This window comes from Rhinatrema bivittatum, chromosome 17, assembly GCF_901001135.1.
Source record: "Rhinatrema bivittatum chromosome 17, aRhiBiv1.1, whole genome shotgun sequence".
NCBI classification, from domain to species: Eukaryota; Metazoa; Chordata; class Amphibia; order Gymnophiona; family Rhinatrematidae; genus Rhinatrema; species Rhinatrema bivittatum.
This window is the reverse complement of record NC_042631.1, coordinates 21,881,009-22,024,052: the sequence shown is the minus strand read 5'-3', so window position 1 is coordinate 22,024,052 and position 143,044 is coordinate 21,881,009. Positions and strand designations below refer to the sequence as shown.

Below are 143,044 nucleotides of genomic sequence, written 5' to 3'. Positions count from 1 at the left end.
ACTTTTCAACTACTGATTACAAGGCTGCCCCAAAACGCTTCAAATTACTTCTCCCTGACATTCACGAAGGCCCTGCCATGTTGGCAAGCAAACGTTTATTCAGCTTGTTATCGTTGAGGCTGCAATAACACAGTCTGATTAAAAGTTCAGCATCACCCATTCTATTTGTTTTACAAGCTATGGTGACCTTCACACGTTTGCATTTAGGTCATGGAATTGGTCCTTTCTCCAAAGTAATTGCACAATAGAAGCCTTGTTCAGTATTGGTCTTCAGCAGGGGTCCTTAGGATGCACCTACCCTGTCGGGCTTTTTGGATAACCACAACGAACACGCAGCCTCTCCTCGGATCTGGTCCTGGGCACGGAAGCTCATGGCCTGCAGCAGACCACATGGGCTCCCACGCCGGGGGAGGGGCCAAGGTTGAACAATTCCAGGCCCTTAGGGTTTTTCCCTTTGCAAGGGCTCTTCTGCTCATCAGCCCAAAAAGCACCACCACATGGACACCACAGCAGGCCGAAAATTGTTGCTCAAAATAACATTTCTTTACTGGCACCGATGGCAGGTAAAAGAAAGTAAAAAAAAAAAAATAATGATACACCAATTGCTAGTGCGCCACATGGCTAAGCAAAGTCCCAAAATGTGAGGTATTACACGGCAAGTGAGCCAGCTCTTAGGGGAAGGAACTCTTCCTCCCTTGGGTCTTCCTTAGTATCTGCTATGTAGGGGAGCTTTCCTCTCCTTTCTTTTCTTCATAGAAAAGACGGCAGAAAAGAATCAACTGATCCACCCGGTCTGCCCGGCAAGCTTATGCCAGTATCTGCTGCCCTGTGCAGGTCACCCCCATGTTTATCAGTTTCCCAGACTGTAAACGTCAGGGCCCTCGGACGCTGTTTAAATCCAATTTCCCTTAACCCCTGCCGTGGAAGCAGAGAGCAAAGATGGAGCCGCATCAAAAGTATGAGGGTAGTAAGCCCCACATCAGGTGGTTACCCCCATGTTTATTTGTTCCCCAAACCTGTAAAAGTCGGGGCCCTTGGTTGCTGTCTGAATCCAGTTCCCCTTTTCCCACTGCCACTGAAGCAGAGAGCAATGATGGAGCTGCATTAACAATATCAAAGCTTATTTGTTAAGGGTGGCAACTGCCACATCAGCAAGCTACCCCCAGTTACCCCCATGCACCCATTACTTTAATTCCATCCTCTAGCCTTTAGGGATCCACAGTGTTTCTCCCATGCCCCTTTGAAATCTTTCACAGTTTTAGTCTTCACCACCTCCTCCGGAAGGGCATTCCAGGCATCCACCACCCTCTCTGTGAAGAAATATTTCCTGACCTTGGTTCTGAGTCTTCCTCCCTGGAGTTTCATTTCCAGACCTATAGTTCTATTGATTTCTTTCCAAGGGAAAAGGTTTAACAATTGTGCATCATTAAAACCTTTCAGGTATCTGAAGATCTGTATCATATCTCCCCTGCACCTCCTCTCCTCCAGGGTCTACATATTTAGGTCCATCAGCCTCTCCTCATAAGTCTTCCAATGCTGACCCCTCACCATTTTGGTCTCCCTTCTTTGGACCATCTCTATCCTGTCTTTATCCTTTCTGAGATACGGGCACCAGTACTAAACGCAGTACTCCAGGTGAGGCCTCACCTAGGACCTGTACAAGGGCATCACCACCTCCTTTTTCTTACTGGTTATTCCTCTCTCTGTGCAGCCCAGCAGTCTTCTGGCTTTAGTTATCACCTTGTCACATTAAGAACATAAGAACATAAGAAATTGCCATGCTGGGTCAGACTAAGGGTCCATCAAGCCCAGCATCCTGTTTCCAACAGTGGCCAAAACCAGGCCACAAGAACCTGGCAATTACCCAAACACTAAGAAGATCCCATGCTACTGATGCAATTAATAGCAGTGGCTATTCCCTAAGTAAAATTGATTAATAGCCATTAATGGACTTCTCCTCCAAGAACTTATCCAAACCTTTTTTGAACCCAGATTCACCATTTTCAGATCAGGCACTATCACACCAAGATCCCTCTCCCAGTCCATGTGCATCAGTCTTTCACCTCCCATCACATAAAGCTCTTTTGGATTGCTGTTCCCCAGATACAGGACTCTGCACTTCTTGGCATTGAATCCCAGCTGCCATATCTTCGACCACGCTTCAAACTTTCTTAAATCACTTTTCATTCTCTCTACTCCTTCCGGTTTGCTCACTCTGGTGCAGATCTTAGTATCATCCGCAAATAGACAAACTTTACCTTCTATCCCTTCCGCCAGGTCGCTCGCAAAGATATTGAACAGAAACACTTCTCCAACACCGCTGAGCTTTCAGACAGCAACTCTCACAGGACCCTTCCTCAGCTGGACAATTCTTCTTCCTGCAAACTCCCACCCAGGACCAGACCTCTCTTGAACACTTTTGTCCAGGAACTCACTCAGTACAGAAAGAGAAGGCTTAACCTCTTCTCCCAAGGCTCTGAAACCTCTCAAGCAATCAATCCCTTGAAGCCCAAGACCCCTTCCTTCCAGTAAGACCTGAATACCCTGACCCTCTATAGGGAAAGACTCTTCGGAGAGTAGTCTCCACGAGGAGAGGCGCTGTTAGTGACCAGGGCTGGCTCCTATTCCCTCTGAATCTGTGTCACGTGGGCCCAGCAGTTTTATCAAACCCGGGCACCTCCCACTGAGGGGTTCCAAACCTCTGGACACACTCCCACCCTCACTGACCTCACTAACAGGGACAGGGACTGTGGAGACAGCCCATCCTATGCTACTGGTACACTAGGTCTGTCCAGCCCAATGCGGCCATTACAGTTAATGGCCACTGCACTAGTAAGGGGCAAATTTGGGGGGGGTCCCCTTACAAATATGTATGAGACAGATGTGCAACCAATGGAGGCAGAGCATGCAAATCTATCTCATGCATATTTATTGTGAATATTGTATGTTACCTTATAGCGCCTTAAGTGTGTTTGGCGCTTAACACATGAACAAATTGCTTTGAGAGTATGTGGAATATAAGAATTTAAATAAATAAACCTGTATCCTGAGGACTGGGTTGAGAGCTCCTAGCCTAGAAAGAACATTCTTTAGTGCTTCTTACTGCAAAAGCTGCTTCACCCATGCTGCAGACTTTTCATACTTCTTCAAGTCCTCCTCATTCCTCGCTTTGCTCCACCCACATCTCCAATATTTATTTATTTCATTTAAAACATTTCTTATCCGCACACATCACAGCAGCTGTTCGTGGTGGAGGACAGAATTGCGAAACATACACAATTCAAGTAAAGACAATACTGCAAAAGTAAACCAAATACAGACTAGAGGCAGCCTGCAGATTTCAAACAGCGGACCTCATTAGTGGAAAATGTGTCCGTGCTCCTGTTCTGCTCCATTAACAGAGGAAGCCTGTGCGTTTTTTTCAAAGCCTTCTTAAAAGGTGATTACGCAAGGCATAAGCTCTGAGATAATCTGGCAGGGAATTCCAGAGAACTGGTCCTGCCACAGAGAACGCCTGATCACGGGTAAAACCTAACTGGGCTAGGAGTGGTGAAGTAACTTCGAGCAGATTGTTACTTGCTGACCTGAGCGAACGAGTTGGTTTATGTATACGGAAAGCCAAGTTCAGCCAGAAGGAAGAATCCCCGAGTATGAGCTTATGTATCTATGATGCTGGTTTATAATGGGCTCTCCACTTTATTGGGGGCCAACGTAGAGATGCTAGTACTGGGGTAATATGTTCCCGTAAAAGTGCCCTTGTGAGTATAAGAACAAAATCAAACCAACGTGCATTCCTTATTGGATTATGCTAGCTCGGTTACATGGAGGGTTTGCACTGCCTCTCTTCTCCACGGAGCTTCTCTGCAGGCCATGATACCTTTTATTCGAGCAACCTAGGAATTATCTGGAGATGCTACTGCTCATCGGCTTTTTTTTTTTTTTTTGACCACAGAGGTTTCCTCTTCAAATGTGATCGAGAGGGACCTCAGAAGAGACTTCCTGGAAAGTCTATCTCAGGATAGTTTTTTTTATATTGATCCAACAGGTATCAGAGCCCAGAAAGAATCCGGTTTGCTCCAGGCCTGTTACTGCCACTAACACATTGCACTACAGAACGAGAGCAAGATCACCAGGAAACGAATCTCCCTTCCAAGGTTCCCTAAGAACACTAATTTCTGCTGTAAAAGTAATCGCGCTGGGTTTTTTGTTTTTTTTTTCCTTAATGAGCCCCCTATTTGCAGCACATCGTTTGGAATTTGGGTTAGAAGAAGAGGACAGAAATAACCAGATTTCTGCCAACCCCAGCTCAATTTCTTCAGTCCCGAGCACAAAACAGACGGACGGCGGGGAGGATTTACTGCCTCCGTTTTCCCGATCCACTTGGGCCTGTTACGAAAAGCTTCAGGAAGACAGGCCCAGTCACCGGAGTGCGATAAAAAGGAGCATCTCACGGCCAGAGCGGGAAGCTCAGCCCAACAGGCAAGAGCAGTCAAATGTGGGAACCTCCACCAAGTCACTTGGAGGTCAATGTTCCATAAGACGCTCAACGCTTCACTTAAGTTGCCTAACTGTCAGGTTGCTCAATTTAGGAGTATTTTTGGTCGAATTTAGGGGCCTGTGTTTGGGGCTGAAAATCCCTAAATTTAGGCCTGCGGTTTTTTTTTTTTTATCCCTGTCCTAACTTCACCCCCGTAACCACCCGCTTTTCAAGTGCCTCAGTTTAGGAAGCTAGTGAAAAGCGACCCACTCAGCTCTTCTCACTATTCAAAGCCCCTAACTCCCGCACCCTTTGAAAGTTAATCCCTTGACACCGCACCCTGCCCTCCCAGTGCACCCCCCCCCCCCCCATGTCCTTTGGGGATCACCACTCCCTATGCCGTCAGAAAGGAACAATGCATGTATGATTGTGTCGGGAGAGAAGGTGAGAGATTTGAGGTATAACTGAATAGGTAAATATGAAAAAACCAGCTGTGCCCAGGAAAGTCAGCGAGCGTATCGGCTCTCATTCGCATCTTGTAACTTCCCAGGTCGGCTTTATCAGAAGTAAAGAGAACTGTGTTACCTCTCTCATAACAAACAATAAGAACATAAGAAAATGCCATACTGGGTCAGACCAAGGGTCCATCAAGCCCAGCATCCTGTTTCCAACAGAGGCCAATCCAGGCCATAAGAACCTGGCAAGTACCCAAACACTAAGTCTATTCCATGTAACCATTGCTAATGGCAGTGGCTATTCTCTAAGTGAACTTAATAGCAGGTAATGGACTTCTCCTCCAAGAACTTATCCAATCCTTTTTTAAACACAGCTATACTAACTGCACTAACCACATCCCCTGGCACCAAATTCCAGAGTTTAATTGTGCGTTGAGTAAAAAAGAACTTTCTCCGATTAGTTTTAAATGTGCCCCATGCTAACTTCATGGAGTGCCCCCTAGTCTTTCTATTATCCGAAAGAGTAAATAACCGATTCACATCTACCCGTGTTCCACCGTTTTCTGAACTTTGTGTACTAGCAGTGTTCAATGCTAGTAAAAAAATATATATATTGATAGAGAGCGAGAGACTACATAAAATATAGTCTCTGATTTTCAAGGTAAAGTTCGCCTCTCCCTAGATCTCAGAAGCCTGCTGGGCTTTTCTGGAGTCAGGGCCTTAATAAACTGCTTTCTAGTAGCACTTGGTGGAGTTCAGGGGTCGGACAAGGGCAGGAACAGTGATTCCTCTAAAGATAACAGAGGAAATTATTATTTCATTGAAACTACTGCTACCACCCTCCATCCTGTGCTTTTGGGTGAGCTATTAATACTCTGTCTGTTGATCTGCAGCACTTCAGCTAGGCCAAAGATAATGTTTTTCACATCTGTAGAGCGCTACTTAGCGGCTCCCTCTACGCCAGCCCACAGGCTTTTGAATAAGCAAGAATACTTTTCTGGCCCAAGTGAATCGCAGATTTGAAATTCCTCGTGAAACAAGATCACCTGAAGTCACGAGCATGCCTGCCAACTTATTGTTTGGGGACTATCACATTCATATGATAACATGATTTATAAAGAACCCACAATGATATTTAATGCAAGTTGTGGCAGTCATGCAAGATGAAGTTTGTTGTCAAAGGTCACCAGTACCTATGGTCGTAGGTGCCAGCTCTGTGGGTGCTGGAGCACCCCTAATATTGAGCAAACTCCTTCATTGTGACCAGAGTGCAGTAATTTGTGTTTGATTTAGCATCCCCCAATCACTTTGAAAAGTTGGCTCCTCCCATGTGTGTGGGAGGAGCCAACTCTGAAGGGGCAGTGTCTCCAAATGGGTTACTTCTGTCGTCATTACAAAAAGATTTTTGTGATAGGCGACGTGAGTTTATTTATTTATTTATTTATTTATTTATTTATTTAATAATGTTTATATGACCATATTGGTCAAAACGGTTCACAAATGTTGATATACATCCTAAACAGGACATAAAACACACTTAAAATGCTAAGTATCATAAGGGGGACAAAGGGGTGTACAGACAGGATTTAGTGCCTCAGGAGCATTATCGTATAAATATGTCTGCAAGTCTATATAATTATGGGCTGTCCTAGTGAGAGATAGAAAGAGATCTGAAGGCTAGTGAGAAGAGATAAGTCTTTAGGTTCTTTTTTAAATCTTTCTGAGGTGTTATCTGTCTTAAGTAATCTGGGATGGAATTCCAGACTAAGGGACCTGCAATTGAGAAAGTGCATCTTCTAGTAATGTTGAGCCTGGCAAGACAAACAGTAGGTACTTCTAGGAGATTTTTATGTAGAGAACATAGTTGTCTGTTAGGTTGATAAATGCGAAGTAGTGAACATAACCTGATAAATGAATCATTATGTATTAAGCTGTGTATAATGGAGAGTATTTTGTACTGTATTCTGTAGTGAATAGGAAGCCGATGTAAAGAATGCAAGATTGGAGTAATGTGTTTTTTTCCGAGAAGCGCCAGTTAAAATGCAGGCTGCGGTATTTTGAATTAATAGTAGTGGACGAAAGGCGTTATCATGAAGACCAAGGTAGAGGGTGTTGCAGTAGTCTAGGCCTGTGAAAATGAGGGATTGTAACAATGTGCGAACGTCGTCTGTGAATAATTTCCAAAATGGTGGCTCAGAGCACTGCCACTAGGCCACCAGATTAATCTAGAATCCCCAACCATAATGTAATGCACATAGCTTATTCCACAGGGTGTACAATGTTATAATAGGACGTGGGGAAACACACAGTGTGGAGGAAGATAAATAATGTTTTATAATCATTACATCCCCATCTACTTTACCTCCTAGGGGTTTAAGTTCTCCATGTAGCAAAAGTGGAATTGAACCTCGGCTAACATCCATTTCACCTGAACACTGTAATAAAGAGGAGTTGGTATCCAGTTCAACATCTGGGGAAGGGGTTTCTGCTTCCCCGCAAGGAACTATCTCAGAGGTTTGGCGCCCTTACATTCTGCTTTGGATTTACTCCAGGATATAGGAGAAGAGCAAGAACTATCTAATATTACTATGCTTGATGTCTGGAAAGTGGTATCTAAACTTGATAAGAGTTTATCCACCATGGTGCAACAACTGAGTCATATAACAGCAGACACGAGAATAAAGATTCAAGAGCAAGATCTTGGATAATTCAATACTGAAATTGAACTCTCAAGTATCTACCTTACAAACAGTTGGAAGCTGCTCATGTCAAAGATAGCTTAGGGTCACACGGTCAGATTGAGAGGATGGAAAATGTTATGAGAAGGAAGAACTTACGTTTCTTGAATTTTCCTGTAACCAGATTGATATCGCCGTTGGTATTATTAAGAAGTACATTGTTGACATCTTGCTTATTCCATCAGATAGATGTCCTGCTCTCTGAAAAATGTTCTATTTGCCAAAAAAATAGAAGAGTTGATGCTACGCTTGAACAGGAGGTGGATTTACTTCAAAGTCCCTCCCTATGAACTTTCCTTTTGATGGCATTTCCTCTAGGGCAACTCTTTTGGTTACCTTCGTTGCAGAGCAGGACAGAGATCTGATATTTCAGAAATGTTGCCAGTACAAAACTAGATTGTTTTGTGGACAATTATATGTATTTCCAGATGTATCACGGATTACACAACTTCGTAGAAAGCAGTTTCTACGGTTAAAACAGAAGATTGAGAAGATAGTGGGACACTCTTTCTTCAGTATCCCCGTAAGTGTATGATCGAGCATAAGAAAAATAGTCTTGAGACTTTTCTTACAGATAAGGCAGAGGGTAGGGATATTTGGGTAGAATGAAATGTTGCTTTAGCATCTCTCAGGTCCATGTAAGAGCAGGACATGGAGGTGTTTCCCTCATAATGTGGGCTAGAGTGGTGATATAGAAGGCATACATTTCATATATATATATGTTAATTTTGTTTTCCTTGTTATATCACTATTCTTGAACTTTTTCATTTGGTTGTAAATGATTTAAAGTCATTAAAATATAAATAAAAAAGGCATTCTATATTGATTCTGTAACTAAAAATCTCATCAGTTTCTTCAAACTGACCTGAGGAAGGAAGCACAGCTCACAAAAGCTCGACACCGATGTATGAAGTTAGTCCAATAAAAAGGTTTCACCTTTGGCTTGTTTGCTGACCTTTAGTTTTACATAGACAAATAGCCCCAATGCTAAAAATAGCAATGTTAACCAAAAAAAAAATCCTCAGTGGTTCCAACCCTGTTCTATAATCTCGCACCACTCTTAGTGGACAAAATAGATTTAACAACCCCACTAACGGTGTTCAAGGGACAAGAAGTCTAGATATGTTTTCTGACAAAGCCCCGCAGATAATTATCGTGCAACTAGGATAATTCATATTGGCACACTTTGTTCTACACACTGCACCTCGCTCTCAAAGCTGTAAGTAGAGTGCCGTTCCACTTTCTTCCAGTTATATATCTTTAAACATCCCTCTGAGGCCACAGCCACATTCTGACAGCTCACAACTGAAGGTGGATCATAAATTTTTTGGTCTGGTAAAAAAAAAAAATAATTTCCTGCACTTGCCTGCCAACTATTGAGAAACTGAGATCTACTGTTCATCTCATAATACTAAAATATTATATTCTAAATAAACAACTGTTCCTGACGTAAAAGGTTTCTCTTCTGTTAAAGGAATTGCCCCAGGCACAGGGCTGGTGCTTCCATTAGGCAGTTACCTATAGTGCCAAAATTTTGGGGGTGAGAAACTCCTGCCAGTAAGAGACCCAGGGGCAATGCCACCATAGAAGGGGAGCACTGTGCTGCCAGTAGGAGGGGATCCTGTGCTGGACTGCCACCGGTAGGTATGTTGGGGGAGGGGAGTGCATGATGGAAGATTTTGCCTAGGGCACCTAATACTCTTGTCCTGCCCAGACAGTGAGAGTTTTACCATCTGATCTTGCTTTTGACGCTCAGGTCAGCGAGGGTACACATTCTATTATCTTTTGCAGCATCCCATGGTCATGGGCTACATCGGAGCAAACGGACGGTCCCAAACGACCCTTCAGAAGTGTGGCATCTAATTAGAGGGGAAAATCTCTATTTTATTGATGATGGTTGAAAAAGACAGCATAGAGACCTTTCGCAGCCCACTGCAGGGTTCTTTGCCTTCAAAAGCAAATGTGATGCTCGTACGAACCCGAAGGAAAATCAGAATAAGCGTGGGACCACATCTCTCCGCCAGACAGCCAACTCAGTCTGCGCTGAACTATGCAGACTTGGACCAGCTCCTCTGAAGGGGGTAAACATGGTTCATCCTAAGCCACATAGATGAAGTTCTTCTAAATCTGGAAGGAAAATAATATTTTCTTAGTCCTGGTTACACCAAGGACAGGCATTCCCTTGGATAGGTAGACATAGTCAATGGCTTGCACAGTGACCGACCAGGTAATCATCTATACCAGAGGGGAAGAAGGCCAGTTGGACCAGGGATCTTTCGTCTGGAAACGTGTGACCCAATTGCATTTTGGTTTGGGAATGCCTGACAGATGCTTTGGTGTAGCAAAGCTTTGCCAAGGTCTGCATAGCTCAGTCGAAGCCCTTCCCACACCCATCCAGTTGATCCTATTATTTTCCCGTGTTCTGCGCCAAAGTTGTTTATGATCCGGTGTTGGCTGTCCATCTCTTCCAACAAATGAGCCAGAAATGCAACTCCCTTAGCTCTTCCACTAAATCTGTTCTTAGAAGCAGGAGTTTTGCTGGGAAGCCCAGGTGACCTGTCTGCTTTCTAAGATCTGAAATACAATAACTATCTAAACTCAGATAGAAAAAGTAAAAGAAACAGCATGAGGTACAGAGCTTTAGATACGCAGTATTGAAAGCAATCCCTTCTCCACGGAACATTTTCTAAGCATCCCTTCTGAGCATTACTTCCCATCTTTAACCATAGCTTTGCTTATAGGAGGAAAATGCTTATTGACTACCATCTCTGAGAACAGTTTCTACTAGCGCGATGTACAATACACATCCAAAACCAAAGGAAAACTGCCTTGGTGGAAAGGAAACACTGTTGGACTGGGACTGGGACTTGTAGACAGAGCTGGGGGCCAGATGTTTTTAAAAGGGGGGTGGGATTTCTCCCAGGCTGGACTGTGGGAAAAGCGCTCGGCACATCTGGCCGGCCCAGAGTGAAAGCGTCCCCTTCCCCTCAGCGGATGAGTTCAGCCTCCCCGGGATGATCTTCTTCAGCGATCAGGCAGGCAGCGACAAAGGAGCTGGCCATCCTCCGCCAGAAGAGCGGATCGGTGTGGACATAGCTCCGCGGGAGGCGGTAAAGACGGCAGGAACGCGTAGTGCATCCCATTCCCCCGGAGCTCCGGAGCAATGGATCGGGTTTAGACGGAGCTCCGCGCGCGCACAACAGTTACAGGAATAGCGCGCAAGCTCCACTGGGGCGCGCTGCAATAATCCCGGCGGGCGGAACCAAAGCCGACGAAATCCGGAACGCGGTTCTCTTACCTTTCCCCTCTTCTGAGCCCGGGCTCCTTCCCTCCACTTTTCCGCTCTGCTCTCCGTGCCCGAAACGGATTTTTTTTTTTGGAAAGCGCAACCCAAAAAGAAAAAAAAAAACAAAAACGCAGCCACAGGAAGTGGGGACGGACCGTCAGTGGGAGATGAATGTGAAACAGTAACCTGACCCCGCGGCATCAGGAAAAGGGGAGGGCGGGGGAGAGCTGGGGTCATTAGGATTTCTCCAGCGAAAAAGGATTGCTTTTCTCATAGAAGTTTAATAAAGGGTGCAACATATTTCAGCAGGTTCGGACTCACTGTGGCTACGGAGGGTCAAAGGGGTCATCTGTAAAGTCAAAAGTTCCAAACCCCTGGAAAACAGGGAAGCTTGCAGGTAACTTACCGGCCGGAGTCACTTTTCTCCCATTCTGTGTCTATGGGGAAATCCCTGGATGAATCGGTTCCTCTGGCCCCTGCGGCTTCCTCAAACGGTGTCTGCATTTTCAGCTGCAGGGCAAAGTCGAGCCACCCGGGGGCTGTGCTGAGGTCAGGGGAGGAGGGCAGTGCACCTGCATGGGAGTCTGAAACCTGCCCCCCTGTGCAAAGGACATGGAATTTACCCCTTCTAATTTCCAAAAAGAAACTACTACTTGGGAAGTTTCTTTTTGCAAATCACCTACAAAGTAGGCCTGGTAAAAAAAAAAAAGCATTTGCTTATTTTGCAAGCAGGGAGGCCATTTGAAGATTGCGCCAGATTCAGAGTGAATTGCTTCAGTTCCTCTGAATCGTCACTTACAAAGAATGGCTCCCCCGGACATTCCTTGCACTGAAGATCAAAATGAAGAATTAATTTGTTTTTTTATTACTATGGCCTCAGAGCCGTAGCGTGCCTATGGGCCAATATGGCCTTGACCATAGGCGCCGCTACCAAAAGGCGTCAACTAGAGCAGTGCGGCCGGCCGCTGGCAGGTCCTCAACAAAAGAAAAGCAGCAGTGCCCCGTGGAAATTGACGGCGTACTCGGCGCAGCCTTAGTAAATGGAAAAGCCACGCGGCCCCACCGGCAACTCTGCTGATTCTGGCGGGGCTGCGCTGCTTTTCCACTTACTAAGGCGGCGCTTACCATGCCGACAATTTCGGCAGGACCGCACTGCTGAGGAGGAAGAGGAAGTAGTTCAATGCCCTGTGGCTGGAAGTCATGCCCTTGGCCTCGTGGACTATAGAAGGAGATTGCTGCTGTCTGCTACGTCAAGGAGGAAGTGAGTGAGAGAGAGAACATGTGTGCTTGTGTGTGGGAAAGTGACAGCATAAGTGCACGCGTGTGGGAGAGAGAGAGTATGTGTGCTTGTATGTGGGAGAGTGAGCGAGAGCATGGGTGCAGGAAAGTGAGAGAGAGCATAACTGCATGTATGTGGGAGAGTGAGAGAACATGTGTGTGGGGAGAGAGAGAGCATGTGTGCTTGTATGTGTGTGAGAATGAGAGAGAGCATATGAGCATGTGTGTGTGGGAGAGTGAGAGAGAGCATATGTGCATGTGTGTGAGAACGTGAGAGAAAACATGTGTGCATGTATGTGGGGGAGTGACAGAGAGCATGTGTGTAAGAGAGGGCCCGTGTGTGTGCAGTTACTCTCTGCCTGCTAATCCATGTCAGTGTCAGGGCATCTGGAAATCAAAAGTTCCAAGGTATGGATAATGGGGAATTTTTTAAAATCCTTATTTTAATTGTTGGGTGTTGTTTGATGTGTCTGTTTTGAAATATTTTATTGATGTTTGGAAGATTTTTATATGAGTTTTTTGGTGGTGGTGCCACCAAAGGAGCCGCAGGAGCAGCCGTCAGCCTCTCACGGAGCTTCACGGACCGCCACATAATTGCACAAGTCCACAATTGCTGAATCATCACTGCCACAACAACTAATGTTCCACGGGGCTCTCTTGTAAACAACCAGCCCTTGAAGAAGGAGCCAGTCTCCGAAACATCTGGATGTCGGCTGAAGCAAGACCGACTACAAGCCTAAGATAAGTGATTATCACAGCGGCATTTATGTCATCATCAAAGTAATAATTCCAAAGTGGACAGTGAACACTTTAAGAGTCTTTATTCAACACTGGGGTACCTAATGATTTTTAAAGCCTCGACATAGGCTTACAGTCACGATAGCCGTACCACTTACAGCATCGTATGAAGGTACACTCAGATCTTCAATCATTATCGACATCTATATAACAGGTTTAGCTTTAATGTATGGCATGTTTATTTTTTAATTTATGTGCATCGCATTGAAAAGTAAGAATTGCGATTCATCAAGCCTATTAAACAATAATAATAATAGCATGAACAGATTAGAAAACAAGCAGTTATTGGAAGGACAGAGGAACAAGCCATGTGGATAGCAGGAACAGATGGCAAAACATGCAGTTAATGGAAGTACAAAGGAACAGGCCAGACGGGTAGCATGAACAAGGAATTAATGGAAGGCCAAAGGCATAGGCCGCATGAAAATAATGAACCCATAGGATAAGATGCAGTTAATGGAGGTACAAGGGAACGGCCACATGCATAGCATGAGCAGATGGGAAATCTAACATTTTATGGAAGGACGTCCATAATTTGTGCCCCTGGTGATGCTCATACTGGTCGGCCAATTCCGGCTCCCTTCATTGGCATCCAGGACGTGGGCATCCATTCACCCACAGCCATCAGCCCGTATTGTGGGGAAAAAGGCAATTGAAAGTAGTGGAATGTGAACAATTTATAAATGCAAGAAACAGAGGTAATATAAAATAAACACAATGAACAAACTGCACTTAGGAAAAACAAAGAAGGACAAAGCAAATACGTCTTACCCGTTGAAAATGAAGCAGCGTTGATCTTCCCTGCGATGTTAAATAATCCGAATGCGGGGCACCAGTCCACACCAGTCTGTATAGAGCACTGACCCAATCTGAACTGAGCACAAAAGGACAGTCAGACTGAAAGCAGCGATGCTGGCAGGATTATGACCAGGGGTGGTTCTATCATGAGTCAGGGTGAGGCAGCTGTTTCAGGCGGCAGAATTTTGAGGTGGCAAAAAAAAATGCCCATCTCAGAATGGCACTGCGGCGTCCGCCTCACCCTGTCTGCCCCTGCCCCGGCTGCCTCAGGCCAGCGGTGGCTGAAGAAGAATGGAGAGAGGCTGGGGCCGCCGCCGAGCTCCGGCAACGGCTGAAGAACAGAGAGAGGCCCCACGCGAGAGAGAGGCAGCTTGAGTGTATGTGCGCGTGTGTGAGGCAGCTTGTTTTTTATTTATTTACATTCCACTTTTTGCACTATTTTCAGCACTTCAAAGTGGATTACATTCAGGTACTGTAGGTATTTCCCTATCCCCAGAGGGTTTACAATCTAAGTTTGTACCTGAGAGAGAGAGACTATGGGGGGGGGGAGGGGACGAGGGCAAGGGGGCACCATCTTCACTTTAGGCAGCAGATTGACCTCACATCATGACATCACATTGGGGGTGCATAATTCAATTTCAAAATATAATTTTTCAAATAAACATTCCCCATATTCCATTTGACAGGATGTAATCCCTTTTGACAGGATGTACACATGTCCACACGGCGCTCGCATGATGCAGTATTTTATTTTATTTATTTATTTAAACATTTTTCTATACCGTCGTTTGGTGGGAACCGTCACAACGGTTTACATTAAGGCACATAAAAAGAAGCTAACGTATCTTAAGTTACATAGGTGCCATTTGAGGGTCGGTAACATAGTTTTTAAATAATATTAATTGGTAAGTGTAATGATTCATTTCCAATTCACATTGTAACAGTTTAGGTTACTAGATTACCTTTGACATTGTATTTTTACTCTTTTGCTGAGCTTTAAAAGAATGAAACTTAATCTGCTTAAAAGTTACACACATATTGATTTTGGTTATGTGTTTGTTGTTCAATTGTTTGAAGTTCAATTGTTTGTACCTGCTTTCACCTGTATGGACGTCACCTGTATGGACATCCAGTGCAGTAAAGTGGGTAGCGCTGTGAACGCTCTTTTTTGAACACCTCGCGCTTTTTTTTGGCTCCCTTTTCATTTCGGTTTCATTTGGACTACTGCATCGGGCGCCCAGGAGAGGTGGATGTGCGCGCGCTGGAAAAACGGGCGTCCATTTTGGGCGTATGTTTTTTTTGGCGCACGATATTGCATCGGCCTGTATATCCTTTTGAATTGTCAGGGCCAGCAGCCTAGTTCCATTCTCGTTAAGGGGGAGCCAGTCCCATCGGAATAGGCTCAGGTTCTCCCCCTTCTACAAAATGCTCCCCAGTCCCTGACAAATCTAAAATCCTCTTCTCTGCTCGGTGCACCGTTGTCCCCTCCCTGCAGTGAGACTCCGGAGTTCTGTGCACGGAGTTTGCACGTTCGGATCTCACTACAGTAAAGTGTGAGGACCCCAGCACTCTTAGCTTCAGCTGCGTAGCTCTGCTGTTTTGGAACAAGTTGCCCTATGACACCACGACATCCGGTTGGAGAGGCAGATCTGGCCCTGCATATAAAGTTCAGCTTGCTTACCCGAGAGGAAACAGAATATTTCTGGCTCTGAGGCACCTGTTTTAGTTCCAAACACTAGCTGTTAAACTCCCTTTTCTTTCATTTAAAATCAATTTATAGACCGCACATGCCTCCTATAGTTCATAGCGGTTTACAATAAAACACACGTAATTCAAAGCAAAATCGATCAGTCAGACAGGACACAAACCCCTGTGCTGCATCTGCTTTTAATCACTGGATATTGCTACGCAAGAAATCCACACACTGCCCACCGAACCGAGCCTACAGTACGGTAAAGATGGATATCTTCATAGAATATGCACAGAAAATCCAGAAAGGGAGCCTCAAGTTCTATTTCTCCCGCCACCTCAGAGGAAGGAAGAGATTGCCCAGCAGCGTTCTGTGGAGCTGTTTTCAGAAAAGTGCCAAGGCCTGGCTTTGCTATCGAGCTGGATAATAGTTCAGCGCTGTTCAAGGCTTGAGCACTGTGGCTGTCCTGATCTGTGGGGATGGGTGGCTGAGAGGGTGGCTGACAGGTATGTTGGGAGTGGCAGGAATATTGCTTTGATTTCATTTGTGTGGACATTATATTGCTTTCACGGCACGAATGTGGCATTGATTTATGTTGCTTTGTTATCCCCTTGGAGAGCTGAAGAAAGGCAGGAGGTCAGATTTACATAAATAAATGTTAATCAAAGGTTCGCCCCCACATAAACACTGGGAAGGTGAACCTGGCAAGCGCACGACTCTATTCTTCAACACACACAGAAACGGACGGCACAAAAGACCACCAGGCTTCGTGCTTTAATCCTCTCCATGCGTAAGAGTAGTGCAATAAAAAAAACAAACCACAAAGGAATCATCTGCAGCATGTCAGATGACTTTTGTTTCTGTTTCTTTCATTGCAGTTCTGCTTCCCCGCAGCTAACTGGCCGGAATTTTCCGTAAGCAAGCCACTGGTCTCTTGAGCGAATGGGCTTTGTCATCACGACTGCTCCAGCGCACCAGGTTTCTGAGCCTTGGCCGGTGTCCAGAGTTTCAGACGTCACTTCCGCTGTTTCTCAGCCATCGCTTCAACACTTGAGTAGCACAAGTCGAATGTTGCTTCCCATGTTAGAAAACCAGGATGCTACGGGAGCTACACTACACGCTGAAACTCGATTTACCTTTTCTTCACACGTAAGCTTCATGGGGTGCGACAGGTGCTACAAGCAGATAAGGATTGAATCAACTCTCCTTGTTTTGGCATCCCTGTGTGTTCACCTCCTGAAGCAGAACTGTGAGCGTCTCCTCTTTACCACCAACCTAATGCCCTGCCTAATGCCTTTTTTGGCTCTTTAAAACCTTCGTCTTGTCCTTTGCATTACATTGGAGGCTTAAGTTCGGGAATAACGAGCGCAAAACCAATCCAGGCAGGGCTGCCAGCTGGCTCCGTTTCCCACCAATAGGCTGGTCCATTGTTGCTTTTACCACTGTTAGCCCGGGTTTCGACGCGCGTTTTCGACATTTTATTTTTACCCCTTATAAAGTAAGGGGTAATAGCGCAAAGAAAACGCGCGTCCAACCCCCCCGAAACTAAAAGCGCCCGCAACATGCGAATGCATGTTAATGGCCCTATTAGTTATTCCCACGCGATACAGAAAGTAAAATGTGCGGCCAAGCCGCACATTTTACTTTCAAAAATTAACGCCTGCCCAAAGGCTGGCGTTAATTTCGGCCGGCACCGGGGAAGTGTACAGAAAAGCAGAAAAAAATGCTTTTCTCTACACCCTCCGACTTAATATCATAGCGATATTAAGTCGGAGGCCCCAAAATTTAAATCGTCCGGCGGCCCGCGGGTCGGAAGACGGACACTCAATTATGCCAGCGTCCGTTTTCCGAACCCATGGTTGTCAGTGGGCTCCAGAATCGACGCCGACAAAATTGAGCGTCGGCTGTCAAACCCGCTGACAGCCGCCGCTCCTGTCAAAAAGGAGGCGCTAGGGACGGGCTAGTGTCCCTAGCGCCTCCTTTTACCACGGGCCAATATTAAATCGTGCGCACAGGAGAGTGGCCTGTGCGCGCGTCGGGAGACCGGGCGCTCGCCCGCTCTCCCGCACTTTTTTCTGTATCGGCCCGTGTGTGCATGACTCATAGTGCCAGTCTCCCTGAGAAAGGCAGGATTGCATTTCCATGCATGCGGCAAGATAAAAAAAAACAAACCAGAATCCTGACAGGTAAAATGGAACCAGCAAGCGGCTTTGGAAGCAGGCCTGTGGTTTCCCACCCCCTTTAAATGATTCTCTCCATTTCTTCATTAAAAACAGGCTTCTACATATTTACAGAAGACATGGCTATACGTTTGTTTTAGATTGTTATATTGCCAGTAAGTTTAATGTAAACTGTTATGATGTTCACCAACTGATTTTACTATTTTCACGGTTTTACGTTTTTGCTGTAAACCGCCACGATCAAAAACAGAGCGATGGTATAACAAATATAACAAACAAAGAAATAAAATACATTTTAAGTGTCTAAACGCTAGCATCTGTCTCAAATGCTTTTTTTTTTTTCTTATCCTTGTCACGTTGTCCTAGAAAGCATGCAGCAATAGAAGCATTTCTGGGCCTATCCTTATAGTTATTACCTCCTCTCCATCTTTGGATCGAAGCCCCAGGTAAAATCAAAGGTACAGTACCACTATGAACTCTCAGATGTGGCTTCTAGTTTACCTTCACCTGATGACAAAAGGGAAGTAATGTATTTTCTTTAATTAGTTTAGGCGTGCTATTCCGGGCCAATGGAACAAGAGCAAGGAGTTTTGCTGCAGATAATAACTGTTGGCAGCTCAGCTTGCTATAGCCTGGAAATATCTTGCATGCTAGCGATGTGTGCGGGGGGAAAAAAAAATGCCGTTTCGAAAAAGATTGTGTTTCTTTCATCTTAGCATGCGCTTTATTATTTCATGAAGTTTTTCTGTGTCACTTCAGATGGAACATGACAACAAAGGTCGATGCTGTCATGTCATTTCAAAACCACCGCACATGCATTGCCACGGAGAGGAATTTGTAACCAGTTTTGGAAGAAGGCTCTTCCAAAAAAACTGGAAAATTGGACCCTACCTAGAACCCTATTGAATAATGATGTTTGGCTTAGTGTGTATGAAATAAGTAATTTTCATGGCCCTCATCAAACAAATAATTTCCAGAAAGCTCAGTGGGTGCATGGGGCAACATTTCAGTGGAAAGGCAAAAATGTTAACCGAATTCAAGAAGGTGTGGAGCAAATATAGAGGGTAAAGCCAGAGACCAAGCAAGCTGTGTGGTACAGCAGTAGGCAGGAGAAATGGGAGACTAGTTCCACAGACCACAGTTGATCTCTGGCTTTCAAAGTTTCTTAGGCAAAAAGAAGTCTCTCCCTATACCACAAGAACTGTACATCACAATATATAAAAGAAGGGCAGGTTTAATCCAGGCACTGCACACTGATGACATTTCTTCATTATCGATTCAGTTATTGGATCCAGTAATTGCTTTCACATATATGAATAATTCCTCTCTATTGTGGGGCACCTTACTTCTCAATCATCTATTATACTTTAAATAAATTAAAACAATTACCCTTTGAAAGCAGGAATGTTTTAATTATGCAAAGTAAATTATACACATTTTAAACTGCAAACAATGGATGATGAAGAAGACATCATGCTTTGATACTCAAGAATGTTTTAGACCTTCTCCCTCACAGTCAATTACTAAAACAGATGAATTTTTTCCCTTCCAAATTCAGAGAAGGAATTTCCATGACACTGGTTCACAGTCCTTTTGAATTTTAAAGCAGACATGATGAGGAGCACAGCCACTGGGGCTCAGTATTACAAAGTGTAAGCAAGAGGAAGTGAGATGGCAGAACTGAAAAATTGCCATGCGACGGCCTGCTGGGACATGCGTTCAGATGTTCCATGTAAACAAAAAATGTGCCATCTGCTTTACTAGGAATGCCCACTGTCCCAACAAAAATAGCACATCAGGGCACTGAAACCAGCTCACAAACTTGCACACGCTCAGTAGCATGATTTGAAAGAAAATTCTGCTCATCACCTATTGCCAGGCCACCGGGAGCAAGGGAGCCAGATGCTTGAGCAACAGCCTCACTAGCTTTCATATTGCGAAAGTTTGGGGCAGAATGTTGGATTAAGAATGGGAATCCATCTACCAAGAAGGTAGAGACCCAAAGAGAAAGACAACAAACACGGACTTGGATGAAGAGCAATAACTACAAGTGCTGGGCCTTCCACGGCTGGCAGATGGGACATATCTTTGGCAGGGTAGACCAGAATGATTGGGCAGATGGGATGAACCAATTGGTCTTTATCTGCTGTCATCTGCTGTATTACTATGTTAGGTACTGAGTACACCAGAGAGGCATAATCCCAGCTAATATTCTGTGTAACTGACTTAGGAGCGACCGCAATACTTGGCGTGAACATCCATGACTGGAGACAACAAAGAAGAACCAGTTTTGGAAATAATGTACATCACCAAAAACAAAATGAAACGCAATCAATAGAAGGATAAATGTATCTGCATTCCAGCTTCAATTCTGGGTAAGTTACAGGCGAAAAAAATATCACATACCACAAAGCTTTCTCATTGAAGTCATGATGGGTTGATACTCATCAATTATGCGGCATGAGACAAGAAAAGAAATGGACTCAAAAGAAGAAATTGTGCGTCAATCATCAGACAAGGAAACAGTGATTCCTGAAGACTTGCTTGAAAAAAATCTGGAGATGTTTGGTGTACAAGTCATATTACTTGATCAAGGTCAAGTCCATGTGACCAGCTCATAAGTGGCAAATAACTGAAGCCGACACTGACCTTGGCTACATTCCAGAGGTAAAAATTTCAGAAGGATAAACTGTTCTTAGGCCATTTTTCCAGTATGTTATGAGCAAACATGTTTTCCTTCAGTATCATATATACATATTTTCTCTTATTCACTCTGCTTCTTTCCATTTTGTAAAGCTGTTTACTGAAGTCAATGTAAGGGAAACACCAATGTCTTATTAGGTTATATCACATACCAACCATGTATCCCCTGGCACCAGTAAATGTATCATTCCCAGAAGACAGATTTGCTCAGTTCTTTGTCCAAAATCTCAGGCTCCAGAGTCTGTCTTCCTCTTTTTTTTTTTTTGTACCAATCTGTTTAGAAATTTGTTTTTGCATATTTGATCATTTTCCCACATTTCAAATATAAACCCTCTCCTTCTGTAACTTTAACATAGTCTGAGATATACGGGCTCTCAAAATGTCAGCACATAAGTTTCACTTTATGACAATTTATACTATCATTTTCCCACATTATTTATGCCAAACTAGTTTGCATAGCAACATTTGAGTTAAGAGGCATGGGTCAATTCCCCTGAGTTGATTTCATAAACAATTGTAGGAAAATATGCATATAGTTTACCCTAGTGCAGGGTTTTCCAACCTCTCAAGTCCAAGGCACATCTGCATTAACAAAAATGTTGTATGGCACATCAGCCTCTGTGGAGCTGTTACTACAGACATGAAGAGGACTCATGTCTATAGTAGGAAAGCCCACCAGCCTCTTCCAAATTTTAAAACAAAGGGAGAGACGCACATGAACCTGTTAGAATGGACCAGCTCCCTCTATATACAAGACAAAGTCAGTGTGATACACGTAGATGGCTCGGTTAGTTGCCTTGGCTGCCGCATGTGGCTGCCAGAGCTCCTCCGTTGATACTGCTCCCCGTACTCAGAGTAAGTCACATCCAGTGCTCAGCCCATGCTCTCTCTCTGTCTCAATCAACCTGGAGAAAAAACAGAGGCTGGATCGGGCATCCCCCAGTGGGCTGATCGCTCCAGTCACGTGGTCTGCCGTGCGCGGCAGTGGCAGAGCCGCGCTCGGCAGACCACGTGATGTGTCCTGGGCCGGCCTGGGCGGAGAATACCCGGGCCGGTCCGACATCGTGAATCCACCGCTGGATCTGAGCAATATGCGTGCTGCCCATTAATTATCACCCTCCAGGGCTCATGCTGTAGTTAGAAAGAAGGATGCACGATTGCACACGTTCTCAGAAAGGAGCTCCTACATGTTTAGGGGCCATGGCTGGGGTCTCTTGCTGCTGCGAGATGCCTGCAGTACCAGAATGTAATCCACCTTGAAGTGCCTGGAAAGCGGAATATGAATCAGATCAAATGAAACTAAAAAATAAATGCTGACAGCAGCGTCCAGGCACTGACCCCGGATCTGGGCATCAGGCAGTGGTGACTTTTCCGTGACACACCTGATCAGATCTGAAGGCAAACCAATGTGCCAGCTTGGGAAATACTGCGCTAGTTATTCTCCTCCCAGGCCTTTTTGCAAACTCCTCACTCTCTTTAGGATTTCAGTTCAACCGTGATCACTACTGATGATAAACATTTGTAAAAATTACCAAAAAAAAAATAGTGGTTTTCTTGTTCTGCGGTAGCATTTCATTTGTTTGAAACAGGAAGAAGTCTTATAATTCAATTTCGGCAATTTTACTTTTTTGGCTTGGCTCTCTAGCAGCCTCTGTCCCAGGCCATGGATTGAACCCCACGGTGCTTGCACGTCCTGCAAGACCAGGAGCCCTGCACACTCAGCCTGCTGGGTGACGCTGGCTGGCGGAGGAGGCAGGCGAAGCACGAAGCAAGGACCACCCACCCAGAACCTTTTTTTGAACTCACTTCCCTTTCCCCATTGGGGAAAAAGTGGAAGGTGGAGGTTGCCACTGCACCTAACTCGGCACTTAATTTTTTTTTTTTTTTTATGTTAAATCTCTTTATTCAAACGTTACCATTGGGAGGAGTCCATGTCCCTGGCGCTAACCCATGGCATCTTGCCGGCTGGCATGGTAGCCCAGCCGCTGCTCTGCAGTTGTTGTGCATCTTACTGATGGCACCTGGGCACCAGACTCAGGGGGAACTGTGAGAGATGGAACATGGAAGCCAAATTCATGAAGTGTTGCTGGTGCTCTGAGGGATGTTGGAAGGGCTGGATGAGCAAGGAACCCTGACCCTGGCCAGTGCGGTTGGGTTTTTTTTAGGTAAAAGGTGGAGAGATACAAGGTGAAGCATCAGGATTTATTTTTATTTATTTATTTATTTATTTTTGGTTTTTATATACCGGAGTTCCTGTATAAAATACATATCACTCCGGTTCACAGGTAACTGAAATAACTACCGCCGTGTGGCGGTTTACATGGAACATATCAAACGATTTACATAGAACATATCAAACGATTGCTTTATAATAAGTAGAAAAAAAAAACAAACTAAGTTCACCTATGAAACATATAAATAAGGCCAATAATAAATAGTGTAAAATAAACATTGCATTAATGCTATAGGACAGTGGGTTGATTATATCTTGTTCTTAGCTCTCTGGGAATGCTTGAAGGAAGAGCCAAGTCTTGAGTTTCACCTTAAAAGTGGTATGGCATGGCTCGAGGCGGAGGTCTGGAGGTAGTGAGTTCCAGAGTGACGGATAAAGCTGTGGATAAAGCGCGTTTTCTCAGGGAGGATTTTGCGGGTTGGGTGATCAATCTGTTTTGGTATGCCCTTCTCGTCGGCTTTTTAGAAGTGTGTAGTTGGAGCTGGAATGTTAGGTTGAGTGGGGAGATGTTATGTAGGGCCTTATGAATCATCATGCTGGTTTTATGACAGAATATCTGTTTTGGAGAAGAGAGAGACGAATATGACAGAATATCTGTTTTGACGAATATGACGAATATGACAGAATGACATATTCTGTCATATTCATATGACATATTATGAATATGACATATGACATATTATGTCATATGAATATGACATAATGTCATATTCATATGACATATTATGAATATGTCATAATGACGAATATGACAGAATATCTGTTTTGGAGAAGAGAGAGACGAAATGGGCAGCCCTGTGAACATCCCCTCTTTGTGACTGTAATACTGAAAGCAAGGGTAAAATAAAAATATAGCTGCCCCGATTATGGCCATCGGTTCTTGATTCTTGGGGGGTGACCGTCTCTAACCTGGGGCCTGGTAGCCTGGGAGGTATGCAGGACTTGGCATCTGAGCGTGAAAAATCTGATCAGGGGAATATTCCAACATTCCCGAAAACAGGCCCAGGAAAAAAAAAAACAACCCAGCAAATAGGATGGAAACGGGCCAGAACGAAGCTCCAGAAGGGGTAGCTGCCACTGAGCTAGAGTCCTATGACACTGTGCCACTTGTTTAACCTCTTCTTACCTCGCTGTTAAGCTTCAGCAACAATTCCCATGGCTGCTCTGCGCCTCGTGAAGGACAAACTGATAAGATACAGAAAGAGCAACTGCAGACCGGGTGAGGGGAGGGAAGAGAAGACCTTAACTTCCTGCAGCTCGCTCTGGATTATACTTTGTATCCCTCCACTGTCGGTCCGGAGGCTTCCGGCTGACCAGGGGAGGAGAAACAAAGGAAGGGCGCACAGATCTCCAGTGCAAAATGGAAAGGCAAATCAATCATATTTACAGGAGGAGCCGGAAAGCTCGTGCAAGAAGCACAAGTGGCTGGACGGATAACTGCCAGGGCTGGCAGGGTTCACCTCTCTGCCCTAATTCATTTTGAGGCTTTTCTCCTGTCCTGTGTCTAAGAGAAAAGATCTTGGTGAAGCGGGCCTTGAACGTCAGTGGGGAGAGACGGGCGTCATTCACCCACTGGCGTTTTCTCTGCCATTACAGCGCATCATTCCTCGGCAGTGAAGAAAGAAAAAGATTTGGGCGAGAGATTTGGGAGGGCTGCATTCGAGATGTCCTGATGCTCACGGGGTCATCCGCCCACCCGGATGTCCACCAGATAATTGTATTAATGCTTGGGGAAGCTTTTAAAAGGAATAGCTGAGCGATATCCCGGCCCTTTCAAAGGCAAAAACTTTTTTTTTTTGTTTTTGTAAGGAGAAAGTTGAAAAAGGTTACAGAATTACCAGTTTACCCTCCTTAAAAAGCAGATTTCCTCCTCTAGGCTCCAAAAAAGTTGATCATTTTTTTCAAATTTACCCATCCCAAAAGGTTGCCCACCTCTGAAGCATTTCTGACAGGTTAAGACCTCTAAAATCTTTTTTTTTTTTAATGTTGATAAGGATTGAATGAAAGTGGTACAAACTTTTTGCAGAAATAAAGAAAGCATTAGTACTTTTCTCCCCATGCCCGGAGGCAGGACTATTACAGTAATTTAACCTGGAGTTAATTGTAAAGGTAAGAAAGACGCTTTTCTAATAGGAGTACACCTTATTTACTAAAACATCCATCAGACAGTCTTACTGGTCCTCGGGTGCGTCACGGCGCACTGGGTGATTGATTGATTGATTGATTGATTGATTAAATAAATAAATAAATAAATAAATAAATAAATAAATAAGCAAGCAAGCAAGCAAGCAAGCAAGCAGAGTCCACGCCAACCTGTGACGTGTCCCAGGGCTCTCGCCAGCTCTGCTGCATTCAGGGAGATGCTTTTAATTTCATGGGGAGGGCAGTTTTCGAAAACCGGTGACTGCTGATCTTGCTGGGGTAAAAGGACCTTCCAAAAATCGGCCCACCCTTAACTCGGCTAAAACTAAGAACAGGGTTCCCCAACTCGTGACTTTCAGCTGCATAAGAAGAAGGAATTGCGGGGGAGGGGGGTGCATGTTTAGGGTGGGGAGGAAAATAATGCGTGCAGATTGCATTTTTTTAATCTAAGTGCGTTACTTTCCATGCGAAAAAATACCCGGAAAGAGAGTCAGGTGCAGATATCCATGGGGGCCTTCATATCTGCTGCAATATTCATCATTATCATCATCACTTATATGTTTCATGCCTTTCCGGCCAGAGAGCTCAAGGCACGTTTAGACAGTACGTAAATACAGTAGTGTAAATATATTAGAAGTCAATTGAAATGCAGAGTTGGAAATCATTGATATCGGCAATACTAAGGTTGCATGGTTACATGAAGAGTACTGCAGCTAAAAGAACCCGCGGACCTTGAAGCGATGCAGGCAGTTTAACAAGGGGCTCTTAGAAGACCTCTCCCGCCTATCACTGGTATGGGACTGAAGCTCGGTAACAATTTAATTCAGAATCAAAAGTTGAACCAAATCTTCCCTGACTCATGGGTCCAATATCAATGTTACGCTGGCAGCGAGTGTACCCTTCATCCAGGAGCATCGCTCGCCGGACAATACCGCGATCCGGGGAGGGGGAGAGGGCGAGCTCGCCCACTACGGCTGTGGCGCAGGCTCCCCTCCCCGCCGCCCGCAGGACAGGCACAGCGCGTGGGGCGGACCCTCGTGCGCTCCGCCCCTTCCGACGGCCCAGCGCAAGTCCTCCCCGGCGCGTGGCTAAGGCTGCCGGAGCGCGCGCGCGCATGCGCGGGCTCGGGACTACAACTCCCAGCCTGCCAAGCGGCGGGGAAGGCGCTGGGGGACGGAAGCGCCTGCGGCGGCGGCGGCCGCCTGTCAGTGAGGCGCTGGCCGGCCTCGGCGACATTGTGACGGACCCCTTACCCCGCGCTTTCCTCTATAAAAGTGCCGCTGCTGCACCGTCAAGGCCCGGCGGCGCGGACTTCCTGCACGGTGCCGCGGTAGGCGGAATCCGAGGAGGTGACGGTCCTTTCCCCAGCTGAGGCACGGTGCAGCCGGGGGTGGGCATGCATGCATGGCACCACGTGCAGGCTTACTGCTGGGCAGGGGGTGGGCACAGGCTCGGCAGGGGGTGGGCATGCCCAGCAGCGCGTGGAGGCAGGGGAGTGCATGCTCCTGGGAGGCAGGGACCTTGCCCTCTTCCTGCTCAGAAATGTTTAACAGCTGACATTCGAGGTCTGTGAACGGTTACAGTTCTGCTGGGCTTCTCTGATCTATTCGCAGAAATGTCCGTTTGTATACTGCGTGCATACTCATTTGCTGACTACTCCGGAGACTGATGGTTTGTGTAGGAGGTAGAGAGAGAATCGTTTTGTTGGGCGTTGTAAGACTTTTATAGAAATCGAAGAAACATAATTCGTGATGCACCCAGCCTAAGCCCTGGTTAGCCTGCGCGGGTGCATTTTGCTTGGCAGCAGGGAGACAACTTTAGAGTAAATAAATGAGAGCGAGGGTATTGTCTGACACTCAAGGGGCATGGAGGAGGGTAGCAGAAACACCACAAAAAAGAAGTCTTTCCCTAAGCCTTTCCGAATCATTCCTTAGTGCTGTCGGTTTAGGGTTTCTCTCACTGACTCCCCCATGAAGTTCTGGGTGGTTTGGGCTGTCAGTTCTGTTTTCCAAGCCAAGCTGGGCTACAGTGGAATTTGTCATCCATTATGCATGCAAAAAAAAAAAAATTTGCCAAGACAATCACCTGATCCTGCGTGAGACTGTTTTGTAAGTGGAATCTTTTTGAGGAATGTGTGTTTCTGGCTGCGATATGCACATGCCACTAAAATACAAAACTCTCCAGGAAGGCCTTTATCTAGATCGCTTTTAGCTCATGCCACTCACTTTAAGGCTTTTGAAAATTAGTTAAATCAGGTTGGCAGCCTGATGTAACCTGTGAAGGGTCAGTAGAGAACTGCTTAGCAAGCTGCTCCCAGGCACCAAGAAATTCAAGATGTGTCCTGGTAATGGATATCTGCCAACTGCCTCAGTATACTTTGAACCTTCATTTTGTTTGTATCGTGTCTGTTACATTACTATATGTGTACTATGGTATTATTTTCTACCTGAATTATAGAAAAACCCAGTAATTAAAAAAAAATAGGAAAATGGTAAGTAACTGCAGCAAAATGTGCAGTCCCCTTGTAGCTCTGTGCAGATGGACTCTGTGGTTCTGCACCCAGGCCAGGCCTTACTCTTTCAGGTTACATCTGCCCAGTACAGATCATGAGAGTCTCTGTAAGTAGTATTTAGAGAAAAATGTTCATTTTATTTTTAATTTTTTTTTTTTTCATACAAGGTTGGTTGAGGGGGGATTTTTTCAAATTTCACTTATTTTCCTAAATTTGACAGATGGACACCAACTACACCTGGATGAAGCGTTCCCTGGAACGAACAGCCAGACTCGGCCTGGAAGTTCTGCAGCGTGCAAAAAACCGAGAGGTGACTTGGCCGGCTGTTACCTTACAAACTCATTTTAGAGAGGCCGCGAGTCAAGGGGAGGACAAAGAAGGAAGCACAAAGCAAATGGAGGTAGGTTTCAATGAAACGGACATTGCTCTAAGCTCACCTAAATTTCGCCACCATCATTATGGAGCAAGTTACCATAATCTATACTTTGCCATGTAAAGAGGCGTGACGATGCAGTTCCTTGGATGTCCGAAAACAGCATTTTGAGAGGCACTGATTGCAAAACACTACTGCTGCTATTTATGACTTATAAAACACTACTAGACATAAGCAGCACCGCACATGCACACAAGAGACTGTCCCTGTTCCATGCACTTACAGACGAGTCTATGGAAAGTGTGTTTATTGTAGAGACGTGGTTGGGAGTTAAAGGCAACCTGAGAAAGATGAATTTTTTTTAGACTGGCTTTGAATGTGGCCACAGAGGGAGCAGGACACACCGACTCTGGGAGTCTATTCCAGGCGTACAGCGCGGCAAGGTGGCAAGCACTGAGTCAGGAATTGGAGGCTGGAGGACAAGGGCACAGATAAGAGCGACCTGCCCAGTGAACAGAGTTCATGAGGAAGGGTGTAGGGGGCAGAGAAGTGATGATGGATAACGAGCAGTTGCAGAGTGATTGCATTTGTAGGCACGTAAGAGAAGCTTGAACTATGCGGAAGCGGACAGGGAGCTAACGGAGAGACATGAAAAGATGGGTTACGGGGTCATGGTGACCTTGAAGGAAGATAAGCCATGCAGCTGAATATTGAGTCGATTGCAGGAAAGAAAGCTGGTTCAGTGGGAGGCCTGCAAACAGCAAGTTGCAGTAGTCTAAGTGGAAGGTGATAAGAGAGTGGATGATTGTCTTGGAAGCCGGCTCAGAACGGAAGGGAGGAATTCTAGTGGTTAGAGAGGAAGGAACGGCACGCTTTAGCAGTGTTTTGGATGTGTTTTAGAGAGGGACATCAAAGCTGATCCCAAGGTTACGGGCTGAGGGAAACAGGAGGATGAGGCACCACCACTGAGATAGAAAGAGGGAAGTGGTGGGTCAGATTTTTAAGGTGGTGGTGGGACATCCTCTTTGTTTTAAGGGTAAAGTATGAAATCAGAACAGAGAGAGCTATTCCGATTAAATCAAGTTTAAATCAGTCAAGGACTTAGAGCTGTCAAATGCCATCTATCAAAGTCCTTAAAGCTTGATAGCAGTACGCATTCCAATGTTATGATTCCAGCATCATTAAAATGCATCCCAAAACCTTTTTATAACATGCAGCTCATAATCTTTAGGGTTACGTTGTACAGGTGAGTTAGAGTATCTTCGTGGTATTTCCCAGTCTATGATAAAACGTGCAGTAAACATAAGGCTTTCCTCAGATGTGGTATAAACATCGCACACAGTGTAACTACAAAGTATCAGGTTTGGGCTTGTTTGCGTGTGCTGCTGAAAACATCTGTACCGAGCCAGACTTAATGTTCAAGTATTGAAGGTTAAAAAGAACCCAGCAAGAGTAATGACAGATTGCATAGTCATTTTATGGCCTCATCTTGCAAGAGCAGACGTGAAGGTATAGTAAAAACAAAACACACAAGCTAGCAGTTAAACATATTTTCTTCCCATACATTTTCTCTCTTTGTAGGATTTTTGTGTTTTTAGTTATCTGGTTAGGCCTACCTTCTTCCGTTAATTGTGCTATCAGTGTACGGAGGTCACTGTTCTCAGCCTCTTGTTCACCATCAGGAACTCTCATGCAAAGGAGGAAGATGAGGCAAACTATCCTGGATAAGGAGAAATATTGCAGGTGCTCCCACTGTGGCTGGCAGCTGGGGTGTCTCCTTAGCAGTGCAGACAGGATAACTGAGCAGACTGAATGGGCCAAATACTTTTTTTTTTGTGTGTGTGTTCTGTCGCTTACTATGTTATTATGCAGGAAGGCTGAGGCTAGAAACTGAAAAAGTGCTGCACATGGCCGAGCAGCAATATTTCTAGCAGGTTCTCTAAAATGAATCTTGCATGTGTTTTCTACTAATCCTGAGAAGAATAGAGGTATGGAAACTGCCCAGACTAGTCTGGGGTCAGCTTTCACTTTGTCTGGTTCCGATACAGTCTGAGTTGAGTGAGTGGAGGGGATACTTCTGCTTTAGTGCAGAGATTATGCAACCGGTTGGTTTTTCCTGAAACCTGCTGGTATCCCAGAATTCATGAGACGGTGAAGTCATCTTCAAGACTTAGTCCTGAAATCAGCTATCCCGAGTGTCTCATTAAGTCATTCCCTATCCTGATGCAGAACTCTGACCCAAGCAGTGATTCATGTGCTGTAAAGTTTTTTTTTGGGAAACATCATTGTGCATGTCTGACCGATTTAGGCTCCTCCGGTAGTGTTAACTGTGCTTTATCATCCTGCTGATACTTTTTACTGTTTCTCCGTGTAACGTGACCCTTTTGTTTTTGATGCCAGGCTGAAGCTGACTACCCAGGGCTGGAGTCTTCATTTGCTACCATCGCGGAGTTCATGGCTCGTACCACTGAGCAGTGTGAGGTAAACGTGAGCCAGGAAATTAGTGGATGCCATCTGTGTGTGCTACATATACTGTAGTGTGCAGGATAAAGAGCAGAGCAAATACCACATCCGTGCACAGACTAGCCTCTGCCTGTGCACGGATAGTCTTAGCTCCTTAGCCTGTAATATAATCAGGCCGATTCAGTAAAAGTCGCAGGAGAGCCAGCAAGCGCCCAGGCCACTCTCCTGTGCGCGCGATTCAGGAGGGAACAACATGCAAATGAGGGCCAGTGATAAAAGAAGGCGCTAGGGACAGCCGACGCTCAATTTTACCATCGTCTGTTCTCGAACCCGCTGACAGCTACAGGTTCGGAAAACGGATGCCGGCAAAATTGAGCGTCAGACTTCTGGGCCTCAGGCAGATTTTTAATTGTTTGGGGGTTTTGGTTTGTTTTTTTTTACTTTTGGGGCCTCCGCATTAATATCGCTGTGATATTAAGTCTGAGGGTGCACAGAAAAGCAGTTTTTATTGCTTTTCTGTACACGTTCCCGGTGTCGGCCGAAATTAACGCCAGCCTTTGGGCAGGCGTTACTTTCTGTATCGCACGGGAATAACTAATAGGGCCATCAACATGCATTTGCATGTTTCGGGGGGGCAGGTTGGCCACGCATTTGACGTGCTGTTACCCCTTACTGTATAAGGGGTAAAAATAGCACGTCAAACGCGGGCTAACAGTGCGCTCCACCGCGCTGTACTGTATCGGCCTGAATGTGACTTAGGAATGGAATGTTAATGCAGTGCTCACAGCAGAATTATTTCACAGTCAATCTGTCGCATTTCCTTTCACATATTCGTGACTTTTAATGGGTGATTGTGCGTATATTTTGCACACGTATGTCTATTTAGAATAACCGTGTCCCTTGTACAGGCTTGTTCTGCATACTGTGATACCTTTTCATTGGTGCCACCTTAGAATTGTTCAGAGATGCTGGAAATGAGCTTTGGAGAGCACAGGTCCCTTCTTCAGAAAAAGTATTACAGCCTGCAGAGGTGCTTGGCTTTCCTCCAGGCCAGTACGACTCTTAGCTCGTGTGCTGCAGAACAGAAGGTCTCGGGTCGGCCTGCTGACCATGGGGGCCTGGGTTTGACTCCCTCTCCTCAGGTCGGCTGGTGGGAGGCTGCATTCACAGTCCCTGGGAGGGAGGTCCCAGTGGTGCAATGGTGATGCTTAGTGGCTAGTTAGGATGCATGACTAACTGATGCTTGCAATGACCAGGCTGGCTGCATTGGGAGGGGGTACAAAACAAGGGGAGAAGAAAATCTCATGGTGGCAGATCCCGGCCCTGGTTCTAGCTGAAGGCCAACAGGAGCAGGAGGAATCTGCCAGGTGAAAAAGACAAAATGAAAGATCTGAGCCCATAGGACAGAGGAAGGAAGCTGAAGGCCTCCCGTTACTGTTCAGTGGACATCACCTCTGTTCCATAGACGTTTTTCACTATTGAGTTGTAGTTTTCGTAATGAGGATTCTGGAAGCCTGTTTGCACATTCAGATTGGGCTTTGTGAAATGCAGCTGTCTCTGCTTTTACATCTCTGGCTGGATGAGCAGCAGGGGGCAGCAGCGTCCCAGCAAAGCACTAGGCCGGAGTCCGTTCCCGCCTCACGCAAATTTAATCTGAGCGGCAGCGGATGCATCGTCCCAAGGACATTTTCTCATCCACCAAGAGAGGGCTTCGGTTCTTGGAATTGGGAGGGGGCAGCAGCAAGGTAGCTGAGGCTAAAAGAACCAATTCATTTTCTCCCCACGTTGTTCACTGTGGCCTTGAGCTATAGACGCTCCCCGTTATCTCAGCGTAAGTCTGAGCAGCGAGGGTTAATTCTGAGGGCAGCACTGGGCACCCTGTGGCAGAATAAACAAGCAGAAACCCAATGGCTGAGTGCCAAATTATTGCTGCTGCTGTAGGAATTGAGCAATCTGCAGAAGAGCTCAAAAGGATAAGAGTACATTTCTCCTATGTTTTCATACAAGGTTGCTATGAGAATCATAGGTGTTGAAATGGGGGGGGAGGGCCTACAGGGGCCACACCAGAATTTGGGCCGGCGAGCAACAGCATCAGACTCCTCCCTGTTCCCACAGCCAGGAGCCCCAGCCACCCCCACCCCCCCCGCAGACTCGGCTAGTCCTAGCAAAACCATTGATGGCGATGGATGGTGCATGCCTGCCCCGGAAGAGGAAGAGTGGCGGCAGTCAGGCAGTGCAATCTACCCCTCCCCTCCACCCCGTCATCCCTTCATTAACCACTGCAAGCAGTGAGAAAAGAAGAGGTCGGCAACCGTACAGCATCCCAGGTGCATCCTCCTCCTCTGTCGGGCTGAGCATCGCGTCTTGAGCCTGACAGAGGTGTCCCGGTTTTAAAATCCAGCCCTGCTAAGAATCTGTGCCAACGGAGCGCAATGTTAGCCTGCACTTGGACGCGCGTTTTCCCTTACCCCTTATTCAGTAAGGGGAGGAAACCGCGCGTCCAACCCGCGGCACCTAATAGCGCCCTCAACATGCAAATGCACGTTGATGGCCCTATTAGGTATGCGCGCGGGATACAGAAAGTAAAATGTGCAGCCAAGCCGCACATTTTACTTTCAGAAATTAGTGCCGACCCAAAGGTCAGCGCTAATTTCTTCCGGCACCAGGAAAGTGCACAGAAAAGCAGTAAAAACTGCTTTTCTGTGCACCCTCCGACTTAAAATCATAGCGCTATTAAGGCGGAGGTCCCGAAGAGTAAAAAAAAGTTAAAAAAAAAAATTGAATTCGGCCCATGGCTGTCGGGCCGAAAACCGGACGCTCAATTTTGCCGGCGGGCGGTTTCCGAGCCCGTGGCTGTCAGCGGGTTCGAGAACCGACACCGGCAAAATTGAGCGTCGGCTGTCAAACCCGCTGACAGCCCCCGCTCCTGTCAAAAAGGAGGCACTAGGGACGTGCTAGTGTCCCTAGCGCCTCCTTTTGCCCGGATCTACCACCGGACCTAATTTAAATACTGCATCGCGCGCACCAGTGAGTGGCGTTTGCCCGCTCTCCCGCGGACTTTACTGTATTGGCCTGATAGTGAGACATTTCTTAGCTCACGCCAACAAGAACTCGTCACTTCCTGTGGAAGGGAGGGGAGGGGTCTCCTCCTTCCCTTCCCCCTCGTCCAGTCTGGGAGTGGGAGTTGTTGGGGGAGGGGGAGAGACGGTGTGTCAGGAAACCTGCTGCTTCTAGGCCTGTGTGTAAATTCAGGTTTGTGTTGAGTGGTGTGAGAAGCTGTTCTAGAGTTTAAATGTGCTTTGTTTGTTTGTTTTTCCAGAAGTATTATAATAATCTGCCGGCAAGCAACTGCAGTACAAATGAAATGAATCATGGTCGTAGATATCACGACAGAACTTCAGTGCAAAGATTCATAAGCTCTCCAGTGGATACTGTCAGTGATGTACGTGGAGTGATTTTTTTTTTCTTTTAACGCATAAATGTAGTTTTTGAATTTTGTTCCTATGTCTGGGGAAAAAAAAGATGAGTGGTTAGATGTTTATCTTATTCTGTAGCGATACCTTGGGTTTCTTTCTAGATACTGAACTGACTGAATCTCAGCTGCAAGGAGCATGCAGAGAAATATAAAGCAGTCGTTCGACAGGCAAAAAAGGACCACGTCAACAAACTAGGACTTTCTATGACCCATCCAAAAATAACAGTTTGAACTCTCTGCAAACCTGTATCTGAAATCACTTCACTAGCAATATGATCTTCCTTTCACACCTCCCTTATTGATCGCACTCTTTATCCACAGGAGCACCCCAACTCTCTCCAGACAGAACCACACTGTCTGACTTCCTCCAAGAGGTGGAAAATCTCCTCCACTAGACCCAGTTCTCCCTAGACTCATTCACAGCCTCTGGCTTTCCAATATAATGAGTGGCATCTTATCTCCATGCTGCCTTCCTGACAGACTTAAAGTGGTAATGAAACCAGGCCCTGACCCTCAAATAATTGATCACTGTCGCCCAGTCTGCATTCTCCCTTTCTTATCCATAGTCTACTTCCAACTCCTCTCCTCAAATAGTGAAACATCTTGAATCCCCACCAGTCCGGCTTCAGGAAAGGCCGCAGTACTGAATCCATCACCAGTGGTATTCATCTTAAATGCAGATCGAGGGGATGACTCCATCCCAGTCTGAATAGATCTTTCTGCAGCCGTTGACGCAGTTGATTAGACTCCCGCTTCAGTGCCGAGGGAATATTGGTACTGAAGGTTCTGCCCTTAAATGGCTTGAATCTTTTCTGTCCAACAGAACTCAGTCTGTCATGTGGGCCAATGAACCGTGTGTGGAGCACCTCAGGACTCTGTCCTTCCCAGCCCAAAGAATCTGTACGAAACTTAGGGGTTCAGCTCCACCCTAATCTCATGATGGAATCCCCCCATCTCTAAGGCAGTGAGAGCCTCCTCTAGGTACCTCCACCAGTCACGCAACGTACCTCGATCTGCATAACCTTGCATCGGTCGTTTGTAACTCTCTCTGGTGAATGGTATCTCCCTGACTTGCCTCGAGCAACTACAACTCGCTCCAAACATTGCAGCCTGAATCCTGGCCAGGACCAAATAAGGCCCATCCTGTCAAAAATCGCACTGGCAACCAGGATCAAATTCCAAAACTCCTCTGCTTTGGTCTTCCAATGTGTGAAGAAACGGGCCTTGGAGTATTTTTCCTGTTGTCTTGCCAGAGAACTCCGATCCTGACGAAAGGCCCTCCCGCCCCTGACCTCTGCCGAAGGGAACTGCACAAGAGTGCAAGGAATGAGGTTCTACTAACCCATCGGCCGGGAAGCACGCTGCCTCACTTTCCGGGAAAAAACAAAAGCAAAGGCATTGGTCTTCAAGCAGGTCTTCCGTCAGTGCTCATTAAGAGAGCCCAAAGGTTTCCCTATCCCGGGACGTCCTGCTGTTACACTGGTACGCAGTGCTACTTACTGCTGCCCAGTAACATGGAGAACCATTTTCAGACCACGCTTGGCAAAAAAGCAGAATATCAAATGTTTGTAAATAAAAAATATATATATGGAGAATGGGCTGTGGTCTACATGGGAATAATGCATCTGATCCTTAGCAAAATGGGGAAAAAAACCAGATTCAGCTTCATAGAAATACTGTACTTTTTTCCATACAATTTGCATTGATGTACAATGTAACTTTTGTTTTGCAGTCTTTGTAATCTTATGCTGTCTGGAGCCACTTCAGCCACTTTAATTATTTTTGTCGTGATTTTTATTTTTTTTTTTTTATAGAAAATTCCTGTAAAATCTATTTTAAAAAAAAGCTTAGAATGGACAACTTTGTACATGACTTTTGGTACAGCTTAAGTGTCTCCCTTAATGACACAGAAACTACTATTTCAGGACAATAGCGCGTTTGGTTTCCACAGTATCTCTTTATTGAAAGTGCACACTTTTGGGGTGGGTGGGTTTGTGTGTGTGGGTGTAAAGGTGCCCAAATCACGGCCCTGGAAACCACAATCTTTTATTTCTACCCTCCACTTCCCTGGCAATGTGCCCCAGCCCTGGTCTGAGAGGGTAATAGTTCAGGCCCGGGCAGGATTTAGCCTCTCTGCTGGGGTTGCCGGCTGTGGTGCTAGTTAATGCCAAACTTGGCCGGTTTTTAGTGACGCGGGACTGGGTGCACCATCCCCGTTCCACATTGGCCACGCTCGGCCACTACAAGTGTGAGCCATCGACCTAGAGTGAAGGAAGCTCTGAACCCTGGGCCAAGCCCCTGCGTCTGTCTCCTCCCCATTTCAGCCATCGTCGATTTATATTAAACAGCGAGAACGGGCGAAAAGTACTGGAGGCATGAATTTGACTGCACCGATGCTGACTGAAGTAGATAATGCTTTTTTCTTTTCTTCTCCCCCTCCACAGCAGAAGACTTTTGCTGCCACACTCATCCGGCCTGCTCACAAAAGGAACCCCTCAAAAAGCTATATTTTTGAAGGTACCTGCAATGTCACAGAGTGCCCGCAGGACTCGTGGAAAGAGAGACACGTAGAAGACTTTAGCCCAGGACAGAGTGTGGACTTAGCATTCACAGTGTGAGGTGTTCGAAATTACATAAAATGCACGGGCGAACACGTGTCAGGCAGAAAAGCCTTTCTGAGTCTGTGTACGAGTTAACTAGCATTTATAATCTTGGACTATGCGGCTTTTGCACTTTATTTTTAATATGACCAGGGAAGCCTGTACTTAATGCACGTGGTTACTAAGACCAGTGGTTAGATACACCGAAATATTTATTTACCAAAAAAATGCCTTTTGTATGTGTGAAGTCGGTGGCTGTGGTCTTTCTTTTACGACCATGAATGTATGACGGAGGTTGTATCCCTTTGACCTGAGGTGTTTTTCCCTCCATAAAGGTATTTATAAGCACTTTTGAAAGTTCCCTAAATAATTAAGCCTGTCGTTTTAAACCAAAGTGTGCAAGAGCAGCTTTTATTAGGTGCCATAGGACAGGTTTGTAACTTTGTCTTAATTTTTGTCCTAAACCAGGGCTTCCCAAACCTGTCCTGGGGACCCCATGGCCAGTTGGGTTTTCAGGATATCCACAATGAATATGCATGAGATACATTTACATAGACTGAGTCTCATGCATATTCATTCTGCATATCCTGAAAACCCGACTGACTGTGGTCTCCAGGACAGGGTTGGGAAACCCTGTCCTCAAGGTTTGTTATACTGTAGGTTCAATGACTGTGCAGCCTCTAAAACCTCACATCATTTGTACCTGAAAAATCTCTCTTTTTAAATGGAAGAAAACTCAATGAAATAAAGTCTATTTTAAGGAAGAGGACAGAGTGTGTTCTTTTGGGTCCATCCCAGATTCAGAAGCTGTGCCTGTCTTAGGGAAGGGCATATTTGCTGTAAAATCAAGTGGCAAAGGTGGAAGAGTAAGTTTGGAGCCATTGGCACAGGTGAGCCAGTGCTTCAGGTCAGGAGCAGGTTCCAGATATAAAACAGGAAAGGGAAGTCGTGCAGGCCAAGAGACTGAAAGCTCCCTGGTTATCCCTATGGGGTCTCAAGAAGCCCTGCACAGGTTCACGCCTTTGCTTTTAACTGTTGTCGTAATGAATTTGTGGCACAGAAGTTATTGGAATGCAACTTTTATTGTTGCAGTCTGTTTTTGCATTTTTATTTTTCATATCAGTTTTATGGCTGCCTGGATTTACAGCATTGCAGTTCAGTGTGAGCAGGCTGGGTTGTATTTTTTTTTTTTTGCCAGTTGTATCACTTGATTAGAATACAAACGATAATGAGAAAAGTTCAACCAAAGAGTTACCAGGGTGCAGAAGTGGAGTGATCGTGGACCTTCTCTTTGCTGGAAGATGGAGCAGTCCCAAAACTGTTGCACTCTTGTTTCTACCTACCGTTCTCAGTGTGTCATCTCAAATGATCGCCTAATGCCAGGGAAAGCCACGCTCCGTGTGCGTCCTCTGAATTGTAAAGGCCAGAGAGGATTAGGGCATAAAGTATTACAAAAAAATCGTGGGATTACAGTGATCGGCCTCTCTGTCTGGTTCTGCGTCCAGCATTTTTGCTCTGTGCCTGTCTTTCTGTTTTGTAGACCTTTTCAGCCAGCAGTTTGTAGTGGGTATCCACCCGTTTCCTTCTGGCATCCTGGAAACAAATGAGAGAGTGCAGAGCGGTGTTAAATCCTTGCACGAAGGAGAGATGGGAACGCTGCCTTCAACAGGGCTAAGAATGAAATACGACGGAGCCAGGGCAGACGCGGGACGCTGGCTGAATTTGCTGAGCATTTCAGTACTGCACTTATTAATCCTACTTCAACTTCTCAGCTTTATGTGTTTCACATAATGCAGCCCAGTCCCCTGGACAAAACTGCTGCCTCCAGTGCCTAAGAGGTTCTAGGGAGGGGAGCGGGACCGATCTAGGGAGGGGAGGGGAGCGGGACCGATCTAGCAGCACTGCTGGGACAATCCCGTCCTATCCGTCATTTCTTTCTGTGTAAAATGAGACGAGCCAAGTCTGATAATAGTGCACAACTTTACAATCGGGCCGATACAGTACAGCACACTGTTAGCCGGCATTTGGACGCACGTTTTGGACACACTAGCTTTATCCCTTATTCAGTAAGGGGTAATAGTGCGTCCAACCCTCCCCCCCCGAACGTAATAGGGCCCCCAACATGCAAATGCATGTTGGGGGCCCTATTAGGTATTCCTGCGCAATTCAGTAAGTAAAATGTGCAGCCAAGCCGCACATTTTGCTTTCAGAAATTAGCGCCTACCCAAAGGTAGGGGTTCATTTCTGCTGGCATCGGGAAAGTGCATGGCGATATTAAGTCGGAGGTCACGAAAGTTTAAAAAATTAAAAAAAAAAAAAAATTTAAAATGGGCCCGCGGCTGTCGGGTCGGAAACCGGACACTCAATTTTGCCAGCGTCCGGTTTCCGAGCCCGTGGCTGTCTGCGGGCTCGAGAACCGACACCGGCAAAATTGAGTGTCAGCTGTCAAACCCGCTGACAGTCACCGCTCCGGGCTAAAAGGAGGCGCTAGTGTCCCTAGCACCTCTTTTTACCGCCGGGCCTAATTTAAATGAATAATCAGAAGAAACCCGCTTTTCTTATGCCTAACACAATTTAGACGCCAATCGCAAGGGGCACCTAATATAATGCACTTCAGCAACCTCAGCAAAATAAGAAAAACAAAAAAAAGAATCTGGATCAAAGCAGATGCCCGTACTGAGTGCCCATTACATTAAACGAGCGCTGCAGCCACACAATTCTCCCTTAACCTGCCCTTTTTTAATGCTGCCTCATTTAAATACCGCAACGGGCGCCCAGGGTATGTGGCTGCACGTGCATTAAGAATGGGTGCTCCATACTAGTGCCTGTTTTGAGCACACATTTTACTGCTTTGCCCCCTTTGCATTTAGTGTGTAATTCTTGCCAGATTTCTAAGAACGGGGGGGGGGGGGGGGGGGGGGGGAGGTTTCGAGGAGGTGCCAACAGGTATTTTTTTTGTTTTTTATCTCTGTATATGGATGGCCCCGTGCATGCATCCCTGAATAGCAGAACTGCACAGAACTTCTTGTGATAAATTCAGAAAGTGATGTCCCAGAGAATATCGCAGAAGCCCTGGCGTGAGAAGCGAGATTAGAGGGACTATTCTTGCTCTCTTGCCAGCTCTGCGCGTAGCCGGATAACTTGCCTGAGTACGCATTTCCTTTATGTCGTCTGCGGTGCATTTGCGGAGCTCCCTCTGGTCGAGCTTCTGTCGGACGTGCTGCAGGTGGGCCTGCCTGCGCTGTTCCTTCTCCTTCTCTTCCTCTGCCATGGTCTGCTTCCGAAGGCTTCGCTGCAGCTGGGCGAGCTGCTTTGCTTTCAGGGTTTCAGACTCCTCCTGTGCTTTCTCTCTTCTCTTTTCCTCTTCCTTCTGCAGGTGTTGTAGCCTCTTCTTCCTGAAACGGCCAGGGGTTGTTAACTGGGCATGAGGTGCCCTGAGTGGATCTTTAAGCGTGCGGCCTTCCCCTCGCGTATCTGCCTGTCGGCGGCAGCTCTGGAACAGCATCTCCCTGCATTGATCTCTCGCTCTCTGCCAAATCCTCCAGGCCCCTCCTCTCCCCAGTGCCTAGCATCCCATATCTCTCTCCCCACCTCCTACTCTTTCTCCCCTTCCTTCCCAGCTCACCAAAGCAGCATTACCCCAGCATCCTCTATAGCTCCATCCCGTGCCTGACCAGCATCCCCCCCCCCCTCTCAATCCATCCCGCCCTCTGCACAGCTCCACCGTCCACCAGCAGCATCCTCTGGTCTCTGTTCCCCACAGCTCCCTAGCATCCCTTACCGTCTTGTGGTGCTGTGCCTGCCATGAAGCCGGCGAGGTGGTAAATGTCAGCGACCACCTCGTTTGAATCATGGAAGAACTGCCCCTGAGCTTATTACTTACAGCACGCGGCTGCCAAACCTTACAAGCACAAGAGAATCCCTCCCTGCCTGCTGTCTGAGCTTCAGCAAGGTCCCCATGAAATAACAGCAACCTCTTAAGTGTCTTGAGTTGCCTGCATCTTTCCCATTTCATACTGAACAGACATGCCTTGATGGCGGGCCAGGTCTGATGATAAAACTCCCTATCTGTTTATTTCCAGCACAATTCAATATAGTCCACGTTTACATCACTCTCTCGGATAACGCCGGCCCCTGTTGGAAAATGCTTCGGTACCCAAGATTTAATAACTAATTGCTGCAGGCTACCCAATCATAAGCATTTCCTGATTGGGCGTACACAGGTCGAATCCAGGGCCTAAGCGGTGGCTGGCGGTGACCGCCCTCACCACTACCACCACCTTCGTGTACGGCCTGCGCGGTACCTGTGAAGTTCCTGAATGTCCGTGTACTGCCGCTCAGCCTGCTGCTCTCTCCGACTCTCCCGTTCCCGCTGCTGCAGCTTTTGCCTGCGTCGCTGCTCGATCGATGCTTGCTCCCGCTCAAATTGTTCCCGCTGGCTTGCTCCTAGCTTTTCTTGTACGGGGGGAGCTTGCGACTGCAGGGAAAGAAACCACACGTAGCATCAGTGAGGGGTTTTTACCCTGGGGATCATGCATTCCTGTGCCATGTGAAATGCTTGTGCGCCAGGACCAGTTGCCTTTACAAAATGCCACAATCGGCGTTTCGTTCTCCCTTTGCAGTTTTGAGATTTTGTGGGTTGATGTAAAGAAAGTTATTCAGGCTTTTTTTTTTTTTTTTTTACCAAGGAAAATGCAACAAAATTCTAAAGTAGTGTAGAAACTTTGTGTTAATCTGTAGGGTACCTTAGCACCAATAGTTACCTACTGTTAAACAGGAGCTCATCTACGGCAGAGCTTCCACGTTCTTAAGGAGTCTCTGGGGCCCTGTCTGATTTGCTCATCTTTGAGTAGAAGAATTTGGCGGCTGCCCACCATAAAGATGGGAACTTCCTGTGGGACAGCAGGAACTTCCTGTGGGACAGCAGTTACTGGGTCTAGACGTCTAATAATAATGCAGCACCCGAGCTAACCAATGTTAGCCTCTTCAAAGTGCCTGAAAATGTGAAGTATAACTAAAAGCCAATCAGCCAGCTCCATCAAGGGTTAGCTGCCAGCTCCTTTATTTCCTACCAAAGGATTTCATTGGCCAGGAAGAATAACAAACCAGAAAGTGAGACCGTACCCCCTGCGATGGTTTGGCGTCGTCGTGGCTCAAGACGTCTCTCACTGTGAGTCGGCGGCCTGGGGAGCTTGCGATGGCTTCGAACATGGCGCCCTGGTTGCTTGGACCGAGAGGGGAAAGGTCCAGCCAGGAAATGCCGGACTCTGACTTCTTGGGTGTAAAGCAGTTGCTGGAAACGCTGCTCCCTGGAGAAAATGCAAACACAGTACTACTGAATGCAATCTTAAATCTTATTGGGTCCCCTAAAAAAGAACAAAATAAAGGGGGGGGGGGTTTGGAGGAGAACATCTCGTTTATTGACTCCATGATAATGCTAAATGCATAGGAAGCGTGCACCGTGGCGTCATTACCATTGATACATGAGTGACAGACTTGTACAGAGAATCTGTGTCTTCGTTTAAAGGTACAGTAAGCCAGGGGTGATGCTCCATGCCTAGTTTTACTCTTGGTCAAAGCTGTTACCTTTTTAAAAAAAAAAGCCATGTGCTGCTGTGTCCTGCTTTTAGAAAGCAGGTCCCTGAGAATCAGGCTAAGGAGCATGGAGAGAGGCAGGTATAGGAGGTGCTACCTGGTTTCCTGTAGTTCGGTTCAGGGTGGCACCTCCTCCAGTACTTCCAGTCGGGCCTGACCCTCTCACCGGCGGGTATCCCAGGCGTCTCCCAAAGGCTGGAGTCTGTATTGACCGCACTGTCCACCATCGTGCTTTTGGTTAAGCATGTCCCCTTGTCGCTTTCAGTGTCTGAAGAGGAGGAGGAGGAGGAGGAGGAGGAAGGGGAGGAAACAGCAGCCGGAGCTGCTTCTTGTTTAGGAGGTTCCAAGCAGAGGAGAGTGGGTTTTTTGGTCAGCTCGTGCTCCTTCGGGTCTTCTGCCTCTTTCGCGGCTGGGGAAGCCAGTGGCCACCAGGGTTGGCACTTGGGATGGCAGCAGCAGGTGCTTCCCCCCGTGTGGGCTGGGGACCAGCAGGCCCTGTGGTGACCATAGTAAGGGTGGAGCTGGCTGTAGTAAGAGGGTGCAAAGCAATGCGGCCATTTGTGGCTGTAGAAACAGCCTGGATTGCACGAGAGAAGTGGCGTGGTGGGGACCCCCTCGGCCAAAAGGTAAGTGGTGGGATTTAGGGGGCATTCGCCAAGCTTCGGCCGGGAGCTGATAGGCAGATGGAGCCTCGTCAGAATTTGCTCCCAGACGGCCGCTGGAATCCGGACAGCCACACCAGGGGGCACTTTGACTCTCTTGCCATTCCAAAAGCTGACCGTTATTCCTTCATCTTCACCGGCTGTCAAAAATAGAGAAACGAGCTGTTAGTGGAAAACAAAAGCAACTTGCAGAATCGCAGGCGTTTTGCTTGTTTTATTCCTGTAACTTTCTTTCTGATTTTTTTTTAAGCCTGTGCCCGGGCTCCTCCTCGGCGCAAATTCTCAGGACAAGCAGCCTGGCACGAGGATGATGCCCATTGCAGGGGGGTCCAGGGGTAGGCTGCTGAGAGGAGGGTAAGGAGGCCCTCTTTCTGGCTGGCCTAGATTGGGTTCTGGGAAATCCCTGAGCACCAGGCTTAGCTGCAGTTGGAAATGCCATCATTGCCTCGTTTAAATGGCTTTGCTGCTTTGAAATGTTGTCTTCCTGCATTTTGAGATGAAATAAACTGAGGAGTTTCCCATGCTCAAGGGAAGATTAGAATTTATGAACTTCCAATCTAACCAACTAAGCCGATTATGTACATTTTTGTACAAGAGTTTACATGTTCTAGGGTTGCAGTGGTGTGATTCTTAATTTAACGCATTTAAAGAATATTTTATGATGGGTGTTTTGGAAATAAAAAAAAAATGTATGTAAACCTCTCAGATGAACAGGGGATAAGAATTTGGCTTCTAATAACATTTACTTTTCTTTGAAAACTGATATTTATGATAATAACGAGAGGTGGGAGACAGGTAGGCAGGGAATGGTTATTTATCTTTTCAAATAGTACTAGGAGTAGTGCACACTCCATGAAGCTAATAGGTAGCACATTTTAAACAACGTGAAAGTACTTTTTCACTCGGCGCACAATCAAGCTGTGGAATTCATTGCTGGAGGATGTGGTAAAAGCTCTTACAGGCAGATGCAATATCTGCGCAGGAAAGACCGGCGCTCATGATTGAGCGCCCACTTTCCTAACGCGCGCCCATCCACCTCCCCCGAGCGCGCGAGGCAGCGGGCAAATGAGCCGCTGCGTTAAAAAGGAGGCGCTAGGGGATAAATCGTGCGTCCCTACCACCTCCTCAACATGGGGCGCCCAGAAGTGGCTGTGCAGGGGTTGCATAACGGGATGGTCAATTTTACGAGCGTCCGTTTTCCTAACCTCTGCACAGCCACGGGTTAGGAACATGGAGGCTCGTTAATTTAGCATCCCTTTGCCTAACCCGACCACCGTCAAGGCATTTTATTTTCTTTTTTTTTTTCACGTTGCTGCTTTCTGTGGCTCCTCCGACTTAACATCACCACGAACCACAGAAAAGCAATATTTTCTGCTTTTCTGTACAATTTTTGGGGTTTCTCAACGCCAGCTCCAAGACTGGCATTAACGTTTGAGGGTTAAAATGTGTGCGGCGAGCGCACGGTTGTTGTTTTTTATGTCGGGGGAGGGGTGGGTAATAGCTAATAACCTCATCAACACGGCATTTACGTGCGGTGAGCGTTATTGGCTATAGGCTGGTTTGGACGCCCTGCTCCCCTCATCGCATCAGGGATTATGGACGCGCGTCCAACCGCCCGGGTTAACCTGCGCATGATATTGCATCGCCTGTAAGCATAGCCGGGTTTGAAAGGGTTTCGAGAAGTTCCTGAAGGAAAAGTTCGTAAACCATCGTTAAGCCGTTTAGACTTGGAGAAGCCGCTGCTTGTACCTGGTTACGGGTAACAAGGATTGGACTGTTCTTTGACCACCCTGCCAGGTACTTGCGACCTGGATTGCCAGGGTCGGAGACAGGACGCTGGACCTTTGGTCTGACCCAGTGTGGCGTTTCTTAGGTAAACGCGCTTGCTATTTAGATTAAAATCTAAGAATACTTCCATATTTTAGACATAAGGGCAAAAGAGTAGAGAGAAGTGTTCCGCTTTATAATTGCGAATGAAGTAACTTTCTACTGTCCGAGGCTGCTTGTTGAGCCCATTGAAGGTGAAAGTGGTTTTTGTTTCCCAGACTACCTGCGACAGAGGGACTATGGGCTCGGTGTAGCTGAGTTCAGGAAATTCCCTAGGGCGAGAAGTATTTATATAATCGCTGCCGTTTGCACCTTTCTTCCCATCCAGTTATCGGTAAACTCTGCTATAAATCACTGCTCCTAGTCCCGTAGCAGAAATCTGACTTGGTAGCCTGAACCTGATTTGCCGCGTGAGCATGTCGGCGCCGTCACGCTTACCTCGCAGAGGGTCTCTCGTTTCAGTGCCCAGCACCACCGTCCCAGGACCGTATCTCAGCAGCTGGGGCTCCCAGGGGGCCAGAACCTTGTCGCCGGGGACGATGCGGTGCCTCATCGCGTCCAAGTACTGAACGAGGTCATCGCTTGCGGTTTTCTGCAGCACAGTTGGGTATTTTGCGCCCCTGGGGTGGGGTCTGTCAAACTCCACTAGAAAAACTCCTCTGTCCCCCTGGGCACCAGCACAACGAAAGTGAAGTTAATTATTCAAACACAGAGGCCTTAAATTAGTATTAAAACATGAAGTTTGCCCTGTGGTCCTGGCTGCAAGCAGCTCTGCCATACATTTAAATTACAACACTGTAAAATGGCCTATTGGAATGTATCGCCCACGGGCTTCTCCGGTGCCTCGGGGGCGGCTGTTTGCGGCCATGGATCCCTGGATCGGGGCTTCTCTGCCCTGGCTGGGCTGGGAAAGGGGGCTGCTGCGGCGATAGCGCTCACAGTCCCCGGAGCTGTGAATTGTCGAAGTTAAAAATGACAGCTCCCCCACTGGACTTTTTTTTGCCTGTGATCTAGGGGTTCCAGAGGGAACCCCGGGCTCTGGCCCCCAGCCTCAGGACTGTCACTGCAGTGACCAGAAGGAGCTGGGGAAATTGGGGGCAAAAAACAAAAAACAAAACATCTCTGGGTGGTTGGCATCAGAATCTCAGCCCTGAGTCCGACTGAACTGCACGAGAAAGGAGGAAAAACTGAGCCCCCTCCATCCCCCCCTCGAAAAAAAGCATCGCACATGTTCCAGACCAGGTCTCTTCTGAAACATACAAAGCTCTTCTGCGGTACGACAAAGGACTGCACTGAGCCCTTCAAAATCAAGCAGAAATGTAAAAAAATGAAATAAAATGTGCAGATGCTTAATTGTTACCCTCCAAAAAAAAAACCCTAAAAAAAACCTGTTTCTTACTTCTTTGGGCTTCCAGCTCAGTTGGAAGCAGGGCTGGCATCAGCCTTAACAAATACTTGGGGATTTTCCCCTGCTTTATATCCCCTTTGGCCGGCCCTACAGTGATCCTTCCAGGAACTTGCAATCATGGGCCCTAAATCCAGCCACTAGGTGTCGCCATTGTGCAGCGATTGGGACTTCCAACCAGGGGTTTCTAAATGCTGCCACCACTGCATACCCAGGCCCAGCTGCCCCAGGAAGCAGAAGAGCTGACCTGGAATCGAATCCAAGTCTCTACATGGTAGAGTTAGCCGTCAGCCAACTTCCTTTCATTTTTTTTTTTTATGTTCAAAGCAGCCCTGCTAGTGAAAAGCAATTGCAGATTTGTACAGCAACTTGACGTATAGTAAAAGTGATTTATGATGTCTAGACTGAGCAGAGAGGGCTGTAAGTCACAGAGCAGCCTGGGGTTGTGTCTGACTTAAGATTGTGAGCTCCAGGAAGTAGGGATTCTCTCTGATATGTTTCTGCACGGTGCCAAATTATTATTTTTATTATTAATAATAGACAGTCTGCGGATCACACACACATTCAAGTGACTCATCACCAGAGCTGTCTCCCATGGCCCCTTTTGGTTTTCAGTGCCTTCTAGTTAAGAAGTATATTTAGCAGTAGTTTGTTTGACAGGCACTTAAAAAAAACAACCCCCAAATTAACCAGCAATGTCATCCACATACCTCTGACTCTTGTATTATTGTAGCAAGATAGTAAAATCCGTCCGGCTCTCTCCTTGCCAGAACTGGGGTGTTTATTGTTAGAGGGTAAGAACCCACGAACCTCGTGCAGGTAACATCTGAGAAATGTGGGCAGTGGCCCACCCAGGAGCACCTTAAAGATAGGAAAATGGATTTACTTAGAAGAGAAGGAAGCCCTGGCATCCAGGGTGTTACAGGGCACTCTTTACTGTGGCTGTGCCTGTGCCTGGGGTGGATTGGTTATCGTGAAGCTCTCTGAAGAGTTTGGACCTTGTAGATCTGAGATATCCATGCCTTCTCCTAAATCTGGCACGCCGCCTGTCATGGTGTTGGAAAGGCCATCGCGATGCAACGTGCTCTTAAAATAAATCTCGATGGCAAATGCATCTTAGCCTCCTGCTTTATCACTAATTTATCGCTCGCTGTACACCTTTACAGTTCCTTTTCCTAATGTGTCGCCAGGCAGTTTTATAAAATAGATATTGTAAAAATAAAAGTTATGATTAGAAGACGGTCCAGGTTAGGCTCTAGTTTATCCTTCAGAAGTCTCTCAGCAAGTGCATTGAGTATTTATGGTAATTAATACAAGTAAATACTAGCAGCTGACAGTCCGTCTAGTTGCTTACTTTAAATAATAACTAATCCTTTTTTTTTGCCATGCTATGTAACTATTTATATAATTATTGCTTCTTTTAAAATCTTCCTTTGTTTGTACAAGGTGTGAAATTTCCTTCATATTTAAAAAAAACCATGTATACATGTTGAAAGATAAGGTTGCATTATTTCCAAATTAGGAGCTGACGGTTTTAAGCATTGTCTTTGTCTTTGTTTTAGCATATTCCAGTGCGTGAATGTCTGGGTCTGGGCTCACCCTGTTTGCAAAAACACAGGGGGAGATTTTTAATCCTACGCGCGCGCGGGGTACATTTGTGCGCGCTACCTGGCGCGCACAAATGTACACCCGATTTTAGAACTTGCGCACGTTGCTGCGCGCAAGTTCTAAAATCTGGGGTCGGCGCGCCCAAGGGGGTGCACACTTGTGTGCGCCGAGCCCTAGGGGAGCCCCGATGGCTTTCCCCATTCCCTCCAAGGCTGAACCCACCCCCCAGCCCTCCCTAAACCCCCCCCCCACCTTATTTTATTTTTTACGCCTGCCTCTTGCAGGCGAATCTTGCGCGCGCCGACCAGCTGCCGGCGCGCAAGCCTCCGGCACAGCCGCTGTGCCAAGGGACTCGGGACCGCCCCCAGATCGGCACCATGCCCACGACCCCGCCCCCTTCCCGCCCCTTTTTCAAAGCCCCAGGACATACGCGCGCCCCGCTGAGCCTATGCAAAATAGGCTCGGCGCACGCAGGGCCTATGATAAAGGTTGCCATATTGGAAACCCATATAATATAATATAATTTCCCCATTAAGCTGGGCCGGGTCCCTTTTCCTCTGCCGCTGTGTATTATATTATCAGCCTCGTTCTCTCTTTTGGATGGGACTCTAAGACATAGCAGCACTTCAAGGCATCTTAAACCAGAGAGATAGCTGGGTTACCATTAACTCTAAAGTCATTTCTCTTTGTTTAAAATATGCACCACAAAAAGGCTCCATCCCAGCCACACCTACCCTGAAGAGCTCTGCCCGGGGCACCGACGCCATTCATCACCTCTCATTTCTGTTCTGTAGAGGGGTTTGTAATGTAATAAGACAGATGAGCAATCATGACATCCACAAAGGACTTTTACACACCTAGAGACTAAAAAGTAACTCCTGCCGCTCATTCTTCCTCTCCCTTTTATAACAGCAGCTCGCACATGGGAGAATGTATCAGACGCCGTGCATGGCCTATTTCCAGGGAGCTGCAATATCCCTTTCTAGGATGTCTTGCTTCCGCAGAGGACTGAGTTACTTGGTGCTGCTCACGTCCTAACTTGTAAGGGTGATGGTCACACCAGTCGGTGGGGTAGAGAGAGACCGTTCATCCTATCCTGCAGCTGGGACCCTAGGAACATACCCTAGAGAGGATCCCCCTCCCATCGATGTCTACCTCGGGTGCACGTTTGTGTTAATGTGTCCAGTGGGCACTAGGAGAGCTGAATGAGACGTAGCAGTGGAAATGAACTGAGCTCTGGCAAGCCATGAGCTAAATGATGTTTTGGTTTTTCCAAATGACCAGGGACTCCCCCAGCCATCGAGGTCCCTGGGTCTGGGACCCTGCACAGGGAGGCCTGCCCCGTGGATTCCAGAAGGGGGGAGAGTACGTGGCTTGCCCAGGGCCCTGGTGGTTGGACAAGGGACCCAAGTGGTACGAGGGAGCAGGAGGGCCCACTGTGGATGGTCACCCCATGGTCATATTCCCTTACCCTGTGTCTCCTTTTCCTGCACGGCAGCTTCTTCGGGTGTGGCTGGAGGTTTGCTCTCACTTGCTGTCTGTATCTACCCTGCATGCTGGTCACATTTGCTATTTTTTTGTGGAGAGGAGGCAGGGTAAGGACACCGCAATCCAGTCTCATATACGCTGCCTGCCCACTCCTCGCATCTTTGTCCTGTTCATATTTGGGGGGTGATAACCTTAAGGAATCCTCATCTGCAACCCAAACCTTGTTGGAGCAAATTGAGCTCTTGGCCATGTGTTTGCCCATCATGGCCTGAATAGATTTTTATTTTTTAAATGCCTCTATAATGAAAGCAAAAGTACCTTTGATGGATGGGGGATGTCGTCGTCCAGGGAGGATGGACCAGTACGGGACAAGTGGTTAAAGCCTGACATGGAGCCATCAGCTTGTGGCAAGGGTGCTCCTCCAGTGCCGTCATCACGCTGCAGTATTTCTCTGCGGGGCTCAGTGCTCCCAGGGAAGGCTTCATGTCGTGAGACGCGGCAACCTGGACAGTGACACAAGAATTTCTGAATGGCGAAAACATCACGGCGGCAGCCTCGGAGGGCAAGAAACGTAACGGCCAATAAAATCCTCGGGTTGAGATTTGTTTCAGAGCGTGCTGAAGGGTCGCGTTCTCTGATAGGTGCTAATATTCTTCCCTAGGCAAAATGCTGCCTCCGTGCATAATGAGACCAAGTCGCCAGAGCTTAGAATGTCTTACAGTGAGATAACTATGAGCTGAGAGTATCTTACAGTGTCATAACTGTGGCAAATGATAATACCAAGCCCTGAGAACAGTTCAAGCTGAAAGCTGCAGTCAGCGTACTGAAAAATGATCCAATTGTCGTAAACTTTGCTGTATTTTTAAAATGCATTTCAGAAATCTAATCTGTAAAGGGCATGAAATACTGTGCAGTGAGATCTATTTAATCGTTGGGTATTTGCCAGGTACTTGTGACCTGGATCGGCCACTGTTAGGCTTGATGGTCTAAGTTTAAAATTGCAGTACTGCCTACAGTGACCCCCAAATAGTTAAGTGCCTGCTTCTTGGGTTTATTCCTGTACATACTAAAAAATATTGTTCCATGCTAAATCTAAGGTCCCTTTATTTTAATTTTCTGACATGTATGAAAGCAAAATAACATACTCCCCATTTGTGTTAAAACTCAACACAGTGAGGTTAACATGGCCACTGCCTTCCTCACCAAAGAATGGAAGTTTGCTACACTAAGGGGTAGATTTTCAAAGGGGTAATCGCGTACCCCCCGAAAACCTACCCCAAACCCCCTCCCCTTGCACGCGCTGAGCCTTTTTTGCATAGGCTCGGCGGTGCACGCAAGCCCCGGGACGCGCGCAAGTCCCAGGGCTTGCAAAAAGGGGCGGTCGGGGGCATGGCCAGGGGGCACGGTTAGGGATCGGGGGCGTGTGGGCGGTCCGGGGGCGTGGCCTGTGTCGGGGCCTGCCGCGCGTAAGTTACTACTGCCCGGAGGCAGTAGTAATTTCTCCGATAAAGGTGGGGGGGGGGGGGTCTAGATAGGGCCGGGGGGGTGGGTTAGGTAGGGGAAGGGAAGGTTCGGGGGGGGGGGGGGCAGAAAGAAAGTTCTCTCCGAAGCCGCTCCGATTTCAGAGCGGCCTCGGAGGGAACGGGCAGAGCGCACAGGGCTTGGCGGGCGCAAGTTGCACAAAGGTGCACCCCCTTGTGCGCGCCGACCCCGGATTTTATAAGATATGGGCGGCTACGCATATCTTATATCTGGGTGGGGATCTGTTACTGATCTGTACTGTGAATAAAATAGCTAGCGCAGGCCGGTGGCGTGCAGCAGTCAGGGCCTTCAAGGGATTCGGTGAATCCTCATTCCTGGACTTTTTTTTTTTGGGAGGGGGGGGGCCTTTTTTTTTCCAGCTGCACATCTGTGTGGCCAATAGAAAGAGCAGCCTGTGGCTGCACCTCGGAAGGAGCCAATAGAAAGAAGTTCCGGGCAGAGCAGGTAGGGGAGCCTGATGGGTGGGACCAATCACGGGGACGGGAGGCAGGGAAGTGGCAGCCCAGGCATTGATGGAAGCAGCAGCGTTGTATGAGGCAGAAGGTGGGACCTGCCTTCTACTACCCCACATGAAAAACAGGCCTGCAGATCATGTGGGACGGGACATCTTGTATGCCCACGTGGATCCAAGGGCAGGCAGTCGGAGGAGAAGTCAGTGCTGTGCGGTGCCAGTGTTTGAGCTGAGCTGAGAAAAAGTTGAGGGAGCTACGAGTGACAGAGAGAGAGGAGAGAAGGAGTCTGGGGAGCATGATTGCTGGGGGATGGAGAGAGGGGACGAGAGCAAGACTGCTAGGATCTGAAGGAATCTAGGAGAGGGGCAAGACTGCTGGGAACTGGGGGATCTGCTTGGGAATATGACCACTGGGGGTCTGGGTGGGAGGGGGACTGGGGAGAGGAAACAGAGGAGCATGACTGCTTGGCTCTGGGATTCTGGGTGGGGAGAGGGGACTTATAAACATTTTCATGAGGTTTAATTTATTGAATGTTCTTATTCATTAGCTGTCTTGAAATATTTACTCTTTTTATTAATATAGTTTTACTATTATGATTGATGTTTTATTTTTTTTAATTTTATTGTTAAGATTCTGCTAGGGACTAGTTTAAGAATAGGGGTCTATAGCAGTCTGGCTTGTTCTGTTTTTAATAGGAGGTGTATTGGCTTTCTAGGGTCTGTTGTAATATTTGCAGTGCTGCTCTTTCCTGGGTATGATGGTAACTATTTGAGTCCTGGGAATTAGTGTTGTTTTGGTATGGCAGATTTATTTCTTGGGGTAAACTGTATTCTTGGCAGGCTGTGATAACTTTTATTAGATTGTGTTTAAGTATTATCCAAAAATACTGTATGTGTGCTATTGAGACAATGTAGGACCTGTCTTGTGAGTGTCTCTGATCTGACATCTTAAGGGGGGATCTATGTAGTTTTAAAAGCTTTTGTATTTTTGTTTTACAGATATTTGTAGGCAGCCTGCCATGCTCTGTTTTCCTAATAGGAGGTGTATTGGTGTTTAGGGCCTGTGTAATATTTGCAGTGTTGCCTTTTCATAAATAGTTGCTGATCACCGTTTTGGTATGGGAGGTTTACTTTATTGTAATTCCTTATTCATACTTTTCTGAGGCTAAGCCCAAGCTCAATGCGTGTTAAAATGGGCCGAAGGCTCTGTGCCATGGGGAGAAGGGTGTGAGAGAGAGAGACTACAAAAGACCTGGGGGAGGGGGGGGGTGTGGGTATGGGAAGGGAGAGGGAACTGAACGAGCAAGACTCGGACTGAGGGGGAGGCGAGACTGAATCCCCTGCTATCAATGTCACCGCACGCCACTGGCCCGGGTCTCTACACAGAGACTATTCATTGCAGGAAGCAAGTCTGCTTTGATTTGATTTCATTAATTGAAGATTTTATATAGTGCACGGAGATTAGCACAGTGCCTCAGAAAACAAAACACAAAACGCTAACAGACAATAAAAAAAATGGCTGGACCTCACCACTAACCTGAAGAGACCACAAAGGGGAGATACAAATCTTTTAAAGAAAGAAAGAAAGACATTTTGTATTCCACCAGTCCACCAATCATGGTGGATAACAGCAATGCATACACAATCAAACAACAAACACATACAAGAACAGTGTTATAAAATGAAAAAGAGCAACAATTAAGGGAGATCTGAATTAGATACCCGCACAGCTGGCCCTCAATATAATAAACTGAAAACAGTTACCCTTAATATTGTTAACCTTCCAATAAAGAAAAATATTCATGCATCTCAACCCCAGACTCCCGTTAGTGATTATTAAAAAAAAACAAACAAAAAAACAGACGCTTTGCTTGCAGAGATAACCAAGGGAGACTGTTGCATCAATAGTGCAACATCTTAAAGTGGTACTAGATATATGCAGTGCTATACAGTCCCTGCTCTATGGAGGGACCTGGGGTCTTAAGGATAAACATTTCCATCTGCAAGTCTGTGTTTCCCTCAACATCTGGAAAATTCCTTACCATCTACCCCAGAAATTCTGGCTGTCAAGAACATCTGTGCTGTGAGACACTGCAGTAAGAGAGGCTTAATGGGGGGGAGATCTCTCTCTCGGCTGATATGACACAAAGGCCCGAGAATGGTCTTGGGAGCAGATCGACGTGCGTTCGCTGTAATATCAGCAGAGAGTTCTCATACCGGGGATCTAGATTGTAAGCCCCATGGTTCCCCCCCCCCCCCATGATACTTTTTCCAAGGTTAAATCTTGGTTAATTGGTTGTTTTTCCTCCACACAGCTTTCTCGCACTCTGCCTAGCTGGGTGAGATTGTGCCCAGCCTATACTAAGCACCAAATTTCCAGCAAACATATCTGCGAGGCCAGATGGAAACGAGCAGGCTCTCTGCCTCCAAGCTCCTTAGTAATTTGCTGGCTGACTGCGCTAGCATTGCATATCCCGGTTCAGGACTGTAACGTTCGGAACTGTTCGCAGGAGCACTTACCAGCTTCTTAAAAGCGTCCGAGTCTGCAGATCGTAGTCCCCGGCGGTCCTCGGGCATTCTGCCCCTGTGCCTGCGACCTGACCGTGCATTTGCTGCTAATGTTTGCCGGTTGCCTTGCAGGTTGCTAGGAAGTGGGCCAGAGCACACAAGGCGGGCAGGGATATGAGGTTACCAAGCTACAGCAGAGGCTGAGATCCTGCATCTCTTCTTTCCCACAGCACCTGCAAAGTTAGCCGCCCTGAAGTGGCAGACCAGTCATGGAAGGCGGACTATAAAGCAAAACCAAGAGTCCTGAAACAATACTAGCCCAGATATATTCCCAACAATCTGTCAAGAGAAAAAGTGGCCTAGTGATTACAGCAATGGCCTAAGAACCAGGAAAAGCAGTGTTGAAATCCCACCGCCTCTGCTGACACTCCTTGTGACCTGGCGTAAGTCACTTCATTTCTCACTGCCAGTTAGGGCTTGATGTAATAAGGGATGTGCAAACTGTGCTCCCGCTGGAGCAAGGCGTATTTGTGTGATGTGTGCATTGCTTGGCACCACTGCATGGGAATCTCAGTGCTAATAAGGCATTCACTGTTACCCCTAATGCACAGAGGTGCACTGGCTGTCTTAGCACGGAAAATGTTACTGCTGCTCAGGGGTGGAGTAAAGTTTCCGGAGCGGATGTGAGTTCTGGGGCCGGGATCTGTAGGCAGGATTTATGTGCACAAAAAAGGGTTTTTTTTGGGGTTTTTTGTGCATGTTGAAAGCATTTCTGCGCACATAAATCATATTTTATGCACACACAAAAAAAGCATAAATCATGTTTTGTGTGCATAAAACATGCTTTTTTTGTGTTTATAAACCTTGTCCCTGCGCCCTTTTAATGCGGGTTTGTGTGTGCACATTTGTAACTTTTGGAAAGGAAGGAGCCGGGCCGGCGGAAGCACTAGGGCGAGCTAGGCCTGGGGCCAGGTCACTGAGCATTAGGGGGCGCGAGCCATGTGGAGCTCAGAAACTCGAGAGGTATGAGGCGGGGGGTGAGGCAGAAGGTGCCTAATCCCCTGGAGACAATGAAAGAGCAGAAGGAAAGGAATATGAAGTAAGGGGGAGAAAAAGGGGTAAAGGGATCAGGATTACCTGGAGAATGATTTGAGGGGAGGTTATAGAGGCAGTGAGGGAGGGAATGGGACAGCGGGAAGGTTCTGGCTGCTAAAATAAACTCTGCTATTCTGGGGAAACACTGAAACTTTTTTTTTTCTCCCACTGATTTTCTCCTCTTTTTGTCCTTGTCAAAACAGAGCCTGAAAAATTTCTAGAAAAACAAAAAAGTTAAGGTCCCTAGCTATTTTGGAACAGCCTGTGCACCTCCTGCAGACTTTTACCTGCTGGTGAGTTTCCTCGTTTTGTCATAGTTTCCATTTCCCAAGTTACATGCTCCCGCAGTAATCGACCTTAACCTCCTCTCTCCAGTGACTATGAAATGTGATTGCATTAGGATCACTGCTGCTGAGCGGCTCCGTCGCCCATGATCCTTTGGGCCAGAACTAGAGCTAACGTAGCGCCCCCCAGGACACGGACACCTCTCGGTTCTGGGAGTGGTTGCTCCATGACGCAGTCCTTTATACTGTCTGGGAACTTAACCCCCCCTGACGTGCCCATATGAGACATCCACCCCACCAATCCCGGGGCTCTGGAGATCTCCCATGATGAATGTGCTCACGGGAGCTCCGCTGAGGATCCTCTCTGCTTGTCTCAGGTTTTTTTTTTTATGCATTTTTTTTCTGCTTTCGGCCCAGCAGTTTCCTTTCTGCTTTTAGGCCTTCCAGCTCGAATGGAACTGGAGCTGGGGATTTGGTGCTATAAAAGCCTTCGTTTCTCAGCTGGCCAGGGATTTTCCTCTATTTTATTCCCCCTCCCTCCCAGCTCACCTGGCCCAGCCATTGTAGTGACAGTCCCTGGCCGGGGGGAGCCATGCTCCTTCCCTAGCCCGGCAATGATAGGACCTGAATCCAGCCAGCAGCTGTTGTCTGAGGACTGGGATCCCTTCCCTCAGCCCCAGCTCTGGATGTCGGATCCCGGTTCTGAGCAGGGCACAGCACAGACACTGAGCCACCGGCCTCTCTCTTTTGAATTCACAGACCCCCCTGGAAACGTTTCCATGTGTGCCCCTCCCTGTCCGTGAAGGAATAGTGCATGATGTTTCAGCTGCTGCCAGTGGGAGCATGCGGATGAGAAAAGTAGGAAATATCTATGGATTACTTCCTGTCCTGTTGTCCCGCGCATCCCCTCCGGCACTACCGTTACGGCTTTTACTTAAATGAACCTGTGGCAAAATCAGACTCCTGTTGGTTATATTTTGATTTTCCATTATACAGGGCTTTTATTTTTTTTAAAGAATTGTATTTCGATATTTCATTTGAATTATGGACGCCCATTTCTACAGTGCGTGTAAAAGGACTGCGGTGGGACAGACGGTCCATCAGCTGGAATAAAAGCCGGGTGCTGACCACGTACCCCTAGAGCTGCTGTTCTCCAAAATTCAGGACTGCATGAGCCCCCCCCCCCCCCCCCCCATGATGCCCAGGAGTAAATCTCAACAGGGCACCCCCCACCTTCCTCCTCTCCCACCAACCCAAGCCGGCCTGAATTTCTCTTTTCCGCAGCAAGAGAAACCCACAAATCTTTAGCTGTTCATCTGCATCCGAGGCTCAGGAATTCTTCAGGAGGCTAACGGCTTCCTTTTATTTTAAATTACAATGAAGAATTATGAAATTATTACATTGTAATGTTATTACATTCTATAACTATTTCATTCTGATTACATTCCAGAATTTTACAGCAACTTGAGATGAACAAAACACGCAGTCAGGAAAGCTTTGCAGCCTCCTTGCCATAGGAATGCATTACCCTGGAACCAAATAGGAAAACTGATGCCTGCATGCGATCAAATAGTCCCAAAGTTAGACTGGCCCTTTAAATGTAGGCATAGGCTCTGCTTTATGGAAGATTACCTCAGTCATTTCTAATACACCATGAACTGCTAACCATGTTCCGTTCCCAATAATATGCAGATACAGTGGGGAAAAATCACAATGGGCCGGCAGAGCAGACGTCTTTCATTGTTCGTCTCCTCCACAGAAGCCTGAAGGCTGGAATGCCCTGACAGGTAATCTCTCCAGCAGGGAGGTGGTGGCAAGGCGAATCGGGGCGATTGTTCTGGGGACCTCGCTTCGGGGGCACTGGCAATTTCTGGCAAACGGGTTGGGTTGCATCTGTCTCCTCCCATCCTGGGGTCGGCGGGCAGCAGAGGAGGAGCGCGATGCAAGGGATGGGGGTGGGACCCCGGGCAGGGACGCCCTTCGCTCTGGACTAGACAGGTGCCCCCCTCAGAGCTGTGACTCGACATTTTAGTGCCCAGAGCGGGCAATATTTGTGCCTCCTTGATCCCTGCTACTCTCTCCCTCTGCCCCCTCTACTTTCATCCTCACTCCTTTTTTGCTCTCCCCCCCTCTTGGATGGCAGGAGGTCAGTGGCCCTCCCCTGCTGGCTTACACTTAGGTTTCCGTCATTTTTACACCCCCTGATGGCTTTACATGGTGGGCAGCCACCCCCTCAGCCACCTCCAGTTACACATTTTCAATTCACTAGAAACATTATATATCTATATCTATACACACATACACACACATATACACAAGACACAACGCTAAACTCCTTTCAAAGTGTATAATCTTTACTTAGAGAACATGAGTAAAGATTTTCACTGTTTGCTAAGAACAATTTTCACTTTCTTTTTTGGATTTCTAATGGTGGCCTTTTGAAGATCATTGGTTAACCCCATGACATTCATTACTATTAACTTTTAAGTATTCCCCTATAATGTATTTTTTTCAAACCATTTAGAATTCAGTTTTTTTTGTGTTTAAATGGGATGTTGATGAAGTCAAATGCGATGTTTATTTTTGCCAGTAGTGATTAAAAAAAACAAAACTTCCTTCCATAAGCCTGAAAGGACAACTTAGCTCATTGCTTTTTTTCATCCCTTGAAAGAATTGAAATGCCATGTTCTCTTTGAAGGGAGTTTAGTGCCCTGCCTAGTTTACTTTTCTGGTAGTTACACATATTGTCTAGTAATGACACTGCCACCTTTCGGTTTTCCTATGTGTGGAGAGAGAGATTTTTCAATGCCCATTTTCTCTTCCTGGCAGGATACTGTTCTAGGCACCCCAGCCCTCCCCTTCATCCCCCAAGTCCCACATTTCGGATGTAGAATGATTTCAGGCGGCTCGGAAAACAGTCTCTAGCAGATGGGCTTGGCCTTTGTTTCTGGCCCTGCCAGGCTGGGCCTTTGGCAAGCTGCCTTTCTCCATCTCGTCCAGTTCACCGGACAGCAGGGACTGCAGCTGCCGGATGTAGGCGATAGCGGCTCGGAGGGTCTCCACTTTGCTCAGCCTCTTCTTGGCGTACTCCCCCGGTAGGTGGCCTCTGAGCTTGGCGTAACCTTCATTGACGCATTTCACCCTCTGCCTTTCCCGTTCGTTCCTTTTCCTAATGGCGGCTGGCCCATAAGAGCACTCGTACTGGGCAAAATGAGCGCTGGGGGCTTGGTAAGGGAAGCAGGAAGGGTCGCCATAGGTGGGCTCGGCCACCGACCCGTCCAGCACGACGGGAAACCCGGGCATCTCTTCAGAGTACATTAGCTGGGGGTACGGAGACGGCTCAGGATACACGTGAAACTTCACAAGGGGGTCCTTGTAAAAAGGCAGAGACACTTGCACCGGATGAGAATCACAGACGATGGACTTTTCTACTAGGGTATAATAGCTGGTATCATCCATTATTTGTTGTTGAACCTGCAGAGTCGTAAGTGCATCGATTATTAAAATCTATTGAGGTTACAGATATTTTGCATTGTTCTTAAGTCAGGAAGATTTCATGCACAGAGCACGCTTTGCTCGACATGCCAAAAGATTTATTGAAGATAAAGTGCAACGGGTGAAGTTACTTTGCTGAAAAGTGCCTGGCTTATCTGAGAACAGTGCAGGGAGTTGGGTTTGTTTGGTTCTGGTCGCCGTTTGGCCACTGACCGTGCCAGTTACTTAAGGCCTCCCAACACTTTCGTCTACCCAACTCTACAGGGCAGTAACGTGGCTGCTGCTCTTCTGCAATTATTGTTTTAGATGGCTCCTGGGCCTCCTCTTCACTACGTTCATCACCCTCTTTTTGTACATGTCTCTAAAGAAAGTCTCATCCCCTGCCTTTATTGACTGGGCACTGTTCTTCTCACTTTGAGCCTTTGCCTTTCCTGCTTCACTTTGTTTCTCCTGGTAATTTTGTCTTTCCTCCCCCTATGTCTTTCTTTTTGCTAAAGCATGATCTTCTCTTCGTTGCCTTCTCCTGGCTAACGTGCCTGACACAATGATTTGTTGCCCTTTCAATGCCTTTTTTTGTGTGTGTGTGTCTCCTTAGTTTTTCTGCATCTCTGAGATCCTCTAGGCTTCCTTAATACAATTATTTTCTTATAGTCAGCCCTTCAGAAACCTGGAGCTTTTGTTCTAGTGAGTTTGGTTCTGATCTAGTGTCTACCTTGAACCACACAGTATGGAGAGCGCTGGACCCTAGAGTATTCTTATCCTTACTATAATCTCAGGGATACTATCTCCATCTGTCAGTATCAAGTAAGCTCCTCAACCAATTGAAAGGATTGCAGTATCATCTTACTTCCAGTTGATCCAGTCTACATCTGATAGATGTAGGCTTGTCATCAATAGCACCTTGCCTTTGTATACTATCCATTATAAGCTTCTATCCTGTCTCTCTCTTCCCCTTAGGGTTGCCACTTATTTCACCTACAAAGCAGCCCCTCAGTCAGCGGCTTCTTGTTCATTTGGTATCTCAATGGCTTTTATTATGCCCCTAACACACAAAGCTACTCCTCCCCCTTTTTTTTTTTAACCTATCTGTTCTTTCTGCAAAGCGTAAATCCCGGTGCATTCACCTCCGCATGCCACCATGGCAATAAAAAGCCTCTTACCTCAGTTGGGCACCCCTGATGCTGAATGTGTTTCACTGCATACAACACTTGCCTCATTTATAGATTCCAGGGATTACCACTAATATGCAAAATAGTTTATACATAAACAGATTTGTTCAGTCCCAGTTAATGTTTTTTTGTTACCCTCTTACAGTAAACACAGAGGTCAGGCAGAGGTGAACCTTTTCACTGCTAATTGATATCACTTTTTGTTTCTTTACTTGAATTTTCTATTTTAAAAGATGATTGTCTGATTTAAGCAAGGCCATTTTCTTGCAAGAGTCCTGGTGGTGAGAGAAGGTCGGCAGTGTGGTTGCAAGTGGCATGCATAAGGAATCAGAGAGAAAGCTCTGAATCATGGCCCTCGCTTAGAAAGGATTTTTCTGCAGTCTAAGGCAAGTGGTTCTCAACCTTTTTTTCTGTCGGGACACACCTGATAGTTCCCAAATGCATGACACACTAAACATATGACAGTCACAAGGCTAACCCCACCCCCACATCCAACTCTCAGTAATGGGTATATAGCAGAACTAGAACGTTCCCCGTACAGCTCACCATACTAAAAAGATGTTCTGGTTTATCTCAGTAACCGCAACACAAACTCCCGTTACTTCCAGGCGCAACAGCCCTACTTATAAAAAGACAGCAGTTCACCATCAATGCATGCCCTACTGAGAAAACACAACACATAAGGTGAGGTATTTTATTAGCCTACATGCTAGTGAAACACCTCACCTTGGTCATACACACAAGATCGACCTTTATCAAGAACAGAAAGACCACAAATTACAAACGGAGACAGAAACTGGAATGGAAGCCCAAAAAAGCCACTCTGCATGCAGTACAAAACTGGAGAAATGGAAACAGAAATAGCACCCAACACTCCCAGGATCTGCAATAAATGCACACAAACTAATCCGCACAAAGTTACACTTGCATTAGGGCATGCACTCAAATGGAACAACCCTACTTATATAAGGCAACATTACAAATATTAAACCAGGCCCTAAACACCGACATACCTCCAATTAGGAAAACAGAAAAAAAACCAACCTGCTATAGATTGCCACACAGAAATAATTGTAAAACTATATGAATAAATGTTTCAAAACAGCTGATGACCACTTAAAAATTATTAGAAATTCTCCAAACACCAATAAAATATTTCAAAACAGCAGACATCACATAATACCCAATAATTAAAATGGCAGTCAAATCAAGAAAAATGAACTTAAAAAGCCACCCTTTACTTACCCTCTCCAGCAGTTCTCCTACTCCTTTCCCTTGGAGGCCACACCAGAAGCAGCAGTAGTTGCTGAAGCTGTCCTCACCCTTAGGGACCACAACCAGCCTTTTCTTTCACACACACACACACACAGACACAAACACACATATACAAGTCATCTCAATGATAAATCTCTCTCAATCACACACATGCTCCTCTCTCTCTCACAGCAACAGCCAGCCCGAAGCACCCTTCCTGTCTCGCGCACGCACCCACACACACCCTCCCTGTCTCACATGTGCACACACACACCCACCCACCCACAAGCACCCTCCCTGTCTCACGCGCGCACACCCACAAGCACCCTCCCTATCTGGCACGCACACACTGGCCCCCAGCTGAACAGCTTGTCTTCGGCTCCGCAGGCCTAGTTTTGAGCGGCAGCAGCCAGTGGCTCAGATGTTCAGCCCCACCAACCTGGTCTCAGGTGGCAGCAGCCAGCAGCTCCAATCTTTGGGTCTTCGGCCCCGCTGGCCTGGTCTCCGGCGGTGGCCAGCAGCACCAGTCTTCAGCCCCGCCGGCTGCAGGTAGCACACGACACACCGGTTGAGAATCACTGGTCTAAGGAATGTGTATTTAAAGTTGTATTTAGTTTATTATCATCCTCTAGTAGTAACTCATGTAAGGGTGAGCGTGTTTTGTTGATACTTTGGCTATATCAGCGGCTTTGTGTGGTTGCTCACGCTATTCTTTTGGAGCACTGCTAAATGATGTGGTTGAGCTCATTTTTAATCAATCGAAGGGTATCTTTTGCTGACAAAGGCTTACTTTCTGACTTGCTGTGGAAGGTGGTGTTCTTCAGGGTGCCTGTCTTATCTCCATTGCAGTTTAATGGATACATGCAGCACCTGAAAGGTTTAATTAATTGGTTGGGACTGCATGTATATACAGTACCTACAGTGATGAGATCCAGCTCATCTGTCTATTGGGCTTGCATACAGCAGGTTACACATAGCATTTCTACTTGGATATAGGAGCCAGTTTAAAATTATGGCTCTCGTACATAAAGTTCTGAGACCACCATGCCCATTTGTTTAAAAGATAAATATATGGGTATGCTCCTGGTAGAATGCTATCCTCGTCAAAGTCTTCTTTATTGGCAACTCATATGCAGCAGGCTGGTTTCTGCGGCTGCTCTACAGGTGTGGAATCAACTCCCACTTGAGATCAGGGCTGAGCTAAATTAATAAGACTTTTTTTGGAAAAAGTTAAAAACATGGCTCTAGCTTGTCTGCAGAATAACTGGATTGAGGTTGCTGTTCATGTAACATTTTTAGTTTGTAATGTCAGTGTTTTGTGAATATTTATGTGTATTGTTGGATTTAAACATTTAAATTTGAATACCACTTAAACATCCAATTTTGGTCAGATAAGCAGTTTAAAAGTATTTTGAATTCAGAAAGATGTGGGTGGCCTCTCTCTCAGAGACTGGGACTTTTATAACTTTTGTTAGTAGTAGAGGCAGATTTAAAAAAACAAAACAAAACCCAAAAAAAACCTGTTACACATTTCCAAACCTAAAAGCACAATGCATTTTTTTTTCCAAATTCAAAGTGGTTACAAACCTAACTCAAAGAAAAATAAAGAAGGATGCACTTTGTTATTAATAGCTTAAATTCAATAAAGCTTTTTTTCAATAATGGGAATACCCACTTTCTTCTTTTCCTGCAATTTTTGCTATTTTGAGCTGCTTCAGGCTTTGAGGGCGTTTTCTACAATTATTTTTTTATTTTGCCAAGAGCACTCAAATCAGTTGGTGGTTTTGTATGTATTTTCTGGCTGTGCTATGCTCAGCTTTATTGTTTGCAAACCTCTCAGTCCTTTTTTTTTTGGAGGAGGACAGGATAGGTTTATTACTTTACATTTCAGTTTTCTGACTTGTCATAATAATTCCAAACAAGAGGACTATAATTTCAAATGCGTAACAACCGTGTAGCACAGAGCTTGCTGTACAGCAATAGTACCAGCTAATCTATCAGTAACATCTATCTGCTTAATAGGCAGGGGAAAAATATACAGAAAATAGGCACCAGTCTCAAATTTTTAGAAACCAGGAGGAAAAAAAAATCTCTTTAATGTTTGCCTTTTTAAGTACTGGTTTGTTCTGGTTAGCTTTTTTCTTCTTAGTTTAGGTTTTTTATATTTTTATTTTGCTTCTTTTCTTCATCCTTTTCTGAATTTTAGGCATGCTGGTGATCAAGCTTCCCAGCCCTTATGCTAGGAAAACATTTGATATCCATTTAATTGTTCTTGTGAAAAATGCCATTCAAAACTTGTATTTAAACTATATCAGAAAATATGTAGGCATGGCCCTTCTTTACTGCACCATTTCCTTTTATTGATTTGAATATCAGAATCAATACATACTCATAGTGCAATAGAGAATGAGTCTCATCTTTAAAATGCAGTAAGACACACCATAAACTTATTTCATAAGAATCTTAGAGGTTGGGGGGGTTTGATATTTTTGCTTGTGATAAAATGGTGTGGTATTTTTGCAAAATGCACCGTTATAAAACAGCAAGACTAGATAGATGTCAGACTATTTTTAAATTACTTGTGAAATGATTATGTTGAATGGAACCGGCACACATTCCAGGCAGCTCACAAGACCTTGGACGTAAGGTGTTTAAAATGAGAACAACAAGCCTGTCAAGCCCCCAGCTCCAACGTATGCTTCCTGGTTGCAGGGGCAGGATCTCAGCTTCCAGGATTCCTGCAACGAATAATCATGGGATTTTCCAGTGCATGCAAGTCCATGAATCTGATTTGGAGTCACACGGATGTGACTGTCAAATAGAGCAGTATGGGGGACCAAAATTACTCTATGTCTACCTTCTAGGTTGGGAAGGGGGGCCTGGAGAGAGCTCCACTCAGATTCCTGCTGCTGGTCTGGCCTCTGGTGGGCCAGACACTTGTTTACAATAATTGTGCTAAATATTTCAATTATTTCTTTGATACTAGTCTGCTAAAGCAACATTACTATTTCTAAAGAAGGATAGAAAAGGATACAAGATGACAAAGTATTTTTCCTTGGAAACCGCTACTTTTGTACAGCATTCAATAACACTTCCCTTTAGCAGGTATCAGCGGGCATTTGAAAACTATAATATATGTTGATGAAATGTAACAAGTTTCCTGAACTTCTGCTGAGATTTCAAACTAGTAACTAAATTAAAAAATCTGGATGGCAAAGTAAACACACACCAAATTCATAACACACTATGTACTGAAAATACACAAAGTGGATTAGACTTATTTTCAAAATTGTATGTACTGCTTAAAACAAATACATTGTACTAAGCGGTTTACAATTATTTTAAATCTGCTGTTTTATATGTAAACAGTACTCACGCAAATACTTAGCAAACACGCATTCCCGTTTGAATAAAATGGCTACAGCCTTCAGCTACTGGATTATCAGGCTACCCACAGACAGAAAAGTTTTGACAACGGGATATGGCACAAATCCCACGGCAGGGAATTCCACACAACAGCGCCAATGAGAGAACGCCCCCGTTTTTAAAGCCAGCAGCGGAGTGTGACAGAATTCTAGCACGTTTCGGACAAATAGAAAGAGCAGGAGAACACTTTAATTCTACTTCATTTTTATAATGCTACTGGACCTACGCAGCACTGCAGATGGGTAAGTATTTAATTAAGATAGGTCCCTATCACAAAAAGCTTACTGTTCATGGGAGATAAGACGACTTGCCCAAGGCAACACGAAGTGACAGTGGCAGAAGTGGGATTCGAACTCCGATGTGCAGCCCATTACTCTAACCATGGAGGAGGAGGAGGAGCGGCGGCCAGATTGTTAGAGCAATGGGCTGCAAACCAAAACCTAGCAAATAACCGGAAAGTAGGGCTGCAGTAGGAAGGGTTAACTGGGCGGATCAAGAGGTCCTTAGTATGTGATAGTATGGTACCATGTATGTTAGGTATTTAATTAAAAAATAAAATCTGGTTCCTCAAGAGCTCCATCACCCAGACACATTGGTGGGCTCAGGTTCCAAGAAACAGTAAGTTTACATAAACTGATTTTTTTTTTTTTAACTGAATGTGTACAGATGAGAAGAAAAATTGTATCTGACCAGTTTAGGGCTAACCTTGAAAATTCCAGCTGACACTAAATACTATCCTTTTTATAAATACCTTTTGAGAGAGAGTTCAAAGAATCGGCCGTTATTTGTGTTAACTGTTTAAACAGAGCTTTCTGCTGTTACAAGAATGGTTTGACTGGGACAGAGTGACCAAGCAGCAGGTTTTGACTTGAAAAGAAGTAGGACTACAGTGCCCAAAATCCATTGTGGACCCAACGGATCACTCCTGCATAACATAGAAAATATTCCAGTCTGCCCTAGCTAAGAACGTCTCCTGCCCGTTAGCTATACCAGTTGAACCATGTACACTGTTCTCTCATCTCCCTTCACCTACTGCACTGGCAATATTTCTGCAGAAAACGCCTACGCTTCCCAGCTCAGGCCAAAACGGGGAGGAGCAAGAAGCCCATCTGTTGCCCGTACTCAAGCTTGCTACCTTCTCCCCGATCATATCTGGGAAAGCACCAGAGTCCTGCCGCTCTTTCAGGTGCTTTGATCTTGCCTCTTTTTGGGAGCTGGACATAAAGTTTGGCCCTGTCCTGTTCCAGGTGATTGCGTATACAGCCTCATACCCAGAGCTTCCTATAACTAGCACTTCTGGCGAGCCCCTGCCCACTGTCCCAAGAGTGCTGGAACTCTTCTGGCTAACTGTTGTACCAGCACAGAACAAGCAGCCGTGCAATACCCAGGATCAAGCGTTTCCAGAAACAGTTTGTAAACTATAGCAACTGTAGAAAGACAGTAGATCTGCGATGTCGCTCAAGCCTTTACTTTGGGAGATGTGCAATTCACACAAAACCAAGACAATCACAGCTAGGATGTCCAAAGGCATTTGTTTACTGGGCCTTATATTAACTTATTTAAATACTTTTGCAAAAGTGCAAGCTGTAGAACCAAAGGATTTTATTTTTAAATGAGAACATCTTTGTTCTGTTGGTTAAATATTTTGCAAGTGATGAGTTTCACCCCATTACATTGACCATGTGCTCTTCCACACAACCTTTACATACACAGTCACAGACAGAGTGGGGAGGTATTCAGAAATCATTTTATTTGTTATATTCCAGAGTAAGAAAAATGTTACCCAACTGGCTGCAATAAGTGGATTAGACAGCCTCCATCCCATTTCAAAAATCAGCAGGATGACGATGGAGGCTGGAAAGGTTCTGTGCATTGTGCTGCCAGCTCAGAAGGATAAACTGTACAGTAAATCTTGAAAAGATGGGCACCGTGCATTTTACTAACCTTTAAACAATGCTCTATAAAGCAAGGTACCTAATGAAACCAGTAACAGGACTGGGCTTTTGAAACCAAAACATTATTACAATTCAGTAGGACCAGGTCTTATCAATGATAAATGTGGATTAATAACACAACATACTTGAGTAAAGTCAACTATCTTCTCAGGGGAGCAGACTGGAAAGTTTGTCCTTACAAAAGACACTTAATATACCTAGACCTGACAAGTTCTACTATAGCTGAAATGGCTCAACAGAGCACAATAATGCAGTCTAATGGAACTAATGTTTACTGTGCCACTTTCTTACAACCAGAGCACTCAGTGTACATACATTAATCTTGCCACTCTTAACCTTCTGCATTTTGCCTGCTAAACTGCACTGTGACATAATGCAGAGCCATGAAATCTGCAAGCACGCATCATCCACTATACATTTATCAGTAATGCTAGGAAATGAAGACTGCTATAGAATACTGCATTTCTACAGAGAGCACTAAAACCAGCAAGAGAAGATTTTTTTTTTTTTTAAAAAGGTCTCCGAGTGCACTGGCCAAGTCATACATTGCAGCTGTCCTCTTATATTATCAGGCTCAGAGACAGAAAAGTTACAATAAAAAATTGCAAAAGTCATCATGATAAGATTTTTATCTTTAAAATGAGAGCCAACTATGGCCAGAAACTTATTACCGAAAGTCACTTTAAGTTATTTATTTGCTAGAGAAGTATTCATGTATGTGTTTCTTAGCTTTCATTCAACACTTCTTTTTGAAGAGGTTAAGCGTATGTAGCCTGAATGAGCTTTTTTCGGCACTGGTAAATGGAGTCCAGGATGAACGGGCCGAGCAGGCAGACTCCGGCCCGTGAGTTCTCACTTCCTTCTTCCAGCGACTGAAGCTTGAACAAAAACGTCACGCTTAACTGAGCACAACGTGCCGGTCGAAGACAGACCTGCGCTGCTCTTGTACCTGCAGCTTCCAGCGCTGCTGCGCATACTCCACTTTATTCAGCACATTGGCTCGCCCCTGGGACCGGGCCAGGACACTGTGAGCATTGGCAAACGGCTGATGGTCCTGCAAATTAAAAAACAGAAAAACAGGATTCAATGAGCTTTCGTGCCAATCTCAACCGACCTGGGTGGGAATGTGCCCACGTTTCTAGCGTGCCTGCCCCAGAGGTCTCTAGCATATTTGTAACATCGTCTTCCTGCGGGGGTCGCTCTGTCTTTACAGGAGCAATTTCCAAAGACTACATGCATGCTTTACTTGTGGGCTTTGCACCAATTTCAAATTGAAGGCACACCCGTACTTTTGCTCGGAAACTTCCCATGGGTACAAAGTCCATACAGTCACTTGCACCTGCGTGTTCTGGGGATGGACTTTTAAGGGAAACGTACATACAGCTCTAAAAATGCACTCCACATGAGCACTTTCCCTCCTTCCGCCTCCTCTCACTGCGTATTGGGGAACAACGTGCAGACTCTTAGCTGCAGCCAGGGAGGCTCATTTTCAGACAAATGCTTTTCGCCTACGTTACTTGCTTATTTCAATGGTGATACAACAGCACCACAGTGAAAAGGGGAAGAGACTGACCGGTGAACCGCACAGGTCCCATTGAATTACAGTAAAGCAAAATAAACCAGACAAGTTGATGTTTGTGGTTTTTTTTTTTTGGCCTGGCCGTTTGCTCCTGTTCGTTTTGAGCTTCCAGATCAATCAGAACCGGCCTCTAGTGGGCTACAGAGCTATGAAGATTCACATACATCTGCCTGGCTATCCTCTGCCCCCCCCAAGCCAGGTCAGCCACTGCAGCAACAGCCTTTGGCCGGGAGCCACCGATGACAGCTCCCTTTGGATCCCAGAAAACGTGTGCACCCTAGTTCTGGCATCACTATTGAGCAATAAGATTTCCCAACCTCATGGGCCGTGTATACGGACTCTGCAGCATCCTTAGCCAACCCGGAGAGTGGAAGGATTTGAATGTAGCTCTTCTGCACAGCAGAGTTCAGCACCTGCTGCTGAACTAATGGGCCATCCCGACTGCGAGCAGTTTTAATGCAAGTGTATTTTTTTCCCCCCATGTAGGGGTGAAAATCCCCTGGCGACTGGTTGTTTGGGCAACCACAGTCTAACTGCTGTGCCTGCAACTGCACTGTAAAAAAAAAAACAAAAAACAAAACACACGGCTGGCACTCATGTTGCCATTTACCTTTTGGCTGCCCAAGATCCCATGCACGTATGACACAGGAACTGCTCTGTACCGTACTGAATCGTTTTTCAGGAAAAAGTGGTTGACTATATCATGCCGTGTAGAAGGTGTTCTCAGATTTAACTGAAAACAGCACCCACTTAAACCTGGCTACCAAAATAAGATTAGCCATTTTGAAAACCTAACTCCAACGAAAATAATGCACAAAGTACTAGGCAAACAGAATGTGATGTCGGCTGAACAAATATCCATTCTTTCATATAGAACTCACTCACAGCTGTGCTTTGCTTCACCACTCTTCGGTACACATCATCCAGAACTTGCCAAGAAATAATTTGACTTTCAATTGTGCCACCTGGTATCTGTTTCTACAGGTAAATTTCAACCTTATCTTCACAACAAAGCACCACAGCCAGCAGCGGCGTCAGCCATTGTAAAAGCTTCAGGTCAATGAAAGCATCCATAAGTGCAATGGGCGTTCTGGAGGTCTCGCAGCACTAAAAAAAGCACACGCCATCTGCTTCCCAAGAGAAAGCGGCTTTTATATGTTTGTTTCCATGAAACGTCAGACTCACTGGTAAGTTCAGTGACGCAGATAAAACAGTGTAACCCTGAATAACACGCAGCACTGTTTTAGAGCAATTTTGTCCCATTTCATTAGCGAGAAGAGGAAAACGGAAACAGAGGGAACCACATTTTAAGTGCCCCATAAAATATCTAGGAAAATGATGCAAAAGCACCGTCAAGCTCTTTCCCTGCTTCCAGAGCAGAGTCCATCTGTCAGGGGCATTTACTACTTGGTATCACACAAGGACACATGGGGGTCATGGTTCTTGGGACTCTGGTTAGGGCAAGACTCTGCAGCTGCTTTCAGCCACATTTTAGCACAATCCAATTGGTTTTAGAAATGAAAAAAAAAGTGAAGAGGTTAAGCGTTAGGTGACTAAATCTGTTTCCAAACAAACTAAAGGTCTGTAAGGTAAGTTTCCTTGCAATCTCACGCAGCTCAGTGACTCATATTTCCAGGTAAACATTTTGGTTCTTCTTGTACTAAACACTGAAATATAAGGAAAATATAAGATAGAAATGAAGGTGCTTAAGTATATGCCATTGTCTATGCATGAGTTTGGGAGCATATGCCAGTGTGACGAAAGCAGCACTAGGCCTTCATGGGAATTTGGCTTGTGGCCAACTCCAGTCCTTCTGACTTATAGCTCCCTAAGACAGAACCAGAACAATGGTTAGGGGAGCAGAGAGGAGAAAATAAGGCCTGTTTGCCCTACCCGTTTCTCCTGTTCTTGTTGTGAAACTGAACAATTCCCAGGAAAAAGAAAATAAAAACTGAAAACCGACTTATTGTCATATACCTTGCATCCACTTCAAGCCTTTTAGTCAGACAGAAAAACCCAAAAGCAATCAAACTGATTGTATCACTACAAACTCCAGAATCTATTAATTTATTAATCAATCTCTGCATATTTTTTAATTAAAAAAAAATCTATCTATATAAAATGTCCAGTGTGCCTCCCTTTCCGGCTGGAAGGTCTGCGATATCAAAGTCTTGTCGACCAATCAGTGCGGGCGGTGGTTGGACCACAGAATCCAATTGGTCGGCAAGACTCCAATGTAGGTTTGCTAACTTTTACCATTGACCATGACACACGCACACACACACACACACACACGTACAAAAACTCTTTCACCTGTACAAAGAAGGGGGTTCTTCTATTAGTCACATATATACAAGAAGACAGGAACCCTTAGTCGTGTCTTCACTACAAAACCCACCGAGTTTGATGACCAAACCCAATCTAGATTCATGCAGCATATAATATAATTATCTTTATGGCAGACAGAAAATTCAGACAGTCTGTTTTAGGTGCATATCACGTCATTAAGTGTCTGTAAATATTCCTTTTATCCCTAGAAGTAAAAAAAAAAATATGCAAGACTCTTTCCTTTTACAACACACTTGTACTGTTTTGTCATTTTTAAGCCCAAAATGGACGTAAACATTCTGGAAACTGTACGTGTCTTATCCAACCAGGGGCAGCCTCAGTGGAGGATGTTTAGGCTTGACGACACTGGAGCAATGCTTAAACGTACATGGGCAGGCAGTACACCAGTCAGGTGATTTCATATGAGATCTATGGGAAAACGGGGAGCAACCAAAATTCCTCAGTGGTGCACTTTTACATCTTCTTAGCCCCCTGTTGAGAGAGTCTCTCTCTCAAAACAAAATTTCAACTAAATCCATTGGGTCTCCCAGATACATGGATAGAGAGAGACAGATCTGGGGAATCCAACAGGCACTTATTTCAGTATGAAATGCACCAAAAAATGAAAAGGAGCAAATCAATTTTAGGTTAATGAACATGTGGTTAAAGGTGAACCGGTAGATTTTCAGAAGGCGTTTGACAAAGTCCCTCATGAGAGGCTTCTAAGAAAATTAAAAAATCATGGGATAGGAGGCAATGTCCTTTTGTGGATTGCAAACTGGTTAAAAGACAGGAAACAGAGTAGGATTAAATGGTCAATTTTCTCAGTGGAAAAGGGTAAACAGTGGAGTGCCTCAGGGATCTGTATTTCGACCGGTGCTTTTTAATATATTTATAAATGATCTGGAAAGGGGAACAAGGAGTGAGGTAATCAAATTCACAGATGACATAAAATTATTCAGAGTAGTTAAATTGCAGGAGGACCTTGTGAGAATGGAAGACTGGGCGTCCAAATGGCAGATGAAATTTAACGTGCACAAGTGCAAAGTGATGCATATAGGGAAAAATAACCGTTGCTGGAGGATGTGGTTAGTGCAGTTAGTGTAGCCAGGTTTAAAAAAAAGGTTTGGATATGCTTCTGGAGATTTAGGGAACAGCCACTGCTTATTACCAGCATTAGTAGCATGGGATCTACTTAGTGTCTGGGTGCTTGCCAGGTACTTGTAGCCTGGATTGGCCACTGTTGGAAACAGGATGCTGGGCTTGATGGGACCCTCGGTCTGACCCAGTATGGCATGTTCTTATGTTCTTAGGATTCAGTTCCAGAAGAAGCAAAATGAACAGAGAAACTACTCCATATCAGCAGGGTTTGAAACATTCTTCCGGGCCTTACCATGCATACCTGCCGTACATCCCCCTTCCAGTCCCTCAACGAGTTGGGAGTGCGTAGTGCGGGTGCCCCCATCCCACCCGGGTGCAGTCCTCTCTTCTACCTCCTCCAGACCCCTATTCGGTTTGTTTTCCAGTAACGAAACAGCAGGGAATGCAGTCTTGGTAGAAGGATCTGGATGTGTGCAGGTACCAGCAGTCTGCCCAGAAGCCATCAGTGTCCAAGTCTGAGCCTCATGCGCTTATCAGGCCTGAGAAGCCAGACGACTCCTTCCAGAAAGGTGGACTTTTCCCAAGAAGAAATAACTCCTTTCACCTTCGGTTTTTCACACTTCCCCAACGTATCCCTTTGGACCCCCTGACTGGGGCAGAGAGTAATATATTTACTGTGTTTGGGGAAACTATCTAAGTCATTTCTCTCTCTCTCGCCCAATTTTTAATGTCCTTCTACACATGGACAGAAAAACCTTAGGTCCTCTGTATATAAAATATTCCCTTTTGTCTAATTCCATGCATAAACACATTCTTTTGTGACCTTCCTAACGCCAGCGTGACACTTCACATTTCTATTGGTGTTGATATCCAAAACTTCACTACAAAAAATGCTTAAAGGATTAAGTACTTAAGGGCGTTAGCACAACGAGTTTTATCCCTTTAAGTGCAGCTTATTCAACCCCAGCGGCGGCAAAGGAGACAACAATGCTCATGCACGGACGCAGCACGGGACGCGAGCAGGATGGCGCACTTCTTGTCCCTTTCACACCTGCACTATGTAATTACAGTAAACTGGAGGCCCGCTGGTCGCTAGTGCTTTGGCAATAACGCGGCGGGGATGTGCTAATACGATGGGGAGAAAACGCAAGCGTTACGAGCCACCGGTGGCAAGGCCTTCGAAAGCACGCCTCTCCTTCCTACCCAGCAAAAGCCTGGTTTCTCAAGCTTGCTTTGCGCCAGTCAAGAAAGCCCCTTGATAAAGCAGGCTTGGTGTTGACTTTCTGAAAAGAAATACTGGGTGTTCATAGATTGTTATATACAATTCCGAAATGTCTTTGTTTTTATCATGGACAGAAAGAGGGGGTGGGATTTTAGTGCGTGGGTTGCTAGTTTATATTTACATTTTGCGGATTTATGTAATTGTAATTCACTCGAGGGCAAGAAAATCAATCAATCCAGGCTGTGGCACTGCAGGTGTGAAACCAAGAGTGACTTTGTTGGTCATATGTGGAAGAAGAGTAAGATGCTTTTACACTAGTGACCAAGTCTGGGGCGTCAGTATTACTCTTCACAAACCCTCCGTGGGGAAGACTTGGGTGAAACAAAGAGACGCACTTGCACTCCTGGTAGCTTCCAACGCTGGTACAAAAAGAGCGTACCATGCATCTTTTGGTCCTCAAGGGCCTGCCACTCGCAGGCTTCCAGGATTATTGCTCGCACACCACTGAATCCAATTCTGTAAGGAACCGACACGAGAACCAGCCAAAGATGCTGCTGCACGTGACACGGGGGACCTTCAGAAAGCTCACATACACCATCATCTTTGGATCTTACGCTGGGTCAAGAAAAGACTTCAGAGCCTGCAAAAAATAAAAAAATAAAAATCCCGTCTTCCCCACAGATCCTAGGCCCCCATAGGGCGTTCTTGAATGAACTGTGTCTAATGTGGGGAGACTAGTGTCCTCCTGTACGCAGGCTGTGTTACATCCATCCTTCAAAAAGGTCAGAGGCAAGCTCCACTGATCGAGGGGGATAGGAGTTACAGTTATGTTCGCCCCCTTGTGAGATTTCGGCATAGTGTTCAAATAGTCACTTTTTTTTTCCAAATGGCTATGCCAAAGCAAATCTGTGCCATGTTTTGTGCCACTGAAATTATTCAGCACATAATTGTCTGGCCAATCAAAAAAGGCTTGCTTCTATGGAAAATTTAAAAAAAAAAAAAAAGTTACATTTCACAATAATTCTTAATATTGTTAAACTAAAAAAAAAAATAAAAATGGGAGAGGTAATAATGAGCTGCCCTCCCCTCATTAATGGAAGCTCATTTAAAACTTTTTTTTTTTTGAAAAGTTAGTTTGAAAATCCCACTGGGGCACACAAGGTGGGTACAAGGTGCTGATGTAGTTGGCGCCTGCACCAGAGCAAGCACAAAAGTTGATGCTGGAAAGCATGCGAGGAGATCTAGTCTTCCCCGACCTAACCCCGCCCATTATTTCATGGAGATAAAAGCTTGCGCCGTGTTTACAGCGCTGATGGGGGGACGGAGAACTGGAATAATCAGATTGTGTTTTTACGCAGGCATGAAATGCTCCGATTATGGCCCCCCATGTCGTTCTCAAGCACCTTCCAGACGTTGCTACGAGCAGCCAGATGTGCACGCGACCTTACCCCAACATCGTCGTCGCTCTGTATGAGCTGGGAATGCGCAAAGAGGCGTCTTTTCAGCATCGGCTCCACCAAAGTGAGGTACAGCATGTACAGCAGCAGCAGGCCCAGGATGGAGAGGTATATTAAGATGGTAAACTGGAAGTAAGCAAAACAGAAGTCTGGTTCTAATACGCTCAACAAGGTTTCCATATTCCAAGTCAGACCCCTCCTACACTCTCTCTTTTGAAGCCTCACTCATCGATGGGGACGTTTAAGTGGTCACACACAGTGTACAAATATGGAGCAGATGATGCCGTATGTCACATTTTCACCTCTTTTCTTATGTTTTAGGTCCACTCTGTATGTAATTTCCACTAAATTTCATGAGCAGAGTATTGTCGTTGCTGTTAGTCCACTTGTATATGTAAAAAACAAGGGTCAAAAATGTTATACTTGTTGGACTCATGCAATACATCTGTGATGAGCTTTCAAGTGCTCTGCTTCTTCAGATCAGTGAGGAAATAGTTCAGTTACACTATTTACACCTAACAAGTGTTCAGACGTGGATTGACTCACTCTCCATTACACACCTGAGCTGAAGACAAATTACAATTCAGACATAAGTTTGTAAAGCAAGGCAATGGAGACTCACAGGAAAAAAAAAGGGGGATTTATACTCCAATTTCACCAATTCTCAGCCTTCTGCTTCAACCACTCCTATTACATTTCTTTTGTTCCTTGAAATCTAAAGCAATAATTACTGTAGGCATGCATAGTGTGCCACAGCGGGGATAATGCATGGGTGGAGAATGAATTTATCATTTGGGGTGATCTTGTTACTCTGTTTATGTATTTAATGGGTATGATTTGGGGAGGCGGGGTACTTTGACTACGTGTTTTTATTATGTATGTTATTGTTGAAAATCGCCTAGAGCCTTGTGCACCAGGCGATTAATAAATTTTAACGAACATAAACATAAACTTAAGTGGCGGCGCAGAGTTCATAAAGGAACTGAAATTAACAGTGCCCAGACATGTCTTCTCTTCTCCATCGTAACTCCTCATCTACAAAGGGAAGGTTTGATCTTTCTGCATTATAACTGCATCTCCTGTACAAAGCTTCTGCCGTACTCTGCCCTCCGAATCATTCCTTTCACTGAATAAAGGGGCATCCATCCATTCTGGGTGCAAAAATGGAGCTCAGGATAATTTCAGGGCTCACCACAGCCAATCAATGTATAAAAAGGTTACTGTTCTTCTGAGCAGAATTGCTTGGGCTTTGGCATTAAAAGAAATCCTCCTGTTTCCGAGCTTGTGTCAGCCATGCAAAGGCCCAAAGATGGCGGCTCCCGGGGGCTCTGTTCGCTGTAGCCTTCCCATTTATGCAGGCTGCATCGGCCATGGATTGGAAGTGTTTGGGTCAGAGAACAGGTCCCTTAGCTGTCATGAAGCTGGACACAAGCGCAGCTGTAAACTGGCAATCTGTGTTGCAGCCTAGGAACAGAAGAGCCCATTCCAGGGGTAGGCAAACTTTTTATTATTTTTTACTGTTTTGCTTACAGCGGACCTCATTAGTGGCTCTTGCCTGCACCGGGAGCTGAGGGGAGGGGTGGTCCCCGCTTACAACTTCAGCTGGAGAGCGGGGCTGAGAGAGTAGTAGCTGCTTGGAGCGCTGAACTCTCCCCACACATTCCCTCCTCCTAAAAGCTTTCCCCCACCACATGCCCTCTTATCAGGAAAGCTCTCCCTACACTTCCCCAGATCACAGAGTCTGTTGTAACCACATTTTATTTTGTTTTACTTACATTCTCCACGGCTTCCTGGCTGTAAAAACCAGCAGCCCTGCTCCGGGACTCAGCTGAGCCCAGTATTTATTTTTAAGCCATGGCCTGATGCACTGTTTTAAGGCCACAATGACGACAGCAGGCAGCTCACTGCTCCTGCAGGAACTAGACATCCCCTTCTCCCCACCCCTGCATATGGAGCTGTGCACTCGCAGCTCATACCGTGAGACTGCTTCCATGTGGCACTGGCAACCGATGCCAAATTAATTAGCGTTTTTTTCTGGCTTCCAGGGACCAAGAAGAAGCAGGCCTTCACACTGGATGGCTCAGCTAAAGATATTCTCAATGGCATCTTCTTCTTCCTGAATAGCACCACCTCCTGCCAGCCTGCAATTAAATACACCCTGCGAAGAGCTGGGAACATGACTTCCAGATTCAAGGCAATAAAACACAGAATAAGGTGAAAGGGCCAGCAGACAGGAGGTAGGGAGAGGCAGTGGGCAGCATGAAGGAGGCACCACAAGCCAAAATGCATGGGGGGATCACTGTAGGACAGAAGACACTGGCACATGGGCTGTAGGTTTCCCACCTCTGGCCTATTTCTACTGACCCAAGCAATGTGAGAGAGACTCTATGGCACAAGCACTTTTTATATTTTCCAGTGGCTGCAACATATTAAAGCTCAGAATGATTTCAGAAGCTGAAATCAGACAATCAGAAGGAACTGTATAATACCAACTCTTGAAATCAGGCATTTTTCTCACAATATAAACAATAATTGAGTAGACTGCACTCCCAAGTCATAGAGCATCTTACTCATCTCATGAGGCCCTCTGGGTAATTAAGATGAAAGCAATTAACCTGCTGAGATTTGTACCATGTCAGCACTAATCAGCAGAGGCTGAGCTCCTTACCTGAATTGTAATGGAGCTCCTTTCTTCGTATTTGCATTCACAGCGCAGGCAGTAAGCTTCGACGTCTGCCCCAGCCACTGGCATTGGGTGGACCACATGAAGACACTCACTAGGCAAACACAGGGGGGAGACAGAATTCCACGTTAGCTCTATTCAGTTTTGTAATGTAGGCAGAGCAGGTAGACAAAAAAAAACCCACGAGCAGAGATACATCACCTCCCAATTCTAATTGCCTAACAGCTCTCCAATGGGGTATCTATTCACAACATTTCAATAAACAGATTTTAAAAAACATGGAACATGGGGCAAGATCCAACTCCAAGCTAGTGGTACCAGTAACTGAAAGGGTTACGGGATATCCTAATGTTAAAGGATAGAACTTAGTTTATTAAATGTGTATATTAGGTAATTGGTGGCTGCACACAGACAAGTAGAAAGATCAACGTAATAACCATTTGTACTTCACTCTGTGAGGGACCAATTCCCTGGCTGGACATCTTAAATCCTACTCGAAACTGCAGACAGAAAGGCATGGACAGCCATTAGACATAAATGCTGCTGACAGACTAAATCATGGTATGTTCCTCTCAATGGAAACCTTGATTTTCCTCCTGGGACTTTGAATGCATTTGTTCAACAAACTAGGCAGAATAAAATCTGGATCATAGACTATTTCGTTGACAAAAACAATTCTCATGTAGAACATTTAGGTTTCAGGCATAGACTTTCTTCCTTATTTGCAAATGCAAAGTTACATCACTCACATATTACAAGGTGCTGACCTGCCGCTTACCTCTCCAGCAGTGTCTAACACACAGAGGTAATCTCTCCAGGCTCTACAGATTCTTACATAATCAGATGGCATATATAATCTTTAAGTCTTTAGCTACAGTATGGCAAGTAAAGGTCAGAAAAGGGATTGACAGTGAACAAGTGCAGGAGTGTTATGCTTTAACTTATAAGTTTACCACAGAGGTGGATAATCCAATGATCATTTCACCCGTGAGAACATAGTCATCAAGCAAGTGCATGAAACGTGGTGATCCAGACACCAATTTAATTCACTGTCTTTGGGACTGCACAGTTCTTTTGAAAATTTTGGCGAGTTTTAGAAATGCGGTCCTTGTGCCAAAAAAGGCTGTACCTATGCCTTGCACCTCTGCCATGTTGCAGCATGCCCCAGAATGTTTAATAAGGAAGGCTCACAAGATGCTGTTGATTAAAACCAGTCTCCTAGCCAAGAGATGCCTTTTACTGAATTGGACAAAGGAGTGTTTGGAGATGGACGTCTGGGAGAAGAGGAGGAAAAAAGGATTCTACTGTTTGAACTGCAAGATGTTATGAGAAATGTTGAATAAGAAGTTGCACATACATATATAAAAAACCATGGAATCTGAAGCAACCCTCAACACTAGATTGAAAATTGGGTCCGATTGACCCCTCTTCTCTTGATTACGCATTCCCAGATGTTACTAAATACATCATAAAACTCATCTGGTCGCCTGGTATTTAAAAAAAAAAAAAAAAAGTGCCAGCTTGCTTGTGCACTGCAGTAAACTCAGAGCATGCAAGCACAGAAATCTGAGTGTAGTGTGGATTATGCCTCAATCTCAGCAAAAGTCAGAGCAGCCTTTTCTTCACTCCACCATCTCTATTCATATGCACCTTGAGCAAATTCTCTCAACAAATCTAAACCAACCACTTCTAAGACAGACTTTGAATGGCCTACATGCGAGAAGCTGCAACACCGAACCGGTGAAACATCTGGATGGTAATGGAAGAGACCTCAAAGAGAAATACACAAACCGAAAACGCAGGTGCAAAATATCTGTGCAGTCTGATACTATGCAACATCCCCGCCTAGTGACCAGAAAAGGAAAACAAACTGAAAGACCTTTCCTGTAAGCAAATAAAGTATGAGATCTACTCAGATCCTTATCAAAGACAAGGGACGGATGCTATCCAATGACAGCTTCATGGAAGGAAACAAACTCACTCTAAAGAGGCAGCTGGCAATACAAGACACGCTAAGTCTGTCTCTCAAAATTCATGCAGAGCTCTCTTTGGCTTACATTTATTTATATGCTGCCTTTAGAATTTTTAGAAATGTAGACAAAGTGGTGCACAACAGATGAGATCTCATCCAGCACAGCTTAAAAACAGCATACAGTAAACATCTAACCAGATATAACATAAAACCAGGAAACTTAACCAAAACACACTAAACGATAACTGAACAGATAGCACCCACATAAAGTGAAAAAAGGGAAGTCGCTCATAATCGACCAGTAAAGCAATCCTCTCTCACAACGTGAGAATATCTGCAGTTCTCCTTCCTTTCCGTTCTAATAAGCAGTACCTAGATTGTAATAAGCCTAGTAAAAACCAGGCAAAAAATATAAATAAGAACCCGCAGATAGCTTTGCTCACCCAACTCCCCCAGCACTATTCCTCCATATCCACCCTAATCTGCCACAGTAAATTGTATTTTATTTGCAGTACCAACAGGGGGAGAGCCATGGCATGGAGCATCTACCAGCTCTTCCTGGTGAGGCTGGCCACTGGGATCTTTCACACGCAGATAGAGTGGACAGTTTTAATAAATCGGATGCATCACTTTAAAACTATCCAGTGTTAAAACTACTTAGAAACAAAGTAAACCATTTCATCCACTGACATTGTCTCCTGTGATTTAGAAGCATTACCTGCTTTCTGTGTCCCACCCACACCAGATTTCAGGCTATGTAAGGGGGTCCAAAAAGATTGAGACAGGGGCCATCCTTGGATTTGTGCAGATCCTGGAATTTCTGGTTCTTCCATGGTTTGAGATAGTAACAGAAGCATGGGTAATAAAATCTGAATGTACCTAACTGGCTTACAGCCCCGTTTGGTTTGGGAGCATGAAATGACTCCACAAACTGGTGAATCTGCCAGAATTAAAGACTCCCAGAACACATCCTCACATTAGCTCCAACTGACAGAGCCTTTCTTCCAGTCTAGTGAGTTCTTGGTCGGGCTGAAAAAGAGCACAATAGCTGTCTGAACCTGGAATGAAAAGTCAGTTATCATTAGGACTCAAATTATAGGGCATGGATTCAGTCTGGATAAACCAATTATAATATGGATCTGTTTCACTGGGAATAGTAATTTCAAGTGCTTCCCCAATACAACAACCAAATATGCTGAAAACAGACAGCAATATAAAACCTGCACTTGAAATGCCCTTTGCCTACTAAACACCATGAAACCTACTATGATTCTAAGACTAAACAAGTAGGGAATCCATTTCAAGAGCTGCAATGTAGAGCAGCTTGATGTGGCCAAGTGGTAACATAGGAGAGACTCGCGCACACTCTCAAATCAAAGAGGTACAGGATTCCTACTGGAACAATTCGGAGGGATAAGATATATAATCAACTGCTTCTTCTTGCACTAACATATTTAAGCATGGAAGATGCTGGCGACTGCAACACTGAGAAATTGTAATGCATGCTTTTGATATTCTTCACCTTGAGCTTAAAAAAAACCAAACCAACAAATCTGTTGTCTATATTGAAATGCTCCCCAACAACACTATGCATCCTCAGAAGGAGAACATGCTTTTGATTTGTCTTGTACCCCCCTTTTATTGCCCTGTATCTTCAACCCTCTTCCCCATGCTATGTCTGGGTAATTCTAGGAAACCCTGCAGACTTGAAGGCTGGAGGAGCAGCAGGGTTGGAACCAGCAGGCTTGCTGGAAATCAACTGCATGGATGCTGGCAGATCGGTGGTGACCAAGGACTGTCCAGCAAGGTGATAAGGAGAAACCAGGAATGGACAAAGAAAAGGCAGGTCATGGGGTATCAGGTTGGTATTAACAGGCTACCCCCCATCCCCACTCCAGAAATCAACTGGGTTGATGTATGCAGGCAGATATTCTGTCAACAGCCTCATTAATTTGGGTAGCTGTGTAGGTTATTACAAAGCTTGGTGGCAAGATGGAGGTGAGGAGCTGGGGGCTGGATTAAGTATAGGAACTTGTGTGCTCATCTACCCAGGATGGTAGAGACCCAAAGAGGAAAACAAAAGCTGACTTGGAGAAGGAACAATATCCTACAAGTGCTCCAATGTCTATGCTGGGCAGCTGGGATACATCTGTGAACTGTGGACAGAAATAACTGGGCAGACTATATCGACCAATCGGCCTTTTACTGTCCAGCTTTACTATATTACTTTATTGCTATGTTATTATTGATACTGATCTTTCTTTTCAACACCACATCCAGGCCATGATGAAAAGTGGCTGACTTAACTGCATTAATGCAATTTAGAAAACAGACTCCTAAAACTGAAATCTTTTCTCTGGAGTGCAACATTACTAAAATCTCAAGCTGCAAGGTGGTACCAAAGATCCTCTCTTCTGTAATGTAGGAACCTGCTTTAGAATCCCTGCAAAAGTCTACCAAGACCCAGCAGAGAGCTTCTGAAGGAATGGAGTCTTCTGCTAGGCAAGAAAAGGAACTCAAACCACAGCTAAGGACAGGACAGTGCACGTCCAACAGACCTAAAACTACAGAGCAAAGGGGGCAATTTTCAAACTGTCCACTTTGGATAAAGTCCGCGGGTTCTTGAATCACGATTCAAAGAGAAGGCATGTGTACAGTCACTTGAAAGCCTGCCATAGGTATATTTGCACCTGCTTTTTGTGGGTGCAGATTTTCTTTGGAAAACAGACTTGAAAATCTAATCTGTGCGCATTATTTTCTGATCCTCCCCTAAATATAGCTAAAAGTATGCACATAAATTGTTTTAAAATTGTTCCCAAAAAGGTTCTCCTCTTGCCAGATCATCGAGAACCCTCTCTTCACATTATGTGCCCTGCAGAGATGGATGCCAGTACAGCAGACTGGGATCAGCCACTTTACTACTGATGAGACATTTTGCCTCTCATGCATACACTCGGATTCATTTTATCTTCCCCACGCCCTCTGCTCCATGTTTAATAGTTATTAAGTAACCAGAGCAATATTTAGAAACATTGCAACTTTGCCAACTCAACAAGTCAGCAGATCTGAAATGCTCCCTGAAGGTGCCCAGCACCATATGTAACCTCCAAAAGAGAAAAAACTACTGAACTGAAAGCTATTTGCTCTAGGATTTGAGGCCTGAAGTGCACCAAAGGGAGCAAACTGACAAGCTTAGTAGCAGCAAAGCACCAAAACCAGACACTATTTACCTCTGCATTTTGAAATAATTCAAACATGAAATTACAGAACTATTACTAAAGTCTGGCTCCATGGGTGATCCAGTAATCCACAGACTGGCAAGTCTGTGGTTGGTGCCAGGCAAAATGGCTGAAGCTATTGTTAAGAACAGAATCACCGAACATATGGATAGACATGCATTAATGGGGAAGAGCCAACACAGATTTAGCAAAGGGAAGTCATGCTTTACTAAACTATTAGAATTTTTTGGAATATGTAAATAAACGTGAAGACGGGATGGCCAGTTAACCCAGTATACCTGGATTTTCAAAGGGCATTTGACAAAGTCTCATGAAAGACCGAGGAACTTACAAAGTCATCAAGTACGGAGGTAATGCCCCACTGTGGGTGGGAAACTGGTTAAAATACCGGAAACTTTAAATGGTCAGTTTTCCAAATGGAGAGAGGTCCATTTGGACCAGTATCATATAACATGTTCATTAATGACCTGGAAAAGAAAGGTGGTCAAATCTGCAGATTATTCAAAGTGATCAAAACATAAGATGACTGTGAGGAATTACAGGAGGCCCTTGTTAAACTGGGGAACTAGATGGCAAGTGAAATTTAATATGGACAAGTGCAAAATGATGTACAGAGAAAAAAAAATCCAAGTTATAGGTACATATTGATAGGTTCCATACTAAGAGTTACCACTCAAACGGATCTTGGAGTCACTGTGGACAATACTTTGAAATCTTCAGCTCAGTGTGCGACAGTGGCCAAAAAAGCAAATAGAATGCTAGGAATTATATCAAAAGTAATAGAGAACAAAACAAGAAATATTAGAATGCTGCTGTACCAATCCATGTCTGATCACATCAAACAAAAAAAACAAACCCACAAATTAGAAAAGATGCAGAGAGACATGACAAAATTGAAAGGATGGAATAACTTATTAAGAATGGCTCAACAGGTTTAGGTTTATATTTATTTGATTTATATTCCGCTTTTTGGCACTTCAAAGCGGATTACATTCAGGTCATGTAAGTATTTCCCTATCCCCAGAGGCTAGGGTTCTATAGCTTGGAAAAGAGATGAAAGAGGAGACACAATTACAAAACCATGCGCGGTATGGAACACGTTTGATAGGGAGCAGTTGTTTGCCCTTTGCATGAATTAGATTTAGAAAGGATCTGCTGGGTTCTTCCAAGTGACCTGGCCATACTACACTGGACTACAACTACAATATAACCCCAAAAATCAATCCTCTGAGCCATCAACAAATCACAAATCTGAGGATCCTAAGTATCTTATTGCATGAGGTTTGTCTGGTGGGGAACACTCAACAAGCTATTAGGTCTAGCTTGCTGAACTGTTTTCCCTCCGCTTTTATTCTTAATATATATACACATACAGCTCAGGGGCTTGAAAGTGCAGGCGGCAACATCAGCCGAAACTCTGTGTGGTGTAGGCAATACAGGAGACTGGAGAGGCAGAGAGAGTGAATAAAACAAATGCCGGCATTGTTATATTAATAAGATTCTCCAACCTCCTTCTGTATAAATAGAAAAGTGTTTTCATTTCAGAGATGTTTTGAGAACGCCAAAGACAATTTGGTTAAAATTAGTTGATTCAAATAGAAATACAAATCTTTAGAAATTAATTATGTTCCAATAAAAGATAAAAAAAATATATTAAGAATAAAAGCAGGGGGAAAACAATTCAACAAGCTAGACCTAATAGTTAGCTTGTTGAGTGTTCCCCACTGGACAAGCCTCATGCAATAAGGAACTTAGGATACTCAGATTCATGCTACGCTGGGGATAAGATGCTGAGTTAGATGGCCCATTGGTCTGATACAGCACATCTTATGTTCTTCTAGAACCTCATGAATAAACTAAAATCCTACAGACCCAATCACATAATCAAACGCCCTTCCCCACTCCCCCAGCAGATTCTTAAATCCAAAATAAAGATAAAGGATCTGAGAGTACACAGCACAAGGAAGAAAGCCCTGAAATATTTAAAAGTTCTATTTTTATTAACTAATTGCATAGTGCAGTGGTCCCCAACCCTGTCCTGGGGGGCCCACCAGCCAGTCGGGTTTTCAGGATATCCACAATGAATATGCATGAGAGAAAATTTGCATGTTATGGAGGTATGCATGAGAGAAAATTTGCATGCACTATTCATTGTGAATATCCTGAAAACCCGATTGGCTGGTGGGCCCCCAGGGCAGGGTTGGGGACCACTGGTATAGTGCACACCAGTGTATTTTAGCACTGTGTAGAAGTTCATTCAACTTTACAGCTTTTTTTAATTCAATGAACTTGAACGCCATCTTTTATTAGCTCATGATCTTGCCAAGAATGGTGAAACAGTAGTATAGTACCGGAGAACTTACCAATCTTTCTGCGATATATTTCTGATGTAAATTTGGCCATGAAGCTCTTTATAAGGTGGACAAATGCATTTGCATCGGACATCATCAAAATTCTGTAAAAGGAACACAGATTTATTAACAAACAAAAAGTAAAAAGGCAATGTATTTGTACTCTACTATGACAGATGCAAAGTGATCCCATTTCATAAGGCTGGATGTAAATAAATGTCTTTAGAGACGGCGTAAAACTCTTCAATAAAAAACCGAAACGCTGCACATACTGCTCGCATTAAACATTCTCAAAGCTCGGGATGACATATGCGTACATATGGACAAACATTTTCTGTGGAGATTCCCGTAATAATACACTGGACGAACGCTATTAACAAGATTATTATCTAATGTCGATAAAAAGCAAATGGGGCGGTAGCAATGACTCAACCAGGAGCAGTTGAAGGTTGCACTCACACCCTCCATAACATTGTTCGGTTTTGACTCGTAAGGATGCATTAATGGTTTTTGCAGTTTACGTTTACCCAAAAGCTTACGGAAGCCGGTTAGGAGCTCAGGCCGTATTAGTGCAGGAAGGGGCTGCACGGGGCAGCTGGATGAGGGGCGGAGATGGCGCTGAACCTAGGTCTTGCTGCTGGGCCGGGCCCGGCCCGTCTCACCTTCTCTCCCTGGGACACCGGCACGGTGAGGAGCAGCAGCACCGAGGCCATCCACACGCTCCCTGCGAGCCAGGCCGCCATCTCCCTCCGACCCAGGCCGCCTCAGTGCCACCGCATAAGGCGCCCGGGAGCAGACGCTCGCCCGTTATCCAGCAGCAGGAGCCTGCGCGCAGCTTCCGGTCCACCTCCACTTCCGCTCCCCGGTGTCACCCGTGTTATTGTCCGGGTACTTCCGCTTCTGCGGGTGAAGGTAGAGCTATGGAGGGGCGGGGCCTGGAGAGGAGCCCGCGAAGGGGGCGTGGCTTGGAGGCTTTTGGCTGAGTTTTGGATGCAGCTATGATGAACACGCTGTGAAACGCTTTGTCGTCTACCTTAGCCTAAACGGAGCTCTTTGATGAGAATCGTTTACTGAACATAAGAATTGCCATACTGGGTCAGACCAATCCAGGTCTCAAGTACCCAATCCAGGTACCAATCCAGGTCTCAAGTACCCAAACATTAAATGAATAGATCCCATGCTACTAATCCTTATTGATTAATAGCAGTTCATGGGCTTCTGCTCTAGGAACTTATCCAAACCTTTATAGAAAAATGTTAAATAAATAAAATAAATTAAACCCAGCTACACTAACAGCCACATCCTCTGGCAGTGAATTCCAGAGCTTAATTATACATTAAGTGAAAAATAATTTTCTCAGATTTTTTTTTTTAACTAGCTACTTGGTAACTTCATGGAGTGCCCCCTAGTCCTTGTATTATCCGAAAGAATAAATAACCAATTCACATTTACCTGTTCAAATCCTTTCATGATTTTGTACAACTCTTATCATATCCTCCCTCCCCTTCTCCCAACCCTCTCTTTTCCAAGCTGAACAGCCCTAACCTCTTTAGCCTTTCCTCATAAGGGAGACGTTCCATCCCCTTTATCATTTTGGTCGCCCTTCTCTGTACCTTCTCCAGTGCAACCATATCTTGTTTGAGATGCGGCGACCAGAACTGCACACAGTATTCAAGGTGCGGTCTCACCATGGAGCGATACAGAGGCATTATTACATCCACTGTTTTATTCGCCATTCCCTTCCTAATAATTCCTAACATTCTGTTTGCTTTTTTGACGCACGCAGAGCGGATGATCTCAATATATTATCCACTATGACGCCTAGTTCTCTTTTCTGGGTGGTAATTCCTAAAGTGAAACCTAACATCATGTAACCACAGCAAGGGTAATTTTTCCCTATTGCACTTGTCCACATTAAATTTCATCTGCTATTTGGATGCCCAATCTTCCAGTCTCTCAAGGTCCTCCTGCAATTTATCACAATCCACTTGAGATTTAACTACTCTGTATACTTGTGTCATCTGCAAATTTAAGCACCTCACTCGTCATGCCCCTTTCCAGATCATTTATAAATATATTAAAAAGCACCGGTCCTAGTACTGGTATGATTGAATCAGAATATCAGTATATAAAATTAAATAAATACATAAATACATGTCCCTGAGGCACTCCACTGTTACCTTTTTCCACTGTGAAAACAGACCATTTAATCCTACTCTGTTTCCTGTCTTTTAAACAGTTTGCAATCCACATATCACCTCCTATTCCATGACTTTTTGGTTTTCTTAGAACCCTCTCATGAGGTTTTTGAACACTTCTGAAAATCCAAATACACCACATCTACCGGTTCACCTTTGACATCATTTATTCAGCCCTTCATAAAAATGTAGAAGATTTGTGAGGCAAGACTTCCCTAGGGTAAATCTATGCCTGCTGTGTCCCATTAAACCATGTCTATCTAAATGATTTGTGATTTTATTCCAAATTTTTCCCGGCATTGAGGTCTAGAGTTTCCCGGATCTTCCCAGAGCCCTTTTTTTTAAAAATCTTTTCTTTATTAAACAATTTTTACTTTACAAACAACTTCACAAAGCATGGTATGACACTGATGTTATAGGACATGCTCCAACTCCCCCCATCCCTTCCCCCAATCCCTTTCCCAGAGCCCTTTTTAAAGATCAGGGTTAAACTGGTCACCCTCTAGTCTTCAGGTCAATGGACGATTTTAATGATAAGTTACAAATTTTTACTAAAAGGTCTGAAATTTCATTTTCTGGTTCTTTCAGAACCCCAGGGTGCATTCCATCCGGTCCAGGAGATTTACTACTCTTCAGTTTGTCAATCTGGCCTACTACATCTTCCAGGTTCACCATAATTTAGTTCAGTTCATCTGAATCAATGTAAGAATATCCTAAAATGCAATTAGCGGCGGATTCACGATGAAGACCGGCCCGGGGATTCGCCGCCCAGGCCGGCCCAGGAGATACCACATGGTCTGCCGAGCACGGCTCTGTCACGGCCGCGCTTGGCAGACCATGTGACTAGCGCGACCGGCCCACCGGGGGATGCCCGATCCTCCGATAGGCCAATCCGCCCCTGCATGTAATCTATAAGACAGGGATCCAATTTATCTTTTTTAACCAGAATCTCAGTATAGGAAAAAAAAGTCTGGCCACTCCTATTGCATGCATTTCAGTGGGAAAATAAGACACGCCATTGACATTTCTACTGAAGCCTGACTTGGCCAGTTTGATAAACCGATCTTCAAGAGCCATTTCTGGTGAGCATCCATGAGTCAATATGCAACCCCTGCAGATAGTATGAATCATTCACAAAGGTTACAAAACAGCTGGTGCAGAAGCAGCGATTTGGTTGCCTGCACCTCAGGTCGTTTTCTTTTTTCAATGTATTCACTTGCAGATGAGCGAGGAGGTTTATAGTTAGCATTGAAAGTGGCCTGCTGTGTTACTGCATGCAGGCAGAGGCAGTCTCGGCTGAAGGTCCGTACAGTGACTGCCGAATGCCTCAGATTTGTACAAGTGCTTGGCGACAGGAATTTATGTAGGAAGAAGATTAAAGGCTTAAAAGGTCATAAATCCTATATCTTTTTGTCTTCATGGTTAAAAAGAAATGCTGGCGAGAATGTACCCCCTATTCTGTAAAGCAGGGCTTGAATTACTGAAACGAATGTGGGTAGCAATTACTGTAACTGCAGGTGTGAATTACTCGAGCACACTGAGAAATATTCACACATTTCGAAAAGTACTGCACGCTAGCATCCTTTGTTTTGAGCATTATTGCAAATGAACTAGAAACATTACAGAAATAACTCATAGATTTATCCTGGGAGACAAAACTAATATGAAATCTGTAGTTTTCTGCTGTATCATGTCAGCAGAGGCGCACCATAGAGCGGTGGATGTTCTTTGGAAAATAGACTTAAACCAGCAATCTAGTTATCAGAAAGTTCGCAAAGTTCAAAATCTACATTAAATTCAGTTTTTAAATGTGATTTTTATTGGTATGCGACTTCCGATTGCTCACAGCTTTCTGCTGTCTGCCTTGCCAGTCAAGGAGAATGGGTCGGCTGAGAGAATTCAGGAGGAGCACTGCTTGGAGGTGAAGAAAGAGTCCCTAACATCTGTATATACAGATGAAAATAGCGATTTTAAAAAGTTAAGTTTAATGCCTGATTTTGGGGGCATAAGAACATAAGAATTTAACAAATTGCCATGCTGAGTCAGACCAAGGGTCCATCAAGCCCAGCATCCTGTTTGCAACAGAGGCCAAACCAGGCCACAAGAACCTGGCAAGTACCCAAACACCAAGAAAATCCCATACATATTTATGCATTTTTTTGTTTGTTAGATGATGTATGTTTTAATGTCATTTAAGATATTTGTTCTATTGCTGTTAATTCATGTTCATTGCTCTGAGCAATTTTTTGGAAGAACAATCCAAATGTTGAATATAAATACTACTCTGTATCCAACTTATCAAGTCAGCTGACTTGACATGCTCTATGATTCTACAAAAAATGTATAAATGTGTGCAAGATGCTTGTGAAGCAGAAATATGTTTTAATGAGATTGTGAAGAAATGCATCCAAGCCAGCATTGGAACTAAGGATCTAAGTCACTAAGGGCTCAAATTACCATACTAAGGCTCTGCCCCATCCTGGGTCTCTGGTAAATGAGGCTCTAGTATTGTAGACGAGGTTCTTGTGTGTTTGCTGCTAGCACTGGTGTTTTTCTCAACTGCAAATTAAAGCTTTTAAGCAACTCATGGTTTGAAGAGCTTTTCTTCAGAGAAGCGGCCTGCTGCTCTGTAGCAGCAAACTACAGGGAAGGGAAAAGGAAACTTCACAACAGGTTTGATTTTCCAGTGGAAGATTTGTTCGGTTTGCCCGAAAATGATATCTTGGATATTCTACCTTCTGATCTTTGTGTCCAACAGATATTCAACCTTTACTTATAGCAAAAAGGAAAGACTTGTTACAGGCCAAGCAGTAGAAACTGCTAGCACTTCCTGCAGTACAGGGCACTCCTCAGGGCAGGATTTAAGCACAGGCATGGGCCTAGGACACCAAATTCTGAAAATGCCCAAAACTAGGACTCTCCATGCTGCTGTCTGATTCTGGGGGGTTGAAACCTCCCCATTCCCAATGCTCCACCCATGGACGCCATAATCTTAAATCCGGCTCTGGCACTCTTTATAGATAGAGCCAGTGGAGTGGCTACGGGTGGGCAGTGGCCCACCCACTTTCCATTCAGGCCCACCCAAATTTCTTTGCAAGACACTGCAGCCAATAAAAGCAGGCAGCATCAGCAGGCATCCAAGGCAGAAAAAAAAATAAAATCAGCTGGTGTGTTGCGGCTCCCGGTGTCCCACAGCCCCAGTAATACTTCCCTTTACCTTCTTCCTGCCCCCGCGGGCCAATGGGAAACCGCCTATCTTCTTCCTGCCCCCGTGGGCCAATGGGAAACTTCCTCCCTTCTTCCTGCCCCCGTGGGCCAATGGGAAACCTCCTCCCTTCTACCTGCCCCCGCGGGCCAATCGGAAGCCTTCTTCCTGCCAGTGGAAGGAGGAAGCCTCTGATTGGCTGGTGGGGCAGGAAGAAGGGGGTCATCAGGGTGGGAGGAGTGGCAGTGTTCAAGCCACGGGCTGGAAATGCAGGGCAGGGAGGTGACTGGGGTGTGTGTGAGACAGAGCCTGGGCAGGGAGGGTGACTGAGGTGTGACTGGGGTGTGTGTGAGACAGAGCCTGGGCAGGGAGGTGACTGGGGTGTGTGTGAGACAGATCCTGGGCAGGGAGGTGACTGGGGTGTGTGTGGGGTGTGACTGGGCTGTGTGTGAGACAGAGCCTGGGCAGGGAGGTGACTGGAGTGTGTGTGAGACAGAGCCTGGGCAGGGAGGTGACTGGGGTGTGTGTGAGAGACAGAGACTGGGCAGGGAGGGTGACTGGGGTGTGTGTGGGGTGTGACTGGGGTGTGTGTGGGGTGTGTGTGAGACAGAGACTGGAAAGGGAGGTGACTGGGGTGTGTGTGAGACAGAGACTGGGCAGGGAGGGTGACTGGGGTGTGTGTGAGACAGAGACTGGGCAGGGAGGTGACTGGGGTGTGTGTGAGACAGAGACTGGGCAGGGAGGGTGACTGGGGTGTGTGTGAGACAGAGACTGGGCAGGGAGGGTGACTGGGGTGTGTGTGGGGTGTGACTGGGGTGTGTGTGTGGTGTGTGTGAGACAGAGACTGGGCAGGGAAGTGACTGGGGTGTGTGTGAGACAGAGACTGGGCAGGGAGGGTGACTGGGGTGTGACTGGGGTGTGTGTGGGGTGTGACTGGGGTGTGTGTGAGACAGAGACTGGGCAGGGAGGTGACTGGGGTGTGTGTGTGTGAGAGACAGAGCTGCTGCTCCTGGTATGTGCTTTCAAGGGAAAGGAGTAGGAGAGTTGCTGGAGATGGTAAGTAAAAGTGGCATTTTAAGTTTATTTTTCTTGATTGACTGCCATTTTAATTATTGAGTATTATGTGATGTGTCTGCTGTTTTGAAATATTTTATTGATATTTGGACAATGTTTAATAATTTTTATGAGTTTTGTTGGATGTTATTCTGTTCATCAGCTGTTTTGAAACATTTATTAATATAGTTTTACAGTTATTTCTGTGTGGGGCTCTATAGCAGCTTGGCTTGTTCTGTTTTCCTAATAGGAGGTGTATTAGTGTTTAGGACCTGATTTAATATTTGTAGTGTTGCCTTTTCATAGATAGGGTTGTTATATGTTCCATAATGCAGGTGTAACTTTGTGCGGCTTAGTTTGTGTGCATTATTGCAGATCCTGGGACTGTTAGGTGCTATATTTCTCTTTCCATTTCTCCAGGTTTGCACTGCATGCAGAGTGGCTTTTTTTGGTTTTCCATTTCAGTTTCTATCTCCATATTTATAATGTGTGGTCTTTCTGTACTTTGGTGAAGGTCGGTTCTGTGTGTGTGCCCGAGGTGAGGTATTTTACTAGCATGTAGGCAATTGTATCAATCTTATTTGTGGATGCAGAGTGTATGTTTACATGATGATAGCTTAGTAAATGACAGGGCTGGATAGCCTTTTTCTCCTGTCTACCCAGTTATCCTCTCCACACTGCTAAGGATACATCCCAGCTGTCAGCCAAAGGGTGTGACCACCTTCAAGACATCTCTTTATCCAGAACAGTCTTTTTTTCTGTTCTTCCTTTGTAAAGAAATGGGGATGAATGTCAGGAGCCCCTGGACTCAATTCAGCAAATGTCAGCATCAGAGGAAGACTAAAACTAAATAGTTGAGCCATAGGAAAAGAAATCTTCAAAGATATTTATCTGTTTTATTGATACAGATTAATAAGGCATTTGCTCAATTATGGTAAATATTTTGGTACAAATTCAACGATGAAGGAACCCTCTTTCCTATTTTCTTAAACTTATCAAACGCAGTAATTCATGACCATCATAATAGGCATCATTGTGTGGTAAAGTATACCTTTGTCACTCTGCCTTATGCTTAATCATAGGTCAGTCCATATTTTTAAGTGTTTTTGTTGCTTAATTCACCCCAGTGATATACTCCAAATTTCTAGCAATAATCTTGTGTTACATCAATTCAAGGTTACTTTTGTTGAAAATTATGAACCAAACTTATCTGGATAATACAATGTTATTACTTCTTCTTAACCACCATCGACTTTGAGCTTGATGCCCTCAAATTGTCAGCAATATGAGAATTCAATATATTGCTTTTCTATGCCCGACATTGCACAATGTTTCGGACTAGCATCAAGTCCTTCTTCAAGGGCGTAATATATTCCACAGCATGGCGTATCTTGGTGTGGTATCAAGCTCAAAGTCGATGGTGGTTAAGAAGAAGTAATAACATCGTATTATCCAGATAAGTTTGGTTCATAATTTTCAACAAAAGTAACCTTGAATTGATGTAACACAAGATTATTGCTAGAAATTTGGAGTATATCACTGGGGTGAATTAAGCAACAAAAACACTTAAAAATATGGACTGACCTATGATTAAGCATAAGGCAGAGTGACAAAGGTATACTTTACCACACAATGATGCCTATTATGATGGTCATGAATTACTGCGTTTGATAAGTTTAAGGAAAGAGGGTTCCTTCATCATTGAATTTGTAATTAGTTTGAACCTAGTTCCATCTTAAAAGTACATTGCCTTTCTGAGCTTTTTTCAAGTAGAAATATTTTGGTACAACATTCCAGAGGGTTTTAAAACATCTCACAGAATACTGTGATGTATGATGAGATATCTGTCTTTATAGTAGACTAGTATATGGTTCTTTGTAAGTTATGAGATACTGCCACTTGAGATCTCTCTAAGTATAATTGAAATGCTTCCATATTAGGTTTAGCATTGGTAGGTGCTTGAAGTAATTGAGTTTAAAATATTAAAAGTATAACAGCTGTAGCAGATTATTTAGAAATCTATTGACAGGTGTGTGTGTGTGAAAGTATTTATCAATAAGAATTTGAATTCCATGGCTCAGACTTTTAGTGCCCACCCATGTTAACCTTGGGCCCAGCCAAAAATTCATTTCTGGCTACGCCACTGGATAGAGCTAAGGTTGGAGTTGGAAAGGCACATGGCAAGGGACTTGTCAGAAATCCTGTAAGCAATATGTATACATATTGTATATCTGTATCCTGTATGTGTATGTATTTATGCATAATTATCTTGCTGCTATCAGTGGTTTTTCTTCAGGTGCGCTACACTTGCTGTTATTAAATTCCCACGCCCAAATAATGCTTCTGGTAATTTGAGTCCAGCCATGCGTGCACGGGTGGGTGCCTGCCGTCACACTCAGCTATTGCACACCTCTTGTGTTTCACTCTGCACAGCTTGGCAGATTGAAGAAAACTAAGAATCTTTGAAAAGAAATGAAAAAAAAAAAAACAACAAATCCCACCTCACAAAAGTAATACTCTGTTAAAGAACGGGATTTATTCACGCCATTATATTGTATGGCAATTGTAATTTTGTCACTTTAAAATGGACATTTTACATTTTTAGCAATGACTCGCTTGTGAGATTTATGATGAATTTCACTGCTCATCACAGCTTTGTATCACTAGCGGCCACACACACCACATATGTAGATAGTTGCATTCCGAGTACATCCTTCTTAGTGCCGGATTTATTGAATCATTTTGAATATTAAGTTTGCGGGGAAATAGTATCTGACAAATAAAAAGAAAGGAAAGAAGGTTTTAATGACAGAGCAAGAAGAAAACAGAGAAAGTGATAGAATAAAAAGTGTGTGAACAATGAAACACGTAGGTGTGTAATAAGTGAGCGCTACTTCACATCAGGGTGTGTATTACATGAGTGATAATGCGTGGCAGAGTGGGTATGAAAAAAACCCCCAATAATACATGCCAGGCTGGCGCAGCACAGAAGACTCAAATTCAAGTCTCAGGTCTCAGGCAGGAAGCCCAATCCTTTGTCTTTGGTGTGTCTGTATTCAGATCTAGAGAAAGTCTTGGATCCCGGGATGGTGATTGGCTGGATCGGTGGTTTCTGAAACACAGCTATCCCGCCTTTCCCAAAAAAGCTGAATGCAGTACCTTACCTGATGCATAGGGGAACCTTCATTTCCACTTTTCATTTGATTTTCTGTGGAATTTCAATGTTATAACAGCAAAAAAAAACCCCCAAAAAAATCAGTGGAGAAATTACTTTGTTGTAAGCAACAGGAAAAAAAAAAGTTTTAACATGGAAATTCCCAGGGAAAATGAAATGAAAACCGAACATGAAGATCCCTACTGATGCAGGATCTATGAAGAGTGCGCTGATGGTTGGTTAATGTGAACTTAGCTGCTGTGTTTGATTTGACCTTGAAAATGAACCAAAATATGAAGAACTAAGACTTCATTTGTCAAAGGCTTTCTTCCATCTTGTGACCAGGGTGAAAAAAAAAACCCCTTTGTGAGTGGGCTGTAAAGGCCACACGCACTAAGTATTTTGCCAGTAGACACCGGGAGGTCAATATTCAAAGCCATTTGGAAGGATAACTGACAAGTTATCCATTTAAATGTTTAATTCTGAATATTGACCTCCAAATGGGAAACTTCTTTAGTACATCTTCAATAATGGGGCCAAGACTCAGCTTCTTGTATCCAGCTTCATGCACGGCTTTTGAAGGCGGAGCACCACAGCTCACAGGCTGCTGCCGCCGGCGGTGAAGGCAATAGGTCCCTTCTGGTTGTTCAGTTAGTCACGACTCAGTCCTTCCCTCGCATTGTCCGGCGTTTCCTTACTTGGCGGAATTGGGTGTTCGTGTGCTTGGCAGGACCCATGACACTAGGCCAGTGCAGCTCACTGATCAATGCTGACGCAAGGGGCGATTCACTTTGGTTCCAGAGCTGTTCATTATAAGTTTAAATAGGTACTCTAAGAGGAGCTTTCAATTCTCCAGCAGTAGGAGGGAGCGCTGTGCTGGAGCCGCTGCCAGCAGTAGATGGGAGCGCTGTACTGGAGCCGCTGCCAGCAGTAGGAGGGAGCGCTGTACTGGAGCCGCTGCCAGCAGTAGGAGGGAGCGCTGTGCTGGAGCCGCTGCCAGCAGTAGATGGGAGCGCTGTGCTGGAGCCGCTGCCAGCAGTAGGAGGGAGCGCTGTGCTGGAGCCACTGCCAGCAGTAGGTGGGAGCGCTGTACTGGAGCCGCTGCCAGCAGTAGATGGGAGCGCTGTACTGGAGCCGCTGCCAGCAGTAGGAGGGAGCGCTGTGCTGGAGCCGCTGCCAGCAGTAGGAGGGAGCGCTGTGCTGGAGCCGCTGCCAGCAGTAGATGGGAGCGCTGTGCTGGAGCCGCTGCCAGCAGAGGAGAGAGCACTGTGGCTGGAGTTAGAGGGGGAGGGAGATGCAAGACCGATGGTTAACCTAGGGTGCCAAATACTGCTGCAGTAGCCCTGAGGGCACTTCAGAGCAGATAAAAGGAGGGAGCCTCTCTTGTTTCTGATTACAACTGGTGCACTTTTCCCATTCTCTCCTACCAAGAGAGCCTCTTAACTACAGTAATAAAATATCCAGTCTGCATCACTTTCTGACTTCAGAAGCCCCCAAAGTGAGAGCAAGTTCTGTCCTTTATTTCTGGGTACTCGTCCTTTCTCTGCCCAAGGGATTTCGCCTTCATGTAGCCATAAAGTCTTATCTAGCCTACTGGAGCCGTGCAGAGCAGAAGGATCCTGCGGCCTGTGTTGGATACCTCATCCTGAGCAGGGTTGGGATACCCAGCGCGCTTCTTGTCTGCTTGCTCCCTGCCCTGCCGCGCAGTGTTGATTTGTGCATCCAAGCAGGGCCTCGGATAAGAATAGGCCTGCCAGGTTTCTATGGCAACGCTTGCCGAAGCGTCACCTGCAGAGTTCCCTGCCGCCTGGCTCATTAAATCTGGGACAGGAGCTGTAGGAGCCTGCCTTTCATCGCTTCAGACTGATTCACCTGTTTTAGGGCCTCGTGGGCTGAGCAGTTTCCCTGTAGATACAGAATGGGAGTAAAGGCTTCGTAAATCAGGCCCTCACTTAGGAACCTTACTCCCAAGTACCTACAAGTCAGAGAGAAAGGAAATGCAACTGTTCCACCAAAGGAAGGGCACCCCTGTCTCTTAGTAATTCAGGAATACTAAATATGAGCATTTGCATCACTATCACGAAGATACCTGCATTGTACGAATCATTTGCTCACGGAGTAGACCTTCGTTTAGGAAAAAAAACCAAACCAAACCCTGAAAAACAGAAAAACTAACCTCGCCTCAGTAAAATGTAATTTCTAGGAATGAAACTGACATCACTAGGATAATCAATTCCCAAGAATAAGCTGCTGTTCCTTCAGTGGTAGCCATGTATCAGGCCGATACAGTAAAGTGAGCTCCAACGGAGCGCACTGTTAGCCCGCGTTTGGCCGCGCGTTTTTGACGCACTGTTTTTACCCCTTATACGCTATTACCCTCTTATACAGTAAGGGGTAATAGCGCATTGAAAACGTGCAGCCCCCCCCCCCCCCCCCGAAAACTAATAGCACCTACAACATGCAAATGCATGATGATGGCCCTATTAGTTATTCCCGCGCGATTCAGAAAGTAAAATGTGCAGCCAAGCCGCATAATTTACTCTCAGAAATTAACGCCTGCCAAAGGCGGGCGTTAATTTCAGCCGGCACCGGGAAAGTGTACAGAAAAGCAGTAAAAACTGCTTTTCTGTACACCCTCCGACTTAATATCATAGCGATATTAAGTCAGAGGCCCCAAAATTAAAAAAAAAAAAAAAAAAAAAAATTTAAAAATCAGGAGGCGCTAGGGACGCACTAGTGTCCCTAGCGCCTCTTTACCGCGAGCCCTAATTTACATACCTGGGCTTTCTATATCGCGCGCCCAGAAGAGTGGCCTGTGTGCACGTCGGGAGAGCGGGCGCTCGCCAGCTCTCCCGCGCGTTTTTCTGTATCGGCCTGTTTGTAATCCTGACACAGCCTTGTGTTTAATGCCTAGAGGGGAGCTCCCTCCCGCCTGCCAGACAGACTTTCAGGATAGCCACAATGAATATAGGGGAGATATCTGCACACAAGCACATGTTTATTGTGGATAGTTGGGGGATGGTCGCTGCGGACAGATTTGTGAACTGCTGCCATAGGGCCATTTATGGCTCTGACTCTTGGAGATGCAGGACTGACTCCCACTGCTGGTGACCTTCAAAAGTTGTTACACCCCTTGCTCCAAGGCACCTGATTTTTCTGCGCCACTCATTTATCTTTTCAAACGGAGGTTCATGTTCCTCCTTGTGGATGGAGGACACCCTGTCATTCTTTTCTTTCCCCGTTCTCTGCAAACTTCCCAGAAACGTCTCAGGCAAAAATCAAAACAGGAAGCAGAGTTCATTTGCTATCATGTGAAGCTGAGGCGACTTTCTTGTGTCATGCGCCTGAAAAATCAATCAGTTCTGATGAAGGCAAGGCCGCCTCCTGCAGCTCGACGTGAGTTGAGCCCATGCCATCCCCACAGGGTTCAGCCTTCCTTGACGTGCTCTCTTCTGCCCTGCATGGGCCAAAAACAGCCGCGTTCTTTGATTGCATCAGACATAAACTGTCAGGTTCGGCGCGCACAACACCTCGTCCACAGGCTGAAACTGAAAATGAAGGTCCCTATTTCTACTGAAACGTTCACCGCAGCGACATGTATACATTGATAATTTAGTGCGACACTGGGCCCGGTATTCACGGATTAAGCTGCATTCAGTGCAAATAACTTCTCCAGTAGAGAAAACGGCTTCTGTTCTCTGTACGTGAGGTCACACTGTGATAAGTTTGCAGTTAATACAGGACGCTGCTCTTCTTGCTTCAAACGTGTTAACTCTAGACCAGGGGTGCTCAAGTTGGTTTTCGGGCCTCCTTCCCCCGCCAGTCGGGTTTTTAGGATATCCTTAATGAATATGCATGAGAAATATTTGCATACAAAGGAGATAGTGCATGCAATTACATCTTGTGCATATTTATTAGGGATGCTAGGAGTCCCCAAGGATCAGTTTGAGCATCCTTGCTCTAGCCTTTATCAACAATTAATATCGAGCCACCTAGCATAGTCTAAGGGGCTTTAGGCTCCAAACCAGACCCATCTGGTGGGCAGTACAAATGCCCTGTCAGATGTGACCAATGATGAGATAAAAATAAGGCCAGTTTTGAAAGGATGTTATCATCATTGTCCTTTTTTTTTTATTGTATTCATTTGAGAATATATGTAGAAACTTTAAATCATCTAGAGTCTCGGCAAGTACAAGATTAATAAATACAAATAAATAAATAAAACACGCATTGCATTTCCATGCTGCACTTGTGTTCTCCACGTATATTGCAGGCCGATGCACACCTGTATGGATTCCTAATTCTGATTGCTGTGTGAAAAGCAGGCACTACAAGTCCTTGCATGCAATGTTGTGAAACCAGGGCTGGAATACCCTGCTTCTTATGACTGGGAACCAGGTGGAAGTCCTAATCAGGTTGCAAATCACGGCCTGATATTTGTTTTTGGGTGGTTTTCTCACATCATGTCCTTGGCCTATGACTGTGACGAGGCCTGCAGCAGAATTCACAGACTCATAAGAAGCTGACAGCAGCCACAATCTGAACGCTTCTGCTCTGGCCCCTGGGGTAGAGCTGAGACCACCATCTCCTTTCACCTAGGCCACCAGAGCTGGGATTTGAACCAGAGGCATAAAGATGAAAGTCCCCATAAGGCTGTAACCATTCCTCTGAGCCATCCAATCCCTATGGATAGAAGGGCCCCTCTGATTTATCATCGGGAGACATTATTCCTGTTTTTCACAGTCCTTGAAAAAAGGAACTCATATTTGTTTTGACTTTTGAGGCAGAACAGTTCTTTTTCATTTTTGTGAAATTGTTGCTCACTGCTATAAAAAAAAAAAAAATATCCATCTGACTCATCTCTTCTTGTTTTGAGGTATGAAGTGCCCACGTCCGCCTACAGTAATCTAGTGAAGAAATAAAAATGAAAACAGTACAAAATGCTGCGAACTGAGAAATTTCAAGATGTCGTCAAGAGCAAGGCTATACTGGGCATTGGTGCCACATGGCTAGTAACCTTGTAAATGACGGCAACTAAAGACTCAAATAGTCCCTCCAGCCTGCCCAGCAAGGCGGTTAGGGCTGTAACTACCTCTGGGCGCAGGTTACCCCCATTCAGAAATATTGCACCCAAAGTTACCACAGGTTACCCCGTTTCTTCATTTCCATCCTCTGGCCATTAGGGATCCTCTCGATTCAGACCATGCCATTTTGTATTCTATTACCATATTTGTCTTCACAACTCTTTTGAGAGGGCATTTCATGCTTCCACCACCCCTTCTGTGAAGAAATATTTCACCATGTTGTTGTTATTGAGTCTATCCCCTTGGAGCTTCATATTATGTACCCTAGTTCAAAAAGATTTGATTCCTGTGAATTAGTAATTCCTTTCACATATTTGAAAGCTCTGGCATATCTCGCATCTCTCCTCTCATCCAGGGTACACAGATTCAGGCCCTTCAATCTCATTTCATACGGCTTTTGATACAGTCACACCATTTTGGTTGCCTCTCTCTAGACCGCTGCCATTCTGTCTCTATCGTTTTTGAGATACACAGGACCTCACCAAGGACCTATACAAGGGCAGTCTCACCTCCTGGTTCATGCTGCTTTCTGTACAGCCTAGAAGCCCTTTGGCCTTATATTGTACAAAGAAGTCCAAAGTAATACATGCTGCATGCTCTCTGGGACATATTTCATCCAGAACCGGCCAAAATTTAAAATGCTTTATTAGCATCACCTTATGCACCAGATTTACGAGCCTTGTGCTCCAGCAAGAGATACTACTGCAAGCATTAGACCTTGAATGCCAAATCCCCTAGCAATTGCATAACATTCAGGGTCTTTTAATCCAATCAAAGCAATTGACAACGAATATCCAGGTCTGATGATGTCTGCATGCATTCCACTGACAAAATGTCGATTTTCAATTTACCACAATAATGCAAACAATCCTTTTGTTTGCAAGTGATTTTGTATAGCTAACATTTGCTTATACAGAGTACTTAATTTTTTTTCCCCCCTCTGGTGTGTACCTTGCACTGCCTTGCAGATGATATCGGAGTGTGAAGAGTCTGCTTTTTACATAGCTAGATAGAGTTGTTGAAAATGTAGTTTTCATAAAGACATCAACACTCCCCAATGTGATAAAGGTTGCTTCTTTCATTCTATAGCAGAGCGCATCTGTTGACCTTGAATACAACAGTAAAAAAGATGTGCATTGTCAGGAAGCAATTGCATTGTTAGGTGGTTACATAACTTTTTCTTTGATGTGATAAAAGCAACCTTCATAGCCAGAATATATTCGTTTTTAGCCTGCAGTTATTTACGATGATGTTCAGCATCTTTCTGCCGGTGCATACTGTGCAGCTATGCAACAATGATCATTAGCAATGAATGGTATAATAGCAATTGTAGAACTCTGGACGATCCAAGAGCCAGCTCTGAACCCTAAGTGGGAGGATATGGGTCTTGCTTTAGGACATTGTGCCTGCAATTCAAGAAGAAGTAAGAACATGATTTGTCCTGGATTTGCTGTAAACTCTGCCTGTACTTTTAACCTTACACCTTGGTCTCAGTCTGGATTTGGGTAACACACAGGTTGACCCAAGGGATTTGAATGTCTCCATTTGGGGTTCTTTACTACACCTGCTTGACCAATCTCAGTGTGCCTTTCTGGCCTCCCCAGAGAAAGAGATTCCTACTTACCTGAAGCCTCGGGTTATCCAGCTAAGGCAGAAGTCTATCGAAACGAAGACATGCTCAATGGAGTCACCTCTTGGCATTATCATTCAAAAACACCATGGAAGCAGTAAGCATTACTTTGTTATACAGGAGCTGGGGCCCTCCAATACTTTTCTTCACTATCTCTAATAAAGTCCTGGCATTTGAAAGTTTTGGCCTTTACTGGCCCTTACAGGAGAATGGGGACATTTTTAGAAGCCTTCAAATCTGAAGAGTCAAGATTGAGCCACTGCCAAAATATGCCATGTATGCTTCAGTAAACAGTTCTGGGAAAACCCAACTGCTGTCACTCTAGACGCAGCCCTAATCTTGTCGTTTACACTTCCTGGGCCACAGCAGCATAAGCATGGAAAGGGCCAAACCATTGTTTAGAAGTATAACAACAAGAGATTCTATCCAGTCCAGTTCCCATCCTCTGAAGTCTTCTCCCTCCTGCTGGTTCATTGCCAGTGTTCTGGCTGTTTTGAAGTCAACACTTGGCTGTAGAGTTAAAATGCTTCTCCTTCACTCAGTTTTTATATTCCCAGTGCCATATTTGGCATATGTTCACCGTCATCGATATACAGAAATACTGATTCACTGGCCAACCATGAGGTAATGTTACAAAAATAAAAGGGGAGCATAAAATGCAGAAACGTAGACTACAAGAAGATTTTACAAAGTGGCCTTAATGAATAAAGCATGACTCCAAATAAAAATGCACACAATTGGAGGAAAAAGTGCCCATTGCACACTGAGGGCGCTATTTACTAAGCTCCAGTAGCTTCTCCTTATGTTGCAGGAATCACTAAGCTGCAGCTCCGAGTAACACAGGTTTGTTAATCCCATGATATTTTCCCTAGGGATAAAATACCATGGGAATAAATTCTGCAGCGATCTTGAAAACCAGACCGGGTTGTGGCAGTCCAGGACCAGAGGTGCCTACCAGTGCTATAGCTTCTCATTCCTTACAGCAGTGCTTCTCAACGCAGTCCTCGGAGAACACCTAACCCCTCAGCCTTTCAGGATATCCACAATGAATATGCATATAGTGTATGCATATCTATCTTTTGCATATTAACTGTGGATATCCTGAAAAGCTGACGGGTTAGGTGTGCCCAGAGGAGTGGGTTGAGAAGCACTGCCCTATAGTAAGAACCAAACTTATCCAAATAATGCCAGAAGGGGCACCATATGTTACACTCCTCCAAACAGCCTCTGAATGAATATATTAATTGTACAAGCAGTGCAATTTCAGAGATTTGATGCCATCAATACTCAGTACTTGGATTAGACTTAAAAAAAAAAAAAAGCAAAATAAATTTGACCTGATTTATGAGTCATCTGATTCTCGTTGTAAGTAGTGTCATCCCAATCTAAAGCAGGAGGTAGGGCAAATGTCACTCCTATCCTAGAATTAATTTCTGATTTCACAGTTCTTCAAAAGGTAGACACATAGCTAAAGTCCACCACAATGGTGTTTGTCAGCCATGCCTACCCCAGCCTCTCCAACACAAAAGGTTAAAAGAGCTGGAATTTCTTGTTTCGTGGTAACTTATGATCTCAAACTATGAGACTGGAAGGGGTAGACTCAGAATGAATGCAAAGAATTATTTCATCGAAAAAGTAGTGGATGCATGGAACACTCTACAAAGAGTAAGGTACAGGACCTGCGTGGGGGGAGTCATGGTTATCATTAAGGGAGACACCTAATGGTCAGATTTAGAACCCATTCTACAGGGTTCAAGAAAGAGACTTGCTTCGTGACTCCCGGTCTCTGGACCACTGCAGCAATAACTGGACTACTGGGGGAGGGGGGAGTCTATTAAAATAGGGAAAACATTTTGGGTAGTTGTGATAAAGGCTCCTGGTGCCAGAGTCCCGGCACTGGATCCGATTGAGTCCCTCCTTTTGAGGGATAAAAAGGAACTGCTCAGCTGCTCAGAAGGTGGATGGACCAATTGGACAGGCTGGATGATCTGTTTCAGCTATTATGGTCTCTGGTTCTATGAGTAGGAAGAAAGGAGACAATTATAAAAAATAAAAAGAGGCAGAAGTAGAAACATAAGTAATACTATAATTCAACAAAGGCTTGGGATAAGCACAGAGGATCCTTATTGGTGGAAAAACAAAAATGGAACATCAAAGTGAAATATTTATTTTGGAAATGGACCATCATAAGCTGGACCCAGGCACTACAGTTCACAGTGTAAGAGTCACACTGTTATAATCAGCGTTAGATTCTTCTCATGGAATCTTACCTGTAGTTATAAGGAACTGCTATCTTTGTGGACCTTGTCCAATGTTACCTCATTCTTGAATGGTCACTTGGGCAGCCACTTTTGTGAGTCTCTCTCTCACTCCTTCCTTTCCTTCTTCATGTGTTAGACAGGGCAGCAGGCTGTGAGTATCAGCACTAGCGAAACCCACCTTTGTGGTGCCTACGATGCTTGCGCAAAAGAGAGTAGTGTGAGTAGAGCATCTGTGTAAGTGCTAATGAAGTTATGGATTATTATAGCCGTTCTTTGCATGATGTGTGTGTGTGCTGTTGCCTGCTTGCTTGTGCCAACAAGGAAAAGCCTTGTGTATTTAAGAACATTATAAACAGTACTTTCTTGCAGAGTAGCTCAGACACACTAGACCATGTTATCTTCCAGGGTGTTTAAAAAAATAATAATAATTGGGGTTGATACTCTGACATCCATACAATTGGGCTTTGGCAGTTTAGCAAGCTGGAAAACCATTCCATTCCAGATTTTCCTGTGTCATTGTATATCTTCCCTTTATCATCTTTGAGACTCGTTCTCTCCTCATTTTTTTTTTTCACGAGCCTGTATCTCTCTATGGCCTACCTTTCTTTCTCTTACAGAGAAAGTTACCAACACATGGAAAATATGCATAGAGCAGCAGGCTATGAACCAGGAGACCAGGGTTCAAGTCCCACTGTCACTCCTTGTGACCTTGGGCAAGTCACTTTACCCTCCATTACCTCAGGTACAAAAACTTAGATTGTAAGCCCTCAGGGGATAGGGAAATACCTACAGTACCTGAATGTAATCCGCTTTGACGTGCTAAAAAAAAGTGCAAAAAGCAGAATATAAAAAAAATCTAACTCTAAGATCTAAATCAGAGTATAGGAAACAAAGTCAGAGAAATGTTATATATTTTACTGAGTCATAAAAACAAAAATCAGATTTGAAACAGCAGATGTGATCCTAGATCCGACAGCTAAAAATCTGGAGATGACTCCCCCCATTGAAGGTTTCTTTGCTGTAAGACATCTCTCCTGAGAAGTAAAAAAACAGTGAAAAAAGAAAAAAGTTGCTGGCTTTCGTCCGTACTATCATAGTTTAGATATGTTTGTATTTTGCTTTGCCTCTCGAGAGCACCAATGAATTTGTATTTTAATCAGAAAAATAAATGTCTATTTTTGCTACTATGCATAGTATAAAGAAGCATATTTATATGAAACGTAGATGTTAGTTTGAAGATATTTAAATATTTTGAGATGTGCCACTACTTCTGACATCCATCATCATTTTGGTACAGTTATTTTTGGGTTTAATTTATTTTGTAAACTGTCTTTATTATAACGCTTCTAGTTCTATGTGTCTATATAAGATACGTTTTAGCTTGATAACTAGAATCAATTATTGTTCTTATTTGTCAGTAACACAGATCATTGCACTTTGTATGTGAATATGTACATATGTAGAGAAAGGAGGGAGAGGAGCTAGGAAGGGGTAGAGTAAGAGAGAAAGAAGCCAGGAATGGACCATTATCAGAGAGGGGGATAGTAGGCGGGAGGAGCTGGGAAGGAGCTATTAGGGGAGTGTAGGAGAGTTAGGAGCTAGGAATATCCCAAGAGAGGGGGGAGTAGGAAGGGGGAAAAGCCAAAGAAAAGGCCATTTGGGGCTATAGGAGGATGGGGGGGACCTGGGAAGGAGCCATGAGAGGGATGGGAGGGAGAAGACATGAGGGCAGGGGACAGCATGTAGCAGAACCATGCATAAAGCTTTTTCACATGAATCATTCATTAAATTGAGACTAGGAAGGAGGGTGCGGGAACGGAATATAAAGATCACACAGCTCACAATTTTGCCTGACCTGGCCCTGAGAGAGACTAAACCCTGCAACCGGCATGCAACAGGAGAACGTGGCATGCCTTTGTAAGTTTGAATGGCAATGTGTCAGGAAGCAGCCGGGGAATGGGATCAGCTGTCACAGAATGTTCTGCATTTATTTCAGATTTTAATTGGACACAAGAGACAGTACAACAATAAAATCCCCCCAAAAAAATCACACACTCAATTGTGTTTAATGTAAGCAAATATATTCCATATTTTAGCAAAGATATTTCCACAACACATTTGCAGGTTCACACACAGTGCTAGCCACGTCTCTTAGAACTATATTTATATAAAATATGTACCAAGACATATCACTCATAGAAAATATCAGAAAAACGTTCACCCCATGAGACTTAATACAGATACCGGATTTCAAAGGGTACCCTGTTTTATAAAGGGAGTAAAGTTTTGCAGTACAGAAGGCAAAGTCTGTTATCATCGTCCCCACACGATATTAATTCTTAGCCACTAGCACTGTTCCACATTAAATAGCTGGAAGCAGAGTCCTATCTGAGCCTTTCCTGTCTAATAGCCGGGGTCCATCATCACGTGTCAGAAGATAACAAGAGGACTCGGACAGAGCCAGGCTGCAAAGGCACTCAGTGCTGCCCCAGGTTTTTTTTTTACATTGTATAATTCCTATACCATATTTAATTTTGTATTTTTTGACTGCAAGCAGAGCAATTTTCAGCCATAAAGGGGTCTGTTCACTAAAGGCTGATAAGTCTGAGCCAGAATGGCATTTCATTTCCAAAAGTCACATGCAGTTTTATGGTATTCACTAAAATTAAGTCTGCAAAAATGAGACACCATAAATGTGACCGATTTAAGGCATCTCAACTGCGTTCTAAGGGTTTATGCTATGATGTCTGAACTTGGTTTTTCCCATTAGTAAGGAAGATGCCTGTAACATTGGACTCCTACATCTATTATCAACCATTTGTACAGCATATACGAGAAGTATGCAACAGTATACAGAGACACATAATGGACATATAGATTCACTGTGTATATATCCGCTGTCCTGGTTGGCCCCTGCCCCTTCGGTGCACAATTGGGATATACGTGCATGGCTGGGCCATTTTAAAATGTGCTTAGAGCACGCATGGCCCAGCCACGTGCGTATACCCCCCGGTTTTTGCATGTGCTGGACTTTGAAAATTTGTGCTTTAGTGAATAGGATGACAAAACTTTGGAATCTGAACTTGCATTTAGGTGCCGTTATCCCCACCTCTTTCCTATTATCAGAGAGCATAATGAGACAAATCTTTCAAAGGATTTGCTTCATTTTTGTTCCACGGCAAAAACTGCTCCAGATTCATCAATAAAAACATTGAAATGCATTCTGGGGGAGAAGAAATTAGAGCAATTTTTGCTTTAGAGCAGAAGTGGAGCCCAACTCCGGTACATCTGTCCCGATGCGAGTCATTGTCCCCAGTACCCCCTCCAGTTCTAACTTCTGGCAAGAGGGGCAGCTCAGGATGGGGAGTTGGCCCGGAGCATCCCTAGGGGGGAAGGGCCCCTCCAGCCATTTCCTTCCCCTTTCCCCTCTATTCAAGTCACCAGCATCAAGGCCACAATTAGAGAGCTGTGAACGATCCTCAGTCAAGTTTGTACCCAACAAAAGAAATTCAAGAACTCCACAGCAAATCCACAAATACTCACTTGGACTTTCGGAAAATCCAAAAGCAGGTCTAAGAACCTGAAGGCGTTTGCTTCAGATTTTTCTGCAGAAAAAAGGTTCAACATTTTTCCCAGCCACATTGAATTGTTGGTGAAACCTAGAATTATTTTCTTTTGGGCCTAGCAATTTCCTTCTGCTGCCTTTGGGTTTTTAGCTCAATTGGAACTCGTTTACATTGAACTATGGTGCTATGAGCCTTCGTTCGCAACTTGGGAAGCTTGCTGGGCAGACTAGATTTTGGTCTTTTGCTGCCGTCATTACTATGTTACCAGGGACGGTGATACTTCATTTAAAAAAAAAAAAAATGCTTTGAAATTTTTAGTGCCTAAAAGTTCATCCACATTATGGATCACTACCTCCCTAAGCTTGAGCCGATGACAGAAAGTTCACAAGCTTGCACAGATCATTTCCTTTGCTCGATTCCAGATGTTGCTGACATAAGGCGAGCAACTCCACCTAGTCAAGAAGGGATAATGAGAGCTATGCATAGTGTAGGGAACCTGATGACGTATTACATGAGTTGGGGGAGCCTGGCCTAAAAAGTCAAATATAGTTTACATACTTTTCCTGGGATACATAGGACCTCCGAGCCACATTAAGAGGGGTTACATGTTTTTTGTTTTTTTAATTCTATATTGTCACCATGTAACTTTGACAGAAAGTTTTCTAAACTCCTGTATGAATGACTTGGAAACCTGCCATGCCCAAGTCAATCTACTTACCTAGGACGAGACAGAAAGCAGCCTTAGCAGAAAAGCAATGTTCAGCGCCTCTCTTATGATACGTTAACCTTATCTCAAAGTCAGAGAGAAACTCAGTTCTGCTTTGTGCTACTATAAAAATTTCTGTGATGTAACACTGGGAAAACCCACAATGCACACAAAATCATTTACTGCCATGTAGGACAGTTGTGAATTTCCAAATTCTTTGGAATTTTTCAATTAAAAAACCCCATTTTATTAAGAAGAAAGATTAAGGGTAGGCTGTCCCAGTCAAAGCATCTCACAGCTGCTTATGGAACTTTTGACAGTTATATGCAGAAAACAACTGAGTTGACAATTCAGATACATCTCCGCCACTAGCTGCTTGACAGAGACACGTTTGGCTTGTCCATCATGAAGCAGTGAGACCTGAGATGGATGGTTTCGAGGAGCCAGAAATGGTTACATGAAGGGCCAGAGAGAGACTCCCACCATGGTGGATGGCTTGGTCATTCTAAACATCCTGTATATATGTTTGCATGACAACATATCATCAAAAGTCCTGTTATTTCAATTAAAAAAAAACCCCAGCAAACATAGCTACATTCTGAAGACTCAGATTCTTACAGCTGACATTTGGTATGAGTGGGTAAGAGCTCAGATGAGATTCCTGCAAGATAAGACACACTGACAGAGAGAGGATGATTCACAAATCGGTGAAACCATGGCCTCAAAATGTGTCAAAGTTATGGTCTGCGCACCACTGCTGATTCTATCGTGTGAGAAGTCCTATTGATCTGCTTAGGGACGGGGTGGGCATATTTTGTAAAAAAAAAAAAGTTAAAGTTTTCTTCTCTCTGGTCATCTAAGAATGAAATGGCTGCTGGTTTTTCGAAAACATTTACGGTAACCAGTGGAATAAATACATTTGTGAAAACATAATTCCGTGAGCCAAACCAGTCACCCAGAAGCTGCCGTGACAGCAGGGCCCCAGCAGGGTGATAACACTTCAAAGTTTGTCCAAAGTTGCCAATAAGTCCATAAATAAGAGACATACTTATATATATATCAGAAAACATAATCCAGACAACACAATCTGTATACCAGTAGCTGCAGGAGAGTGGGTCAGAGAGCTGCAAGTCAGTCAGAGAAGCCCCCGTTGGGATTTTTTCAACAGAACCCATTGGTGCTTCTTTGTTGAGAAACGGACACAGTTTTTCTTCATCACCAGTGTTCGGGGCTCCTTTCCTCCATTAAGCCTCAGACGAGCTGCAATAGGGAGGCAAAGTTTAATGAGATGCCATTAACCAGGGCGGCTTTTTTGGCACGAAGAATGCGGTTTACAGTTTCCCTGCTCCAGTCTGACCCACGGTTTAAGCTTAGTTGTCTTGACTGGTCGCTTATCTTGTGCAGAAGGGCAAAGCGATTTGCAAAATAATAATAATCTATGTACGTGCAGAAGAGCAGCACTAACGCTGCAATCACCGCCTGCTCTGGGTTTGTCAGCGCGACACTTCACTTGGTGCCCTCCTCATTACTGGAAGAACAGCAGCTTCAACCTTATCCATCGCCACTGCTATTTCCTAGATTAAAGGCTCTAAAGCAAACGTGGGAAAGCAAACAGACTTAAGGGAAAAAAAGTCATTATTTATTATGTATTTAAACTACAAGGGAAAACTCAGAACTAAATAAAACCTTACCATTCAGAAAACTTAGATCTAGTGGGAGGGACCTCACAGGTCACTGCAGCTGCTTCACTGTGATTGGCTGGAATGTTGTGCACCACTTACTGGGCGAAGGTTACTGCCGAAAGCCCAGATTAACAATTCTGATTGGCTGAGTCAGGCTTCTAGGGCTTCCTATGTGGCCATAGTAGTACTTCTAAGCTAATTCCAGGACAGTATGCGAGGTGGGTAACAAACCTAGCCTGTGATGGCAGATAAGAACCTTAAGGACCATCTTGATTGTACAAAGATGTAAATTGGGCAAAGACCCAACCCTACTTGATCTCTGTTCTGCCTTTCCTTTCACCCATTCACAGGTAGGAATCCTTGGTCCTTATGCCAGTCTTCTGTGAATCTTGGGACTGTTTTTTACCTCCATCATCTCTACTGGAAGGCTGCTCCATGTATCCACCTCCCTCTGTATCAAAAAATATTTTACGATGCACCGCTTGAGTCTACCCTCTTACTGCCACATAAAGCGACCTCTTGTTCTAGGGCTTTCTAGCCACTGAACAAAGTTTGCTTCTTGGTGTTCTTTCAACGTGTGCAGAAACAGTGCACGCTTTATTAGAACAGGACCTAGAAAAGCAGAACGGACTCCATCGGGCCCTCCTTATATATGTGTTGGTTCAATGCCTGTTCTTTATATATAAAACACAAATACCCTGGTTTTAAGAAAACTAGGACTGGGTCTAGTTCTGATGATAATAGGTATGGATTTAAGAGTGCAAAATCCAAGTAAGTTATTTTTATAAAACATAGCCCCCACATTGTTAGGATATGAAAATGCTGTCTAGAAAATGCCATTTATTGAAAAGGAAAAACAAGCTTTAGGCTTGTCCGGGAACCCCACGATCTTAGAAACTGAAATTCAGGTGGCTACCTTCAGATAAACTGCGATTCATTTATATTACCTGATTATCTTATTCAAAATTAACTTAATTCATGGAAAAAGCAAGATCATTTCTTCTTCATAAACTGGGCACTATGGTTGCTGATATGCATGAAAAGCAATCTCAAATGCTAGTACAAAAGTGGAAGGCAGGAATTTTTAACTCACATGCTGGATAAGGGCTGGGTGCACACCTAGAAAGGGGCCTCCAAGATGTCCTATGTGCTGTAAGAGCTCTGAGCCGAGAAGGTAACTACAAGGAACCTGCGGATATCCCTTCATTCTCGTCTAAAGTTAGCCCTCATTCTGGAAGTCAATGCTAGAGGAACTTGGACTTCGTGGAATTCATCTCCATATGTGGAGACATATGCTTGGAGCATGTGTCGATCAGGCGTATGCTAAATATAACAAATAAAGTAAAAATAAATATGTGGTGGATTCGCCCACAGAGTCAAGATTTTACTGTGTTACTAGGTTTCTGGAGAGAAATTTCAATGGAGATATTTAGGGGATTTTGATGGTGCTTACTCCAGAACTATGTTTACTGAGCTGCTGGGATAGTGCAGGTTCTCCTAACTCCAAGAAATTGATTATCAGGTATTAGCTGCTCGTTTACTATTGCTAGGGACTGGGGAAAAAAAAAAGTGCCAAATATTTCATTTTAGTATAACCAACATTTTGAAATTGCATGCATTGAAAAATTGCCTCACTCACTTCAGCGAAGCCTGGCTAGGGATTATGCCAGATGGGGAAAGTATTCAGGAAAGATCTTCAGCTGGAAGGTATTGGGTTTTTTCAACTTTAATACTACATTTTTTTTTTCGTCATTAATCTGTCCGATGATGGGAGAGATTTTTTAAAATTAATTTATATATATGTTAGTTTTATGCTAATAACTAATCTGAAACAATTCAAAAACAGACTTCTTACCTAGCCCTCTCTGTCCCTGGACAAATCACATCCACCTATCAACCTGTTCCCCTAGTGAGTTTTAAGTTTATCTAGAGGAGTGGCTGAGCAGTTAAGAGCAACAGGCTGTGAACCTGGGAAGCCAGGGTTCAAATTCCACCAATACTTCCTTGTGTCACTTCACCCTCCATTGGCTCAGGCACAAAGTGAGATTGCAAGCCTTCTGGGACAGGGAAATATCTGAATAGAGATCATCTTGAGCTACCAATAAAAAAGCCTGAGGTAAACATAAAAAAGATCCTTAAACATTTGCAGCCTGAATACTCAACCATTCATTTCTCATCCAAGCACAAGGTAAGTAAATGTGAGATATACTTTCCAATTTATACAGATTTTTTTTTTTTTTAAAGATGATTAAATATAAATGAATAGACAGTAGCCATTCATGATTGGCACTACTGCTTACAAGTTTCAAACCTGGGCTAATTCAGTGGGGGAGGGGAACCAGCCCAAAATTTAAACAAGAGCTGATCATAGTCCAAAAAAATGATCCATAGAATCCATTGGTCATGTAGATCCCAGGTCATGATCCGTGCATTGCAATATCTAGATCTAGCCACCTCCATAGAAAGCATTCACCAAAATAAGCCTTAGAATTCAAACAGCAAGAACGCAGTCTCTGAATTACTAAAGCACTTTACAGACTAGCCTAGTTTGCATTTGAGATTCTATCTGCGTGCTATGCACAACTGAAAATCCCACAGGATACCACAAGCCCTATAATTGTCTATCAGGGCAGCTACACTAATCAAGTTCCACTTCAGTACATCATGATGCTATGAAAACCCTCTTAAGAAAATGATAGTAGTTAGCTTACCACTCCATCTCGATTCTTTGCTCTGATTAGGCCTCATTAGACTCCAAACACATTCTTATTACCTTTCCACAGAAAAAAAGAATAACAGAAAAATCTCTCCTCCAGCTGTTTCTGCTTAGTCATGCAGGTTTTCTCCTTGCCTGCATTTTAAAGTCAGTAGGAAACTGTTTCATATGGGTACTGCACAATAATAACTTCTAAATCTTTGAGAGTCTTATTTTAAGGCGGCTAATTACAATAGCTAAAATCCCCCTGGGACTAGGCTATCTGGGGCTGTGAGCGACACAGCTCTGCCTTCTATCCTGGCATCTCCAGGAAGGAGAACATCATGGGGTAGGAGAATACTGCAACCCAGAGCCAGTTGCACAACATTAACAGCTCTGCATCTGCGGCCCCCTATGAGAAGGTGGTCTGTCCCTGAGTTACACCCTACTTATAAAATCAAAAGTAGTTTACTGTTAAACCGGGCAGAGAATGACGCTCTTCAGTTTTTTTGGGAGAATCCGTTTTGTAACAAACCCCTCCCCTACCCCCCCAAACATGAAAACTAAGAGTCTGCACCATGAACTCATTTTGCTATTGCCCCTGTTTTTGGCTCAGATTGCTGCTCCTCATGGACGGGTTGCCTTATTACCATGCATTGCTAGTCAAACAAACGTGTGTAGGAGGGGTAAGACGCAGTGGAAAGGCACGGGGCCTGGGCCACGACTAGCTGTGATTTCCGAAACAAGCCACCTGGCTTGAAACGTATCCAGAATAAGGATGAGAGAGAGCGACTGCCACACCAGCCCACCCCGCCTACTGAGTCGCTGCGCAGGCTACGACGAAGCGCTCATCGGAACCTAATTCTGAGTGCCAAGCAGCCTCGGCAGAATTCTTCGCGTGGCCGCAGCGCTTCCGTGCTGCCGAAGGGCCGAAGGGAGGCGGGAGCCTTTTCCCAAATCCTTAATCAGCTGGTGAATTGCACGTACCTGTTCTGTACACAGCAGTGACCTTCATCAGCATGCGGCTGTACTTGGAAGGTGTTGGAACCAACGTGCAAATGTATTTATTATATTTATTTATTTAACAGCTTTTTTATACCGACATTAAAATACACATCATATCGGTTTACATCATAACGAAAGGTTGAAATTACATTGAACGGGGAGGGGGGAAACAAGAGAACCAAGAACAAAAGAATAGGGGCTCTACGGAAGAGCCAGAGAGTCAAGCGAGGATAAGAGGGGGGGGGAGGGGATATGACTAAATTTACAATTGAAAATGATAATGCATAACATATTTACAAAGTTGAGGATGGAAAGGAGAAAGGGACATATTTACAACGAGAAAAAGAGGGGGGGAGGGGTCGAGGGTGTAAGGAGGGGTGAGGGCGGAGGGCTAGTCAGGAAAGGCCTGGTGGAAAAGCCATGTTTTGAGCATTTTTCTGAACTTCAGGGGGGCATGTAGTAGTTGCCCACAAAAGTAGGCAACTACTTTTGTGGGCCCTGTATAAGAACCGTAGGAGACGTAAAACCTGGCTGACACCGTACCCAGAAGAGCAGCTGTGCACGAGTCATCATCATCATGATCTTATATCTATGTAAGATCATGATGGGAGAGTGGAGGAGTAGCAGCGGGCTACGAACCAGGAGACCAGGGTTTGAGTCCTGCTGTTGCTCCTTGTGACCTTGGGCAAGTCACTTTACCCTCCATTGCCTCAGGTACAAAAACTTAGATTGTGAGCCCTCTGGGGGCTTACCTACAGTACCTGAATTTAATCAACTTTGAAATGCTGAAAAAAGTGCAAAAAGTGGAATATAAATCTAAAATAAAATTTATAACCCAAAGTGGGCTCACAAGAATATATTAAAAAAAACAAACAAAAAAAAACACCATTCAGTAGATACAATACAAATTCAGCAGTAGCACAGGACGGCACAGTATAGGAGAATCCAGACCCAAACAAGGGGCACCTTGAGCTGCTCCTACTTTGTGAGATTTAAAACCGCACATAATGAGAAGAAGCTTAAAGACTGTAGAGTGCAGGAGGGACTTTGAGAGTGAAGAGGTCGATTGAGTTACAGAGGTTGCGAATCACTGAAGGAAGTGACAGATCCAGCTCAGAATACTAAAAGTCCCTCACGTTGGCACTATTGTTACTTGAAATGCTTACGCATGGCTGTGGTGTCCCTCAGCGACCAGATCCCAAGCCTAACACTTAGTACAAAAGCAACCTCTTAACTCAACCCTGCTCTAATACTAGGGGTCTCCTGACAGTCTTCCAGGGGAGTGTCGATCACGAAACATCCCTGCCCCTTACTACTTACTGATCCTCCTTCACGGCGCTACTGTCAGCAACGAATGGAATTTCTTCTCTGCCTGTCCTCCCCAGGGTAAGGAGATTCTTGTCCAGGTTAACGACGCACTGGAAAACAAAGCAGCCCATAAGGACATTAACACACACAGAAAACTCCCGGAGACTGCCTCCTTGTTAGCAAGAACGATTTTAGCTGGTACTGCCACGTGGTTACATGCCGCGCCACTGCAAGCTTACAAGCCCTTCCCCCCTCCCATTGCTCCCTTCCTGACGCCCCCCTCTCTCCCCTTAGACCCTTCAATAGCCTTTCCCTCCCACCCACCGCCCTCTCCACTCCCAGAACTCTATTCCAGTGCTCCTGCGGATCAGACCACCGGAGCGGTAAAAGGGGAGGTGGCAGCAGGAAGGTCCAGGGGCAGGACATTTGCCAGCCCTTCTCCCCCTCAACTTTTGCAACCCTAGGCCCAGGCTTAGTAGGCCTGTGCAATAAAATCCAGGCCCGAGAGGTGGTGAGGATCACATACAACACACGGCAGGCCGGAGAAGACCCAGACAACGTTCTACCAGCCCACAGCACCACAGCTGCATTTAAAATTCACGAAAGAGGAGGTCAAACATGGCTCATGCCAACTCTGTTCCTGGGCCTAAGCCCAGTTTCTGATCCTTATGGCCCATATGCAACATTACAACAGTGAAGCATGGAAACAAATTATTCAGAGGGCCACATATGCACAGTGAAGAGAGGCACGCCCCTCCAGAACTGGTCAGGGTAGCTCTTCAATAGTGTTTGGGAGTTTCTTTAAACCTTTATGGAATATTTATTACTAAATATTCCATAAAAGTCCGGTCCTGTTCAACGTCTTTGTGAACGACATTACAGAAGGGATAGAAGGTAAAGTTTGTCTATTTGCGGATGATACTAAGATCTGCAACAGAGTGGACAACGCCTAAAGGAGTAGAGAGAATGAGACGTGATTTAAGGAAGCTTGAACGGTGGGCGAAGATAGGGCAGCTGGGATTCAATGCCAAGAAGTGCAGAGTCATGCATTTGGAGTGCGCTAATCCAAAAGAGCTGCATATGATGGGGAGTGAAGAGCTGTTGGACATGGAGCAAGAGAGGGACTTTGCGGTTGATAGGGTCTAACGATCTGAAGGCAGTGAAGCAATGTGACAAGGAGACAGCTAAAGCCAGAAGAATGCTGGGCTGCATAGAGAGAGGAACAACCAGTAAGAAAAAGGAGGTGATAATCCCCTTGTACAGGTCCTTGGTGAGGCTTCACCTGGAGTACTGTGTTCAGTTCTGGAGACCGTATCTCAAAAGGGACAGAGACAGAATGGAGGCCATCCAGAGAAGGGGGACAAAAATGGTGGTGGTGGGGGGGGGGGGGTGTCTCCATCAGATGACTTATGAGGAGAGGTTGAAGAATCTAAATATATATAGCCTGGAGGAGAAGAGGTGCAGGGGAGATAAGATACAGACCTTCAGACACCTGAAAGGTTTTAATGATGCACAATCAACGACAAACCTTTTCCACTGAAAAGAAATCAGTAGAACCAGGGGTCACAAAATGAAACTCCAGGGAGGATGACTCAAAACCAACATCATGAAACAATTCTTCATGGAGAGGGTGGTGGATGCCTGGAATGCCCTTCCGGAGGAGGTGGTGAAGACAAAAAAAAACAGTGAAAGATTTCAAAGGGGCATGGGATAAGCACTGTGGATCCCTAAAGGCTAGAGGACAGAAATGAGGAAATGCGCGCATGGGAGTAATTTGCTGGTGTGGCAGTTACCACCCTTAACCAATAAGCCTTCATACTGTCGATGCAACTCCATCATTGCTCTCTGCTTTAACGGGAGGGGGAAAAAAGGAAAAGGGGAATTAGTTTCGGACAGCATCCAACAAGAACATGAAAATAAATAAGCATGGGGGTAACTTGTTGATGCGGCTGTTACTACCCTTAACCAATAAGCCTTATGCTCACCTTTGATGCAACTCCAACATTGCTCTCTGCTTCAACAGCAAGAGGTAACGGGGAATTGGACTCAGTCAGCAACAGACAAGGGCCCAGACTATAATGATTTGGGAAACTAAATATGGGGGTAACCTGTATGGCATGGCTGGTGCAGTCATTTCTAGGTTTCTAAGTAGATTAAATATTTTTGTAATGTTAATCATTTTATAGACTAGTTTGTATTATGTACCATGTGTATGTGAAGTTTCTTGTTTTACAAGTAAATTGCATTGATTTAAGGATTTGCAGTATAGCAAGAAGAAAGTTAAACTAAACAAAATATGCAGGTTGAACATCTCTAGGTGTTGAGCCACTTACAGGGCTCAGAAATGTCCCCAAATTGATTTGTCAGTTGTGCCAATAGTCACTTGCTGTCAACAACCAAAGTGATAAGAAGGAGTGTCCTACCTTCATGGTACGCAAGGTCTGGAGCCCAAGCGACAAGTTGTTCTCACTGTCCTCTGAGGAGAAAATGAGATATTCTATAGATGAAGCATGCCAGTTTGGGAGTTTTTTTAATATATTTTTCTCTCTGACATCATTTTGTCGTCTTTATCCAATAAATATTTTTGCCATAAGCACAAAGCAGAAGAAAGTCCTTTATGTCAAATACTAGGGATGTGCTGTCATTTTAAAATATGACTACATTAGCGTTTGTTATATCATTTTGTGTTTGCCTCATCCAAAATAAGAAAAAAAACCTAAAGAAATCTCATCTTGTATCATTGTGCCATTTTAGCACACGCTAAAGCATTTTCGTGCTCACTAAAATGAAACAAATGAACAAAACAATATACACAGGAAAACAAAACTATAGAAATGTCAGACATCCAAAAGAACATGACGACACATTCTTCTTCTTTGCACACCCCCTACAATTAAATCCAGAGACAGCATGTTTTCCTAGTAACTATTTCTAATACCCTGCTAAGCTGCTCAGGTTTCAGAATTTGCCTCCTCTATCATCTATAGCATTATCAATCAGGTAAGAATCCAGCGTTCTGAGACATGAATATGAAATCTGGTGGCTTCAACCTACCTATGACCATTGCAGAACAGTCTACTTTCACAGTTCCCATTTTAACGGCCAAGTGTTCCAGCTGACCAATGACTTTCAGAGGAGGATCCAAGGAAATGCTTTTATCTTCATTCTTGTTGTCTTTGATATGTTCTTTTAACCTGTATTTGTTAAAAGGATTCTCTCTCAGTTGTGTGTACGCTTTTCACGACAGTAAGCTTGTATTACGCATCCCACAATTTATTTTGGAAGGGGCGTTTTTAACTTTGATAAGTAAGGGCAGACAGAAGAGTGAATTTTAAAGCAATTAGGGGCCCAATTTACTAAGCTGCATTCCCATAGACACAGAATAGGGAAAAAGCCTTAGTAAATCAGGCCTTAACGTGCTTTGAACTCTCTTGGTGAAAAAGTCAGACATAAATAAATGATGATACTCCTGACAAAAGAGACTGATTTGTGTTTTTGCTACCCTTAGGTACTGTTGCCTGGTATCAGAAATGAGTGAGCGCAGGCACTAAACTGGACTGGGCCATGCTCTCACAAAGCTCTGCTAAGCTTTTGTTTAAGATGGCAGAGATGGGGCCTGTGAACACATGGCTCAGATTGACTCAATCACTGGCCCCATGCTCATCAATTTCTGATAATGGTGGAAATAATGCCAGAGCCCTGAGCTCCGTGGAGGGGAGGGAATCAAATAGAGTCAAGGAGAGAGAGAGAGAGAGAGAGAGAGTAGGAGTGGCAAGATTAGAGGTCTACAGGGCAGAAGGGGGCAGGAACTTTACTACCCTCAAAACGGTGTCACCCTAGGCACAGGCCCAGTGTGCCTATTAGAAAATCCAGAACTGCCAAAGTCGATAAAGGCCTGAGATGAAACCTTTCAAAGCATAAGCAAACAGGAAAGAACAGGCCTAGTTGTTGATGGGGTGAAAAAAAAAAAAAAAAAAGTTATGCTGAGGAGTGAAGCTCTGCAGCACAGAGAAAGATCTTCCCCAAGCCAGCTCAAATCACTTTCTAGTAGCATTGGCTGAATGAACATGAACATAACATCAGAACAAAAATCCATTGAGACCAACCATCATGCCTCCAATAGTGGCCAATACGGATCATTAGAAAGTACCTGGCAGATCCCAAAGTGCAGATCCAATTCTTGTTGCTCATTCCCTGGAATAAGTGGTAGGTTTCTGCGAGTCCACTTGGCAAATAATTATTTATGGACTTCCCCTCCAGGAACTTGCCCAGACCCCCCTTTAAACCCAGCTATGCTGCATGCCTTGTCTACATCTTCTGGCAACAAATTCCACAGCTTAACCGTGTGTTGAGTGAAAAAAAAACAAACCGGACAGACTTTCTCCAATTTATTTTAAATCTTTTACCTCCTAGTCCTACTACTATTTGAAAGGCTGAATAGCCATCCCTTATTTATCAATTCCACCCAACTCATGATTACATAAACTTCTCTCATGTTCCCTTCTCGACCATCTCCTTTCCAAACTAAAGAGCCCTAACCCGGGCATCCTCTCGTCAAAAAGGAGCCGTTAATTTCCTTTAGCAATTTTGTAGTTGCTTCTCTGAAGCTTTTCTAGTCTACGTAGTGACCAGGACCGCACTCAACATTCAAGGCGCGGTCACAACATAAAACGTGTCTAGATGTGGGGGCATTTCTGCTCAGAAATTCTGCAGTATTTAGGTCGGAACGCTGGCTCTCTTTGAAACCAAAAGGGTGGGTTGCTAGGGGTAACAAGTCTTTCCTGGTCAGTAGTGCACGGTTTTTCTAGTTGCTCATCTAATTAGGATACAGGATTCCTTTCCTGCCATTCGGGCCACAGATTTACAACTGAAACGAAATGCACCAAACGATCTCAACCCAAGAAGAGGGGGAAGGTATCAGATATGGCAACAGGGCGCTTCATGTATCTCTACCTTTTAAAGAATGAGACACGATTGTTCATCTTCACTGTTTGAACATTAAAGTTAAGAGAGGGTTCATCCATGCAGTAATTACCAGCCCAGCTCCATCATAAGATTTGCAATCCAAGGTTTTTGTTTTTTTTTTTAAATAACTTGCTCAAGGTCACGTAGTAATTTGCAGACAAGGGAAATTAACAGCATAGAGACAGTATAAAAAAAAAGAATAAATTATACATTCTATTATCAGACTATGCACACAAAAAAAAATGCTCAAAAGAATTTCCAACAGGAGAAAAAGGAGAGGGAGAGAAGGACCTCCGTAGTTACAGCAATGATGGATTTTTTAAATGAATGCTGTACAGTCATTGGGACTGAATGAAGACATGGAGTGGCATTGTGATTTTGTAACCAAATATACAGAATATTCCTTTTGGAATTAAAGGAGGAAGGTCATGATGGAATTAATAGTGTATAAGATGTAAAATAGCTAATGTGTACTGGTAGATTGTAAACATCTAACGATAAGCTGTTCTCTTAATGACAGTTATTGATGGGCAGGGAGGTTGGATACAAGTGGAAGGATCCAGTTGGTGAAGGTAGAATGCACTATTCACTGATTAGCTCTTTTGGGTAGGCCCTGGCTCCATTAAGTTGCCCATGAATTCACAGCATCTTTTATGAAGATAAGCTGACTGAAGCAGAACGGCCATAGGAGGGCTACAATTTAAACTTACACTGACTTGGCATGTCTCCCAGAGGCAGGCGTATATTGGAGGACAGGAGGTGTTCGTGTGGTCCCCGAGCTTTTAAACTTTATATAAAAAGCGTTTCATAAAAATCTAAGCACAAGAAAAAAAAAAGTGTACAGTGGAGTTTTATGGACTGTGGAAGTCTGAAGAAAGTAATGAGAAGAGGATGCACTTTATATTATATTTATTAGCTTGTTTGCACAGGACTTTGGCGCTTTAAGTATATGATGAAATAACACGGTACTGTGAAAGTTAGCATCCTCCAAAAAAAGAAAAAAAAATACATTTTGGGGAAATGTTTTAAAAAAACTTTGAATTTCTTTGCATATTACTGTTAGTAGGTTGATACTGTAGTGCGACATTGCTATTTTTCTTTCTAAAAAAAAAAAAAAAATCCTATTTGAGCGTTGGAGTGTCTGAGCATTTCACTGGATTGCTACACGGCGCGAGGAGGTGAAGCTGGCACTTTCCAAGCACGATACTTACCCAAGTCTGTCCACGCATGCAGACGATATTAGATTGTACCGACTGCCCGTGTCAATCATCACCTTCATGTCCCTTCCAGCACACTGTGAAAACGAGACATTACTTAAGAAACTTACCGAAATGTGAGAGAGAGCAGGATCCTTACTTATTATCTGTTCAAGGGGCTAATGCAATAAGGTGGAGCTTGGCAGAGCGCACAGTTTACACCGCAGCTGCGTGCATATTTTGTGTCCAAACTTTACTGCTGATCCAGGACGTTTTGCGCAGAAAAGTTATGCTCCTAATTACACGCAGAACACTTTTTTTTTGCTCATGGAAAACATGATTTGTGCATAGAATACGATGTACGCACATAAATCATGTACGGCTGTGCGCTCAGCTTTTTCTTTGTACACGTTTCTGCTCTGTGTGCTTTTGCTAACTCCTGCTACATTAGCAGACTATTAACTTACGGCATCGGGAATTTTACAAAATTAGCTTGTGCGTTACGAAACCGTGTGCTGAATTTCAGCGCCCAATTTTAATGCTCAGCTTTTTGCATCGGCCCCACAATGGCGGGAAGGAATCTGAGTGTCTCTCTTCGTTCATGTGAGCTGCCATTAGACTATCCTGCTTCAGTCTGCATCTTCCCCTTCCTCCCTCAGTTTAACAAGCTTTTTTTTTTAATTGAATATTTAGCACCGATAACTGCTGTGACGAATTTACTGCCAAATCAGGACTTGCTACTGGTAAGAATAGCACACATTAACAATCCTAGTGCTTGACAGACCTGTTTTCTTGTAAATCGAAAACAAACAAATCTTCGCCATACAGTATTTTAATTCAAAAGTGCCACTGAAAATAAATTTGGAATAAAATTGCAAAGACCAAATCTTTAAAATCCCCTCAGTGGCCCAGTGATGATAGCACATAATCTTCACATGTTATCTAGCTGCGAACTGTTCTAGAAATCACAGCACAGCATAAGAAGGAATTACAGAAAAATGTATAGAAAGCTTTGCACATCGAGGCTTTTTATGACAACTGTAACATAAAATCTGTAGTCATAAGACCTAGTATATATTTCATGGAGAATATGCAACAGTCAAATTCTACTATTTTATTTTTTATATTCCACTTCTTGGCACATCTAAGCGGATTGCCTACATAAACCCTCTAATGTGAGAGAACAGACGGCTCTTACGAGACACAGGTTAAAGCAGTCTGGGCTTTACCACCCTCCCCTCCTCTGTAGACCTATGAAAAGCAGGACATGGGGTCTGTCCATAAATGAATTAGTAGAAAACCAGGACTGGTTCCCCTCACTTCAGCACGATCTAAAGAGGTGGGACCTCCCAGCCCATTCGTGCTAAACCCACACCAATCGCAAAACAATTCTGGGTGCATTTTGCAATCTCATTGCTTTCTTAAGTGCTTAAGCAGGACATACAATGGCTACTTCCTAAGATAATTTTTCAGTTGTTGAGGATTTTCCTTCTGTTGCCCAGCTCCCTCCCCCCCCCCCCCCCCCCCCCAAGGGCTCTGCCACATATTCGGAAAATAGAAAGTCAAGGTTTTGCTAGCCCACAGGGGAAAAAATTAATTAAAAAAAAATGAAGAAAGCAGGTGATGAATGATAGCGGGTGCCTGGGATAGCCTCCCGAAAAAATGATAGAATTGAAGCACCATGGGACGTGCTCCGGGGGGGGTGGGGGGGAGACTGAAGGCTGAGCGGGGTCTGTGGTGACACAAGGGGCTTGGGCAAGTGACTGACCAGCTCCCGTGTTACTGGGAACCACAGAGGGCCCCTCCCTAGGGCAAGTATCCTGCTGGGTTCCTTTTCATTCGAGTTGCCACTCGATAAAAAGTAAAACTGGGCCGGGACCGGACGCGTTACCTGGCACTGCACGAATATCAGCTCCTCCTCCTCGCCTTTCTTCGGGCTCTCTGTCCTCGGTGGACTAAGCTTGTTGCTCTGGGGCGAGATCTCATTCTTAGGCGTCCACACCGCCCGGTTACTCCGTAATTTAGAGAGATTGGTCTCCAGTAAGCGTCTTTGCAGAATGTTGTGTGGCTGCTAGAAAGCATAAATATAAAAAGCTATTACATGCTAATGCCTGGTCTCCCGGGAAGACATTTAAACAGAAGCTCAGTACGAAACATAAGGAGCCAAAGCTCCGGAGGAATCCCCAGGGAGAACATTTGGTTGCTTTATGGTTTACTGTCACTAACCTTACACTGCTGATTTGCAAACGAATATTACACATAAAAGGCAGTCTATGCAAATATTTGCATTTTGGCAGTGTGAGGCAGTTCATATGCTCATCACGGCGCCTCTATCCTTAGCGGCTCTGACTAGAACCAACTTAAGATCTAGAAGGATACTGAGAGATCGAGCCAGATTTATACTTATAATTAACTGCACTTTGCAACTCCGAGGAAAGCCTATAGTTAAAGTCACCAATCATAATTAAAATTATACACATATTCATCTCTCTCCCTCTCTCTCAGGTAGACTAACAAAAAAAAAAATTAAATAAGGAGATATCTTTTTGTTGGACGAACAATGCATTTCTTGACTAGTTTTTGAGAGCCAATGCTCTCTTCACGAAAAACTGTGCCACTCTTTGCAGCTTCAGCTAAATGTTAGCTAAATCCGTTACATGTAATTGTAACCTTGTAATTCACAGTTGCCAGTTACTCTCTAGAAAATGCGAGAAACTGAAAATGCAGAACGCTTGGCTTGATCAAAATCCTGGACCAACAGGACAAGAAGGTAAGACGTGCTATGCTGGATCAGCCCGATGGCCATGCTGAACCCACAACTCCACCTCCGACAAGGGCCAATCCGAGCCACCATTTCCTGGTGCTTAACTCTCCATTCCATGCACAGCACGAGTCTGAATGCATGGATGAGACGATGGTACAGGGAAATGGGTTTTAAATGTGTTAGGGAACAGGGAGCCTATTGCAACAGATTGGGTTCCACCTCAACCAGCACAGAAGCAGGCTGCTGGTGCCAACATTTGAAGAGGATGGCTCCTTTCAAACTAGTTCAAGCACAAAGAACCACAGCTCTTGTTTTATATATCAAACTGTAAGCAATCAAAAAAACAAGGTATCTGAACTTTATCCACAATGTGCTATTCTCAACAAAAAAATTCTATCCAATAATTTTTGAAAAATTGTATAAAACCGCATCAGCAAGCCTGACAACGGCAGTGAGCCCACTTGCCGTCCGGACTTCTCGTCATGTGCGGCGTGTTGTTGTAACAAACTTTTTATCTCTTTTTGTTATTTTTATATAGAGGCGACTTATTAAATGTCCTCTAGGTCCCGTCTGTAAGTTGTGAAATACATCTTTAATCCCGCTCTGTCCCAACAATCACCCGACAGCGGCCGGTGTTTCGCGATCAAAATCGCTTCATCAGGGGCAAATTTCCCAAAATTATGAAACGGCAGTAGCTATAAAGTCAAGAGGACACAAACTATCAGAACTGAAAAAATAATATAAGGCAAGTACTTAACTTTGTGTTGAATGCAGCACCGCAAACCTTTCTGTTGGACCCAAATGTCTCAAAAAACTTTACAGCCGTCCGGGACAGAAAAGCCTTGGACGCTTTGGCCCTTTAAAAAGCCCGCGCTTTTGTGCACGTAATGGCGTCATCACGTAGCTGTCATCATGGGATGATCGTAATTGGAAATACTTAGCAATTATATCTGTCAAATAATTCAATCAAAGAAAAACTTGCAGCTCTAGTGCAGAATTCAGCCCGTCTGGTTCCACTGTTTTGAGCCGATGAATCCATCGCTGTTCTGCCCGTAGGAGGCGAACGTCAAAATTCCCGCCTCTCCAATTTGGAGAAAATTGTTCCAGAACGCATACCTTTAACTGTTCAAAATTATGTTGGAAAGCTATACAATGTGAAGTTAAAGGGGCCGATAGCCGGCCAGTGGAAATGCATGACCGGTGCTCAATAATCCTAGTCTTGAGAGCCCGTTTGGTCTTGCCAATATACAGTTTATTGCAGGGACATTGTATTATGTAGATCACTCCGGTAGATCGGCAGTCCGTGAAATTTCTAAGTATGAAAGTAAAATTTTCTCAGGTAAAATGTATTGCTGATGTTGTAATCATCACCAAACAAACTGTGCATTTGCCACATGAGGTATGAGATCCAATTGTGGTTTTTGAGTGAGGCATCGTTGTGTCTGAATGTACCACCAGATCTTTGAGGTTCGAACTCCTAGTAAAGGCAAATCTAGGCAATTCAGAAAATTCATGGTAAGTTTGTAGAACATGCCAATTGTCAAACATGATCTGTTTCATTGTCTGAGTCATCGAGGAATAAGGCAAAACACAGGTCAATATATCTGAAGTGTCTGAATTGTGTGGTAAAAACAACCAATCTCTATTTGTGAATCTGGCCCGAGTAAGGGCTCTCTTCACACAGCGGGAGGGATAGCCTCTTTTAATGAAACGGTCTGTAAGTAAAGTGGCTTGTTGACGAAAATCCTCCATAGATGTGCATAACCTTCTTAATCTGAAAAACTGGCTTACTGGCAAGTTTTCTTTAAGGGCGCGAGGATGTGCGCTGCTAAAGTGTAGAAAAGTGTTTGAAGAGACTGGTTTTCTATAGATTGAAGTCTCAAAACCTAAAGGTCTCTTCTGAATTTTTATATCCAAAAAATGTATCTCTGTCAAACTTGTTTCAGAAGTAAAACGTAAATGACTGTTACACCCATTTAGCCAGAGCAGAAAATCTTGAAATGATGATGTTGTGCCATGCCAGAAAATCAGTATGTCATCAATATACCTCTTCCAGATTTTAATATTGCGATGGAACGGATTGTTGTTGTAAATCCACTTGGTTTCAAACTCTGCCATGTAGAGATTCGCCAGGTCCGGTGCCATGGTGGCACCCATGGCGGTGCCACACGTTTGCTGGTAGAAGGCCCCTTCAAACTCGAAAAATTTTTTTGTAAGGGCTATCTCTAATAACTTTGTTAAAAAACTGGTGGGAATCCTGTGTGGTCGAGGTCTGTCTTCCAAGAATTTTGTGGCTATTAAGATCATCTCGTCCTGGGGAATACTAGTATAAAGTGCTTCCACATCCAGGGTGACCAATAGCAACTGTGAAGTATCTTCTTGAAAAGATTCTAAATATTGAACTATTTGTTGCGAATCTCTAATGTAAGATTCTTGTATTGCCACAAATGGTGCCAAAAACACATCTATGAATCGAGATAATGGTTCAAGTAATGACCCTCTACTCGAGACTATTGGCCTTCCGGGTGGCATTTGAATGTTTTTGTGTATCTTTGGTAAATGATAAAATACAGGTATAATCGGAAATCTATTAACCAAAAAGGAGATTTCATGTGCAGTCAAAAAACCTTGATCCGTCCCTTGTTGTATCAGCTGTTCGATAGACTGTAGAATAGACTCTGTGGGGTCTGTTTGTAACGGAGTGTAGAACTGTATGTTCTGGAGCTGTCTTAAAGCCTCTGCTTGATAATGATGTCTGTCCATCAGCACTATTTTGCCGCCTTTATCTGCGGGTTTGATAATGAGCTGATGATTATCTTGTAATTCTTTTAAAGCTTGAGCTTCCTGTCGCGTCAAATTGGTATACGATCGATCCGTAGTGAAGGCAGCCTTGAGATCACGCAAAGTGATTTGATAATAAGTGTATATGATGGGGTCCACCGGGCCTGGTGGAAACCATTTAGACTTATTTCGTAACACCGACATCATTATCAAGCAGAGGCTTTAAGACAGCTCCAGAACATACAGTTCTACACTCCGTTACAAACAGACCCCACAGAGTCTATTCTACAGTCTATCGAACAGCTGATACAACAAGGGATGGATCAAGGTTTTTTGACTGCACATGAAATCTCCTTTTTGGTTAATAGATTTCCGATTATACCTGTATTTTATCATTTACCAAAGATACACAAAAACATTCAAATGCCACCCGGAAGGCCAATAGTCTCGAGTAGAGGGTCATTACTTGAACCATTATCTCGATTCATAGATGTGTTTTTGGCACCATTTGTGGCAATACAAGAATCTTACATTAGAGATTCGCAACAAATAGTTCAATATTTAGAATCTTTTCAAGAAGATACTTCACAGTTGCTATTGGTCACCCTGGATGTGGAAGCACTTTATACTAGTATTCCCCAGGACGAGATGATCTTAATAGCCACAAAATTCTTGGAAGACAGACCTCGACCACACAGGATTCCCACCAGTTTTTTAACAAAGTTATTAGAGATAGCCCTTACAAAAAAATTTTTCGAGTTTGAAGGGGCCTTCTACCAGCAAACGTGTGGCACCGCCATGGGTGCCACCATGGCACCGGACCTGGCGAATCTCTACATGGCAGAGTTTGAAACCAAGTGGATTTACAACAACAATCCGTTCCATCGCAATATTAAAATCTGGAAGAGGTATATTGATGACATACTGATTTTCTGGCATGGCACAACATCATCATTTCAAGATTTTCTGCTCTGGCTAAATGGGTGTAACAGTCATTTACGTTTTACTTCTGAAACAAGTTTGACAGAGATACATTTTTTGGATATAAAAATTCAGAAGAGACCTTTAGGTTTTGAGACTTCAATCTATAGAAAACCAGTCTCTTCAAACACTTTTCTACACTTTAGCAGCGCACATCCTCGCGCCCTTAAAGAAAACTTGCCAGTAAGCCAGTTTTTCAGATTAAGAAGGTTATGCACATCTATGGAGGATTTTCGTCAACAAGCCACTTTACTTACAGACCGTTTCATTAAAAGAGGCTATCCCTCCCGCTGTGTGAAGAGAGCCCTTACTCGGGCCAGATTCACAAATAGAGATTGGTTGTTTTTACCACACAATTCAGACACTTCAGATATATTGACCTGTGTTTTGCCTTATTCCTCGATGACTCAGACAATGAAACAGATCATGTTTGACAATTGGCATGTTCTACAAACTTACCATGAATTTTCTGAATTGCCTAGATTTGCCTTTACTAGGAGTTCGAACCTCAAAGATCTGGTGGTACATTCAGACACAACGATGCCTCACTCAAAAACCACAATTGGATCTCATACCTCATGTGGCAAATGCACAGTTTGTTTGGTGATGATTACAACATCAGCAATACATTTTACCTGAGAAAATTTTACTTTCATACTTAGAAATTTCACGGACTGCCGATCTACCGGAGTGATCTACATAATACAATGTCCCTGCAATAAACTGTATATTGGCAAGACCAAACGGGCTCTCAAGACTAGGATTATTGAGCACCGGTCATGCATTTCCACTGGCCGGCTATCGGCCCCTTTAACTTCACATTGTATAGCTTTCCAACATAATTTTGAACAGTTAAAGGTATGCGTTCTGGAACAATTTTCTCCAAATTGGAGAGGCGGGAATTTTGACGTTCGCCTCCTACGGGCAGAACAGCGATGGATTCATCGGCTCAAAACAGTGGAACCAGACGGGCTGAATTCTGCACTAGAGCTGCAAGTTTTTCTTTGATTGAATTATTTGACAGATATAATTGCTAAGTATTTCCAATTACGATCATCCCATGATGACAGCTACGTGATGACGCCATTACGTGCACAAAAGCGCGGGCTTTTTAAAGGGCCAAAGCGTCCAAGGCTTTTCTGTCCCGGACGGCTGTAAAGTTTTTTGAGACATTTGGGTCCAACAGAAAGGTTTGCGGTGCTGCATTCAACACAAAGTTAAGTACTTGCCTTATATTATTTTTTCAGTTCTGATAGTTTGTGTCCTCTTGACTTTATAGCTACTGCCGTTTCATAATTTTGGGAAATTTGCCCCTGATGAAGCGATTTTGATCGTGAAACACCGGCCGCTGTCGGGTGATTGTTGGGACAGAGCGGGATTAAAGATGTATTTCACAACTTACAGACGGGACCTAGAGGACATTTAATAAGTCGCCTCTATATAAAAATAACAAAAAGAGATAAAAAGTTTGTTACAACAACACGCCGCACATGACGAGAAGTCCGGACGGCAAGTGGGCTCACTGCCGTTGTCAGGCTTGCTGATGCGGTTTTATACAATTTTTCCTTTCAAACTAGACCATGGGGTGGGTTTGCTGACAGTCGCTCAGAATCGCATGTTTCAGAGGGATGTATCTTTCAAAGATACTTGAAAACCAGGGAAGTTCCTGTAGAATATCCCAGTAGAGGTTGGGTTTAAGGCTGAAGTACCCCAGATAGATGTAAACAGAGCACCCAGATCTGAATGACTCTAAACTGCCTGCACCATTTACTAACAAGTAGGCTGTGAACAGAAAAAGAAATGAAAGGAGAAATAAAAAACATACTTAATGTCTGTATGCAAATGTCAGAAGTCTGAACAGTAAGACTGGTGAGCTAGAATGTATGGAATTATACAAATATATAATTTCAGAGATGTGATAGAAGGAGGATAACCAGTGGGACACTGATACCAGGTACAGGGATAGAGTGTGGCCTGCCCAAGGTAACACATTTAGCTGTGGACAGAGGCTCATGTTCCAGGACTCGGGTCGCTACCTCACCCAGGGCAATCCAAAAAGGCTGATCCAGCACTGGTTTTGCCCCACTGTACTGAAAGCCCATGCTGAGTCTCCATGATATGCAAATCTGTCTCCTGCATATTCCTTGTGGATATCCTGAAAAGCCAGCTGGCTGTGGGGTCCCCAGGGCAAGTTTGGGAAGCCCATGCATCCTCCTAACTCTGGCCATTGCTTTATTTATTTAAAATGTTTATAATTCACTTATAATAGACATTCCATTCTAAGCAGAATACAACATTTACATAAACAGTATACACAGTGGACACACTAATGAATAACCAACAAATTAACATAAATTAGCTGAAAGAAATGAGCTTTTAACTGCTTGCAGAAACATTTTATAATCATTGTTTTGTTACCTTGAGATCAGCCACTATTAACCTGAGGTCTCTCACCTGCTCAGTGCACATCAGCTCTTCACCTCCCAATGTATTGAGCTCTCGGATTTCTGTATCCGAAATGCACGACTGCACTTGTTCACTTAACTGCCAAGCATTTGACAACTTCTCAAGATTTTTTAGACCACTTTTCATTCTGTCTACTCTACTACAGGTCTTGAGTGTCATTTGCAAAAAGGTAAAAAGCTTTTCCATCTAACTCTATTGCAATATTGGGCATGAAGAGATTGAACAGAACCAGCTCCAGAACCGAATCACCTTTTTCTCCTCAGTGTGAATTCCATTTGCTGCCAGTTTCTAATCCCCCAAGGCTGCTCTTTATAAACCTCAGTATCAAAAGCTTTGCTGAAATCCATGTGAACCACATCCATCGTATGTCCTTGAGCTAATTCTCTGCTCACCCACGCACACACACACACATCAGTGAGATGTGTTTGACACGATCTCCCTCTGGTAGAGCTAACCAGCAAGCTCCCCATCCTCTCTTTCAGTCTCCATTAAAATTTCCACCACCACCGGGGTCAGACCGACCGGCCTGTGGTTTCCAGCCTCCTCTCCCGTTGCCACTTTTCTGAAGAGGGACGCCACCTGCCTTTCTGCAGGCAGACGGTACCAGAGATCGGTGAGCAGTTCTCCTTGGATGCATCCCATCCAGCCCCGTGGCTCGGTCGAGCTTCAGCTTTGCTAATCCCCTCCGAACGCTCTCCTCTGGAAATGGTGCGGTATCGACTCCACTGGACAGCCAAGAGCGGCCTTCTTTCCGCCACTCTTCGGCGAACACTAAACAGAAGTTCTTGGTTTAGCAATTTTGCTTTTTCCTCATCTCTCTCTGCCCCATTTTTCCTCTTACAGCTCCACTTTTGGTCGTCTATTTCCATGGAGATACCTGACAAAAAGTGTCGGCGCCTTGCTTTACCTTACTGGGTATTTTTTTCTCCTGTAAGTGCTTTTGCCGTCGCCTCTTGTCAGTTTTACCCGTGTCCCTGCTTTGTATGCTTTCCTTACTTCTGTATGCTTTCCTGTTGCTTTTCCGGTAACTCCTTTTCAGTTTAGCCCATTCTTCTTCCACGTCGCCTACCCCCGGGTGCTCACCCATTTTACCAAAGTCACTATTTTTTAAAATTCTGGGATTTTGAACTCTTGTGTGGCTTCTCTCCAGCTTGGCCATCACTGCGTATGAAACCAGAGCGTCTGATGGTGACCGGCGCTCAGGTGGGGCATCTGCCCGGGCACTTCAGAGCAGGTTACAGTCAACCACCTCACGCTGCCTCCATTCCTAGGCACCAGATCCGGCATGCAGCCTGCCCTCGTGGCCTCCATTTGCATTTTGTCTGAGGAGAGCACAGTCTGTCCAGTAGATGCAGGGTAATTAAAAGTGAGCAAAACGATGCAAAGGAATGCGAGAACAGAAATCATTAATAAGAGGAAGTGACGTCAGCCGACTAAATGGCTGCCTAACTACTGAGCTCCCGCTACCTTCCCTAACGAAAGCTTTCTTAAGGGCGACAAATCGCAAATTTTGGCTTCCCACGCGGCGAATACAGATAGTAGACATCTGGGATGGCGGCGAAACGTAAATCTGTGGATTTCCGCTGCTTTTCTTATCAAAAGACAGGCGGAGAGGGGGCGGAGGCACAGCTAAGGAGCGCGACTTCAGACATGCTCTCTGACTCACCAGATGGCGCAGATGAATTTAATATCGAGTCGGATGTGGCTCCGACTCGATCGGAGTTCCGGGAATGGTTCTGCAGCATTCGGCAGGATCTTAAAAGTTATAAGAAGGAGATCCGCGACATGATGGAGGATTTTCAGGAGGAGCTGCACACTATGGGCCGGCGGGTTGATGACCACGAGTGCAAAATGGAGGAACAGGTGGAGGCAACGAAGCAGCTCCAGGAAATCTGCCATGAACTACAGGGAGAAAATGCTGCCATGCGGGCCAAAATGGCTGACTTGGAGAACAGAGCCCGGCGGGGAAATTTGCGCTTCCGGGGCTTCGCAGAGAATTCTACTAGCGAAAATTGTGAACTTTTGATTACCCGTTTCTGCACTAATCTACTGACTGGCGAGACTTTGGATGCGCAGCCAGAAGGGGAGGAAATTAAGATTGACAGAGCACATCGAGCACTGCGCCCCCCGAGAGCGAATGTCCCTAGGGACATAATTGTTTGTTTCCACAGCTACTCACAAAAGGAGAAAATAGCTGCGGCTGCACGGAAACAACAGAAATGGGTATGGGAAGCCCAGGAGATCTCTATTTATGCAGACCTTTCCCAAGCTACGCTGCAGAGCCGTTACGAGTTCCGGGAAGTCACACAATTTCTTCGGGGCGCTAATATCAAATATCGCTGGTTACACCCGTTTGGCTTGACTTTCACCTGGGAAGGACAGACTTCGCATCTACAATCAGTGTCGGAGGCGGTCCTACTCTTGAAGGACAAGGGTTTTTGTCCTGCGATACCGACCTCTGGTTCTCTTCGGAAGGCACTTCCTCAGGGACAGCATCCCAGATGGCAGAGAGCCACCACTAGAAACAGCCGGCTGAAGAGGCACTCCGATACTGTTAAGCCAGCGGATGGGAAGACCTGAACTGCTCCGGGTCCATATGGATGGTTACTCGTTTGAACTACAGGCCTTGGGCTGGGCGAGTTCTCTGCTTATGCGTGCCTATGCTTGTTGTTAAATTGTTTCTGAAGTTTAATGTGATTTGTATATGTTCAGAGTGGGGAAAGTTTAGCATGTCACTGCTTATTCATTATGCTATTGGGGAAGGGGGAGCGAAGCCAGTTTTAATCTTCCTCCACAAGTACAGAGAGTATGGATCTACAGGAAGGAGTATGTAGATCTGCTATATGGGAGGGGAGGGATATAGGGAGGGGGGGCTTTGGGTGGGTGAGGGAAAGAGCCCACTATTTTCTGGCAACCTTACTGGCCTCTGATGAGGCTAATAGAATTGACACATCTGTGCAGGAGACAACGGTTTCAGTGAAGGGGATGGGAACTCCCTGCCTTAATAATGTAGCGGAGGCCTCTTTGGATTGGTTTGGATGACTACATTGCGACTAGCCTCCCTTAATGTTAAGGGGCTCAACACTCCTTATAAGAGACGTCTATTTTACAGGGAATTGGGCAGCCTTAAGACTGATATTGTTTTTGTTCAGGAGACCCATCTCAAGGCGAGGTATGAATCGCTCATGGCATCTCCCCATTATCCGCACCAATTCTTTGCAGCCAGTTCCAATAAAGCGAAATACGCAGGGGTGGGCATCCTGTTTGGTAGGCATGTGGTTTTTGAATGTCTTAGCTGTATTAAGGATCCCCTAGGACGTTATCTTATTCTAGTGATCTCTATCAACGGGGTGGTATATACCTTAATGAATATATACGCACCCAATAAGGAACAGGGACGGTTTTATGACCAGGTTAGTTCCCTGCTCTTATCCCATGGCAAGGGTTTTTTGTTATTAGGGGGGGATTTCAATGTGGTAAGGGTGCCCCATCTCGATGCATCTAGGGGCAGTGTTTCCTCTTCTCATAATCACAGAGCAAAGTTACATGATCTTATGGATACATGGCAACTACTGGACGTCTGGAGGGTGCATTATCCTACTTCAAGAGTCTATACATTTTACTCAGCACCACACTGCTCATATTCAAGGATAGACTATTTTTTTGCAGACAAGGGGCTCTTTCACCAGATCCGACACTCCGACATAAGCCCGGTGGTGTGGTCGGACCATGCAGTGGTGATACTAGAGGTATTCTTACAGGGTTATGATGCTGGGGTACGGTTTTGGCGTCTAAATGAATCCCTACTGAGTGAAGAAGATTATGTCACAGTGCTCACTGAGGACATCAAACGTTTTTTTGTCCTCAATGGGGGGGAGGATATTTCTGCGCCCATAGTGTGGGATGCGTTTAAGGCATACTTTAGGGGGCTCTTGATTTCTCGTGGCACCTTTGTCAAAAAGAGGGATACCAAAATTGCTCAGGAATTGAGAGATACCATTCGCCAATTATCTCAACAGCATCAGCACAGTGGCTCGGGGAAAGTATGGCTGAAGCTTACCCGGGCTAGGGAGGACCTTACCCGACTGGAAACCAATAAGATCGCACACTCCTTTATGCTGGCGAAGCAGGAATACTTTGAGGGAGGCAATAAGGCGGGAAAGCAGTTAGCCTCCCGTTTAAAACGCATTCAATATCAAAATAATATTGCCAAAATTAAATCAGCTACCGGTGCTATCCTAACTAGCAATTCGGAAATTCGGGAACGTTTTTTAGACTTCTACGCTCAATTATATGCCTCAGATGCTACTATATCCCAGGCCACTGTAGATGGTTACCTAGCGGATTTAAGATTGCCTAGCCTAACCGCTGAGGCGCAAACGGCTATCGATGCTGAGATTACTGCAGCTGAGATAATTGATAGCATCCATGAATTAAAGGTGGGGAAATCTCCGGGTCCCGATGGCTTGACGGCCAAATTTTATAAACAATTTGGGCCTCATTTGGTAGCACACTTGCAAAAAGTGTATAATTCTTTAAGAATGGGAGTCAAATTGGGACCACAAGCCAATCTAGCGGGTATTACGATACTTCCCAAGCCGGGCCGTGATCCCACGGTCTGTGGTTCCTACTGTCCGATCTCCCTGATAAATTTGGACCTTAAGATACTAGCGAAAATCTTAGCGGGTCGTATGAATAACTATATCAGTGATCTCATACATCCGGACCAAGCAGGATTCATCCCGGGGAGAATGGCTGGGGACAACATTCGGAAACTGATAGACTTGATGTGGCTGGTTCATGGTCGACGGGGAGATGCGCTCCTTCTCTCAATGGATGCTGAAAAAGCATTCGACATGGTACACTGGCTTTTCTTGTTTGGAGTATTGCGCAGAATGGGGTTTGGCCCGTACTTTTGCGAATGGCTGCTCAAGTTGTATGATCACCCTCAAGCATGCCTCAAAATAAATGGGGGGTATTCTGCTAGCTTTGAGATGGGACGGGGAACGAGGCAGGGATGCCCTTTATCGCCCATCCTTTTTGCGATTTTTCTGGAGCCCTTGGCAATTAAGATCCGCAGCAATTTGGCTATTCAAGGAGTGCACGCAGGTGGTACACACCATAAACTTTGCCTTTTTGCTGATGATGTCATGTTTACCGTGACGGACCCCCATGCTTCCTTATTGGCCATTGAGCAGGAAATAAGGGGGTTTAGTGACGCTTCTGGATACCGAGTCAACTGGGAAAAATCGGAGATTCTTAATCTTACATGTTCCACTCCTACCGTACAATCCTTACAACCACTCCACCCTTTCCGATGGGCTCATAAAAAACTCAAGTATTTGGGGGTTTATTTATCTAGTCATCCAAGGGATATTTATGGGTGTAACTACCCTCCACTTATTCGGAAAATTTACTTTGATTTGGATGTCTGGCATAGATTACCTTTATCCTGGCTGGGGCGCATAGCAACTATTAAGATGAACGTTCTTCCGAAATTATTATACCTTTTCCAGTCTTTGCCCATAGCTATCCCTAACGCAGCACTTAAACTGTGGCAGCGACGGATCTTTAGCTTTATTTGGAGACGGCGTCCGCCTCGCATTGGGCGGCCTGTTCTGTACCAATCTAAATTAGACGGGGGGCTCAGTGTGCCTAATATTCAATGGTATTATGTAGCGGGCCAGGTTCGTTCCCTTGTGGAGTGGCATGCGGCTCCGGCCCCCAAACACTGGGTAACCATTGAGCAGTCCCAGGTGCCGGAGATGCCGTTAGCTGCCTTACCCTGGCAGCCTAGGAGCACGTGGCGGACGTGCTCAACTACCTTGCCTACCACGCGCCATACCTTGTGGTTGTGGGCCACTTGGAAAGCTAAGCTGGTGGGCAATAAGAAATATTTCTATATGACCAATTTATACCATAATACTGATTTTCGCCCGGGGTTGCCTGCATCAGCATTTCATGCTTGGAAAGACAGGTCCATAACTCGGTTGGAGCATATTTGGGGCGGGGATAAACTTCTCTCCTACGTCACCCTTCAAGAGAAGGTGGGCATGCCAGCCACTGAATTTCTGTCCTACAAGCAGTTGGAGCATTTTTGTGTTACCACTGGTGTGTTGGCGGATTTACGGGGCGGTAAAACTTTATTTGAAGGTTTTTGTTCCAGCCCTCTTAGAACGAGGGGGCTTCTTTCTAAAATTTATAAGTTACTCAATGGTAGACTGATGGTAGAACCCAGTCATATTAGAGCATGGTGTGCTGATCTAGGGCGGGACGTGAACCTGTCTGATTGGGATCGGATTTACCTCCATATTAGCAAAGCTTCTATTTCATCCCTTCTTGTAGAAAATGGGTATAAATTATTATACCGTTGGTATATTACTCCGGAAAAATTGGGAAAGATAGATCCCAAGCATAATGGCACATGTTGGCGAGGGTGTGATGTTCGGGGCTCCTTTTTACACATGTGGTGGGAGGGGGCCTGTATCAAGTCCCTGTGGCAAAAAGTTGAATGTTGGTTAAATAAGATGCTTGTCCACCCTGTCTCCCTCACAATCGACGGAGCTCTGCTGCATGATTTCGGTGGCTGTGCATCTGTGGGGACGTCGGAACTGTGTGTACAAGTGTGTATAGCTGCTCGTTTGGAGATTGCTCGTCTGTGGAGGGACGCGACCGGGCCTAGTCTGGCTGCGGTACAGCGGAGGACTGATCAACTTTGTACCCTGAATAAGCTTACAGCGGAGAGGCGTAGGAGACTGAAAATGTTTTACCACGTATGGAATCCTTATCTCCAGTGGCGGACTACTGAGGCATCCCTGATGTCTGCTACATAGTTTGGGGTTTCGAGAGGGTCAGGGTGACCTTACCATCCCGCTGCTTACTTGCCTTTGTAGATGGATTGAGGATCTATGCCTAAATGGGACTGAGATTCCCTGTTCTGTTCTTTGGTTTCCTGGTCGGGTGTTTCTCTTTTCCTTCATTACTTCACTGCTTCAATTTGCTGTTGCCGTTGTACTGTTTTATCGTTCATGGAACGAGGGGCGGGGGTTATCTTTTTGGGGAGAGGGTGGGAGGAACTCGGGAGGGTATGAAATGATGACACTGTTATGCATATCTTTGTGGTACATGCTTTATTGCTGTATTGTTGATATTATTGTGTGTCAATAAAAATGTTCATGTTAAAAAAGAAATCATTAATAAACTATTCCGGATACTTCTTCTGTTTACCCTGCCTTTGTGTTTGTCTCTTCCACCTTCAGTGAGTCTCTCCAAGAAGCTATCACAGCCTTGCATCTCTTTTTCTGGCTGTTCTCTCACATCTCCTCCTAGATTTAAAGTGAAATATTCTAGGGACCTCCAGTAACCTATAAAGGCAGGATGGGGCTTACTTACAATCTGCTTTCAATGCAGCCTTTTGCCTGACCTTTGGGTGCTGCGGTAAAACCATTTTTCAGCACCTCGTCCTTCCTTAAAAGGGCTGTAAGGGCTATTTCCGTGCCTGCAGGAGAGGTCGTCAGCCTTGGGCACGCAACAGCAACAGGGCTGCACGCACAGTACAAGACAGCGCTTTTTCCAAGAGGAGGAGCAGCAGCAGTGCGTTTTCAACAGCCCGTAGGAATAAGATCAGAGAAATGGATTCCTTCAGGACTAAGCCATTCTCTAGATAGCCCAGAAACACCAATCCTTCCCATCCTGTCCTCTCCTACACACGGAGTATGGGGAGAGGCAAGCCTCGCTGCCTCGTCACAGCCCAGTGCCGGATACCGACACCATGCATGCAGGGGCAGTACAGGTAGCTTCAAAGCACACCTGCTCATCCTCCATCCAATGCTTACCACAGGAAAGCAAAGATACAGCTATTAGAACTGAAGAGGTGCTGTTGGTGAGGGGGGAGAATGAATCTACTCATTATATGATTTTCTGGGAGGAGGAGCAATCAATGAACAAATGTGACAACTCCACTAGGCAGATGGAAAAGGAACAAGAACAGACACGACGCTGATTTTTTTGTGCCTTGGTTATGGAACAGGGATGGTACAGCTTGGCAAGATCAGGGGACTTTGACAGCCTGACCGTAGGAGTTTTAGGAAAAGGAGAATCTTGCATGCTGCCGCAGCAGAAACCCCACCCGCCAAGAATGATCAAGGAATACGTATTACAAAATACATGAAATGTTAACAGGCTCTCGACATATTTAGAGTACGACATGAGCAGGTGAAACGTCAACTGGTCTATTTTGTCCAATTCTGAAGGCTGCAAAATGAGAGAAGAGATAGAGACAGTAGAGAGAGGGCTACTACATGGTGCTGAGTGCGCATTCTAAGCCCCTCCCCCCCCCGAAGTGAAACTTAAATTATACATACCCTAGAGCAGGGCTGCTTAAACCAGTCCTTGCAATCCCCCAGCCAGTCGGGTTTCCAGGATATCCCTCAGGATGGTCCTTTTCTGCCCGACAAATATTTGCACACACATAGGAGGTAGTGCATGCAAACAAATATCTCATGCATATTCACGAGAGAGATCCTGAAAACCGTGACTGGCTGGGGGGCTCCCCCTAAGGACAATTTTGAGCATCCCTGCTCTAGAGGAGAAGATGGAGTGGGACACGTGACAGAGGCACTGAAATGCCTCAATGGCACGAACAGAAAAAGCGAGCAGATTTTCCGAAGGCTGTAAAAAGCAAGAGGTCATGCTGTGAGGCCCAAAGGGGGTAAACTGGGGTATATTTCTTCAGAGAAAAGCTAAATGATGAATGGAATAACCTCGCAACAGAGGCAAAAATAATACTGAAATGCAAAGTTCCTTTAGTAGCCAAGAAGTGAGGTTACTATAATCGAATCAAGTAGATTCGAATATATTGCAACAGGAAAGGGAAGAGCAGGCAGGTTTTGCAGTTCTTATCTGCCATCCTGTGCTAGGTCTCTACAAATACTTTTGAAATTAGGATGTTTCATCCTCAGCAGTCCTGTGACACGTTTGTGGGCGGGCAGAGCTGAATCTGTTCACACGCACAAAGACAGTGCCAGCCCGTTCTCCTTGATAACGCCCATCACGTGGTGGTTTTTTTTTGGTAAGACATGGGATTAGGCTTTACGTCGCACAGGTTCTGAATTCCTACTAGCAGTTCAAAATTCATTCTTGCCTGCCTGAAAAAAAAAAAAAAAAAAAAGTGACTCCAGCTACAAAATCAAAATTATCCTCACTGGTTACAAAACTGGATAGCTGTCAACATCAGAATTATCCATGCGGGTCCAACCATGACTTGCCCTTTCTCCGGGGAGCTAAACTTCGCTCATCCTCAGCTGTCCACTTGGTGCTAACATTTTTTTTTCCATGTACCAATCGTTAGCATGCTTGTGCACAGGTCCTTGGGGAGTCATGCACGATACGGCAGGCAGGCTCTATGGTACAATACCCATCAGGGTTAATTAAGTCTGAAGACGATTATAATTGCCATCAATGAGACTTCTCAGGACTCAGCACCGGGGATGCTGGCACTGCGCGTCACCGCTGCTTGTCACACCGGGCAGCTATATTTGTTTATGTGCACCAACAGAAGCAATTAGGTTGCACTGTTGCCATGGCGATGCATGTTCGTAAGTTTCCAGTGCAATTAAAGAAAGGGAGCTTTTATTTATTTATTTTTTGTTTTGATTTTTACACTCATTAAAATCCTGTCCCATAATCACCTCAAAGCTCTAATTGGGGGTGGATGCATGCCATTCCGTTAGTGACAGATGCACTACACATCCCTCTACCTCCTACCATACCTTTCTACACTAGCAATCGATCCATTACAGAAAAATAAAAACCCAAATATAAATAATAGTCCACCAAACCCCAGTACGATTACCATATACACGCGAACATTTGTACATGTAAGGCAGAGAAAACTATTGGTGGCTGTGATATATATATATAGCCACTTCTGATTTTCTTCTTGTAGTGGATTGATGTGGTGGCTTTCTGCCTCTAGTGATTCCCTCAGTTTAGGTGCTGCTGGTAGACTGCAGAGGACCAGCCTGCTATAAGCTCAAGGTTGTGGGCATGAAAGTCACTCTGCTGAGCAAAGCGAGCTAATGACGATATCCTATGAAGTCTCCGAAGCTCAGTGCTACAACTTGTAAAGTATATATATATATATATATATATATATATATATATATATATATATACTTGTATTCACTCTGGGAAAAATCTTGCTTGTGACATGCAGGCCCCCTGCATCGTGCGCCATACACACAAGCAACAAGCCAGAGGCAAGGACTCAAGTGGACATTAAAATACTGCCGCAGCTTTATTTATTTATTTATAGTTTTTTATATACCGCGGCACGTAACGCACATCACCTCGGTTTACAGCAAACAGTAATTCAGCCAAAGGCTTTACAATGAACATAAGTGGAATAAGTAAAGTGCTAATTTAACAGAAAAACTAGGAGTATACATATCAAATATATATGAGTAATAATATTAACAAAAGTCTGACTTGAAGGGAGTTATTTGTAAGGGAAAATGAGGGTAAGGGAAAGGGGGGAATCATAGTAGGGGGGGGGAAGGGAGTCATACCCGCACTACTAGTCTGACTCTCTTGTCTCCTCCCCACCCCCCCATATCAGGGAAGAATGGGAGTCGGTGGGAAAGGGAAAGGCAGTATACAGGAATCAGGAGTAAGTTGAGAAGCAGAGTATGGAATTGCATAATTTACATCCTTCAAAGGAAGGCCTTTCTAAATATTATTTATTAATAACTGACCCTAACAAAAAAAAAAGTCTAGCTTGTGCACCCAAGCCTTGCATAGCAGAACGTGGGCGATACAGACAATACGAAGGAGGGCAACCCATGGTCCGACCCAGGCTAGCAGGGCCGGGCTCTTCTACGGAGGCCGTCAAACTCAAACTGCCCCTACCATATGATGCATCCATAAAGTGGGAGGGACGGTGGGTGGGCTGGCAGCTCCCCCCCCCCACCACTCCAGGAGGAAGGAGGTTGGCATAGCCTATGCCCAAGCCTTTTATCCCTCCTTCAGGTTCTCAGCCCAAGACCTCCAATAGGACTGCAGCCTCCTTGGATCAGGTTGGGAGGGGGGTGGGGGGGGGGGGGGGAGACCCCTGCAAGCCCAAGAGGCACCAGGAGTATGGTAGCTGCCCATCCCAGCAGCCATTATGCCCCCCTTCCCTCCAAGCAGCCATTGTGCATAGATGACATCACTGGCGATGGCCCTTAGAGAGGAGGCCTGCGTAGCATCACAGGCTGTACCAAGGATGCTTGGCGCTAGGTGCCTCCCTCCCCTCCCAACAGAGTCACCTACCCTGTGCCCATGGATCAGTATCCTACCTGTTTGCTTAACTCACATGGTAGGTTAATGGAGAGAACGTGGATAGGGATCACCCCGGGAATTTGTTTTACGTGGTTAAATTAATACAAACCCTGAAAATAACATCAGCTCTGCAATACGCTTCTATTGAATGACATTTCTCCTTTAGGCTCCTACAACATTTCATACATCTCCAAAGAAGCAGATCGTTAAATACTTGACGTTTAAGATGCAGCAGAACAAGGCATTTCACACACTGAATTAGACGGGGGCATGCCTTCCTGAAGTCCTGTAAATTAATGAAGCAATGCCAGGGATGGGATTTAAACTAACTGCGCGTGCACTCTGCCACGCTGACGCCCAAAATCCATCTCGCCATCAGAGCCACTGCAGACAAGAAGTCTCGTGCTCGTTTGTCTGATCTAAAGCGCATTAACGGGAAACACCCCCTCCACCCCCCCCGAAAGTAGGAAGCCTACGGTGCCATCATCCACCCGCTAAAGGAGCAGGGCAAACGCTGGAAGCGGCTTACGGTATCCTTGGAGGTGCCCAGCCTCTTCAGCCCATCCAGGGGCAAGAGGTCGGCAGAGTCCTTGTGGTTGAACTGCACGGCTTGCTTCATCCGCCGCTGCTGCTGCTGCCGGAGAGCCGCCGCCTCCCGCAGCTGCGCCTCCTTCCTGCCGCCCTCCGTCAGGAGGCCCGAGTAGAACATCGCGGCCGCTCCCGCGTTACAGAGCCGAGCCCGGCCTGCCCTTTATAAGCGAGGCTGGGCGTGACGTAACCTGAGGTGGGAGGAGCGGAGCTGCACAGGCGCCTCTCCCCCCTGCTCTCTGCAGGAGGAAGACGCCTTCTAACGGGGCCGGTGGCTTTTCAGGATTAGTATTATAGGCTAAGGCAGCGGGAGCTTGTCTCGCGCTGCCGAGTTTAACGTGAGGCAAGGGGAGGAACGAGTTAAGTTCAGAGAGAGGGGAGGGGAGCGAGCTGTGGAGAAGGGCTTGGTTATCAGGGTCTAATAGCGAAGCAGCAAATCTGAATGCTGCTTTGCTATTGCTGAGCTGCACTAAGTGCCTGTAAGTGCATCGGTGGAGCGCACTGCTAGCCGGCATTTGGACGCGTGTTTTCGACCAGCTAGCTTTACCCCTTATTCAGTAAGGGGTAATAGCGTGTCGAAAACATGCATCCTACACCCCCCCCCCCCCCCGAGACTAACGGGCTGATACAGTAAAAAAAAAAATGCGGGAGAGCGGGCGAGCGCCCACTCTCCTGTGCGCACGATACAGTAAATAAATTTATTTAAATTAGGCCCGGCGATAAAAAAAGAGGCGCTAGGGACACTAGCGCATCCCTAGCGCCTCTTTTCGGACAGGAGTGGCGGCTGTCAGCAGGTTTGACAGCCGATGCTCAATTTTGCCGGCGTTGGTTCTCAGCCCGCTGACAGCCATGGGTTCAGAAACCGGATGCCGGCAAAATTGAGCGTCCGGTTTTCAAGCCGCGGGCTTCGCCGGCCTATAGAAAGATTAAACGGGTGGAAATGAATAAAAATTATGGGAACTGTAAGGCAGCTCTCTCTGACTTCTGTGTGTTGGCATTTGTGAGGATGGGGTGGAAGAGTGTGTACTGAAATTTGAGTGAGGGTCTTGCCTCTTCACTTTATTTGAATTTCTGGGCTTCCTCTCCCATAGGTTCTGCCCGGGGGGGGGGGGGGGGGGGGGCAATACACCCTTTGCATCCATCCTGTGATTCCCCTCAGGATGACAGGTAATTCTTTACCCCACACAGAATAGCTCACCCTCCAGGGAAGCCTCTGCTGCATGGCTTACAGGCTGCCGTACACGCTAAAGCATAGCTGCAAGGCCCCTGTCCCTGAGAGCTTACAAGCTTCGCCGGACTATAGAAAGATTAAATGGGTGGAAATGAATAAAGATTATGGGAACTGTAAGGCAGCTCTCTCTGACTTCTGAGTTCTGCGTTAATGATTTGGCTACCCTCCTCAATTACTGGCAATGTTCTGAGATTTGTGCCACAGCAGAAGCCTCAAGCCATCAGGTCGGTTGCTGCAAGATCCCCTTTTGTCCAATAATCTTCATTAAAGATGTGATTTAATATGCATTTTCATTAAACACACCCGTGCAGCAATTGCGTGACTCTTCTGCACAAGTTTAAGGTTACCTTAAGGGAGATATCCTCTTAGCAGGACACCAGCTGGATTCTAACACCCACAAAAAGACAATGCGTACACTTTTGAGTCGCCTATCTCAGATCATCAAAACTAAATAAAAATATCACGATAACTAAACTTAATCCCTCTTCGAAATGCATAAAATTGGTTCAGAAAGAAGTAACGCTATTAGGTGCTGCACTCATATCTAATGCAGTGCGGCATGTAGCAGCCATTTTACACACTAAAGTTTTGTAATAATGGCCAGGGTTACTTCTGGGGGTTATATTTAACGATTTTATATAATTAAAAGGAAGTTCATATAATTATTAAAAAAAAAAAAAAATCACCCACTCACTATCAGCCCGATTCAGTAAAGTCCGCAGGAGAGCAGACGAACGCCCGCTCTCCCGGCAAGCCCACTGGCCACTCGCCGGTGCGCGCGATTCAGTATGCAAATTAGGTGGTGCGGTAGAAACAGGCAAAAGGAGGCGCTAGGGACACTAGCGCGTCCCTAGCGCCTCCATTTAGCCCGGAGTGGCGGCTGTCAGCGGGTGTGACAGCTGACACTCAATTTTGCTGGCATCGGTTCTCGAGCCTGCTGACAGCCACGGGTTCGGAAACCTAACACCGGCAAAATTGAGCGTCCGGTTTTCGGCCCGACAGCTGCCGGCCCATTTTACATTTTTTTTTTTTTTTAAACACTTCGGGACCTCCGACTTAATATCACCATGATATTAAGTCGGAGGGTGCACAGAAAAGCAGTTTCTTTTCCCAATGCAGTATCGAATCGGGCTCCCAGGAACTCCAATTGCTGAGTCGGCTCCAACTGACTCTTCACAAAGTTGACTACCCAACCTAGTCTCTGAAGTTGCTCGACGACCAACCGAACCGCTCACCTGCACGACACCTCCGACTTTGCATGGATAAGCCAATCGTGGAACGTGCTCAAAATGGCCGCCGCCTCCTTCTC

General features: G+C 44.9%; 6 protein-coding genes across 14 annotated transcripts in view; 1 reads left to right on the top strand and 5 right to left on the bottom strand.

Moving 5' to 3' along the window:
- ST5 (suppression of tumorigenicity 5) overlaps positions 1 to 11,086 on the bottom strand; it is a 265,906-nt gene extending 254,820 nt beyond the window's left edge. The window contains exon 1 of the mRNA XM_029582090.1: positions 10,969 to 11,086. The gene's annotated coding sequence lies outside the window, so the exon portion shown is untranslated. The remainder of the gene's footprint in view (positions 1 to 10,968) is intronic.
- Positions 11,087 to 25,877: 14,791 nt separating this feature from the next.
- Positions 25,878 to 36,965, top strand: AKIP1 (A-kinase interacting protein 1). Of its 6 annotated transcripts, none has more exons than XM_029582707.1 (5): positions 25,878 to 26,108; positions 27,511 to 27,690; positions 30,064 to 30,144; positions 33,446 to 33,568; positions 36,049 to 36,965. In XM_029582707.1, exons 1-5 carry the CDS (start codon positions 25,893 to 25,895, stop codon positions 36,217 to 36,219), a joined length of 771 nt encoding a protein of 256 aa, XP_029438567.1. In that variant the 5' UTR covers positions 25,878 to 25,892; the 3' UTR covers positions 36,220 to 36,965. The 6 variants fall into 6 exon arrangements, with proteins under 6 accessions (XP_029438567.1, XP_029438566.1, XP_029438570.1 ...); XM_029582706.1 differs by having other exon boundaries at positions 36,046 to 36,965; XM_029582710.1 differs by having other exon boundaries at positions 25,913 to 26,127; positions 36,046 to 36,965.
- Positions 36,966 to 37,381: 416 nt separating this feature from the next.
- On the bottom strand, positions 37,382 to 53,411 carry C17H11orf16 (chromosome 17 C11orf16 homolog). 2 transcript variants are annotated; one of them, XM_029582704.1, is made up of 10 exons: positions 53,300 to 53,411; positions 49,105 to 49,289; positions 48,033 to 48,086; positions 46,401 to 46,551; positions 44,724 to 44,952; positions 41,894 to 42,598; positions 41,326 to 41,510; positions 40,506 to 40,678; positions 39,347 to 39,596; positions 37,382 to 37,794 (listed from the first exon to the last, which is right to left on the bottom strand). In XM_029582704.1, exons 1-10 carry the CDS (start codon positions 53,354 to 53,356, stop codon positions 37,669 to 37,671), a joined length of 2,115 nt encoding a protein of 704 aa, XP_029438564.1. In that variant the 5' UTR covers positions 53,357 to 53,411; the 3' UTR covers positions 37,382 to 37,668. The 2 variants fall into 2 exon arrangements, with proteins under 2 accessions (XP_029438564.1, XP_029438565.1); XM_029582705.1 differs by lacking the exon at positions 48,033 to 48,086.
- Positions 53,412 to 55,935: 2,524 nt separating this feature from the next.
- ASCL3 (achaete-scute family bHLH transcription factor 3) lies at positions 55,936 to 59,335 on the bottom strand. Its single transcript, XM_029583179.1, has 2 exons — positions 59,322 to 59,335; positions 55,936 to 58,140 (listed from the first exon to the last, which is right to left on the bottom strand). The coding sequence occupies exon 2, from the start codon at positions 58,123 to 58,125 to the stop codon at positions 57,565 to 57,567; it is 561 nt and encodes a 186-aa protein (XP_029439039.1). The 5' UTR covers positions 58,126 to 58,140; positions 59,322 to 59,335; the 3' UTR covers positions 55,936 to 57,564.
- A 6,400-nt stretch (positions 59,336 to 65,735) lies between these two features.
- TMEM9B (TMEM9 domain family member B) lies at positions 65,736 to 84,782 on the bottom strand. 3 transcript variants are annotated; one of them, XM_029582678.1, is made up of 5 exons: positions 84,560 to 84,782; positions 83,910 to 84,001; positions 76,321 to 76,429; positions 73,644 to 73,778; positions 65,736 to 67,019 (listed from the first exon to the last, which is right to left on the bottom strand). In XM_029582678.1, the coding sequence occupies exons 1-5, from the start codon at positions 84,638 to 84,640 to the stop codon at positions 66,864 to 66,866; spliced, it is 573 nt and encodes a 190-aa protein (XP_029438538.1). In that variant the 5' UTR covers positions 84,641 to 84,782; the 3' UTR covers positions 65,736 to 66,863. The 3 variants fall into 3 exon arrangements, with proteins under 3 accessions (XP_029438538.1, XP_029438539.1, XP_029438540.1); XM_029582679.1 differs by lacking the exon at positions 84,560 to 84,782 and adding an exon at positions 84,425 to 84,540; XM_029582680.1 differs by lacking the exon at positions 84,560 to 84,782 and adding an exon at positions 84,437 to 84,456.
- Positions 84,783 to 104,444: 19,662 nt separating this feature from the next.
- NRIP3 (nuclear receptor interacting protein 3) lies at positions 104,445 to 140,885 on the bottom strand. The gene is made up of 7 exons (XM_029582867.1): positions 140,446 to 140,885; positions 121,497 to 121,676; positions 119,621 to 119,703; positions 116,499 to 116,638; positions 115,868 to 115,920; positions 113,457 to 113,554; positions 104,445 to 108,014 (listed from the first exon to the last, which is right to left on the bottom strand). Exons 1-7 carry the CDS (start codon positions 140,623 to 140,625, stop codon positions 107,999 to 108,001), a joined length of 750 nt encoding a protein of 249 aa, XP_029438727.1. The 5' UTR covers positions 140,626 to 140,885; the 3' UTR covers positions 104,445 to 107,998.
- Positions 140,886 to 143,044: the final 2,159 nt, after the last annotated feature.

Bases quoted from the DNA above. Each gene is read 5' to 3' on its own strand.
- ASCL3 (XM_029583179.1), bottom strand. From the start codon at position 58,125: ATGGATGATACCAGCTATTATACCCTAGTAGAAAAGTCCATCGTCTGT.
- C17H11orf16 (XM_029582704.1), bottom strand. From the start codon at position 53,356: ATGCCCGAGGACCGCCGGGGACTACGATCTGCAGACTCGGACGCTTTT. The intron at 42,599-44,723 runs GTAAGCGTGACG...TATTTTTGACAG, and splicing joins AACGAGAGACCCTCTGCGAG to CCGGTGAAGATGAAGGAATA. The intron at 40,679-41,325 runs GTACGGTCTCAC...CTTTCCCTGCAG, and splicing joins ACGCCAAACCATCGCAGGGG to TCGCAAGCTCCCCCCGTACA.
- NRIP3 (XM_029582867.1), bottom strand. From the start codon at position 140,625: ATGTTCTACTCGGGCCTCCTGACGGAGGGCGGCAGGAAGGAGGCGCAG. The intron at 121,677-140,445 runs GTAAGCCGCTTC...TATGCTTTCTAG, and splicing joins TGGGCACCTCCAAGGATACC to CAGCCACACAACATTCTGCA. The intron at 113,555-115,867 runs GTAGGACACTCC...TTTGTTTTCCAG, and splicing joins AGACCTTGCGTACCATGAAG to TGCGTCGTTAACCTGGACAA.
- TMEM9B (XM_029582678.1), bottom strand. From the start codon at position 84,640: ATGGCGGCCTGGCTCGCAGGGAGCGTGTGGATGGCCTCGGTGCTGCTG. The intron at 76,430-83,909 runs GTAAGTTCTCCG...GTGTTTGCCTAG, and splicing joins AATATATCGCAGAAAGATTG to TGAGTGTCTTCATGTGGTCC. The intron at 73,779-76,320 runs GTAAGGAGCTCA...GCTTACTTCCAG, and splicing joins GGAGCTCCATTACAATTCAG to TTTACCATCTTAATATACCT.
- AKIP1 (XM_029582706.1), top strand. From the start codon at position 25,893: ATGCGCGGGCTCGGGACTACAACTCCCAGCCTGCCAAGCGGCGGGGAA. The intron at 26,109-27,510 runs GTAGGCGGAATC...TAAATTTGACAG, and splicing joins ACTTCCTGCACGGTGCCGCG to ATGGACACCAACTACACCTG. The intron at 27,691-30,063 runs GTAGGTTTCAAT...TTTTGATGCCAG, and splicing joins GAAGCACAAAGCAAATGGAG to GCTGAAGCTGACTACCCAGG.